The sequence below is a fragment of the Anolis carolinensis genome, chromosome 1 (assembly GCF_035594765.1).
Source record: "Anolis carolinensis isolate JA03-04 chromosome 1, rAnoCar3.1.pri, whole genome shotgun sequence".
Taxonomy (NCBI): Eukaryota; Metazoa; Chordata; class Lepidosauria; order Squamata; family Dactyloidae; genus Anolis; species Anolis carolinensis.
The window spans coordinates 291,105,680-291,249,858 of NC_085841.1; the positions used below are offsets into that span (position 1 = coordinate 291,105,680).

Sequence of the window (144,179 nt, forward strand, 5' to 3'; positions counted from 1 at the left end):
CACAGGCTTAACTTAGCGCTACTGTTTTGATTAACAACTGACAATCATCTTTGAGAATTCCTGGAAAGCAGGATAAGTTTAAGCAGATTGGAGGTCAAATGTCCTCATTTTCAAAAAAGAGGAATATAAAGAGGACCCAAACAATTACCAAACAGTCAGCCTGATAGTGTTTCTCAAACTGTGCTCCTCCAGGTGTTTTGGACTTCAGCTCCCAGGAATCCTAGCCAGCTTATCAGCTGTTCGGAATTGTGGGAGCTGAAGTCCAAAACATCTGGAGGAGAAGTTTGAGAACCATTGGCCTGATAGATTCTGGAGTAGATTAAAAAGACAATCTTTAAGCACTTTAAGGAAAGACATGCTCACTAACAGTCAACATGGGTTTCTCAACAAGTAATGTCAAACTAGCCTTATCTCTTTTTCATAAGAGTTACAAGCTTGGCCGATGAAGGGAAGGTTGTGGGTGTAGCATATCTTGATTTCAGTAAAGCCTTTGTAACGGAAAACCTTATTTAATGGGGATTTTTGTCTATGTTATTTATTGTTGGTTTAATGGTAAAGGCAGGCAGGAGTTAGCTACTTCCGATTTGCTGTGCGTGGCCAGGGTAACGTAGCTGCTGCTGTAGAAATATAACTATTTGGAGAGGCTAGCAAGAAAGGGGCGGAACTAGCTGAAAGGAAAAAGGAAGAAACATTTTAAAAGTTAGTTCAGTTCAGGTTCTAGCTAGGAAGCTAGAAGGAAGACTTCTATATGTTGAGGTTCTAGCTAGGGAGCTAGTGGGAAGATTTCTGTATATGTGTTTCTAGCTAGGGAGCTAGATGGAAGACGTCTGTGTTTCAGTTTTCTAGCCTGTGAGCTAGATGGAAGATGTATGTGTTCATGGTTGTAGGTACCAATGTATATTGAGGTAAAAAGAGAGTGATGTAAGTCTGGGCCCTTGGTTAGGAAAACCTGAGAGGAACAGAGAGTCTTTTGAGGCTAGGTTTCAGTCAGTTTGACTATAGTGAAGAGTAACTTTGAGTTTTAAGTGCCCAGTCAAAAGAGCTGAGGAGAGATATATATTGTTTAAAAGGAAAGATAGTGCCTCAACAAGTTATGCTGTGACTACGCCTTCGGAGACTGTGAATGATGGTGGTGGGATCAGGAGAGGAAGGAAAAACCCTAGCGAGGAGGGCTCGCTGGAGGATTTGCACAGAAAGAGAATTAGGGATCTCAATGGGGAGTCTTCTGAGGAAGATTCAGATGGGGAGTCTGTGGAAGAAATGGATGCTGGGGAACAGGTGGTGGCTGAAGAAGTGGGCACTGACTGGGCACGGGCACCGGAGATGCCTGGGGAGGAATCGGGGCCCATGGATACTGCTGACACTGGGGAAGCTTGGGTACCTTCAGAAGCAGACCCCACTTGGGCTGCTTGGAGGAGTGAGGATGGATCTCCAGGTGTGTGTGGTGTTGGGCGTGGGCAGGTTGATTGGGATTCTGATGAAGAATTCAGGACACCCGACCCACGGGCGTTAGTTGTGTGGAGTTCTGATTCAGATTAAGGATTTGGGTCACCTGCTCTTTGGGCGTTGGTGTTTGGACACTGAGGGAGAATAGAGATAAAATGGGAATGTTTAGGCATTTCAGTTTGCGTGTGGCAAGGTGTTGCTGGGCGCCACTGGGACTCCTGTACGTGTTATTGAAGACTGGACTGGGACTTTGCTTCAGATGTAAGTTAACCTGGGTTGTTTTGCAACGGAGGGCTGGAACTGTGTGGGTTTTCCTGGACTGCACTGTTATTGCTATTTTGCATTAGTTGCTGTTGCCTCCGTTACCTTGGCTCTTTGTGCCATTCCGTTTCGTGGACTTTGAATTGATGACGACTAAATCTTGGACCTTGGACTGGAACTCAACTCTGCTTCTGCCTTCGCTCCCTGATTTGTGACTACCTACGGCTCTCGACTCCTGGCTGGCCTCCCGACCCTGTTGCTGCCTCCTTTCCTGACCGACCTGATGACGTCTCTTCGCTTTGCTCCTTGAGCTCCTGGCACTGTCTGCACTCTTATTGCTATTTCTCCTGTTTCGACTCTGGAACAGTTTGACGACGTTTCCTTGCTCTGTCCCTTTAAATCTCAAAGCCTGGTGTTGCCTCCGTAGCGGCTTGAAGCCGCTCTCTCTCCTTTTGCACCAGCTTCCAAAGTTTGTTTACATTGCTAGTTTGGGACTTTGGGGAGTTTTTTTGGGAGTTTCCAAGTTTTTGCTTTGTTTTGGCTGCTGATTTCAAGTCAACTCAGAACGTTTTGAGTCAAACTGAAGAACCTTTTGGTTTAATCTGGATTATTTGCTTGAATAATCCGGTTTATTTGTTAAAGCATAGCTTTTGATATATTTTTGTTTTAACTGCTTTAAAACACAGAGTTAACTGTTTTAAGCCATCTTTTATGTTTGTGACTTGTTTTTGGGCTATTTCTTGAATAAACTCTGTTTTGCTCTTGAATTGGCGTCTGACTTTTGACAAGTTAAACTAAGTTTAAGTGTTTAGAAAGTTATGTATCAACAGCTTTGTGTAACCAAGTGAGTGCAAGACAATATATGTAATAATATCCAAGTGGAACTGAAGAAAAGAACCTTTGTAACAAGATAAGCTTCATGTGCCAAAGAACTTATAAACATTTCTTTGTTTTCAATAAAGATAGTGTCTTTAAGTTGTGAACTGCACACTACAGAGTTTGTGAGGATTCTGCCCTTACTCTCCCCTCAGTACCATATTGCCTTACACACACGCTCATGTGTTTATTGCTGGAAGTGGTTGGTGTGAGAGAAACATGAAATAAACTCCATATTAGATGAGTTCACTGGAAAGGGTTGCTATGGCGACAGCTGCTTGGCTATGCCAGTCAGCATTCTGATTGGCTGCTGCCTTCTGGCTTAACAGAGGCAGACCAACGGGTTTTTCCAACTGACATATTTCATATTCTTTTCTGGAGAGTGAAGAGAAAGGAGCTGACTAGATTTTTAGTCAGGAGTGTAATGGCTGTCGTTTCTCCAAAGTTTGACTATTTGAAGAAGAGATGAGGCATATTTAAAGGGACTGTTACATATTGTTGTCCTGTGTGTTTGAACTCTTGAACCTGAATAAAGATACTGTTATTGTTTCACTCAAGCCTAAAGTGACAAGTCTTATTATACAGCAGATTTTATCTTGATTTAAAGATGGTGATAAAGCTTCCGTTTATATTTTTATCTTTATTTTATTTACATAACCTGCCAGAGTTGGGATCTTGAAACAGAGTTTTCCCCGATTGTTTGAGAAGCCTCTCTTTTGCTTTGTGAGAGTCTCTTTACATTTAATGGTGGCAGTGGTGGGATATTAGGAAAAAGATTCCCCCCTGTCTGAAAGAACCTTGCCTTTACATTTAATGGTGGCAGCAGTGGGCTAACAAGAATTCCCCCTGCTTAATTGTGAAGAGTTTTTTCTTTTACAGCCTTCAACAATGTCCCCCATGATTTTCTTTCTAAGAAGTTACTAAAATGTGGGCTAGAGTCTACTATTATGTAAATTAGGAAATGGTGAACTGGCCAAACCCAAAAAGTTCTTACCAATGGCTAATGGCTAGTGTGGTGCCATGTGGTTCTGTCTTTGATCCAGTGCCATTCAACGTCTTTATCAATGATTGGATGATGAAATAGAAGATATGATTATCAAATTTACATATGACACCAAATTGAGAGGACAGAATCAGAACACAATAGAATCTTAACAGATTAGCGAGCTGGGCCAAAACTAGATTGAGGAAGTCATAATTGGCTGGAAATGTTTAGCATGGAGAAGAGCAGGTTGAGGAGGGCATGGACAGGCATGTTTAAATATTTGAAACGATGTCATATTGAGAAGCGGGCAAGCTTGTTTTCTGCTGCTCTAGAGACTAGGACATGGAGCATGGATGCCACCTAAAAGATTCCACCTAAATGTTAGGAAAGATTTCTTGATTTACCATCGACAGTGGAATATGCTGCTTTGGAAAGTGGTGGAGGCTTCTTCTGTGGAGTGTTTAAAGCAGAGGCTAGATAGCCATCTCTCAGGAGTGCGTTGACTCTGTGGTTCCCACTTGGCAGGGGGTTGGGCTGGATAGCCCATGTGGTCTCTTCCAACTCAAATGTGACATCCTTTAAAATAAACATGACTATCATGTTCCCTTCTCAGCCTTCTTTTCTCCAAGCTAAACATACCTGTCTCCCCAAGCCACTCTTCTTAGGACTTTGTTTCCAAACTTTTGGTCATTTTAGTCACCCTTCTCTGGACACATTCCAGCTTGTCAATATCATTCTTGACTTGTGGTGCCCAGAATTGGACACAGTATTTCAGGTGAAGTCTGAACAAAGCAGAATAGGACTATACTCCTGTTGATGCAATGGCTTTTTTAGTTGCCACATCACACTCTTGTTCCATGTTTAGCTTGTGGTATACTAAGACTGTTTTCAAGCCAGATGGCACCCATCCTATACCTGTGTATTTCATTTTTATTGCTAAAGAGTAGTACCATATACTTCTCCCTGCTGAAATTGTTCTGTTAATTTTGGCCCAGCTTTCTAATCTATTAAAATCATTCTGGATTCTGATCCTATCCTCTGAGGTATTAGCTATCCCTCCCAATTTGGTGTCCTCTGCAAATCTGATAAGCAAATTTGAAGTGGCTAAGTTGTTTACATCGATATTGTTAGAAAAATCGGAACACTTTAAAACTAGAAAACATTTTCCCATCTTACATCACTACTCTTTGACATTTTTTACAAGGAGACAACGACCGAAGGTTCACAAAGAGACTATGAATAATAACTAACATTTTAAACACAAATGAAAGAAGAAAATTGTTTTCAGTTCTTAAGATTTTATTTAAAGTTGAGAAACTCATTATGATTCCAGCTCCCTGACCCCATATTGCACTCTGTATGCTTCTTGTTATAACCCAGAAGCCAAGAAATCCAACAGTTGAAATGTCCCCTCCCACCAAATTTATAGTTTAACTCTGCTAAAATAAATTTATGTATAGAAAAGATATAATGTACAACCCATTCAATAGGATTCAATCATTATATATTCCCAAAGAATATTACACATCCCAATTGCAGCAGCATCTTATTGATAAGACATTTTTTCTTAGCAAATATAGTATCCCATTGTTAAAGAGCAACTCAGGTCAACTTTGTAACAAGTGTGATGTACATTTAAAACTCATGAAGGAAGAAGTTGAAAAAACCCCACATTTTATATAGTGAGAATATATACAACTGTGTCCAGTGCATAGCAGTAACAGCAGCTTATGAGAAGTTCATTATCTCAAATTGGCACACCATTATTTTGAAGGAAAGTAATTCAAACACAGGTTCAGTGCATTTATAGCATGCCTGTTAGGCACAAGAAAACCATAAGATGTAGGATCACCAAATAAGTCAGAAAGAGATATCGGGATTTTGCCCTTGAGGTCAGCAACTTGGAGCAGTAAAGGCTTCTTCCCCTAATCCATCTCTTGAGAGAAAGGGCACCTCCTTTTACCTGTTCAGAAAAAGAAACATGTCTATCAAAACTATTCTATTTTCATGACATAGACTAATTGGTAAATATTGTTGATACTGCAGTAAGATGGCCTGACCTTTGGGACCAATAATAGCCTATTTGGTAATTAACTGTGACCACATGTAGTCTTCATTAACATTCCTTCTCAATGTGACTGAATTCCTAATATGACACCAATAATATTGAATCAGCAGCTGACAGTCCTTGTGCAACCAAAATCAGCTACAAGTGAGTCATGATTTCCATCACACCCATTTATGAAATTATGGGAAGATAAAAATGGAAGGAGATGGCAAGTGAAAAGGGAAGCTGAAAGGCAGGATCATTAGCGAAGAACAGAAACAAAGAGTGGAGTGAGGCGGGAGGAAGCAGGAGGAGACCATGGAGATTCCCTGAAGGAGGAAGCTGATGCCCCTTCCACACTGCCCTTTATCCCAGGATCTGATCCCAGATTATCTGCTTTTAACTGGAATATATGAGTCCTCACTGCCAGATAACCTGGGATAAACAGATAATCTGGGACCAGATCTTGGAATGAAGGGACAGTGTGGAAGATCCCTGAGAATGGTGCAGAAAGGAACAAATACAAGGATGCAGCAACCCCCTATATCCAGCCCAGAGAGAATGAAAAAGATTCATAGAGATTTCTACTTTGCTAAAAAGGGCAGAAAGTATGCTTATAGCCAGGAATGCATCTGCATGTTGACTTTCTACAAGGTCCCTGTGTAAGCGAAGTCCGACTTCCTCCCCCTTTTTTCTTTCTCCTATCAAGGCTTCTTGGGGGAAAACTTAGCAGGAACTGAATGTGTTGTTGGGCGAGAGGGCTTACAAACAAAAGACCTACCCCCGTAAAGAAATTGTAGTACAGCTTAACAGCAGTAATGTAACTCAGCAGCAGCTAGCAAATGGCCAAACGAACAAAAACACACAGACCATGTTAATTTGTCTTTCACTTCCTCTGGAGACTTTTTCTTGTTACAAAAATAACATTCTTTAAGTATTTACAAAATATGGTTTCTTCTAACATAAATAAAGTTCATTTCATAGGCATAAATCCAATGCCTTATCTTTGCTTACACAATCCAAGGCTTTATCATCTTTCTTCCATCTTCTTTCTTCTTACTGTGGACAACTCAAGCTACAAACACAGCAACTCACTCATTCATTCTTCTTTCTCCATCTCCACCAGCTACTCCTCAGCTCCTCTACTTGTTTACACAACTTTAAAGGCACACCTCCTTATAACAACCTGCTGGTGTAGTTGAGTCACTGCATCATTTTTAACCCTTTCAGTGCCTGTATGTAATCTTTGTAATTAAAAATACACTGTTAAATTTCAATATTTCTGACATGTGTGACTAGCCCCCATTTCCCAAAGGCAAAAGTGGGTGGCTGGCAGCAGAAAGTGTTGGGTTTTGGAAAATTTCAGATTTCTGGATAACAGGATCAACCTGTATTTCAGAAAGATTTTTTCCCAATAATGTAAAGTTTTATCTCAGATTTACATTCAAGATTTAAAGGTTTACCTTTCGGGCAATAATATGTTCACTCGTATTGATGATTAAGGCCTCCCTTTCCTCATCAGAATCCATCTGAACAGTATAGTCTCTAGGTGCTGATCTGTAAGAATTCATTTCAGGCCTTAAAACAAATGCAAAATTTAAAAAATGTTTAAAAGATACCATTCATCCATATATGCTGAACTCACTTTGAATTAATCTGGACATCAGTCCCTTCTAGATGAACTAGTTTGTTTTACTGTATTAAATCTTTTTACTTCTCTTCAAGCAGGACAGCAAGTTCATTATACATTTATTAAAATCTATAAAAGTAATCCATGTAAAAACAGTATAGCAACCATCTGTATTTTTGCATTCCTTGGGCTCAAAGAGAAGGATAATCTTCGTCTTCTCTTTCTCCCCATGGTGCGAGCTCCCTCCTTCCTCTCCTCTGTAGAAAAATGACACTTTCATAAACAAATGGTTTTCAGTCTGCTTAATGCCATGGTTTGATTAATGCAGTGTAGCCTCCATATCCGCAAGAGATACACACCATTACTTTCAGTGGATACTTGAAACCATTTATTATAACAAACTCTAACATTTTGAGTACCGTTTGGCTAGAAGAATAGCATTGAAAGACATAAGCCCACAAACAATTCCGCAGGGAAATGTTTTCTGGAGGCTGGATAAGTGAAATCATGAATATTGAGTCTATGGATAAGGGGGTCATATTGTAATGGCATAAAGTTCTTGCCCACAGCTACCCACCCACTCCTGAAAAGTGGAGCCCCAGTAAACCATTACATTTAGGGTGCTTACTCTGTTGGCAAAGGGCAAAAAGCACAGGAAAGTTGCTGTTTTGGCCTATAACCCCAGCCAGACTGGTCACCATGCCTGCCAGGAGATACAGAGGGTACAATCCAAAAGGTAGTATTTTCACACTCTGGCACAGGGCAAGAACAACCCTTTGCAATGTGTACTCTCTCTACAGATAACACATCAACATGAAAATAATTATCCAAAAAAAAGGGAGGGTTGAAATCTATAGTAAACAATACAATTGGGAAGAAACTATTTACAAATATAAAGAGAAAAAAATCAAATATTTTAAGTTTTGGTCCACAATACTATACTTAATAAAGTAAAGGTAAAGGTTTCCCCTGACGATAAGTCCAGTTGTGTCCAACTCTGGGGGTTGGTGCTCATCTCCATTTCTAAGCCGAAGAGCCGGAGTTGTCCGTAGACACCTCCAAGGTCATGTGGCTGGCATGACTGCATGGAACGCCGTTACCTTCCCGCCGCAGCGGTACCTTTTGATCTACTCACATTTGCATGTTATCGAACTGCTAGGTTGGCAGAAGTTGGAGCAAACAGCAAGCGCTCACTCCGCTCCCCGGATTTGAACCTGGGACCTTTCGGTCTGCAAGTTCTTACTATACTTAGTAACAAATGCTAAATGCTATATTTGTCAATAAATTGAAGGTGGACCTGTTAAAATTGTTCCAACAACATTAAGGTCTAGCTGCCAAGATCAAGACACTTTTAGACCAGACTGAAATCCCTTCACCCATACCGCTACCTTTTAATTTGTTCCTCAGAGAGCCCCAGGGCTTCTTCTGCAGCCTGTCGCCTGTTCCTCTCTTCAGAGAGTGCTTCTGTTAGCTGCGATACAGTCTGTTGTGTCAAATTATGTTGCATTTCCATCTCTCCAAGCCTAGAGTAAACCCAAAAACTCATGCAAACAAAACCAGCCAACATCCTTTCTTATTTAAGCTTATTTCCATTAAAAGATTAAATCAAAATGACTCAATTTAACAACAATACTTGTTAGATTCTAAATGTCCAAGAATCTTTTCCTAAAGCTTTGGGTTGTTATTACGACAAATTTACTGTAGGTTATATCCCAATCCATGAAGCATATTTTACAACATTAAATTAGGAATCTTTGGCTCATAGGGGAAGATGCAGCCTGTGGGGAGTCTCTTACTGGCTGAAAACACTTTCTTGCCTCATTTCTAATCATTCTGAGAACGGACAAGTTTTACAATGGGCTTACTCCATAGAAGACATCAGGCAAAGACTTAAACTGCACTTTGCATGCTTAGTGCGGAAATGTCCACACTGGTAAGATTTGCTTATTGGACTTTGCTTTGGCCTTGTTCCATGCTCACAGTCCTGTCTGTTGCTTCTGCATGCTCTCCACATCCCTTTTACAGTGGAATTTAATCACCAGGGCAAAAGTCTCCACCCCACAACCCCTGCTCTACAAGTCAGAAGTAATGCTGACCTTTTCCTGAGTTCACTGAGTTCCATGTTGTCTATTTCGATAATAACTGCAGCTCTTTCCTGGGGAGCTCCTGGAGGAACTTCTGCTTGAGATTCCCCCTAATACAGAAATATTGATGTGATAGTTAAGTAAAAACTGTTCAAAGTATCATTAGAATGTCAACAGAAACATTCAACTTGAATTACAACTTAGTGAAAAAAATATACTGTAGTTTTTAATATAGAAGATAGCTACATTTGATCCATTGCTACCATTCTGTATCTGGGAACAATTCAAAGAATTGGTTATGATCTATCAGGCTTCAAGGCCCATATAAACCTATACAACTCTATACAGCTCAAGTTCAGTTTATTTGAAGGACTATATTCGGCCATGTCAGCTTCATATATTTTGAGATTTACTGGAGAGAATTTGGGAGAAATCTGTCAGCTAATGCTCCAAGGCTCTGAAATGTCAATAATAATAATAATAATAATAATAATAATAATAATAATAATAATAATAATATAATTGTGCGGTTTTCTGGCATAGTATATTTCTGCTGCTTCTGTGACTGTACATATGTATTTTGATTCCATAGCCCACTTGTCGATAGATGTCCAGAATCAGCAGCATCCACCGCGGTCCTTTTTATCCTGGGCGACGACCGAGCCAGTATAGACGTCGTTTTGGTTTGATTCTCCATAATGCTAATGGGTTAGGTGCTCTTAGTTCTGCTCCTCAGCTGAGGCCTCTCTGGCTAGGTTGGACCTACCGGTAGTTACACTACTGCCAGCACAGCCCTCAGTCATCATTGCAGCAGTTAAGCCCCCCCCCCCCCACCACGTCAAGGTGGCACCTGCGGGGGGCAGCACCAGGAAACTACAGGCCAATAACATGTCTGCCCACTATGTTTAAACTACTGACTGGCATCATAGCTGACAGAATTCAAGACTATCTTGAAAAAAAAACATCTTGCCAGATTAACAGAAAGGCAACAAACAGAAAAGCAGGGGCACAAAAGACCAGTTATTGATTGACAAAATGATTCTGGAGAACTGTAAAAGCCGAAAAGCTAATCTTCACATGACGTGGATTGACTACAAAAAGGCCTTTGACTCACTCCCACACAGCTGGATCATCAAGTGCCTGGATTCCATCGGGATTTGTAAAAACGTTGGCACCTTTATTGAAAACAGGATGGAGCACTAGAAAACTGAACTGTTTGTTGGAAATAAAAGCTATGGACTTGTCAACATCAGAAGGGGAATTTTCCAGGGAGATTCATTGTCCCCTCTGCTTTTCGTTATTGCCATGATCCCTCTTGTCAACAATCTTACAAAAAACAAATCTCGGCTATCAAACATCTAAGAAATCTCACAAAATTTCACATCTGATGTACATGGATGACCTGAAGCTGTATGGGAAAACGGAAACTGAAATCCAGTCTCTGACCAATACTGTCCAAATTTTTAGCAGTGATATCAGCATGGAGTTTGGTTTGGACAAATGTTCCACAGTGGCATTGAAGAAGGGAAAAACCATTGAAAGTGAGGGCATAAATATGCCTAATGGCCAAACAATAAAGTATCACCAGCCAGAGGTCTATATCTGGGCATATTACAGCTGGACAACATCAAGCATGAACATGTGAAGACTGTGGTCAGTAAAGAATACACACAAAGGGTCAGAAAAATTATCAAAAGCAAGCTCAATGGAGGCAACACTATCAAGGCCATAAACACCTGCGCCATACCTGTCATAAGATATACTGCTGGCATTATAAAGTGGACACAGGCGGAACTGGACAACTTAGACAGAAAAACAAGAAAACTTATGACCATTCATCATTCACTGCACCCTCGCAGTGATGTTGACTGGCTATATCTGCCTAGAAGGTCAGGGGGCAGAGGACTCTTACAAGTAAAACAAGCAGTCAGAGAAGAAGAACATGCTCTAGCAGAATATGTAAAGCAAAGTGAAGAATCTGCTTTGATTGAAGTAAAAAATCAGAAACTCCTCAAAGCACAGCAGACAAAAAACCAGTTCAAGAAAACCGCACTACAAACTAGAGCTGACAGCTGGCGCAACAAAACACTGCATGGAAAGTTCCTTGACAAAATTGAAGGAAAAGCTGATAAGGAGAAGACCTGGCTATGGCTCACGAATGGGACCCTGAAGAAGGAGACAGAAGGCCTGATCCTTGCAGCCCAGGAGCACGCCATCAGGACAAATGCAATTAAGGCCAAGATTGAAAAATTAGCTGATGACCCAAAATGCAGACTCTGCAAGGAAACCGACGAAACCATTCATCATATCCTCAGCTCCTGTAAGAAAATCGCACAGACAGACTACAAACAGAGGCACAACTATGTGGCCCAAATGATTAATTGGAACTTATGCCTCAAGTACCACCTCCCAGCAGCAAAGAACTGGTGGGATCACATAGATATATATTTTTTCCTTTCCTAGTTCATCCATACCTCACAACCTCTGAGGATGCCTGCCATAGATGTGGGCGAAACATCAGGAGCGAATACTTCTGGAACATGGTCACATAGCCCGAAAGACATACAACAACCTTGTGATCCAGGCCATGAAAGCCTTTGACAACATATTGGAAAATGAGCACGCAAAGATACTGTGGGACTTCCGAATCCAGATTGACAAAGTTCTGGAACACAACACACCAGACATCACAGTTGTGGAAAAGAAAAAGGTTTGGATCATTGATGTTGCCATCCCAGGTGACAGTCGCATTGATGAAAAACAACAAGAAAAACTCAGCTGCTATCAGGACCTCAAGATTGAACTTCAAAGACTCTGGCAGAAACCAGTGCAGGTGGTCCTGGTGGTGATGGGCACACTGGGTGCCGTGCCAAAAGATCTCAGCCGGCATTTGGAAACAACAGACATTGACAAAATTACGATCTGCCAACTGCAAAAGGCCACCCTACTGGGATCTGCACGCATCATCCGAAAATACATCACACAGTCCTAGACACTTGGGAAGTGTTCGACTTGTGATTTTATGAAACGAAATCCAGCATATCTATCTTGTTTGCTGTGTCATACAATATAATAATAATAATAATCATGATGCTTTATTTTTATCCTGGCCCCTTTCCCCAAGGGGATTTGGAGCAGCTTTCAACGGAGAAAACAATATACATAGTATTATCACCTACTTCCAAAAAGTGAACTCAAACAATTCAAAAGGGCAAATCACAACACATAAAGAAAATAAATCCAATAAGACATGTTAATTATAACGCATGACATCATCCAGACAGTATATAATTCTTCCACTAAGGTCAGATTGGCACACACCCCTTGCTATCTTTTTTTGCAGGGAGGTGCTCAAGGGGAAAAGACATTGTATGATGTGCTGCATGTTTTTCCTTTTAATTGTTTATGTTGCTAATTGGTTTTATTTTTTGATAGGTTAATTATATTTTAAACATATATATGTAGTGAATTTTTAGCCATGTTAGTTTTAACTGTTGTAGGCCACCTTCAGTCCTTTAAATAAGATTGTGCACAACAATCAGCTCAAGTAAAGATTTTGTTCTAGTTCAAAAATGGTTCTTAAAGAGTTTTATCTCTTGAAAAGTTGGACATGCACAGGAAAAATTGTTCATCTAAACATCTATTTTCCATATCAGAAGGTTCAAATTTGGCAGATCAGGAAGGATTCTACTGCAGAAAAAGGACTTGTTAGTGCATTATTTGGCTTCTTTTGAATTTCAACAGGAAAGTAATTCTTCTAGTGTGGGTTGTCTGTGTAAGTTAGTTATATGACACAAGAAATAAAACGCATATTTATCACTGGATTACCTCATTACAACATAAGCAGTACCTTTCCTTATCTAACCCTCCTTTTCCTTCTTGACTCCCTTGTGGTAATGAAGAACAGAAATAAGGACTACCTGCTATTTCTTTGTTCTATACACACTGTATTGATTATTGAATCTGAAACGTATCGGAAACTAGAACTAAGAGCCAAAGCTCCTGTCATAAGTAGAATGAGATATAATGTCAAATGTATTTTGGTCCATGCCTTCTTCCATTTGTGTCAGATACAGTTTGCATTACAGACTATACTGTAACATAATACATTCAGATTGTAATATCCAATACTTAGAAGGTCAAAGCTCTATTGGGCTTTTAATTGGCGAGAAAATTAAAAAGGAGCTAGCATTAAAAAACCCTCATCAGCTTCCAGTGCTCTCCTCAGGTATGAAAATCCTAAAGTGTAGAAAATCCAAAAGTATAAAAAGAAGGAGCAGCTGGCCAAATCAGCCAAATCCAGAGGGCATTGTGATTAATTTTTATCATCTTTTAGTTGCTTGGTTACTGCTTAGAGAACTGCCTCATATCTCTGAAGACAATTTACATTGAACTTTGTTTTCTTACAGCATGTCTAATGTGGTTTGGCTCTATTGCAATATCCTAGTAGTTATGTTTGTAAGCATTTTAATTCCAGTTTGATTTGTCGTATTATAATACCTTTATAGATATATATATATATTTAGCCTAGAAAGTGCCTAAGATGGCTCCCCACAGTCAGAATGAACAAATGAGAAATAAATTATGTGCTTTCTTACCTGAGCACTTCCTTGCACAGAAGAAACCTGCACTTGATATTCCCTTTCAAGCTGCAAGTAACGATTCTGCAGGTCAGTGTAACGAAGCTGATTATCGCGCAAAGTCTGGGATACTGTTTTTAGCTGGGCTGACAAGATAGCATTTTCTTCCACTGACTGCATTACCTGAAAATGATATGAATGGGGTAAAGAACTGAGCAACTAAAGGTAGTTAATCAGCCTGTTTAGCAAGCCTTGCAAATGCTGATTTGTCATTATCAAATGTTTGATTCTTATACCTATTTATATATTTATATACCCAAGGTCACATAAAAATTTCTCAAGATGAAAAGTATTGTGAGCAGAGAAGTGTAAGCAGCCTTGGACCTAATCTTGATCCACTACAGGCAGCATATTGTTCAGTTAAGACTGTATTGCTGTTTTTCTTGTGTCTTTAGAAACATGGAAAATACCAATTTCACCCTACTCTCAAGTTTAATTTTGGACTTGGACTACTAGCCAATGACCAAAGAGAACATTTTGTATTCAGCTTTGTGTTATTAAAAACAACAAGCTTGCACATTTCTCTCTCACTGGTTCATGGCAGAACAAAGGAGTAATGTATTTATTTTATTTATTTATTACATCACTTCTACCCCGCCCTTCTCACCCATTAGGGGACTCAGGGCGGCTTACAATATATACATACACATCAAAAAACACTTTTCATCAAATTTAAAAATCCATCGAGATTAAAAATTACAATAAAATTAAGAATATACATTAAAATATACATAATTATACATTTAAATGTACATTTAAGGCGCTTTCCATGTCCAGGTGGGGTCTGTCAGTAGGTCATATATTCATATCTCATTGTGGCTGCTACTCATGCTCAAATGCCTGGTCCCATAACCACATTTTTGTTCTCTTTTGGAAAGAGAGGAGGGAGGGAGCCTGCCTGACTTCAATGGGGAGGGCGTTCCATAGGCAGGGAGCCACTACTGAAAAGGCCCTGTCTCTCGTCCCCGCCAGCCACACCTGTGAGGTTGACGGGACCGCGAACAGGGCCTCACCTGACAATCTTAAGCTTCGAGGTGGGTCGGAGCGGGGGACACGTTCGGACAGATAAGCTGGGCCGGAACTGACACATATTCCATAACCTTAAGTGTTCTGACGCTATGGGAAAATGAGGGGTTGGAAAATGGTTGCTGGATATTCTGAATGCAGTCCAGAGTTTAAGACTTCTTGTTCAAAATGGTAATTTTTGCAAGTACTGGCAGAAAAAAAACAAGTCTTAATATATGAGCAGCATATTTATCCAGTCACTGCCTAATTGTTTACCTTTGAATTTATCTGCTGAAATCGCAGCTCTCTCTGGTGCATCTCCTGAAGGCAGCGCTGGAGTTCATTTTGAAGCTGGTTTCGTTCTGACAGCAGCTGATTTACCTGATCAGGTACATTTGTGCTTCCAACAAGAGCAACAGTTTCTACCCCCTTGAACAAATATTAAAGAAATGGTAGAGAAACTGGAGAAGTTGTATAGAATTTCTATATTTACATTACTATGTGCTTTTATTATAAAACATTTCTAGGCCAGTAATTTTACTCTAAAGAACAAAAAACAGATTAACTTGAGGCACAGTATATATCATTGTTACCTGCTATATATTGTTACCTGCCACACAGATATCATGCAACCTCCAAGCACCTCCAAGTTTAACCATTAGCCTCAAGCATACTGCTCTGTCCTATATAACTCATAAAGTGAATATATATCTGAATTTGGTTTGTTGTGAAAAAACACAGGACTTTACTTACACTATGCAAACTAAACAGTTGACTTCCCCATTTTAATTCAGTATGCTAAATGGTTTTGAATTTTTCTGTCACAATATTACAAAATATTAAGTTCACTTTTGTCTGAAATTATAAATGCTAAATCTATGAAAAACACAAGAAAGGAACATTTGAACTAACTGCAAGGGTTTCTTCTGTTGCTGGCTATCGAGATTATGCCTTATTCTCCTATTATGGTAAAAAAAGAAGAAGAAGAAGGGCTTATGGGATTAACTTCTCATTTTGACTCTTGGAGTAACTTTTTTAGTTTTCTTGCAGCTGAACACTGATGTCGCTTGATTGGTGTTGTGGATTGATTCTTTGTAACAAGGGTAGTCCTGATCTAATCACAATTGGCTTTTTCATGAAGTACAACAGCCCTCCACTTTTGTGGGGATTAAGGGTGCAAGAACCCCACAAAAGCATAAAAACTGAATAAAAGAACCCTTATTAATTTTTTTTTACTTGAGAGAACACATATGTAGGAATTTATAATCCTTCTGCACGACTATGGGTGGAGGACCTATGAATGCCTAGAGAAGCATTCTCTCTGGCAATCTCTACATCCTTCTAAACTGGAAGTTGACGACAGATTCACACTGAAGAACCCAGGGATTCCTAGTAAGAACATAATCAAACCTGCAAATAATGAAATCCACAAATGTGGACGGCTAACTGTTCATCAGCAGTAGATGGATATGAAACAACTGAGTTGGAACTGGCCCTGGAACTGAGAGATAATACTTCACTGCTATCTCAATGAATAATGTGAGAATGTTAATATTGCTTCTTGCTGCCACCTGGTGGTAGAAGATACAAGGGCTTTTCATCTTAGCTAATATAATCTAGATGTGAAGTCAAAGCAAGAGGATTGGAAGCTGAAATATTTGTGGCAGGGTTTCTGGTTCTGGGTTTTGGGTTTCTGGTTCTGAGCAGTGAATACTTTCACTCTGCTGTGCAAGGAACATGGGAAACTGCCCTACACTGAGTGAGACCACTGCTTTATGTAGTCCAGAGTAGTCAACTCTGACTGGTATGCACCAGATGCTCACTAGTACTACCTAGTCCTACCTAGAAATTTGCTGGCAGTCTCCCATCTAAGTATGAACCCTGGTTATCTTAGCCTCCAAAATTAGTTAAGACTGGATGTGTTCATGGATAAAATTCTTTAGTTTTGTTTGTATGGGATAGAACTGAGAAGGACTGCTGTCTTAGACAGGTCATCTGAATAGACTTCACTGCTTTACCAGAAACCATAGCTCAAATGAGTTTCATTGGAAGAGTCAACAAAAAAGGAAAACAAAAACAGTCAACAAAGAAGTGAAAAAGACAGTTAGGACGGGATCAGAAACAATCAAGAACTGAAAAAGAAAGGACCATCACTTGAAAAATCTTTCCTTAGGTGAAGAAAATAAATCTGCTTATTGGCCAAGAAAAGATAGTGATGGGGAACAACTTACCCTGAAAGTAAGAAGAAAACCTAGTCTTATAATCATTACTAGCTGTGCCCGGCCACGCGTTGCTGTGGCTGATGGGAATAATTTGTTGAGCAGTTGGAATAGCAGTGAATAGCCTTGCATCCTTAAAGTCTGGGTGTTTTTTCCTTACGTGAATTCTTGTTTGGTGAGGTGGAATACAATGGAATAGGTTTGCTGCATGGAAGGCTGGGTGCTTGCGTTGTAGGGAAATGGTTTTTTAGCCAATTTGAATGGCACTGAATAGCCTCGCTGTTTCAAAGACTGACTGCTTTCTACATAGGGGCATCCTTTTTGGGCAGGCTGAATGAGAGGGAGTAGCCTCATGGCTTGAAACCCTGAGGGTGTACTATGAAGGGGAAATCTTGCTTGGTTAGGTTGAACAGCACTGAATAGCCTTGCTGTTTGGAAGCCTGGTTGTTTCCTGCCTGGGGGAATCCTTTGTTGGGAGGTGTTAGCTGGCCCTGTTGGTTTCCTGTCTGGAATTCCCATTTTCAGAGTGTTGTTCTTTATTGAATGTCCTGATTTTTGAGATTCTATTGTTCTGTATTATTACACCATAGTAATTGTAGACATGATATTTGTTGCCTGAGAGTACAGGCAGGCGGAAGAGAGACAGAGGCCCAGGCAGCTGAGGCTGGGAAGGCAGGGCCCTCCTCTGAAGAGGGGGAAAGGGGAGGGGGGCTTTAGGACCCTTTAGGGCACGGCGGGGGGGGGGGGCTCTTCCCGGCCTTGAGTCCACCCCTTGAGGCTTCTATGTCCCAAAGAAAATAAATAGTTAAAAGAAAAGAAACCTTGGGCCTTGCGACCTCCCTCTGGCCTGGTGGGAGGTGGAGGGGGGGGAGGTTCTGGCTTCGGCTCTCTTGTGGCCGGGGCCTTTCTGGAAGCCCCCCCCCCCCCGCCTTTGGCTCTGCAGGCCTCAACATCTAAAAAACAGAAAAAGAAACCTTGGGGCCTTGTGGCCTCCCTCCGGCTGGAAGGGTGAGGTGGCTCTTGGGGGGGGGCACGGCCTCCCTCCGGCCTCTGGCGCATGGAGGAGGCCGCGGTGGCTCTTCGCGCGCGAGGGGGGGAGGGTTGTTCCACACCTGCTCGGGCCCCTGACAATTTTTACTTCGCAGCCCCACCGCGTGGAGGCCCCTCCTCCTCCGACCACCATGGGGCCTTCCAGGCAGGCTGACGGCTGGGGTTTTAAGGCCTCGTGGAGGTTTTTGACGGGATTTTTTGTTGTATCAACCTAGAGGCGTGGATGATGGGTTGTGTGGTCCAATTTCGAGGTTGGGGGGGGCTGTAGTTTAGTTGTTTTGCTCGGTGCTGTGATGCCATCACTCTTTTATATATATAGATTAAGCCTGATAAGACAGAAAATGTAGGTATGTTTGGCAGGGTGTTTAAAAAAAACAACCCAAAGACCTAAACCTCTACTTTAAAAATTATATATAGTAACTCAGTTTACTTTTTAGTAAAAGATTATTATGATGGCTGATTCAATATATTTTTATTTACAAAGATATGCATGCAAACATTTAACTGTAAGCAGCAGATGCGACATGCTGTATATCATGTATTTATTTATTTACTTACTGTACTTATATACCCGCCCTTCCCACCCTCAAAAGGGGACGCAGGGTGGTTTACAAACTATGGCAATAATTGAATGCCAGATTCAGACAACAACAGTAACAGTAAAACACAATATTACAAAATTATAAAAACATATACATATCGATTATAAATAATCTTTCAGATGATTAAAACATATAAAAGGTTTAGTTATTCTGAACAAGCTAGCTATTTGGCAAAGTTCATTTGTTGATTGTTTTACCTTGGTTGGATGGTTACTGCCAGCAGATATAGATCCCTGAGATACTACTCCATAATGCACCTTTTGTAGTTCTGCCATTTGGTGATCTTTTTCTAAAAGAGTTGCCTGGAATTGATTCTGGAGTGCCTGAGATTCTGCCAGAATTAGATTTTTTTCCATTCTAGACATAAAACATTAAGACATCATAAAACAATTTTATCAGTACTGCTTAGATCATTTTAATTTCCAAATTGGTGCAGCTAATTCTGAGCAATTATACAATAAAGTACAGTAATCCAAAATAAGACTGCCCAATCCTAATCTTAATAACTTCAAATAGTCTTTTGAAGGATGTTAGGATCCCAAGGATACCACTCCATTAACTGCTGTTTAGGATCAAATCCAAAATGGCTGATTCATTTGATGTCTCCTCCATTTTGTACAATGAAATTGTCTGTAAGGCTGGTGAGATAATTGTTGGACTTTACATTGTTGGCCAAGTTGACTTCGATCAGAAAAAGAAGACTGGTTTCGCAAAACTGATTCTTTAAAAAGCCAAATGCATTTTAGTTTGTACTGACTGGCCTAATATTTTGGGCTGGATTCTTGGATGATGTTTTCTATATTTGGAGAGATGATGAAGTAGATCTTGGATATTTTCAATACACAATCAATTTCATTAGCATAAACAAACAGCTTGACTTTTGTTTCAACACCACAGAGATTCATTTTTGGATCTGTCAGTTAAAAAAGAAGGAGAGCATTTCATTATCTTCCTATATAGAAAGTCCACTGGTGACAACACAAATCTCAAGTTTCAATAGCTCACATCCTAGACCAAATGGACACAATCTCCTCTATAGCAAATTCTGCAGGTTAAAATAGAACTGTTTCAACGAGGGACAATTCAAAAAGGAGTCTCATTTATTCTCAAGATAAGTTATTGATAGAGGGTGTCCACTGCATGAAGTACCTAAGGGATTTTTTAAAGGAAGCTGGTCAATCCCACTCAGAATTGTTAGAAAATAACACTGACCACAGACTGTCTCCACTGCTCTCTCACATTCAAACACATTTTAAAATATATAATTTTATATAAATATAAAATACTATAAATGCACTATATACCCAAAGCATTGGCTCATAATAAAAACATCCTGGAATTTAAGGAAAAGCCACAGAACTCCTCTAAAAGAAAAAGAAACCCCAGAGATACTGTGGCAAATACCAATTTCACAGAGTCTAAACAAACATCAGAAATACTGTAACGGATGCAGCTAAATCTACAAGAATATATATATTGCAAACCACATGTCGAAATGACTGAATGTATACATCATAATGATCAACAAAGATATTTGTTGACCCACTTTAGCACTTGTAGCTTCAGTTTTGTAATATATACCATTCAGTGCAAGTATAAAGATGTGAAGAGGATATCAATGCCCCCCTCTCAAAATAAGGAAATCCCTTATTTATGGAATAGTAGAATGGGTGGTCTTTCAATCTGTCATTTTGGAGAACTATAATGCTGTATCAGACCTCAGGCTTTGTGCACTGGAAAAGACATTTAACAATGATGAAAACGTTCTGGTGAGAAAGAAAATGGACTGGATTTTCAAGTTGAAATCAAAACAGTATCTATTCTTGATCAAGTCTGACTTCCAACAAATACTAGGTTGGTTGAAGTCTCCCATTACTGTTTTAAATTCTGTTCCTAGCTTGCTCCCACCCCCACTGTTATATCTTAGGCTTCCTAGGATATAACATTTTATAGATATTATTAATGCTCATGTTTGTGCTGTACTAATTAGTAGAAACATGACACACACATAAAATATATTCTTTACCTATGACACTACGTAACAAAATTTGAAAAAAAATCTGTTCCTGGTTTGAAAGTGTTATTTCCTGTTTAATTGTGCGGTACTTACTTTAAAAGTAGTAATACTCTAGAAAGTTCATTTTTATGCCATTTTTAACCTTTTGTGCAGTCCTCAAAAGGAAAGTTTTGCTGTTTAATAAACCTTTTCCATGTTTTTATGATAGAACCAGTTAGGAAATGACAGAAGAGCAGTATATAAAATAAATAAATAAATAGTGTATAGGTCAGTAAAGTGCAATCCTATTACCCATTAAAAATATTCATAAGGAATTTTACTGTTCCAAGTTGAAAATACACTTTACCTCAAGGCAACTAGTTCATTTTGGTATGACGTTCTTTCTTTTTCAGCTTCGTCTTGGAAAGTTTTTTTCTGGTTCAAGTCTCTTTCAAGGTCATCAACTTTGGCTTTTAGTTTTGCTATCTCAGATGCTGCTACATTTGCTCCTTCTTTTACCTATGGAAGAAGAGTTTATCAAGACCAATAATTAAGTCTAAAGACAACAACAGTTTTTAAAATATGATATATATGAATGTAAGTCTGGTTTTATTTATTCAGCCAATAACTTCAAATTTATTATATCCAAAAAGATATAGTATGAAGATATATAAGTAAGCCCCAATGTCCACAGGGTCACATTACCCAGTAAGTATACACAAAACTGTAGCTGTCTTTTTTTTCATTAGCACTGTGAGATATCTCACCTAAAAGAACTTACCAGTCTGTCCCTATCCACCTGAAGCATCTCAAAATTATGCTTAAGAGAACTAAGCTCGTTGGCGTAGTCAGAGGGTAAGGAAATCTGCTGAGCATATTTCTCACACTCAGAGGAGAGTCTGTTAATTTCAAGATTTTGAGTGTTCAACAGCTTACATAGTTTTTCTAGTTCATCAGTAATTTGGTCAGGAGTGATCTTGCTTTTAGCTTCTCGTGACTCTTGATTCCAAAGAGAATTTTCTTTGAGCACACTGAAGACATTTGATTTGAAGTCACTGAGCTCAGCTTCAAGCTTGTTAGCTCTTCTTTTTTCAGATCCGAGCTCAGAAATATATTTGCTCTGAAGTATCTTGAAGTCCTCTATTAATCTCTCCCTATCATCCTGCAGAGCTCTCATGGCTTTTCCAAAAGATTCAATTTGAGAGCATAGCTCTTTATTATGAAACTGAACTTCTAACAGTCTCTTTTGTAGCAATTCAATAACTTCATTTTCCATTAACTTAGGATCCAGCTCTGTAACTTTTGTATTTTTGCCAACCATTTGCTTGAGCTCTTGTAATCTTTGTTCCAACTTTTCTTCAAGCTGGCTGTTGACTGAAAATCCCTTCTGTTGATCAAGTTTGTCTCCCTCCTGATGTGAGAACTTTTGCCTTGATTCAGAAGCCAACCTCTCCTTGTTTATGGAAGCAATCACAATCTCCAAGTCGTGAGCTTTTGATGTTAACTTTATATTTTCTAGTCTCAGAGACTCCATGTTCTCCTCCTGTACTTTCACAGCCAGCTCCATCTCTTTCAATTTTTTCTGAAGTTCAAGTTTTTCCTGTTCAAGAGTCTTAATGTTTTCCAATTTCTGTGTAAGTAATTCTTTCAACTGATTATCTTTTAGTGACAGAACCTGGTTCAGATCTTCCCTGTACTTTATAAGCTGTGCAGTGAGCATTGCGTTTTCAGAATGAAAATCATCTAATTCATTCCGTAGCTTCCTTAGTTCTTGTTTCAACATTCGGTTTTCATTAGCACTTTCTGCTACAAGTCTCTCTTTCTCATATAAATCAACTTTGTGCTCACACTCTAGATTTTTATGTTGCAAAAACAGGGAATCCCTGTCATTCTGGAGAGAAGACATTGCCTTTTTAAAGGAATCTATTGTACTGACAATCTCAGCCTTGTCTTGAACTGTTTTGCCTGCTTTTTTCTGAAGATTTTTCAATTCATTTTTCATCCTCTGGCAACTTTCATCAGATTGCCTTTTGGCCACCTGCAGAGACTTTATCTGCTGCTCAAAATCTGTAACCTGCTGTCTATGCTGAACTTGTATTTGAGCAAGATAGTCTGAAATTTCTGTATCCTTGGATGAAATCAGCAGTGAAATCTCTGTATCTTTCGTATTCAGCATGGCTTTCATATGGTCAGAAATAGCAACTTGTTTTTCCAACTCAGCTTGGATCTCACTTTTTTCCAAAAGAAGCTGCTCCACTTCCTGCTCTTTTCTTGTCAAATTATGTGTTAGTGCTTCCATCTCTTTTTCTGTAGAATTATTTTTTATCAGCTGGTTATAAGACTTTTTTTCTTTGATCAGTGCCTGAAAAGAATCTTCTTTTATTTTCAGAGTAGTTGCCAGTTCACGTTGCCTGTTTTGCAGAATGACATTTTCTGCCTTTATTCTCGAAAGCTCGTTGAAATGGTGTGAATCCACAGTGGTTTGTACTATGTTCTTAGGTTCTTCTAGGACAGAATCTTTGTCCTCCAGTTCTTGAACTCGAGACATATGTGCCTTTAATTCTTCTTGTAAAGATGCTATTGTTAGATTGCGGGTCTCTATCTGTTGCTGCTTATTTTCAATTGCCTCTTTGAACTTTTTCTCCCAAACCTTCATTTCATCAATGACTCTTTCTCTGTCATTTTGAAGGGATGACATGCACTTGGCAAAAGCACCCAACCTGGCTAAAGCATCGTTTAGCTCAGTTTGAAGTTTCTTATTCTGAGTATCTCTTACATCAATTTCTTCTTGCAACTGATGGTGTTCACTAAGGATTCTTTCTTTCTCTCTTTGAAGGACACTGCATTTTTCTTCTAAGATGATCCATTCTTTCTGCCAAGTTACTTTAAGCTGCTGAAGATTAGACTCCATTTGGATTTCATATTCTTTTTTCTGATTTAATGCTTGATTTTCTTTCTTTTTAAGTTCTTTTTTATTATTTAGGTTCTCATTTGCTAATTGCTCTATTTCAGCTTGGGATTTATCCAGCAAACTTTTTTGTAAAGACAGCTTTTCAGTTAGCTTTTGTATTTCTTTATTTGATTTGCTAAGCTTCTCTTCTGCGTTGTCTAAATCTTTCTCAATTTTTTCACTTTTTGACTGTGCTAGTTTCTCAGATTTTTCCAAGTCTAAAATCATCTCCTGATATTTAATAGAATCTTTTTGCAATTGGTTGATCTCTTGCTGTTTTTCCCTGAGAAGTTCTTGCAATTCTTTTGTTTTGTTTTTTGTCCCACTATTGTCTCTCTGAGCAGATTTTACTTTTTCTTCAAATACTCTGACAAGATGCAGCTGTTGTTCTTCTTTTTCTCTAATTACATTGCATTTCTCATTTTTTAAGTCATCTAGCTGCTGGGCAAGTACGCTGATTTGAATTTGCTTGGCTTTTAGTTTGTCTGTTGCTTGATCCAATTTTTTGCTGTGATTGAGCAACTCTATTTCTAAAAATTCTCTCTCATTTTTCACTTTATAAAATGTTTCTTGAACATTCTCTAATTCTTCCTGTAAGACACATTTGTCATCTTCTAATATCTTATTTTTTTCACCCAGGCTTAGTATTTCTTGGTTAAGATTTTTACAATCATTTTCTAACTTTGATAATGAGTGTTCTTTCTTATACAGAGATTCTTCAGCATCTGTTAACTTTTCTGACATAATTTTATTCTCTTCTTTTAAGATCAGTAAAGTTTTTTCCTTTTCTGAGATACCTTCATTTACCAAATGAATGTGATTTAATAATGACTCCCTTTCATTAAGGATATCATTGATCTTAGACTGTGCATCAAGCTTGGCCAATTCCAACTGTGTCTGGAGGTCCCTCAAAGCAGATTTTGTTACAGTAAAATTGTTAGAAAGGACCTCATTTTCCTTCTGATTTTTCTCTAGGGTCTGCTTTAATGTTTCAGAAATGTCTCTTAATTGCTTATTTTCCTCGGTTAGTTGATTGACCTGAAGCATATATTCATCAATATTTTTCTGATATTTTTCCAAGCACAAATTGTGCTTAGAAGCTTGTTTTTCTGCTTCAATCAGCAACTCCTTGATTTCCTGCTGTTTAGATTCAGCTAACTGCTTTAGCTGTTCTTTCACATGTATGTTTTCATCAGTGGCTCTTTGAAGTAGCTTTTCGACCTCCTGTTTCTTAGCTTCGCTTTCTTTCGCCTGGTGGAGAATATTCTGCTTTTCATTTCTAATGACATCAATAATTTGCTTCATTTCTGCTATTTTACTACTAATATTCTCATAGGCCTGAAGCAGAGACTCATACTCCTGTTTTAATTCACTGTGTTTAGCTTTCCAACTTGTTAATTCAACTGTCTGAGAATCTTTTAAGGAATTCAACTGAAAAGAAAATGCTTCCTTCTCCTGGACTATAGTTTCCATAGTAGATTTTAGACTTTCACATGCAGCACTTAAGTTTTCATTTTCAATTAACAACCTAGCATTTTCTGTTTCAAGCATCTCCTCTTTATACAACACAGTCCTCAGTTCCTGTTTTTCTGGGTTCAACTGAGATAGCAGAAGTCCAAGGTCTTGGGTCTTTTCAACCAGTTGTTTGTTTTCCAGTATTAGTGATTCTATTTTATCTTTTAGAATTTTGTTTTCTTTCAGAGCTTCTTTACGTGATATCAAAGCAGCCTGGAGCTTTCTCTGAAGTCGTTCTCTGCTTTTTTCTTCAGGATCATCTTTTTGTCCTTGTGATTCATCATTTCTTCCATTTTCGTTCTTTTCTATCTTTCCAAGATTTATTCCTACCTGTGCCTGATCAGTCCTTTCTGTTAATGTCATTCTTCCAGTATGAGAGGCATCTAGTGATTCTTTTTCTCTGGGAGAGGCATTTAAGAGTGGAATAGAATTCTCTGTTAATTGGTCTCTGTTTTGCAACACATTGTCTGGATGCAGCTGCATACCAGTGTTCTGTTTATTGTCTCCTACACATACTACCACATTTTTGCCTGAATTAGAAATTGGTAAAACCTTCTTACGCAAAATGTTTAGCTCTATCAATAGTTCCTTGTTTTCCCCTCTGGCATGTCTTAGCTCCTCTTTCATATTGAGTAAATTTGTATTTGACTTTTCCATGTTGTTGAAGAACTCTTCTCTCTCTTGCCTCGTTTTTTCAAAGGCTGTTCTAAAATGCTTTGCTTCTTCTTGACTATTCTCTAAACTTTGTTGCAGCTGTGAAACTTCTTTCATTATTTCATTTCCATGATCAAACTTGCCTTTGAGATCCTTAAGAGTATTTTGCAAATATCTGATCTCTTCATCTTTCTGTGATATCTGGGTGTTTGCTTGTTGAATATCATGCTTCAAATTTTTAATTTCTTCCAGATGAGTGTCTTCAGTTTTCTTGAGAACATCCTTTTCAGAGTTTACACTATCAGAAGATGCCAGTGTTTTCTGAAGAGAACATAAAAGCAATTCTTCACACTTTTTCTGATTGACGGCTTGGAGTGCTTTATATTCTGCTTGTATGATTTCAAAGTCCTTTGTTATTTCATTAATCCTTGCTAGTAGTGTATCATGTTCCTCTTTTATTTTTTGATTTTTTTTAGAGCTTTCTTTACGGGCCATAAGCAGTGCCTGGAGTTTCTTTTGCAGAATTTCCTTTTCTTTCTGCAACTGATGAATTTCGCTAAGAGAATGTGTACTATCCCTACAAGAACCTCCTGCATGCAATGTATCTTCTGTTTCATTCATTTGTTCACATACTTCTTCTTTCTTGGCTATATCAGCTTTGAGGTGTTCTATGGTTAAGAAAAGCTGAGAGCGTTCCTCTACATACATTCTTTCTCTCTCAGTGAGCTCAGACTGCTTTTGTTGAAGAAGAGAATCTTTCTCCTGTAGACCTATTAAATTCTTATCAGACATAATATTTTGTTCAGCAAGGGCAACTTTTAATTCTGTAAAATTATTCTGTAACTCCTCCAAGTACTCTGTCTTAGTGGTTAATAGTTCACTCATATCATATATTTTAGCATCTTTTTCTAACAATTGTTCCTTTAGTCCTTCAAGTTGAGATTCAAGATTTTTATTGAGAGCTTCAGCACTTTTAACTTGCTTTGTTATTTCATCCATCTGCTCAAGTACTCCTTGTGCTTTTTTATCCTCTCTTTCTGTAAATTCCTGATGGGTTTTTTCAAGATTTTCAATTTTCTGCATTAAATCCTTCCGCACTATCAAAGATGCTTGAAGCTTCTTTTTCAGGTTATCTTTTTCTTGACTTAATTTTTCCAAAGAAACACTAATTTGTGTCTTTTCATCCAGTAAGTCTTTAATTGTTTCTTCCTTTTTAGTTAATATAACTTGACAGAGTTCACATTCTTTTTTATATTTTTGTATTTGTTCTTCTGCTATGCTAGTTTGACTAGCTTCTAATTGCTGTAGTTTGATAGTAAGTACATTTTTTTCATCAGAAAACTTTACCATCTCATTAGTTAAAGATTCCATGACTTGAGTAACTGCACAATCCTTTTCTTTCAGCTGCTGGCTTAGAGTAGAAATCAAATCCTTCTGTTGGCTACTTTGAGAAATTAAGTTTTTTATCACCTGGCTTTTGTACTGTACTTCTTCTGCAAGTTTTGCTTCTTTTTGACATTGGGTGTTCAATATCTTGCAATTATTTTCAAGTTCTTTTTCCAATTCATCACTTTTTTCTTGGAGAACACTAACCTTCTTCTTCATGTCTGTTAATTCTATGCCCTTTTCTTCACAAAGGGACTGTTGCTTATATAATGCCTCCTTAGCAATACTCAGTTCATTTGACAAATATTTCATCTCTGATTGGTTTGTGTCTCTGACCCTCTCCAACTGATTCTGTATCTGTTCTTTCTCCTCCCTCAGTGACAGCATACTTTCTAACTGCATATTCAAGTGATACATCTCTTTCTCTCTCTCTAGCACAACTCGCTGCAGTGCCTCTGCTTCAGCCTCTTGGTTAAGAATCTTATCTATCAGAGCAGATAATTGTTCTAAAATAGTCTTACTTTCAATTACTTGCTGATAAGCATCACTATCACTGTCTTTGAGGAAACACTCACTGTGTGATAATACAGACAAGTAACTGGTAAGATCTTTTTTAATCATGTCCTGTTCTTGTTGTAAAGACTGAATCTGAGCATCTTTAGATTTCAGTTCCCTTTCTGCATCATTCAGTTGTTTAAGACTAATTTCATTTTGTTGTGTTGCCCTACCAAGTTCAGTCACACATCTCCTTTCTGATGCAAGGAGACCATGTTCTAGCTTTTCAACTTTAAGCTTTAATTCATCAACTTCTTTACACTTCACACTAACCTGCATCTGCAACTGCTCTCTCTCATTCTCCAGTTGCAAAGTGATGGCACTTAGATGCATTCGTGACTCATTCTCACTGCTTTCTAATTTTTCATTAAGTTCTTTCAGTTTTTCTACATTCTGCTGCAGTTGGTTCTGGTTCTTAACTAGCTGTTCATTTTCCACACTGAACCTATCAACATTCTCCTGCAAAAGAGTTTTATCTTTCATTAAAGTATCCACTTGTTGTTCCAGCTTTTCTATTAAAAGTATATGATCTTGGTAGTCTTGAAACTTAGAATTTACAACACTGAGCTCAGAATTTACGTACTCAATATGCTTAACTTGCTGGGTGCATTTTTCCTGCAAAACCTGCAACTCGCTCTCTCTGTTTTGAACATTTTGCTGCCATAATTCAGCTTGTGCCAATGTTTTCTGGTACTCTGATTTGGCAGATTCCAATTCAGCTGACAAAGTGTCAAGTTTCTTCTGACTAATTGCAATATTTTCATCCTTCTCTTGCAAAACCTTTTTAAGTGTAGCTGAGTTTTTTTGTAGTTCTTCTCTAAGTTGCTCAATTTCATTTGTAAGAACTTGAACCTTACTTTCAGCTTGCTGCACACTCAAATCCTTCTGCTCTAAAGAATTTACTAATTCAGAAATACAGTCCTCATTTTTATTCAGAGTAGCACTGAGTTTGTTTTTTTGTTCATATTGAGCAGCAAATTTGTCCGGCAGTGACAAGAAAGCTTCCTCTTTTACCTGTGCTAGTTCTTTTGATTTTTGGATTTCTTGGGTCATTTCATTGATCTGACCATGAAGCTGAGAAATCAACTGCAATTTTTCTTCATTTCTGTTTAGGTCCTCTCTTAGTTTTTCCACAAGACAGACATTACTCAAAAGAGAAGCTTCTTTTTCTGCCAGTGTCCGGTTAATGTTATTTATGATGTTCTTCTGATCATTTATTTCTTTTTTTAAATTAAAGTTTGATTCTTCCAAATCTTTAACTTGCTTCCTCGACATTTCACATTCAGTTTCTTTCTCTTGAAGTTCAGCCTTCAATTTATTGTCAAGCAATAAAGTATTATTCACCATGGACTCTTTTTCAGAAATTACTGCTCTTAATTGTTCTGCTTCAGATATCAATGATTGTACATGTTTCTGCTGCACAGAGGAAGACTCGGAAATACATGCTTGCAAATTAACACACTCTTCCTCCTTTTGTCTTAAAAAGTTATCTTTCTGTGTAACTGACTGACTTAATTCTTCAGTTTTTTTGGTCATGTTTTCAATCTGACTCTGAAGGTTAGAAATTATTTCCATATTCTCAGACAGTTGAACTCTAAGCAAATCAGATTCCTCTGATTTATTTTTAAGCAATTTTAATTCTTGGGTCTGCTTCTTCAGTTCATTTTCTTTTTCTTGTACCTCTTTCCTAAGTTCATCAATATCACAATGTAAAACCTGTACTTGGCTTTGCAAATCTGAAACCATCTTTAAGTATGTCTTTTCACCTGCATCTATTTTTTCTTTCATTTGCTCAATCACAGCTTCCTTTTGGAAAAGGAGGGTCTCTTTAGCATGGAAATTACATTTTAAAGTTTTTATTTCACTGACTAAGGTATCAATTTGTTCTGTGAAGGCAAAAACACTGTAACCTTGCTGAGACAACTGCACATTTAAGGGAATTACTCCCTCACACTTTTTCAAAAATGTAGCATTTATTGTTTCAATATCTGCTTTCATTTTTTCATTTTCCAATTTCAACATGTGAGCTTCATGTTTTGTGAAGACAATTTCACTGTGATGTTGTGTTAACTGATGCTGAAAAGCATCACACTCACTTGATTTTGCACTGCAAATGGCCAAAGCACTGTCCTTTTCACACTTCAAAATGTCTACTTCTTTGACTAATAATACTATCTGGTCACTTAATGCTGTGCACTCTTCCATTTTCTTGGCAATCTGCTTTTGAAGTTCCTCAAGATCTAGCCTTTGAGATGACACAACAGAGTCTTTTTCTTCAAGCTGATGAGATAATTGGATACCATCACCTTGAAGTCTTTCTATCTCTCTCTCCAGTTCTACCACATTGACTTGTTTTTCTTCTATTTGTCTAAGTAAGCCATCATTAAGCCTGCTTTTTTCATCTAGAGATTTGCTTTTAACTTCAAGCTCAATTTTTATGTCCTGAACTTGTTTCTGTAATGATGAAACTTTTTCTTCCTCTTGGCTAAGCTGTAGACCCATTTTACTACATTCTGACTCTTTTTGACTTAACAATCCTTCTTTTTCCATCATTCTGTCTTTGACATCTTGCAACTGAATACTAAACATTTTTATTTCTTCACATAACTGTTCTGTCAGCTCTCTGCTTTTAGAGAGCTGATCTGCTAACAAGCCACACTCCTTTTGTTTTTCTATTAACTGCTCTGCAACTGAATTTTCTTTTTGTTTTACAAGGTTTGAAAGTTCTTCCACCTTGTTTTTAAATGTCTCTTTATCATGACTAACTTCTGAAAGTATTCTTTGGTGTTCAGTGGCAGTGGCAGACATTTTACTCTCCATTTCAGTCATAGTCTGAGCACGCTTCAACAGCTCACATTCTTTTATATCCAGTAATTTAGACAAGCTCTCATTCTCACTGATTAATTGTTGTTTCTCGCTCTCCATGGTTTTCACCTCACTGCTGAGATCTTCCATAGTTTTAAGCTGACCTGCAAACTCTTTTTCCTTCTGCTCAAGAGCTGCCTGCCACTGGCTATTTGTCAGGATGCTAGCCTGCCTTTCTGTTTCCAGTTTAGTAATTATTTCACATGTCTCCTGCAGCTTATTATTAATTTCGGTTAACTTCATTTCCTTATTATCCAACTCCTCAACTAACTTGATTTTTTCCTTCTCACTTTGCTGCTCTGCGGTTTTAAGTTTATCTTTTAATGAAATTATGATATTGTTTTTTTCCTGCAAAGATTTTGTGGCCATCTCTAGATGTTCAGTATGTTCAGCAAGCTGCCTGGATAACTTCGCTAACTCTTCATCTTTTTTAGCATTTTCTAAAGTTAGTTGATTGTATAAATCTTTCACCGATTTCAGTTCATTTATAAAACTTTGTTCTTTGTTTTCTCTTTCTTTTAGCAAGTTATTCAGTTTTTCCTTGGCAGAGACATGTTCATCAAGCTGGGATTTGAGATGTTCAATTTCTTCCTTATATTTTCTTTCTGTTTCATGCAGCTTCTCTGTTGATTTGCTTATCTGTTCTTTAAGCAATTTAATCTGGGATTCACACTCCATGAGTTTATTGGTATAAATAACATCATGGGTCTTGATTTCCAAATTAAGTTCTTTCACTGTTTTGCTGAACTCTTTGATTTGGCTAAACAAATCCTCATTTTCTTTGGTTCTGGATTCATTTTCAAGTTTCTCCTTTGCCAGCTTGGATTCCATTGTACTCAGCTGCTGTGAAAGTTCTGAAATCTTGTTGCTTGCGTCCTTCACATCAGCTGTTTGTACATCTTTCAATAACTGGGCTTCCCTTTCAACCCTGGCCAGAGCACCTTCCATCTCTCGTATGTCATCCTCTTTACACTTGATCTGGCATTTCAGAATATTAATCTGTTCAGTGTATTCAGTCATACTGGAAGAAAGAGCAGTAATTTCTTTGTCTTTTTCAGTTACAACTTCTTTGAGGTTGTCAATTTCTCTTTCCCGTCTCTGAAGGTCTTGAATAAGTTGAGATCTCTCTTCTAAATGGCTTGTGTTCAATCTATCAAGTTCTTCATTTGTCTGCTCAAGCTCCAGTCGTATTAGTTCTACAGCAGCATCCTGTTTCACAGTCTGAAAAGAAAATTAAAGGCACAATTTAAACATTCACTCAATAATGCTATCATTGCCTGGGAAACAAAAAAGTGGTTGTGCCACCCAAGAGTCATGTTGCTACCCCAAGAAACTGTTTCCTTTGGCCCTGCCCCGTCTTACCCCAATACATCATTTCTTAACTTCAGTTTGTTTTTTAAAAAACCAAGTTTTAAGTTTCTTTGGAATTGTATAACATAGTTTTCTGGATCTCCCCCAAACATATTATGTCTGAACATTATTTGTACTGTTTATATATAATGCATATGCCTAAAACAGTAGTTACACTAGAAGTCACACATAAACTTTCAACTCATAAAATTACCTTTTCTTTAAAGGCAGCAACTTTTTCAGTTAGGTCACTAATAAGGGCTTTCTGTTCTGCACACTCCACACCATAAGCACTGCACTTCTTTAAGGCATCCTCCAACTAGATAGATGAAAAAAACTTCATTATATGCAATCAAGATTAACAAATGTTTGATTATAAACTAGGATGATCTTTGTAGGACTGGGTAACCGAAATAAATTTCCTTCATAGCTAAACATATATTTAATCTCAGCTGGGTGCAGTTATTGATGTACAATAACTTCTACTAAAATGACTGAGCTGTATGTTAATTTTCACTGAGTTTCATTCACCTGTTTGGCACAGTTTGGATAGTTTCTAAGCATCTTGCACGATTGTATGATTCACCCATTTCCTCCTACTTCCACCACTGTGAATTGATATGCCCCAAGATCAGAAAATTAAACCAGGATTAGAGGCTAGTTCAAGTCTCTAATCTCACAGCAAACTATGGTTAAATGTAATGGTCATATGTGATACCGAAGGTGTAGCTATTGCTAACGAGGATGAGAGCGGAAATGTGATGTACAAGCTCTAGCAGAAATCTGATTACCAAGCCATTTTGTGAATTGGAGAATATGGTCATTTGAAGTGTGATTGCTAAAATAACCTTGCAAAATATTTCCAGTATACCAACAAATACTGATTAGAGCTAGATCTATGCAAGCAAAAAAAATAAGCTGGAATAATTCCTCTTTTCAATAAGAAAATATTTCTTGTAAGACCCAGATGTAAGAAGACAGCAGTATGTTCACAGGTACTTCCTTTTTAAATCACCCAAACAAATAAATTGATAATTATTAATAAAAATATTTTACCAAAGTTAACAGCATGGGTTAACAGCATCTTCCTACTGTACACAATTAAAATAAATTCCTCTTGAATATGACCACCAATGCCAGAATCCAACCTAAAATGGATTGAATCCAACTCATTTACCTGGGTTTAAGTACAAGGCATCATTGGAATTTGTCTGCTACAGGTACAGCTACAATGCACCACTATTTCAAGGAAAGATCATCAATTGAAATCAGTGGGATTTCTGATCACATTATAGAACAACTGCACTCTCATTTCCATTTCACCAAGGCAATTCTAAAAGACTAAAATATTGTAGAAACAAATAACTAGAAACCCCTTGGATCATCCCACCATTTTCAGTAATACAGCAATGATATCAGGCAGAATCCTGCCTAGGCTGATGTAGAGGTGGCATGTAGTAACAAGAGCAGGAACAAGATGGCTCTGGGTCCGTACAAGTTGGATGGTACTATTGTAAGAGAAAATTGCTCTGCCAGCTCAGGAGCTGTTATGACAGCTTTCTCTGGCAACAATTTTGAAAATCTATTTATTGACTTTATAACCTGCCTTTCTACTGGGATGGGATCCAAGGCAGCTTCCGCTATCAATCCCTTCAGCTGTTACACAATATTGCAGGCTGTTATGCTGATATAACACACCACCAGGATTTTGGCCCTTACAGGCTTACATGTGATGCAAGCAGGAAAACATGAAGTGCTCTAAGAACGGCAGAACACATACCAAAGGTACGTTCTGACTCACTCAAGCAGCACAACTCACCTTCTGTTCAGTTTGCAAAAGCTTTTCACTCAGTTCCTTGTTTAGAAGGTCTCTCTCTTGAAGTGAACTTCTCATGTATTCTATCTGTTCCAGTTTTTCTGTTGTACTTGAAATCTTTTGATCCTTCTCCCCAAGCAAACTTTCAAGCAAACCATTCCGTTCATTCAGTCTGCCAATAAAATAAATTAAGCTCTGAATGAATCAAAAACATTAAGGTAAAGATTAATAATATGTTCAGGTCTCTGACTGTGGGTGAACTCTCACGATATGACAAGTCTAAATCCTTACTGGCACATGATGCCCAATCTCTTCCCCATTTGCAACAAAAGTGACAAAGGGGTGCGCAACTGCTATGGGATCAGATGGGCTTTTCAACTTGGCAAGTGCTTTCTGGTTTGCGTGTTAAAATTCATACAAATTGTTTTCATATCCATAAAAATAAGATTTAAAATTGACAACCTTAATTAAAATTCATTATATAATTCCCAGCACTATATAAATGTATTAGAATCATACAATTACAGAATTGGAAGAGACCACAAGGGCCATCCAGTTCAACCGCCTGCCATACAGATTACAGAGGCACATGTTCCAGCACAGTTGTGATGTGTCTCCTGTTGCAACCTCACCTCCAAACCCCACTTTCCAGTGCAGCAGCTCCTGCCAACACAGCAGGGCAGCATGCAATCAGCGGATTGGAAGTAGATTGGGAGTGGTCACTCTGTGCTCAGAACAGAATTCTGCAATGACCCAAAAATGGGTTAAGACATAAGTCAGACTTGTTCATAAAAAGGAAACCAGACATAATATCTGGAAAAAAGGATATCTTTCTCTTCTCATTACTTGCTACACTGAAAATGAATATACAGCAATGACTGGATGCAAGCCAGGTCTGGGGCACATTTCATGTTTTCTTTTACCCTTTAAGTTGTTCATTGAAACTGGAAACAAGAACTTGATGTTTCTCCGCATCGCGTACATGCTGATTGCGCAGCTGCGTAAGCTGGGACTGCAAACGATCATTCTCATTCTGTAATAAAATTATATACATAAGAAGCACTTCCAATTACTATAAGACTAGTATTATCATTAATAATTGTAAATTAGATTCTTTCTTATATAGTTCATTAACTATTGCCAAAAGAAGTACCATCAAGCAAAGACAATGCAATTTCTTTTGAAAGGTTCTTCCCATGGTGATCTTATCATGTAATGACCACAACAGAAAAACTGAAATCACACCATGCTCAGATCAACTGTGTGAGAGCTTACTTCTAACATGAAATTGGCTCAAAAATCCAGATGTGATTTTAAAGCCCCAAAATGAGATGCCCAGCAGCACTTTAATTGGAAAATAAGTGATTTAGAATAAATTCCTGGTCTTATAAAAACTAACCAATGATTTTTAGCAAGGTGTGTAATAAATTGTTGAATGCAAGCCATACCCATGAAGCAAGCTCCTCTGACAGTTGATTTGTTATGGAATCTAAATGTGTTAGTCTACCCAGCTTCAAAAAATTAAGAGTGTAAGATAAAACTGCAAACAGACACCAAGCAAAAACAGCAGCAGCTCAGACAAACCCGACATTGATGTTAAATGCTGGGTAGGTTAGACAAAATATCAAATATCACTTCTAAGAAAAATAAGCTATCACTTTGAAATGGGCAAAACACACCTGTACAGCCCTCAATAGCAGCCCTTCTTCCTCTACACCAAATGTCACCTGTATTGAAATGTTTTGTTACAATGCAAACATTATACACTAACATTGCTGTTTCAGAAAAATGTGGTAGCCCACCATTACACACATGCCTTTTAGTATGTTAAGGGATCTTAGTCACATGCTTAGATTAACAGATCAGACTTTAAAATTGTAAGCTTTTTACACGGAGCTTTAATACCCTAGTTTATTGAGTGCTCCAGGTTTTTCAAAATTCAGTTGTCTTAAACGGTTAAACTTCACTGGTGTGTTTTTGAGTTGTAGTGGATTGTCCATAACATTCCCTGGGTTTTTTACTGCCCTTTCACTTCATGGCATTCACTCTCACCTATCCACAAGACTTTTGTGTTGAGTTCATACTCTAACCCTTTGATGTCAGAACATGTCACAAGCATTTCTTAATCACACTATATCTTAGTCAAGAGCAGACAGGAAGGAGGTGGAGAGAAAACTTGTCAACAAATAATTGCACTTGCAAACACAGAGCAGCAAAAAGAGCAGCCACTAGCAAATCAGATGTAACTTGCAGGAATTATTCCTTCCAGTAGCAAAACCTGAATCACGAGCAATTCCCTGTCTGCACATCTGTAATCATCTCGTTTGGCAATCAATCCACATTCCTACCTTTTCAACTTTAAGTATTTGAAGATATTTGTTAATAAAAATTCTAGTTGACAATTCACATACAGATCTATACAAATACAATAAAACAACAAAACACCACAAAACCACAGCACTAACCAAGTAGGGTCCACCTATTTGCTGAAAAGATCCTGCTGTACATAACTAACCCTGCAGAATCAGAGTACTACACTAAAATATGTTCTTTTTTCTTTTCTGTTTTGCAACTCACAAGTCTTAAGATTAATTATATGAGTCCTGACTTTCATGTCTAAATATGTTCCTGTGGATGAAAAGAGGCATTCAGAAAACTCCTGCCTTGTGGATTTCAGGTAACCAGAGGTTATTATCACTAAAGATACATGCCAGTATCCTGGGCGGAACACCCAAAGAGGCTGAACAATGAGAGGAAGGGGAAGTGGAGAACAAAGCAAAGAGGCAGTCATATAAGATACTCCAGAAGACAGAGACTGGAAAGACATAGCTGAAGGAAAGAGAAGAAAGGGCAGAACTAAGGAACTAAGGGCAAGCCGAGTGGAAGAAGACGAGGAGCGACAGCCTGGGTGGAAGACTGGAAAGAGGCGAAAGACCAGAAAGGAGGAAGTTAGAGAAGACTGGGCAGAAGAAAAGGAGGAGACAAGGACAGACCAAGCAAAGGTACACAGGGAAACCGGCTCGGGCGGGAACAAGTCGAGAGGACAGACTGGTGAGGAGGAAGGGAGAAGGTGAGGAAATCCTGGAAGAGGAAAAAAAGGGCAAGGAGGCAGGGACGACGCGGGTGGACAGCCTAGGTGGAAAGGGAGAAGAAGATAAAGTGAGCAGAAGAAGAAGAGGGACTAAAGGGAGGACAGACAAGATGTGTAGGACAGAAGGAGAGGAGGAGGGCAGAGGTTGAACAAAAGAAAGGTGAGAAGACAAGAATTGGTAAGATCACTGAATAAAGAATGCAAGAATAGGGATATTCAAAACAGAATTGACAGAAAGTACAGAAGAGAGAGCAGAAAGCATTGATTATAAATTGACTTAAATTAAATCATTACATAGAATTAATATTATAAAATAAATTCTATAAAATAAATAAGAAATAAGTAAGAAAAATTCCCAAAAATCCCCAAAATTTGTGAAGAGGGGGAAAGATGGGGCAAATTGTTACAAATTAAAAAGAAGGAAATATCAAAGATTTATAATGTTCTATTGGGATGGTCTACTGAATTGGAATCTGTAAAGCAATGTATGGTAAACTAGGCAAGGAATATTGGTCGTCCGATAAGATTCGAAGAATGGAAACAAATTTGGAATAAAAAATTAAATTATACATATGCTTGGGACCTTACGAAGAATTGGTTAAAGATATTCCACAGGTTGTATATGACCCCAAAGAAACTATCATTAATGTATAAAACGTATCAAAAAAATTGTTGGAAATGTAAAACACATGAAGGATCCTTTTACCACTTATGGTGGACTTGTGAAAGAGTGCAAAAATTTTGGAGAATGGTTCATGTAGAGACACAAAAAATATTAGATAAAAACTTTTCTATGAAACCGGAATTATATTTATTAGGAATTACGGACACATCTTTAGAATTGAATACAAATGATGATAAACTTTTTACATATATTTCGACAGCGGCCAGAATGACTCTTGCAAAACAATGGAAAACAGAACAGATCCCACAGACTGATCAATGGTTGGAGAAATTAGAATAAAGAATATGGACAAATTAACTTGGTATATGAAAGAAATTAGAGGAAAGCCGATAAAGAAGACAAACTGGGAAAAAGTGGAATTGTATATTAACAGAAAGTGTTAATTTGTAAAGTGAACCGGGACAATGTAAGAAACGTAAATGAAAAGCAATGTACCGAAAGGGGAAAGAATGGAAGTTTTGTTTCGAACACCCCTCCCCGATCTTTCCTTCCCTGTTCTCCTCATGTTTTGCTCCAGTACTACCCCAACCTTTCCCCCTCCCCATTGTAATCCTCACTAATTTACTTTGTTTTTATAACGTTTTGTATGTTACTTCACTTTCCCTTTAATAAAATCAATTAAAAAATAATAAGAAGAAAAATTTAGAAGATGAGCAATTAAACCATAAATATACATTATATACAAATATTAAATTAGCGTATGAAATTTGGAAGATATGGCAATCAATTAACACCAAATCAAGAACAAAATAGACTTTTGCCTGAATAAATATAAAGAAAGAAGAAAGAAGAGGTCAGAGGAATCAAAAATGTCATTCTTACAACCCAAACAAGATGAAAAGAAGGTAACAGGCCCAGGAATAGTAAAAAAAAAAACAAACTTCTACACCAGATGACATAACGTTGAGTGACCTGATGAGAAAGATGTAAAAAATATTCAAAAAACAGGATGCATATAAAAAGAAAACTGAGGAACAAAGACTGGAACCAAGACGGGAAATGAGAGAGGAAATGAATACTTTGAAGAAGGAAATCACTACAGAATTAGGGGAAATGAAGAAAGACTTAGATTCACTGAGACAAGAAATGAAACAAACCAAGAGACAAACAAAGAAAATTAAATAAAGAACAAGATAAAATACGTAATGCAAGATATGGAAGCCAAAAACATCAAACTGAAAAAAAAACCAAGAACAATGGGAGCAATAAGAATTAGAATTTCAATTAAAATTCCAGAATATCCAGGAGGAGGTAAAAGAAAACATCAGAGCAATCATAACTAAAATTGTGGCAAATCTACTACAGATATCAGAAGAACAGGCTGATCAGGACATCGACCAGGTATACAGAAGAACGACTAACTATTCGAAGAGAAATAAGGCAGATACAGATGTGATAGTCCAATTTGGACTAAAAAGAATCAGAGACAAGATCCTGAAAGAAAACAACCAAAACCCGACTCTGTTTAAAGGGAAAAGAATAGCAATTCTCAAAGAATTTCCAACATCAACATTAATAAAGAGAAGAAAATACTTCTTCATACGGAAGAACTGAAAACATACGGAATCAGTTTTAGATGGGAACCTAGGATAAACCTAGGAAAAAAAGACCTAGGATAGACTCCCCAGATAAAGATGACTTGCAAACTGGAAAAGCAGGGACAAACCCAGACGAGGAAGAGGAAGAAGAACTAGAAGAAGAAGATTAGATTATATTCAAATAATGTCAACGGATTAAACACCATCAGAGTGATGTCATCTGCATACTTAAAGTTGTTAATGTTTCTTCCAGCAATTTTAACTCCAACCCCGCACGTTGCATGATGTGTTCTGCGTACAAGTTGAATGGGGAGGGTGAAAGTATGCAGCCCTGCCGTACTCCTTTCCCAATCTTGAACCAGTCTGTTGTTCTGTGGTCTGTTCTTACTGTGGCTACTTGGTCTCGGGCTGTGGCGCAGGCTGGAGAGCAGCTGCAATGAATCACTGCAATGAATCACTCTGGCCAGGAGGTCATGAGTTCGAGGCCCGCTCGGAACCTATGTTTGTCTTGTCTTTGTTCTATGTTAAAAGGCATTGAATGTTTGCCTATATGTGTAATGTGATCCACCCTGAGTCCCCTTCGGGGTGAGAAGGGCGGACTATAAATGCTGTAAATAAATAATAAATAAATAAATTTATACAGATTTTTCAGGAGACAGACAAGGTGATTTTGTATCATACCACCAAGAACATGCCACAGTTTATTATGATCCACACAGTCAAAGGCTTTAGAATAATTAAGAATAATAAAACAGAAATAGATGTATTTCTGAAACTCCCTGGCTTCCTCCATTATCCAGCAGATATTGGCAATTTGGTCTCAGACATATTGAAAAAACAAAATGGGGAATATACACTGAAGTCACAAGAAGAAATAAAGAGGCGATTCAAAATGTTTCATGGTTCCAATACAGACAGATTTAAGAACACTTCAACAGAGATAAAAAGAATGGTTTTTCGGACAAAGATACAATTTGGGACAAAATTATGCTCACGGAAAGAATGGCTACAGATGGGCTACAGAAACAGAACAAGTTAAGGATTGCATGGTGAAACGGGTGTCTCATCTGAGACACCCGATAAACATGGCAGAATGGGAAAAGATGTGGAACCAAAAGTTGAACTATACCTATTCATGCGACCTTAAGGAGAACTGATACAAGGTGATGTACCAGTATGACCCCCAAAATTGGCAAAGTGTTATAAAAATGTAAAAGATCAATGCTGGAAATGTGAAAAACATGTGGGTACATTTTACCTCATGTGGTGGGGATGTAAAATAGCAAAGGACTACTGGAAAAAATACATGAAATAATACAAAGAATTATCAAAATATACTTTCAAATGAAAGCGGAGTACTTTTTAGTAGGCATGACTGATATAAATTTTAACAAGAACCACAAGATTCTATTCAATTATTTGGTAACAGCAGCCAGAATAGTATATGTGTCATAGACAGAACGCCACCAAATAAAGTTCAACACAGTTTATTAAAGTTACAGAACTAAAAACGCCCGTAAGAAACAAAGGACTAGGCAAACACTTGCCTTCAGTGTGAAAAGATACAAAAAAGACTCCGCTGGTACTAAAAGCGGTTCGAAAGATAAACCGGATTAAACAGGAGTTTAATCCGGGTTAAACCAAAAATGCTTACTTCAGCCTGGCAATATAAACAAACAAAAGTTGATAAACAAAGATTCAATGAAACATAAATAACTGGCAGCAGATTCCTCTCTGCTACTCAAAAGCTACAAATGAGTAACTAAGGTTGTTACTCCTCCGTGCAGCGAGCGAAATCCGGATCCAGGCACATCAATCAGGGTAGCAACGGTCAGCAGGGTCCCAATCCGGTCCGAGGTCGAAAGCCAGGTACAGACGTCTTTAGTTCACAAGTTCCACCGATAGCCACAGAAGGGATAGTCCGAGGTCGTAGTCAGTCAGTCAGTCCAGCGTCATTCCAGAGTAGGCAATTAATGTCCGTCAAAAAGACGACGGAGGTCCAAGCTATCAAGATTAAACACAAGTTGCACAGGAAAAGCCCACACAGTTCCTCCCGCCGTCTATGCCCAGTGTCCTTGGTAACTTACGTATTCAGCAAACGAATCACACCCGTCTTCAGGAAGTTCCCAACAAGAGCCCAAGCGTTCGTCCAGATTACCTTGCCCAACGCAATTAGCCCTGGATTCTAAACCCCATTTTATGCCAGTTCACAACTCCTCATCGCTGTCAGCTGTTACCCTAATTCCAGGTGCCTCATCATCATCATCCTCATCAGAACTAAAACACCTTTGACTACACCCCACAGCATCCCCAGCTGTGGATCCCGTTCCATCCCTCCAGCCCGTCCACGGGTCCGATCCTGCAACCCGCCAGTCGCCTCCCACACTATCATTGCCGGTGACACCTAAATCCTCCCTCACACGAGTCCATTCCATGTCATCCTCCTCAGAACTAACCATCTCTTCCTCCATTCCCTCGGTAAAACCCTCAAAGGAGTCTTCGTCTGTTGGTTCTGCAAATAAGTCCCGCAGCCGTTTCCTTTCTCGCTCCTCAAGAGAGTCTGATTCCCAAGGAGTCTTACGACCACGTCTCCCAGTATCGGAGCCATAAGGCTCAACCATAACAATATGCAAAGAAATGGAAGTCAACAGAAACACCAACTAAGGAAGAATGGATATTAAAGATCATGGATATAAAGTATATGGACAATTCAACCTATTATTTGAAGACCCATCACGGCAAACCAAAAAAAGAAACAGATTGGACTTTACTGACAACAGGAGAAGCTCTTCACAAAAATATAAAGACAGAGTGGATACAAACATTATGATAAAATAACATAGTTTATTACCCAGAAGAAAAGACTGGAAGTACTTTTTTTGTTTTAACCACTGTTTTTTTTTTCCTTTTTCTCCTTTTTAAAAATTATTTTTATCACCTTTTTCTCTCTATTTTTTTTCCTTCTCTTACACCATTTTCCCATTCCTTTTCACTTTTTTTCTATACCCAATATTGTTCTCACTCTTTATGTTAAAAATCACTCAATTAAAAAAATTTTTTTAAAAAAGATACAAGGCAGCTGAAAAAAGTTTTAAGTCACTTGAAATAATGGATTTTAGAGAAATTTAAAATTTGAAGTAAAAAAAATCTTTCCCTTTTAGGTAAAAATGTCTTACAAAAATGTTTCCTCAAGTTTCTATATTGGTTCCAATCTCCCCCCACCTACTTAAATAACAACTGGCTAACCAACTAAACTATTCTACAACACTGGGACACTATCAGTGACAAACATATTAATTGGTTAGACTAGGATTATATACTTAATCTGTAAATGAACGAAAGGAACCAGATGATTGTCAGACCAATACCAGAACCTACAACAAACTAAATCAAGCTGCCTTTTCTACTGAATCCACCAGACTTCTAGATTCACTGTTTCATATTACAATATTTTTTGTTTGTCGAAGGCTTTCACAGCCACAATCACTGGAGTGTTGCATGGTTTCCAGACTGTATGGCTATGTTCTAGCCATATGTTCTCTATGTTCTCTGTTGCTGGCATATTCAGAGGATCTGATGGTGGTAAAGCAAATGCAGTATCTATACCTGTGGAATGTTCAGGGAGAAAGAACCAAAAGTTGATTAACCAAGTGTTAAGGGTAGAATTAGCAAGCCTAATTTGCAAGTGTTTGAGTGGGATCCATCAATTAGCATGTGAGTAACTGAGAAGATTGCATAGTCAAAAGTGAGGGCATCTGCCTGGAAGTAGCTAGGCCTTTGTTCCCTTTGAGGGTTTATTGCCTGGGGGCTTCCTATGTCTGTCTTGATTCTAGTGTTTTTCAACACTGGTAGACAGATTCTGTTCATTTTCTTCCTTTCTGTTGAAATTGTCCATGTGCCTGTGGATTTCAATGGGTTCTCTGTGTAGTCTGACAAAGCGATTGTCAGAGAGGTCCAGAATTTCTGTGTTTTAAAATAATATTATGCACTCAGCTTGGTTTATCATATGTTCTGCTTTTGCTGATTCTTTTGGCTGAAGTAGTCTGCAGTGCATTTCATGTTCTTTGATTCATGTATGGGCACTGCGTTTGGTGGTCCCCATGTAGACTTGTCCACAGCTGTACAGTATGCAATCAGATTCCTGCAGTGGTTAGAGGATCCCTCTTATCCTTTGCCGACTGTAGCATTTGCTGAATTTTCTTTGTGGGCTTGTAGATAGTTTGTAGGTTATGTTTCTTCATCAGCTTCCCTGGCTTTACTACCATCAGATCATCTAAAGATGCCAGCCACAAATGCAGGCAAAACGTCAGGAGAAAATGCTGCTAGAACAGCCATACAATCACACAACACTCCAGTAATTTTTATTATTTTACCTTTTTTAATAGTATATAATGTTAAACCAAGTGAGCCTTGCATATAAATACCACTGCAGTAAAGGCGTAGGGAGATAAAAGAGAGAGAAAAACACCATAACATAATGTACATGTGTGTGCTTTCAGGTCACATATTGATTTATGGTGACCATTCAAATTTCATAGTGTTTTCTTACGCAAGGAATACTTAGAGATAATTTGCCATTTACTTCCTCCAAAATATAGCCTAAAGCAATCAATTATGCATTTTTTAAAAAAATTGAGGCATAAAAAAGGAGAAATTTTCTCTAAAATGGCTGAACAAATAGAAAAGCATGGAAAAACACTGAGAATGGCTAGAATACTACTACTATATACTACTACTACTGGATAGCCAATCTTGTAAATACCCAACTCTCTCTTCAGAAAGGTACCTAGAAAAGGCAGTACCTTTTTGTAAAGAAGTGTGATGTTTTAATTTATGGATGACATGTTTATTTGATTTGTTTAAACAGTCAGGTTTAGTTAATTTAAAATTGTGAGTATTAGAGCTGTTAATACCAGCATTGAAGAACCGGTTGCTATGACAACGGGGGCGGAGCCAACCGCCATTTGGAAAGGAAAAGGGGAATGTTTTAAAACCCAGTTTCAGTCTGTGATTTTTAGTCGCAGGAAGAAGACTGATTCTCATGTGGAGGATCAGGGTGGCTCAAATAAAAGAATTTGAGTCAGGTCTAAAATAAAAGGATTTATTTTAGACAGTCTGTGATTTTAAATCACAGGGAGCAGTCTGGTTTCAAGACTGAAGGGAACCAGAGGGACAGACCTCTATTAGGCCAGACTAAGCAAGTTAGGGGATTTGTTTAGGGTCATTTACAGAGGCTGTGGATTAGGGAAAGTTAATCCCAGTAGATCCAGGAGGATCAGGTTTTAGTTTAGCTGAGAGGAAGAAGTATTTTGAAAGTTTGAACACCTCATATCTGTTTGTAACCATTAAGCTAAGTGCCTTTAAAAAGTTATAAGAAACCATCAAGCTCTGTACATGCAATAAACTTGTTTTAATTTTATTCCATCTAAGTCTCTGTCATACTCCTGTACTTAGTTAAGCAACATCAACATCTGAGGTAAAATAAACAAAGAAGGTATAAAAAGAACCAGTGCCATCTGCCGACATCTCCTCCATTGGTGGCAGCGAAGAAGATAATTAAATAAATAATTAATTAAAATCATCATCCATAAGACATCTTTATAATTGGTGGTATCTCTGTGTGTGGTGGGATCAAGAGGATTCTATCTCTGTCACACATCTGTGTACACATCTCCACACTTTTGGTACCAGAAAAGTATCTTTACAGAAATTCTTAAATATTCTGTGGTTGCACCCCAACTCTGGAAAGCAAAAACTGTTTTATAGTAGAAAACGGTCCAAAATCAGAATCACACCAAATGGCTGTGACACGGACAGAAGTACAGTAGAGTCTCACTTATCCAACATAAACGGGCCGGCAGAATGTTGGATAAGCGAATAGGTTGGATAATAAGGAGGGATTAAGGAAACGGCTATTAAACATCAAATTAGGTTATGTTTTTACAAATTAAGCACCAAAACATCATGTTATGCAACAAATTTGACAGAAAAAGTAGATCAGTACGCAGTAATGCTATGTAGTAATTACTGTATTTACAAATTTAGCACCAAAATATCACGATGTATTGAAAACATTGACTACAAAAATGCGTTGGATAATCCAGAACGTTGTATAAGTGAGACTCTACTGTAATAGGTAAGAGTTACTGTTACTACAAGGAGAATTTGCAAGACAGGTAGACATCAAATAGTAGACTGTAACAGAAAACCTAATTATAATGGGGATTCTTATGGGAGATAGAGAAGGAAGATGACGTTTTGAGGGAATTTTGGGAAATGGCAGAATCAAGTATTTCAGGGCCTGACAAAGGAGAAGTTAAGAGTAATGTTTTGAAAAGTGACTGTGCCCTAACAAAATTGCCAGAGGAAGATAGTGACATGAAGTTACTTAATGCTAGCAAATCAAACAATGTGGTTCCCTAATTATAATGGGGATTCTTGTTTATCTTATTAATGTTGGTTTAATGGTAAAAGTAGGATAGAGATAACTATTTCTGATTGGCTGTGCGTCGCCATGGTAACATAGACTGCTGTAGAAATGTAGCTATTCTGAGAGGCTAGGAGAAAGGCGTGGAGCTAGCTGGAATTAAAAAGGAGGGAATGTTTTAAGAGTTCAGTTTCTAGCCAGTGAGCTAGAAGGAAGATGTATGTGTTCGAGTTGTAATTTCCAATGCTATATTGAAGTAATAAGGGACTAATTTAATTAAGAGTTCTCAGTTAAGCAGAACTGAGAGGAATAAAGAGTCAGTTGAGACTAGGTTTCAGTCAGTTTGACTATAGTGAAGAGTATGAGTTTTAAGTTCCCAGTCAGAAAGGTTGTGGAGAAATATATGTTTCTGAAAGGAAAGATAGTGCCTCAACAAGTTAGACTTAAGTTTAAGTGTTTGGAAAGTTATATATCAACAGCTTTGTGTGACCAAGTGAGTGCCAGACAATATATATTATAACAACCAAGTGGAACTGAAGAAAAGAACCTTTGCCAACAGGATACGCTTATGTGTCAAAGAATTCAAAAATAAACATTTCTTTGTTTTCAATAAAGATAGTGTCTTTGAGTTGTGAACTGCACTACCACAGAGTTTGGGAGATTTCTACCATTGCTCTCCCCTCAGTACCATATTTTCTGATACGCACGCACGCACACGCTTATGTGTATATTGTTGGCAGTGCTTGGCATCTTGAAACAGAGCTTTCCCCCTGCCTGTTTGAAAAGTCTCTCTTTTGCTTTGAAGTGTGTTTTACATTTAATGGTGGCAGCGAAGGGATATTAAGAAAAGAATTCCTCCAGCCTAACTGTGACGAGTCCTTTACATAGACCCATATATTTTATCCACATATCTGCTCAATTTCTATACAAATTATGGAAAGAGGAGATTTGATCTTTACATTAAAAGGACTATGTGAGGAGGGTGAATTAATCCAGTCCCCCAGGTTCACTTTGTCATTCTACATTGCATCCTTCTAAGTTATTTATGTTAGCAGTCTAATTTCCTTCATATCAGGACTGATAGAAAATTGCATTAACTCACAGAGCAGAAGAGAGCCCTCCACTTTCTAACACATACCTGTAGAGCTTCCATTCTGCTTTGGAGCTGCAATCGATCTTCAAAGTCCCGACAACGTTCTTCCAAAAAGAGAATTTGTTCTTGCAACTGATTTCTTTCCAATTCTAACTCTTCCACTACGGTCCGTAAACCTATTTAAATAAAGGTTATTCTTATTAGCAGTGTCAGGTTCAGTCATTTCATGACTTTTAAATAACTACCCTATTGACTAAATCTGCAGAAAATCAAACAACAGTTCTGAGTAACTTTTTATCTTATAAATTATCACGTTTCATCAAGCCCACCTGAGCAATTGTGGGAATATCTCTTCTAAGGTGATACCGACTTGCCTCTTTTTAGTTTTTAGCTGCTACTTCTAGCAATCTTTTAATAAAGCAAAGTTTGGATTCCATGAACAGGCTTTAGATGTTAGACATAAGAATTTTTCTTCTTTTTATAACACTTGCACTTTATGTTCTTGCAGGATTTTTCTCTATTATGAGAGCAATGTAGTGACTATTTAAACATGAAAGATAGTTCAGCTAATTTATTCTAAACAATCTATACTTGGCAAATGTTACAAAATGTGTTAAATATGAAATATTTCCTTTTTAAACATGCCAGGTGAAATCACTATACTATACAATTTGCAGGGGGAGAAGTAATTTGGGTTTTTAATAGCAAAAGTAAACAATTTGTGCCACTTCAATTTTGCTGAATGACAATTACTATCATTGCACTATATTGGCTATACTGCTGATGGAAATCACAGTCAATCATCTGAACAGCATTTAGCATGTTTCTACATTTTAGTTATTAAAATATAATTAAGTTTTTCCACTGAAACCTCCAGGATTTCTCTTGTGCTTCAAAGTTGTACTATAAGAGCATCAAGGCAGACTTTATTTTCACATCTCAGTATGCCAAACAATTCAGAAACTCAAATAATTGATCTGAACTCTACCAAATATGCTTGTATAGAACCAAACACTGAAGCAAGTTCTGGCTTTTGATATTCGTATCTTTGAGCCTAACCAAACTCACAAAACTACTGTATGGATAAAATAGAAGTAAGGGGGAACTATAAATTGACTTCCTTGAAAGAAGGATAGAAAAAATATAACATAAGAAATATGTGTAATTTTCCAAAACTCATTAATCTCACTAATCAAAGCAACCTTAAATATAAATAATTGTGGCCTGAATTTACTAAACAGGCCACATGCATTCCCCAAAGGATGCTATTTTCATTACAAATTTGAAAGCAATTAAAATGTATACTTTCTTTTTAAAAAACCAATAAAACTGGTAGTTTTTGCTACGGATACAAATAAAACTTAACAAACAAGGCATGAAAAACAACTGAAAATCATGTCTGGCTATGGAGGTGTTTTCACAAGACCAAAACTAGAACTTAAAAAAAATCTTACCATGAATGACAACTCTTGTTATTCACAACTCAGAATCCAAGGTGTTAAACCATGACTAAGTTCTAGTTTTGAACCAAAACTAGACAGTTCATCCAGCACGCACATGCTTCAAATTGAAACGAAAAGACAAGCCAAAAAATTCAACAGATACAAACACAACACAACATGGTTTGTTAGTTGAATTTGCAAAACAAAAATAAGACAAAACAGATGTTGGTGCATGCTTTAATAAACTGTCTAGTGGTTGCCACACCTGTGTTAGAAGAAGTGTACTCTGGCCACCAACCTCCCATGTTTTCTCCTTCAGCTGAATCAGTGCTATCCAAAGTCACATTCAGCTCTTCAAAGCACTGCTTTCCATCGAAACCATAATCTTCCTAAATATGGCACAGGGAGAGAAACCTTAAATTAATAGCCTGCAAATTCCACATTGTAAAATCCACTGAGGATAACAACATTTTATTCTTGAAACTATCCTTAGATTAATTAAGAGAATTTTGCAACAGCATAGGCAACATATTCAGTTTTGCAAGAACACAAGTAGCTACCCATTTTAAGATGTCACAAACATGTAGAATGCAAGAAGAGTGCATTTGCTACTTATGCTGACATCAACAAAAACATGTAACCAACTTACCTGGAGTTTCCTGCTGGACTGGGCCATCTTTCTTCTCTCCGGCTGCATTCTGTCAATCCCTTGACCTGTGGCCAGTTCCTCCTCCAGCTCCTGTTGCCCTGAGACTATGGCTGGATCAGAGCAGCCAGGAAAGAACCAGTCATCCTCAATCAGTTTTGTGCCACAGGAAAGCAATCACACATCAGAAAAAAACATGTTGTAGACATTGAAAAGGGGTTGGTGATACAGACAGGGGTTTATGAAGAACTGGTAGAAATAGGTTATAGATGCATTCCATATCATTATCCACCTTCTGATTTCCCCCTCAGAGCATATGGAAATAATCCATATGTGATTCTTTTAAAAGAAGTCACAGAGGGTATAAATCTCACAGGCATTTCTTTCCAAATAAAGAATAATTTGTAAATGGATACTGACAAAGAGGGCAACCACTTACTTATTCAAATTAGGTTCAAATCAAGTCAATTATATTAAAATGTAGCTGATATGTGTGATAAGGTCCCCCTGGGGGAGAAGAGCGGTATATTAAATAAATAAATAATAAATAAGCATCTTACTAATTCAGTTGTGCATAAACCATAGCAAACCCATTTGTTTGATTTTTAAGATTAAAGAGTGCCCTTATTGTGGTACTATGTGGAAGTCACAAGCCTGTACCACACATTTCAGCCTGGAATCAAGCCATATATAACATTAGATAGTAAATAATATAGACTCATTGGGCAATAACACATAATCATTTCAGAATTCAGAAGCTTAAATTAATGAAGTCCATTATGAGAGATGATTATTAGTTGCTTATTTTAAAAACATTCCCATCTGTTTTGTGTGATTAACAAAGCGTATTTATTTGGAAGATATTTCATGTAAAGCAGACAGGTCAGCATGAAAAAATGAAGGCAAATTTGGCTCCATACTTTATTTGCTAATAAAGCAGTAACTAAACTTCAACTATTCCACCTCAACAAATCAGTGTATTTATTCAAAGATGGATTACTGAGGGAAACACCAAGATGTACAAGCATAGACTTCATATGCAATATGACCTAGACTTTGTAACCTATGCTAGAAGAAACAAAGACCATCAGCGTTGAAGTGACATTTCTCCGCCATCAACTTTGCTGGACTGACCACATTGTCCGAATGCCCAATCACTGTCTCCCAAAGCTGTTACTATACTGTCAACTCAAGAACAGTAAACAGAATGTTGGTGGACAGCAAGATGGGCTTAAAACTATCCTTAAAAATGTGGCATAAACACAGAGAAGCCTTGGCACTTGAGTGCTCTAACTGGAGGTCAGCTGTTAGCAACAGTGCTGTGGATCTTGAAGAGGCAAAAAGGAGAAATGTGCCAAGAGAAAGGCATGTCAAGCAAACTCTTGTCGGAACCGGCTTCCATCTGGAAATGTAAATCCTCACTGCAAAAGGCCATGTGGATCCAGAATAGGTCTCTACAGTCATTTGTGGACCCAGTGCTACGACTCTACACTTGGAACACAATCATATTCGGCCAAGAGTGACAGCCTATGATAATGATGCTGAAGTCTGATTAAGGAGTCAATTCACTGAACCTTTTATATTTTTTCTTCTATGTGTACTTATATCTACAACTGTGTAGTGTCACTGTGATAAACACAAAGCTATTTAGATTACATGTGGTTCCCTGTAGGGTATATCCTTTATGCAGTATTGGGAGGAAAACTTTTTTTCTGTACAATATTTGAAATGGCACATAGCTACAGAAGTTGTCCTTGTCTACACCTATTAATAACTTTATAACTTTATTTTTGTACCCCGACTCCATCTCCCCAAAGGTACTTGGGGCAGCTTACATATGGCACAAGGTGCCTAAAACAACACATAAAATAAACACACAGTACAATACAAAATAAAACCACTAGTATATAAAATAACAATTTGAACTTAGAACCACACCAATAACTTATAGTGTCATCTGTCTTAAAAACATGTCCAAATGTAAACAAGAAGAAAGGAAAGAGATAGTGCAAGCTGTAGCTAAGGAACAAGGGAATGGGATAAAAGTGCTGTGCTGTATCATAATTGCAGACCATTGGGCTGGACATTCTCAAAGGCTCGTCTAAACATCCCAGTCTTCAATTCTCTCCAGGAGGAGGAAAGGGTGGGGGCCTGCCTAATCTCCCTGGGGAGGGCCTTCCAAACTTGGGAGGCCACCACCAAGAAGGCCCTCTCCCTTATCCAAACCAGCCGTGCTTGTGACGGTGGTGGGACCATGGGAAGGACCTCCCTGGCAGATCTTAACGCTAGTGCATGTACATGGGGGGAGAGGGGATGCGGTCACGAAGATAGGAAGGGCCCAAACCGTTTAGGGCTTTATAGGTGATTACCTGTACTTTGAATTGGGACTGGAAACTTATCAGCAGCCAATAGAGCTGCCTTAGGAGGGGCGTTGTCCGCTCCCTATAATTAGCTCCAGTTAGCAACATAGCTGCTGACATTTGCACCAGTTGTAGTTTCTGAGCCGTCTTCAAAGGCAGCCCCACGTAGAGTGTGTTGCAGTAATCCAACCTTGATGTAACTAAGGTGTAGACAACTGTAGCCAAGTCAGACTTCTGGAGGTATGGTCGCAGCTGGCAGACAAGTTTTAACTGTGCAAAGGCCCTCTCCCAGCCACCACCAACACCTGAGAATCAAGCATCAGCGCTGAGTCCAGGAGAACCCCCAGACTGCGGACCTGCGTTCTCAGGGGAAGTGTAACCCTATCGAGCACAGGTTGCCACCCTATACCCCGATCAGCCTCGCGACTGACCAGGAAAACCTGTCTTGTCTGGATTAAGCTTCAATTTGTTATTACTTAGGTTTGTTTTGAGTAACCTGCTTCTTAAAAATGAGCAATTCCTGTAAACCCTTCCCACCAGGGATCCTAATGAGGAAGAAAGAAGCATAAACCGAACAGATAAATAAATAAATAATACCTACAATACTATTCATCCCTTTTGTCGTTTGTGTTTGATATACAAAGACCTGAAACATCATTCTCCTTTACTATACATCCAGATTTATATCAACAACCAACATGAAAGCAATAACATAAAATAAAAAAAATAAAAAATAGAAGGAACATTTTTAAGTTTCTTTGTTCAAAGCAAGTATCAAATCAGCAAGGAGTCTTGCACAACCCAGCTTGTAACCAGGTTTTCTAAATCTGTCAGATCTCCACACTACAGTTCACCCAACCTCCTTAAAAGCCAATCCTGAGAGTGGCAGACCCTTTACAATTGCATGGCATAGCTCTGGTAAAAGAGGAGAATAGATGGAATCTGTAGAACCACATCATGAAAATATTAAAAATGCCCCATAACTGCCATGTAGTTCTGGACTGGAATGATTAACTGTAATCCATTAATACAATTTAAGAAGCTTCTGTTATTATCACATCATTGTGATTTTTGTCTAAAGTTACTGCCTTGGAAATGGAAAGATTGATGGAAGCAACTGGAATGCACTAGCAGCTAGAAGAAACACAGAGGAGTGATTTTCACCAATTTCTCTTTCTCCTTCCAGTCCACAGAACCACCATGTCCACTGTACAGAACACAATTTATAGGTGAAACTGAGCTGTGGGAGAAAGGAAAGATCGGCAAAAAATCACCCATTTGAAGATATTCACTACACACACCTCTGGAGCCAAGCATATAGTAAAGTAATATGCCAAAGGGATTTATTTTAGATATTGATACAAACACACTTTACATCTGACACTTTGTGACCCATCAGGCAGCATGGGTTTTAATTATTTCCTAATATTCACACATTATATGATATCTTAGTATCTGTAAATCAAACACAAACAGACAAACCCAAGAAAAATGGAACACCTTACTGATAATTTGCAACCATTAGTCAAGTTCTTGGGAGGAAATGTCCTGCATAAAGATTTTCTTCTCAAGTTTGAAAATTATGTTTTATATAAAAGCTGATCATTCCAAATTCAGTTTGGTAACCCATGAATGGTCTTTCCTTAGGGTGATCTACCAGCAAAGATGGTCAAACACTGCAGTATGATAGATGAAACATTAATATCATGGCTTACTGCATTTATGGGCCATGATGAACAGAAGCAATTAACACTATTAAAAATAAAAGCTAACAGTGGTTTGTTTTAGGAATTTTAACTGTGTTCTGATAAAACAAAGCACTTTCTAGTTTTATGGATTTCATCATGAATGCTCAATTAGACTAGAGACAGTGAAATGCAGTGATTGTCCTTTTCAACTATCTTTATGGAACTTTTGTGGTTCAATCTGATGATGAAGGGGATTTGAGTTTGCACAGTCTGAACCTGGAAATGTTGGACAATCTGACCAGCCAGAGATTCAGAAAAAGGCAGCTAAGATGCAGGCAGCCAGGATGAGCTAACGGAGGCTTTAGATCAGAGTGACCTTTCACAGCTCTCAGAACGGGAGGAGGGCAGGGAAAGTCAACAACAGCCAAGTGGTTCTGAAAGTGATAATGAGCAAGTCCAATTAGACAGAGAAACAAGGCAGAGTTTGAGAACCAAACTCCCTAGGTGTTCACTAATGATTGCTACCAAAAGACTGGGAACCCAAGGTCAAAGGAATGCCTTCATGCCTTGTAAGAATGGATAAATAAGATGAAATGTGAGAACACATTTCAGATCAAGCAACTTTGCTACAGAGCAAGATCTCCTGTTTTCAAGCCTTGAGTCTTTGTTCCAGTTTTGCCTATGCAGTCTTTGTTCCAGTATTGTCTATGTATTTTGGAGAAAGTCTTCTTGCATTCACGTTCCTGTTTGAATCATGTACTTTGGATCCTGCTTTGAAGATCATGTTTCTGTTTTAAGCCTTGACAATTAAGGATTTATTTGCTGCTTTGGGACATTGCATTATATTTGAATTTTTGCATTTTCTTATTGCTTTTTGCCTTACTTTCTGCTACCTTTTTATTAATAAACTATATCAAGTTTGTCTCAGTGGTGTGTACTGAGAGCAAGGTGGACCCTCGCTGAGTTGCAACAGGAACCTCCTTTTTCTTTTTTGTCTTCAAAACATCAATCTCATTTTTAAGTCTTTGAAATGAAATAAAGAGGATATTTAAACTGGTTAACATTGATCGTATTGCGCTCTTTAATGTTGTAGGTTCACAAGACTCTCAAGAGAGAGATTTAGGCTATCCAAAGCCCTAACTACAGTATTTCCCAGAAGGGCCTATGCTATAAAGGGCCATATTCTCAAATAGAATTGAGAACTGTTTTCATGAAAGAAATTCACCAAAATAAAGATGAATGTACCACTTATTGCTGGCATTTTATTTTATACATTTAGCTCAACATCTATTCTAATTTCTGTCCCTGAAATGCCAATTTCGTTAATGACTCATTCTTTTTAAAGGATATATAAATAAAGCCTGAGAGTATAATTTTAAATACGGATAGTATAATATTATAAATTATTCAGCTTGCAAAGTAAATATGGAGCCAACTATGGTAAAAGAGGTATGAAGATGGTTCTGTTAACATAAATGAAGGTATAGGTATTGTAAGAGGAAAGAAAATCAAGTTAAAAATCAGCATTTGCTACTTATGTTAATAAAAAGGAAAAAAGGAAAACCATACAGCACCACAAACAGCAATTATGATGCACTATTGAAGATTTCCCACAAAACAATACCCAGCAAGGAAAATCAACAACACTACACCATAGGCTGCTGTGGTTTCAGAATCCTGCATGCACAAAACTGATGGGAAACTATGTTCTCAGTGGCTGACCAAATCACAGTGTAGGCTAGGAGTGGAGGGGGAAGGGACGCCATGTGCTCATCAGGTTTAACCGCAAAGGGGGAGAAACAAAACACAAAGGTCATGCGAAACCCAAGGGAAAAATGCAAAATTAAATACTGACCAGACATACAGGAAGATCAACATTTGACCATATTAATACAAAAGGGCTTGAATACAATATACAGGTTTGATATCTCATATCTAAAATGTTTGGGGTCAGATGTATTCCTTATTTCAGATTTGTCTGGACCTTGAAATGCTCGCATATACAAGGGTTATCCAGAAAGTTCAGCTTTCCCCACAATCTTCCTGGATTGCTCTTCTGTTTTGCAAATGCTTGCAAGGAAGGTTTTTTGGGACAGGAAAGGGTTGCTTCTTGCAAAACCTTAGAAGAGTGCCTTCCTTGCAAGGGGAAAGCTGAGTGCAGCACATGCACAGCTGAGGGAAGGGAAACCAGCCTGGTTCAGGACACAAGCCAGGAGGGAATGTTGTGGTGGGGGGGGGAGGGCTTCCAAACACTTTTATCGCTATGATAACTGCCTAGATTTCAATGGGAACTATGGTGAGAACTGGTATTTGGGTCTGGCTTTCAAGTGAATATGGTAAATGTTTTCTCCTATACTTTATTTATTTTTAATTCCAAAACTTAATGAACTTTCTGGATAGCCCTCGTATATAATGAGGTATTTTAGAGATGAGACCTAAGTCTAACCTTGAGATAGGACCCATGTCTTTAAAAGGCTTCCTTGAATCCCATTCTGGGAGGGAAAAAAACAGTAAAGGTTTCCCCTGACGTTAAGTCCAGTCATGTCCGACTCTGGGGGTGGTGCTCATCTCCATTTCTAAGCCGAAGAGCCGGCGTTGTCCATAGACACCTCCAAGGTCATGTGGAACGCCGTTACCTTCCCACCGGAGCGGTACCTACTGATCTACTCACATTTGCATGTTTTCGAACTGCTAGGTTGGCAGAAGCTGGAGCTTAACAGCGGGCGCTCACTCCGCTCCCCGGATTTGAACCTGGGACCTTTCGGTCTGCAAGTTCAGCAGCTGAGTGCTTTAACACACTGAGCCACCGGAGGCTCCTCTGGGAGAAAAGTGGAATATAAATCCCATAAATAAACATGAAATTCATGTCTGTTTTGTGTATACCTTATACACATAGCCTTACAGTAATTTTATATGTAGCAGTTTAATAATGTCCATGAAACACAGTTTCTATACACTGAAATATCAGAAAGCAAAGGTGTCACTCTTACAACCACTCATGGAGATAATTTTGGATTTCAGAATTCCAGATAAGGGATGCTTAACCTGTAGACTGTTTCAGCCACAAGTTGCCTCGAATGATGTCTTTTATCTAGACTAAAAAACTCAAGATACAGTATTTGATAATTGAGAGACTAATAATGAATCCAATAGACTTAATGTAACTTTGCCGACAAGACTCTTTTTTCCATTACTAATATTATAGCTCTCTAAAGTATCACTTCAATTTCAATAAATACCGACAGAGCAAACATTACTCCAAATACCCAAAGTCCAAGCTTCTTTTTTTTTTTTTTTTTGGTAAATCAGCTGGCAACAGAAAATCTTCAGTAGAATTCCAAACTTATTTATTTACTTTTTCCTTTACATAATTCTAGTGCCAGAAGATTATATCCAACTGTCTCACATGGGAACGGATCAGCAGAGTCTCTCAAAAGATGGAAATGCTGCTAAAATGGAGTTAGTGAGAGCAGGACTTTACTAAAAAGGGCCTAAAAGAACTTGGTGTTAGGATTCTAAGGCTAAGCTTGCTTTCTGCCTTGATTTTTTAAACAAGCCAAGAAAGGATCATGTCCTAATCACAACACTGCATGCAAAATGAATGGTTCTGCTCAACATATAATGCTTTAGATGCAAATTCAGCTGCAGTAGCAGGGAATACGAAGTCTAAACCTATTGCTTATGATCAGGCAAGAGAAGCACCCAGGTGCTATCCGACATGAAGTTTTGCACAGAACTGTTAATTTCCTTTCAGTATTTAGCAACCTAACAAGATGTCTTCATATCTCAAACAGATTAACTCACCTTCTCTCTCTTCTTCAATCTGTGCCATTCTTAGAGCCATCGCAGATTTTTCCTCCCTAATTTGATTGTGTACGTCTTCAGATTCAGTCACAATTTCTTGCCACTCCAAAAGCCGACTCTGTAGTTCATCCACACTTCCCGATTCACTAGGCTACAAGTGAAGTTGGGACAAGAATATAAAAAGAATACTGCTAAGTTAAAAAAATCGAGGAATTGTAAATGCCATCTAAGAACATAAAAATGGTCAAGCTAAATTAGCCCCCATATGACTAATTGTCCCAAACTAGCCAACCATGGGTAACTCCTAAGTAGCATATGAGTACAATTGTACCATTTCGTTTATATCATCATCATCATCCTCATTTCTTATCTGCCTCTCCCTATAGATTGAGGCAAGAAACAACAGTCAAAAACATAACACAATTAAAAGAGCATATAAAATGTTAAAGAACATATAAATACAAGTTGAGTATCCATCATCTGAAATGCTTGGGGCTAGAAGTGTTCCGTACGTCAGGATTTTTTCAGATTTTGGAATACAGTACTGATAAAAAATAGCATGAAGAAGCAGTAGAGGTGATAGTAAGCCCCAGCTGGAAAATATACATCCTTTGAGCTTCCTTGTTTCTGGGAAGGAGGAGGATGGAACAGCTGCGTTCACAGCCAATTTTTGCACAAATTGTGCCTGCACTAGCTGCTGCTGATCCTCCACTGCCAACATCCAGCTAAAGTGAAGTTAAAGGCAGCAGCTGCTGGCCTTGGCCTGGAGGAGAGCCCCATGCCAAAAAATACAGTCACTTCCCTCCTCTCATTGCTGGAGCCTAGATCCCAGTCAGTGCCTTTCTAACTCAAGCCTTTTGTGGATGGGAACCCATTAATCTCAGCCAATACTGACAGCAGCAGCAATAGAGGTGACAGTGGTTCCATCGGCTGCCTGCTTCCTTATTTGAGGTGGTGACTGTGGTATTTCTGCTTATTCATTTGATCAGAGAGAGACACAAGGATCTGTGAAATGGAGGAAAGCATTTCTCTCTGTGCTCACAAATATAACACAGATACAGGAGTTCTGGATTTTGAAGCACTTTGGACTTCAGAATTCCAGATAAGGAATACTTGACCTGTACTGATACATATTAAGAACAGACCATATAAACTTTAAAATTCATTATTTAAAAATCATCTAGGTAAATCTGCCAGAAGAGACTAATGTGTCAGGATGCCACAGACCGGCCTTGGAGAATAGGCCGTTTGGATCATTCTGACATGTCAGAATGCGGTGAGAAGGGCTCATCCTGGCCTGGCTGATGTTTTGAGAACCAGACTGGGAGAATAAAAAGAAGAGTGGGAAGAAGGGGGTTTGTGTGAAAGAGGGTATAAAAGCCGCCATGGTGATTGTGTGTTAGAACTGTCTTGCTTGTTTTCTGATGATCAAGAATAAAGTGTATCCAATGTTCCTGAACACTGTGAGCTGTGGTGAATTCGAAGAGGCCTCAGAACCTTTTGGGTTATCTAGCAATCATGCATGCATTTTCAATGTGGAATGGTTTATGTAGTTAGCTTGTTTGTTGCTCAGTAACCTGAAGCCAAAGCTGCATTCCAAAGTTGATGGCACCATTTTAGTGGTTTTGCATGTCATGTGGGAAATGGGAGTATACTTCCTGGAGACATACAGGAAATTACATGTGCCTTTAGAATTTGGGGCATAAAAGGGGAGATGGTCCTATCGCTTGGGCCAGCCAGAAGCAAGAATTAGTGGCTAAATCTACTACAGAGGCAGAATACATAGCCGTTTCCCTAATATCAGATGAACTTTTATGGCTTCATCAATTTCTGACTGACTTTGGAATTGATGAGCAGAAACCCATTCAAGTGTTTGAGGACAACCAAAGTTGTATCAAGTTTGCCAAGTCTGAGAAGATGATGATGCATACAAAGCATATTGGAATAAAGTACCATACCATACGCAAACTTTCTCAAGATGGAATGATTGAACTGACATACTGTCCAACAAAAGAGATGGTGGCAGACATTTTGACTAAACCGTTACCTAGAGATGGTTTCCAAGACCTCCGTGTCAAGATGGGACTAATTGTTTAAAATGCATGACAGATTGAGAAGGGCTGTTGGATTATCTAGCAATCATGCATGCATTTTCAATGTGGGATGGTTTATGTAATTAGCTTGTTTGTTAACCTGAAGCCAAAGCTTCATTCCAAAGTTGATGGCACCATTTTAGGAGCTTTTTATGTGATGTGGGAAATGGGAGTATACTTCCTGGAGACATACAGGAAGTTACATATGCCTTTAGAATTTGGGGCATAAAAGGGGAGACTTTATTTTGTTCTCTCTCTTCCTCCTCTTCCTGCCTCTTCCTCTTTCTTTATTCAGCCATGCTGCCTGATGTTACTTCTTGTTAAGAGATATGTAGTATCCTGAACTGTATCTTTTTGGAACTAAGATGTTTTTACCTGTATGACCATCATCATAGAAGATTGTGAGTAAACATATTTTTACTATTTTATTTTTGATGTCTCTGATGCTTATTTTATGTGCATGACTCTTTTAAAAGGAAAGGGAGGCTAACTATTTTGTCTTTCACCTCTGCTCACATAAACCCCTAGACTTCTGTATTTTGTTACTCTGCACCAATATCTAACCATATTGGTATCATAATCCTAACAGGTTATGAATATATTCCTAATAGGTTATGTTTTCTAATAGGTTATGGGCCCAGCAAAAAGGGGTTATATTTTAAAAAGAGCAATTTTAAGAGGTGAAATTTTATTTTTGGACTCTTTGTTTCATAAGGAAGTAAAGAGAACTCACATTGAGAAGGCATTTGGGGTTTCTTTATTTCTGGCTGAAACTTGGGAGATTGCCTAAAAGCTAAGACTTTGTGTTGTAGATCGCCTTGCCAGCCATGAGGCTTGATTTTTAAAATGACACATTTTTCCCTCCTTTTCTTTGCATGCACTTATCAGAGAACCATTTTGATTGTTGATTTTCATACCATATTGGTATCATAATCCTAACAGGTTATGAATATATTCCTAATAGGTTATGTTCTCTAATAGAACCTGACACTAATCTATAATGCTGCGTTAAACTCGAACAGTGTATCTGGCTGTGAAATTTCTGCTTATAGGTAATTCCACAGTTTGGGAGAGGCCGCAGAAAATGTCCTCTAGGTAACAGTAGCCAGACAAGTCCTGGATTACTAAAGGAAGTGTTCCCCCATAGGAGCTGTATTTACCAGGCAAATTATATGAGAAAAGATCCTGTAGGTAACCTGGACCCAACCACGTAAGGATTTGAAGGTAACAACCAAGATTTTGCATCTTTTTCAGAAATTAGCTGGCAGCTATTGCAGTGATTTTAATATTGATGCTAATGCACCCGAGCAACAAGTATCACAAATCTATACCTGTTGTGACTGCGCCTTCGGGGATTATGGTTGATGGTGATGGAATTCGGAGAGGAAGAAAAAACCCTCGTGATGAGGGTTCACTGGAGGAGTTGCGCAGGAAGCGACTTAGAGAGCTATATGGGAAATCTTCTGAGGAAGATTCAGATGGGGAGATGGATGCTGAGGAACAGGTGGTGGCTGGGGAAGCGGGCACTGAATGGGCACAGCCACCGGAGATGTCTGGGGATTTGGGGCTTATGGATACTTCTGAACCTGGGGTTTCTGCAGGAGCTGATCCCAATTGGATGCTTGGAGAAGGGAGGATGGTTCTTTAAGTGTTCATGGGGCTAAGTGTGGGCAGGATGATTGGGACTCGAACGAATTGTTAGGTACTCCAGATCCACGAGCTCTAGCTGTGTGGAGTTCAGACTCTGAGTAGATTTGGGACACCTGGTGTTTGGGTGTGAGTGTTTGGTCACCCAGGAGGAAGGGGAATAAAATGGGAATGTTTGGCCACTGCACTTTGCGTGTGGCAAGGTGTTGCTGAGGCGCCATTGGGATCTCTGTGTTTCTGGACTTGGACTGTGATTCGGATCTGCTGATACCATCTGGCTTGGCTCTCGCTGTGTCTTATCGTGGACTTGTTTTGGATGACTGCACCCTCTTCGGACTTTGGATTGAATTTGACCTGGCTTCTGTCTACGCCCTCTGACTGACGGCTACTCCCGGCTTCTGACTATTGGTTTGTCTTTCGGAATTTCTGCTGCCTCCTGACCTGACCTTGGATTCTTCTGACGACGGCTATTCATCATCCCTTTGAGGCTCTCGGCTTATCTGCACCGTGGAAGCAGCTTTACTGCTTTTCTAGTTTGTTTATTTTCCAGCAATTAACTCTATTTGTTTCCCAAAGCTGAATTGAAGCGTTATTTAGTTTTTTATTGAATGCCAGCATGGGAAATTAGCGTGGCTCGTTTTTGAGTTATTATTGTCCAATCTACTCTTGAAACACTGAAAAGTGAAGTGTTTCAAGGATATTTCCTGTGTTTACGTTATTTTTTGGCTTATCTTCGGAATAAACTTTGTTTTGTATGTTAACTGGCGTCTGACTCTTGACAATACCCGTAATGGCATGTAGCTATTATTATTTAATTCTCCATAAATTTGTCTAATTCCCTTTGAAAACATTAAAATTTATGGTCAACCTTGAATCTTGTACTAATTAAACTCCACTATATAAGTGCACTCTGAAAAGAAGTACTTGTGTTTAGCATCACTATTCAGCTTACTGGAGAGAAAACGTCTTTGTACTGAATTTTCAACACTGCACTGCACATAATTTCACACACCTGTGACAGGTCCAGATCCATTCCTTGTTCACATTTTCCTTAAGCTAAATAGCCGCAAGCATTGTAATGTTTCATCACAGAGGAATTCCCTGAACACCTTGATCATTTTGACTGCCCTTTCTTCACCTTGCCCAACTCTACAATATCTTTTTGGAGTTATAGCCTCAAAACCAAAACTGTATTGAGTATTCCAATTATGGTCTTATCATAGATTTGTATCAGCCAGGGTAAACAAATATGGTCAGCATAAGCATGCGGACTTTTAAGGCTGTTTAACTATTAACAATGCAACAGATTTTCAGCATAGAAAAATTTAACTGGCTTCCAAAAATACTTCTGCTAATGATCACTGAGCTAAATTCCATAATTCCAATAGTAGCAAACCTGTGAAGCTGCCCTCTTCGTAACTTGTTCAAGATCTGCTTGCAATTTTCGCTGCTGCTCTTCATAAACTTCCAGCTTAGCCAGTAATTCTTCTGTAAAGATAATTAATCTATATTAATTGTAAATTTCAAAGAAATGTTTTAGATGCGTAAACATCAGTTAAACATGAACAGTGTATCTGGCTGTGAAATTTCTGCTTATAGGTAATTCCACAGTTTGGGAGAAGCCGCAGAAAATGTCCTCTAGGTAACGGTAGCCAGACAAGTCCTGGATTACTAAAGGAAGTGTTCCCCCATAGGAGCTGTGTTTACCAGGCAAATTATATGAGAAAAGATCCTGTAGGTAACCTGGACCCAACCAAGTAAGGATTTAAAGGTAACAACCAAGATTTTGCATCTTTTTCAGAAATTCGCTGGCAGCTATTGCAGTGATTTTAATATTGATGGTAATGCACCCGAGCAAATTTTCTTTTTTACTTTAAAGCAACAGACTTGTGTGTATTTTTTTGTGTTTTTATCACACTAAGAGTAAAAGGGGCTGAGATATTCTGCAGGCTGCTATCACTATCCTGACATGAAGCCCCACCTCCACCGCATCATGTACTACACTGAATCAATGCAAATGGATTTCTTTATATAAGGGGCTTCAGCACACGCACCACGGCGAGACAGGGTTCTGGAACCAATATCCCACAGATACAGAGGACTGACTATATTAAAAAAATAACTATTATTATCTTGGTTACCTTCTCCAAGACAGTGACTCCATAAGGATATTTACAAATAGCAAGGCTTTTAAACTTTTGCTAAGCAAACTGCAATTTGTGTCACAATATGCTTTTTAATATGAATTTGAAATTTAGATTACGTGTGACTGTCCTGTTCGATTGCTAAAGATACAGAGATGTGTTGCTGCCTACCATGGGAAAGGTAAGTAGCAGCTGCCTCAAGAATCCTTTACTGAGCAGACATGAGAGAAAAAGGGCAGCAGATAAGCTTGCCTCCTTAACTACCTGTAGCATGTTTAAAAAACATAGATCCATCAATTCTGCTACCAAAACAGAAATTATAAGAAAGATAAAGGCTGGTGAAAGGGAAAATAATCATCCCTGGATGCATTTTGGAAGGAGCTTTCAAGTAATATCCAGAAAGGTCACAATGTTTTTACTTAATTATGCATGCTTTGCCAGACCTAGCTGTTTCATTTCAAATGTGCACATTGTTTTAGATGAAAAGATTTCTGAAATTTGTTGAACTGTTTTTTTATCCTATAGGAACCTTTCCATGTTATTTCTACCTCTGATGCCTTTGAACACATCTACTTTGTCACTTGAGGTATTCCTGTATTTCCTATATTTCCTTTGCCTTAGAGCTATGGCAAATACTTAAATATCACAACACAGATGTCCAAGTTTATCTTTAGTGGACTAATTTATCATTTCTTTCACCATTTATGAATGTTGCCATGAACAGAGAAAACACCATCCCTAAATGCTAGGAACCATACGAAATCCAGTTGCCTAGAAAGCCGGATCCAATCTCAAATAGAGGCAGGAAAACAACAGCAGGTTCACGCTGGGCAGATTCAATTGTGGTCCAATATGTTAGGAATCAATTGTTTAGTCTTACCATCTAACTTCATTTACAATTACATCCCCAAGTACCTTTTGAGTTTATTCAGCGTACTAATGATTATTTAAATTTCGATTCCATGTATTCTAGTGAACTTTTATTGTTTACTGGTACGGCTACCTCATTACTATTTTCAGTTTATTAAATTGTAATATGCAGAATTAAACTGAAACCCTCAATATTCTTTTCCATCACAGAAGTCTAATAATTACTTACCATTTTGAGTTTTAAGTTCAGTAAAAGATTGTAGTGTGGACTGTAGGTCTTCCTTTTCCTGTTCCAATTCTGAAATCCGGTCATGTAAGGCAGTTACATTGACACTTGCTGATGTAAGCTACAAAAGATGCATTCTGTCATTAAATTTCTTCTGAAATGTAAGACCTTTTATAAGATATTTGTTATGGAGTAGCAAGGGTAACCCTATCATATGCATTTCAATAAAACAAAAGTTTATACTACATACATCTATTTTTCAGCTGTCAATATATTCCAATAAAGACTGATTTCTTTACATCTTATAATTTAAAGTGTCACATGGGCACCTTTTAGTTATTTACATCTATGACACAGAATTAAACACATAGAAATAGGTTTTGTCTAACATTTTACATACATTTTTCAGCTCATCTTCAAGCTGTCTGATTGTGGATTTCGACCAAGCTTTCATCTTAAGGAACCTTGCCTCAGATTTGCTGGCCTCTTCCATTTTCAGTTTTGCTTGAGCTTAAACAAATAGGTACTTCAGTCATTATTCAGAACTGTAGCAGAAATTCTATTATGGTAAGTGTTGCACTGTATTATACTATTCATAAAATAATAATGTGAGTTTGAGAGAAATATTAGCAGGGCATACGCAATGTAATATATTGGACAATTTAATACTGCAGTTTTATGTCACAGATCCCTGGGTTAGACACACAAAAACACAAAGAGGTTGGCTTCCTTTTGGGCCAGCCGGTTTGGATCGCTGCAAAAGGCTCCAGAGAGAAACCCCAGGTGAGTAAAAGAGAAAAAAAATGCGTATTATGGTTTGGGAGTACAATATCAGCCAGCGGGAAAAGTCTGCAGGAAAATTCCTTTGGTCTGAAGTTGTGTGGGGAGTGAACAGATTTTCTGAAAAACCACTCCCCCCCCCCCTTTACCAATAGGAGAGATGAAACAAAACTGAATAAGAATGTGATGCTAGAGGGGCACTGTGTCACCTTTTGTCCAGAAAGTGCATGCAAAGGCTCTGTATGCCCTGGCGTCTCGTCTACATACACACACACTTGTCCTGTGATCTATGTGGGGGAAGAATGTGTTAAAAATGGGAAACCGCCACAAGGTGGCAGTGCAAGAGAATATTTTTGGAGAAAAATTGGCCCTATATTTTTGATTTTCTTTAAAAAAACCTGCCTACAGGTGGATTAAGAACTAATGTTGCTTTTCAAAAGGACCTACATTTTTTACTTTTTACCAGTAGAACTGATTTTGCCTGGAATAGCTTTCACCCAAGATGAAAGTTCTCTTTTTGAAAACAAAGGCATGATGCATGTTGTTTAATTTAAACCCTGAGCCAATTGACTAATGAAATTGACTATTGAGAACAACGGTAGCTCTGTAGGATTTGGATCCTGGACTTTTGTTATTTTGGCCTAGCCTCCCTACAAAGGGATGGTTAGTATTTTTATAACGGAACATTAAATTGAACAAGTAACCTGGATTTTTGTCGGATCTGAGAGACAATGAGGGACCTTTTTTCATATGTCATTTGCCAACTTTGATTTGTTAAGCCAAAAAGGAGGATATAGCAGAGAGAAAGGCAGCAGGACCAGAGTAAAAGGGATCGCTGCAGATAAATCGTAAAAGAGGGGCCAGGGAGGAATCGTTTGTCGAGGGGCCATGGAGGGGTTGTTTGGAAGCCAAGGAGGATGAAACTAGTGGCTTGCCTGCCCCACCAGTGGAGAGGCGAGGGATTTCAACAGGATTGGCCACGACGAAAGTGATGCCAAACAGGATGATCGACAGATGGGTAATCAGTCTCCCTCCCCCTTCTCTCTCATTATGTTTCTGCTCTTGGACTCCTGCAGTATTACCCATCCTTCATAAACACACAGAACGGCTATCTAAAACAAATGAGGCATGCATAAACTGGTATCTACTTGCAAGGCTTACTTCTTCACTTCACCGAATATATTAGCAGTACCCTGCTTCCTGTGTAAAAGAATGCCCACAAAAATGGCTTTCCGGGCTGCTTATCTTTACAAAAAACTGACCACAATAAGGAATTGTAAAAATAACTGTTCAGTAATATGATACCTTCAAGCTGTTCCAGCTTTAGTTTAATTACAGCATCTATATCAACAGCCTGTTCCAAATCATTTTGTCCACCAGAGCTTAATTTGTCCAATTGTTTCTGAAGTTGAAGCTGGATTTGGTCTTTTTCCTGCAACTCAGTTTCATGCTTTTCTAGGAGCACTTGGATCTCTACATTGTGACTCTTTTTGACCTCTTTCATTTCATTCTCATGTTTCTCCATCATGTCTCTCAGCTGTGCTCGCATTACATGCTTTTCAGCATTCAATTTGGATTGGAGGTTATCTTTTTCTAACTGAAGGCGGTTCAGATGTTCGTTAATTTCCTGAAATAAAAAAATGTATTTTAAATGGACAAAAATGTTTCTATGTGCCTTCAAGTTACCTGTCAACATATAGTAACCACAAATTCAGAGGTGGGATATTTGCTTTTAAGAAAAATGACTAAATTGTTATGTTGAAGTCATTCATAACGGAATAGTGGCAGGATGGTGTTCTGGGTTAAGTGCTGGGCTACTGTTGGATAATTCCCCTCCCCCCCCCCCCCCCCAAATACTGAAATGGAAAGCTTTTCATCTAGTTAAGTGATCCTTTCTGCAAAAAAGAAGGGGATAATCTGCCTTACTGCTGCAGCCTCTTTCTTACTCCGAAAAAGGCCCCAAGTGCTTTTCAGAGCATGCAAGGGGTTTAACGTGCAAGTAGAAAATCTGAGGCCCAAGAATTAATCCAATCAGTATCAAGTCATTCTGCCACAAAAAGTGTCCAAGTTTATTTTTCCCATGGATAGCTGTCCTTAGGGATGCATCAAGACTGCTTTCAAGCAAAATTTGAGGCATAAACCCCAAATGCTGCCTAATGCAATATCATTTTTTCAATGGGGAGAATCTGGTTCTATAGCAGCTGATCCTATTCCAGAAATACAGTAGTCCCCCTTATCTGACTTCCGCTTAACACTCCGTATTATCCGACACCATCTAGTGGCCAATTGGAAACATTGCGCCCTTCACTCAATCCAAGGTGAGAGCTGTGGCTCTTTCCCGTTCGAAAAAACTGGAAGGAGGATGAAAGCGCATCTCGGAAGGGAAGGAAGGGGGGGTGAATCATCCCATGGGGCGGGCATTTGTATGCGAGGGAGGAGGGGGGGAAAGGAAACGCGATGGCTCTCCCTCTTCCTCCCTCTTTCTCTTGGTGCACGCAGGCAGAGCCTTGTTTCCAAATCAATGGGGGGAAAGGGCTCGTGATTGGAAGGAAAGAATGGGGGGGGGGGGGGAGAAGCCAAAGGAGCGGGCCCGGGTTTGGGAAAGGGACGCAGGCAAGGCCAAGTCAGGGCTGGCGAGTGGGGCGGCAGGCTGGCTGCCTTCTGTCGTCTCCTTACCTGGGCGGGTGGGCGGAGGACCCCCCCCCCCTTTCCTCCTGCACACACACTTTGCGCCAGATCCCCCCCCCCCTCCCTCTCCTTCTCCCTTCCTTTTTCTCTCCCATGCACTCTCTCTTCCTCCTCCTCCTCCCCCTTCTTCTCCCTGTCAGCCTTGCAGCAACTTTCACTTCTGGCCTCCTCCTCCTCCTCCTCCTCTTTTAACCCAAGCAAGGATCATTAGAGGCACAGCACCCTAGAAACACAAGAGACCCCCTCCTCCCTTCAGAGGCTCTCCAGCCCAGCCCCATTCTGCCAGGCTGAAAGGCACAAGCCAAGCCCTCCTCCCTACACAAAGCCACCCAGCTCCAGGTGAGATTCTGGAGACAGTTGACCAATATCAAATATTTAGCAAACTTTGGTTTCCCAGTCTTGCCATTGCTCTGCTCAATATGGGATTCTAGAGATGATTAATCTACAGTATATCAGTGTGTTCCCAGCTCTGGTCTTCCAGGGGTTTTGGATTTCAAACAGGATGTTTTGGTGCTTAATTTGTAAAACCATAATGTAATTTGACATTTAATAGGCTTTTTCTTAATCCCTCCTTATCATCCAACATTTTCACTAATCCAACATTCTGCCGGCCCGTTTATGTAGATAAGTGAGACTCTACTGTAACTGTAATCCTCTTGCAAAGGTAGTGGGATGTCTGTTGCTCTCTCTATCAATCTCAAAGGCTTATAAGATAGACAAGAGATATCACCTTATCACCACTAAAATAAAGGTTTGTGAGCATTCACATAGTTGTCTCCCTGGAACTGAAAGGGACTGGAAATCAACTACAAAATCTACAGTATGCACTGGCATTTTTTCCAGAAGAGAGACACGGAATCATCCTGCTGCTGTCTGCCAACATATTTCTAAAGTAATGCACTGTTCTTTTTTAAATATTTATTTATTTTACTTTATTCAAATATACATACATTTGCGAGTGTTTGTTTCACACAATGCAATACTTTTCATCTATTCGTCTTTCATAATCATTTCTCAGACAATATATTTTCAATAAGGGGTCACAGTCTTCTATTTAAATAGTACATATATATTATAGGCTCAAAATTAATATCCGTTTCTCCCTTGCCTTCAATCTATTAGCTTCCTCTATGTAGATTTTCAAGTTAATTTTACATTGAGATATTGGATTATTGATTGCCATTCATTAACAACGTTCTCTAAGTGTATAGTTGTTTTGTCCATTATTAGCAAGTCTGTAATGTAATGCATTGTTCTATACTATTTGGCTGAGTTCCAGATGATCAACAATTACCCTCTGGTTTATTTTCACTGCACCAGTGCTATTTCTAAAGAGATAAAGGAATGGTTGCTTACCTGTACATATTTCTTTGAGAGATCATCTGTGAAATCTGAACATATGGTAGTAATTGCACCCAAGCAACCCTCAGTATTGCCAGAGGTACTCTGGCTACCGTCCCACACACCCTCCCTGAAGGCATATATGCCCTGGAGAGGCTGTAGCCTCGGTTCCCTGCTGCCTAAGCAGCGGTTAGAACATAGGCATGACGTAAGTGGGGAGGATGGGCGGGGATGTGCGGATTTTACAGATGCTCTCTCAAAGAAAGATGGTTACAGGCAAGCAACCATTCCTTCTTCGAGTCAGCTGTGAAATCGCACATATGGTAGACTAGCAAGCAACTCACAATGGATGGTGGGTGTCATGACAGTGCTGAAGCAAGAAACGCTCTGCCAAACGCTGGTTGCCTCCTGGAGATTACGTCTACCTTGTGGTGTGCCACAAATGTGAGCGGAATAGCCCACGTAGCTGCGTTGCACTCATCGTGTAGCGGGACTCCACGGCTATAGGCCGTGGATGCCGCTACTGTTCTTGGCCTTTCAGCAGCTGATTGTATGACATTGAAGACCTCCCCTTAAATCAGTAGGATTGAGACTGGAAGCCGTACTTTTGGGCTGCCTGACATACTTCCTGATTTGTTTTGAGCTGTGTGTCCGTGTCTGGATTGAATAATCCTGCATCATGAATTGGCACATTCTCTACCAAGGCCTTTCCCTCCTGACAGAGTGGATGCACCAAGCCATGCACGCTGACGAACTGTGGTGGCCACAGCAAAAATTCTGCCTGCCCCTTCATCAGTATCTGTTGCTAAATCCTTCTGGACTTTAGCCAACGCCAAGCCTTCCTGTTGGAAAGCCTTTGCCATAGGCTGTTGGTCCTTTGACAGGGCATCGAGGTAAGGGCCTATCTTTTTCCACAAAAAATCCTGGTAAGTCACCATATACGCTCCGTAATGAGCTATGCACGTCATAAGTCCTGCACCTAAGTGGACCTTTTTCCCTACTGACTCGAGCTTTCTGCCTTCCTTGTCAGTAGGTGTTGTATTTGTTTTAGAAAAACGCTGTGAGACATGTTAGTGACCGCCATGTTCGGCTGTGGTGGTTTAGACACCCATGCTGCAGCAGAAAGGTCAACCTTGTACAGGTTATCACTCCTGCGAAGAACTGCACCAACTATTGCCGGAAGCACATCTGGATTTTGTGTCACTTGGAGAAGGTATGGAACTGCTGGAATTGACAAAGAAGGAGAAGCTTGCTGGCGTTGTTCTTATGATCTGTACAGGTGATCCTCCACTGGTTTATACGCAGATGACTGCAATAAATTAAGTGCACGTGACAGGTGCAACATTAAGGCCAGAAAGGTTGCTGTATCTGCTGAAGGCAAGATATCTGGGGTTGCTGCCATCTGCTGAATGATGTCAGTCTCAAGGTCTATATGTGACTGTATGTGCTGCTGCTCAGTGAGAAACAATGGATTTGCAGTGGTAATTTGCGCAGGTTGACACCTAGTGTCTACTTGAGGAGAGAGCACTGGTGGCTGGGGCTCTACAGCAGTTACTGGGCCAAAGAAGTATGCTCTTCCGCCTGGAGAGCGATGTATATATTAAGCCTGTGCATTGGCAACATAGGATGACGTTATGGGCACCTGCCACGCAGTTGGATTAACCTCGGCCCTCTGCCTCGGTGGAGGCGATGGGTAAGAGGGAATACGGGGTGGGAATTGGCGGGCTCCCTCCCACATGGCAAGGGAATAGGGAATGAGATACTTCTGGTCGCTGCATGCATGCCTGGCCTGCAGTTGCCATGACCATAGCGGCTCAGCGCTCGCTCACAACTGAGTGGCAAGGCTGAATATGGAGCGGTACCGGGGGTGGGGGGGGTGGGCTGTCTCCACTCCAGGGAGCAAGGCCACACCTCCACCCAGAGATGGCGTCGGGGGTGTGACGTGAGAGCACGCACTGCCTCCATACTTTCGTAGAGAGGAAGTGGGCGGAGCCAGAGCCCTCAGATTCGCCGGTGTGCTGGGTGCCTTGGGTGTTCCGGAAGCGGCAGAAGAGTCTGCTCGCTTTTTCTTCTTCTCTGTGGTCCCAGAGTCCAGAGAAGCATTGGGGAGCGTTGTCTCTTTGTCAACTTCATTTACCCTGGGCAAGGTTAACGCTGCTTGGCTGCTTTGCTGGAGCGTTGGAGGGGCGCAGCTGCGCTAGTCGAAGGCAGAGAAGGTAAGAGTGTCTGCTCATAGAGCAGCGCCTTTAAACGCGCCTCTCTGTTCTTCCTTGATTTTGACGTAAAAACCATACAAATTTTACATGCTTTGATGGCATGAGACTCCTCAAAACAAAGGAGACATTTCTCATGGCCGTCACTGTCTGGGAAGTTGTCTCCGCAGGACTTACAATTTTTAAATGCCGTTGAAGCCATACTAGCCTGTCTCGTAGTCAGGGAGTCCTAGTTTGGGAGGCAGAGGTCAGAGTATCCGTTGTAGAAGTCCAAATTCGTAACCAAAGTACCAAAAATGTATAGAATTTAATATAATTTTGAAGAGGGGTTCCTAATAGCTGCTTACAGGCGGCGGAAAAAAAGGAACTGAGGCTACAGCCTCTCCAGGGCGTATATTTCTTCTGGGAGGGTGGGCAGGACTGTAGCCAGAGTACCTCTCAACACATGTTGAGGATTTCCGACAGCATTGCTTGGGCGCAATAACTACCATATGTGCAATTTCACAGCTGACTCGAAGAAGAAATATGCCGTCTCTATGTATCATAAGGGCATGATTTGTAGGAATAAGCCACTTGCAACTGCTACTTTTAAAACAAATACAAGAGACCGGCATAAAAAGTAGGATAAATCAAGTTCAACAGGCTTTTATGCTTGGTGCACTTATAAGCTGGTACAAACTTTCTGGAAAAAGGTAATTAAAGAAACAAATAAAATTATTACTAAAAAAGTTAGGAAAAACCCAGAAATGTGTCTCTTAGGTTTATTTTGTGAAAGAAGATGTAAAAAAAATTCAATACAGTTTTTTTGTTGCAAGATTAATAATAGCAAAATCATGGAAGGGGGGAAGAGTTGCTTATAAAGGACTGGAGAGGAAAATTATTAGACTACACATTCAAACGGTCAAGTTCTCCGGTGGTATTCAGGGAGGAAATAATGAAGATTTTGTTAGAAAATGATGGCTTGCATTTGTATATTTAGAAAGGAAGACAAATGTAGACTTTAAAATAGCTGCAAGGGGAATGTATTAATATAAAGAAAAGGGTAGGTTTTTTGAGATATTAGGTTTACATTGAGTCATATTTGTAATAGCCACAGAATGGAAACAACTGGCTTATAAGTCACTAGGCATTGCACCTTATTCTTACTTTGAGCTGCTGGTCTTTAGCATCCAGTTCTTGTTGCAACATAACTATCACTTGTGTTCTTCCAAGCATGACTTCTTCCTTTTCATGGAGCTTCTGTTTCAAGGCTTTCAATAACTGTTGAGGATAGATGTTAACTTAATGAAATACAAGAAAAAATATCTCTGTAGAAGCCAAAGTTTCTATAAACCCAAATTTCTTTGGCCCATCTAATACAACTAAATTCCAAAGTTGTACGGTAAGTAAAACCATGACATTAATTGAAAAAGGCATCTTGCCAAAAATATCTATATCTAATCTAATCTAAATCCAATCTAATCTAATTCTATTCTAATTCAAATTCTAATTCTAAATCCATAATAAAAGTGAAAACCTGTATGTGTGTATATGGCACGGGTGTCCGCTCAGACAGCCTCCGGCCTCCACAAACAGGCTATAGTTCCCAGTGCTGAGAAGTCAGCAAGTCACTCCCGTTCACTGACATTGAGGTTACAGCGAGCGCCATGAACATGCAGCCCAAACCCTGCCTATGTCCTCCCCAAACACTACGGCCCACCACACAAGGAATGCTTTCATTTGGGGACAATTTCATCCTAGATTTTGCTTTTTCTTCCACCACAGGCAGCCATCCCAGGGTACTTCATTGCTGTAGAATTTGCATGACCCAGCCTACTGCCCTTCCCTTTCAAATCTGTCTGCAGAACAAACACAGCAGAATTGAGCAGCAACTAAACTTACTGGAGGAGTTTGGGGATTGACTGCACTGTGACTCCTACTGGGGAATTTAGAGGAGTTATAGTTCACCTACACCCAGAACGCACTATGAACCCAAACAAGGATGGGTCAGGGCCAAGCTTGCCATGCATACCCGATAAGCCCAGATTTGAATACTGGTAAGTTTGGAGGGGAATTGGCGTGGACATTTGGGATTTATAGTTCACCTGCAATCGAACCCCACCGATGATGGACCAGGACCAAACTTGGCACACAGAGCCCACATGACCAATAGAACATATTGGACAAGTTTGGGGAAAAGGGACTTATAGTTCACCTGCATCCAGAGAAACAGTGGCTCCCACTGAAAAGTGAATGTTTGTATGTATGTATGTGGCAGCTTTCTGATCGGCTGCCACTTTCATGGACAATTACGACCGCCACGAATGACAGACCTGGCCCAAACTTGGCATGCTTAACCCCCATGACACACTTTCCACCCTTGTGCGGTTTGGGGGAGGATGGCCCATGGATGATGGGATTTGCAGTACTTTCAAACATTTCAACTCCCACAGAACACTGTGACACCCACCAGTGATGGCACTGGACCAAACATGGCAGACATAACCCCAATGATGCACTTTATGTCCTGGTGCAATTTGGTTGAGGATGTGCCATGGATGATGGGATTTGCAGTACCTTCATACACCTCCTGAGACCACTGCAACTTCCAGGAATGACAGAATTGAACCAAACTTGGCACACATATCCCATAAGACACACTTTACATGCTGCAGCTGTTTGGGGGAGGATGGGCCAAGGATTTTGGGATTTGCAGTACTTTCAAATGCTTCATCTCCCACAGACCACTGTTACTCTAACTAATGATGGATCAGGACCACACTTGGCAGGCATACCCCCCATGATCCACTTTACATCCTGATGCAGATTTGGAGAGGAAATACCAAGGATAATGGGACTTGCAGTACCTTCACTCACTTCCTGAGACCACTGCAACTGCCACAAATGACTGATCAAGACCAAACTTGGCACACAGAGCACCGATGACCCACTGTACACCCTGGTGCCGTTTGGAGGACGATGGACTATGAACGATGGGAATTTCAATACCTTCACTCATTTCCAGAGACCACTGTGACTCCCACCAACGGTGGATAAGTATCAAACTTGGCACACATAGCACCGATGACTCAGTCTACATCCTGGTGTGGTTTGGAAGAGTTTGGACCACTGATTATGGGACTTGCAGTACCTTCACTCACTTCCAGAGACCACAGAGACCCCCACCAATGACTGATCAAGACCAAACTTGGCACATAGAGCTCCCATGATCCACTCTACATCCTGGCACTGTTTGGAAGGGAATGGACAGTGGACGATGGGACTTGCATATTGGAGTTGTAGTTCTAGACTAAACTTAGAACACAGGCAAACAATGACTTTCTCGAATAACTCGGGCACCGCCGGGTCCCCAAGCTAGTAGAATATAAAAGCCAAACAACTTTCTGCTCTCAAGGGTAGGGTCAAGCTCTGATACCACAAAAAGCCTCTTCTCATTCTCATTAAGCTCTAATTCCCTGTTAGTTTCCTTCTACCTCACTACCACTCATGCAAAAGCTCCATCTTAGAGGAGAAAAAACTAGTTTGTGCTCTTAGTAACCCAAAATCAGCAAAATATAGGAGAGCTTGCTAAGTACAGAATGAATATCAGAGATCTAAGGAGTATCTCTTTTTTGAGATACAAACCAAATTAAATTGGAAAACAGTGTGCTTGGGGATTTAACTGGATTCTAGCAATCAGGCTCTGGATTCTATTCGTTCTACTACTGAGTTACAGCGCATGTTTCCTACCTGTTCTAGATCAGCACTAGCATCAGATTTAGCAGCCATCTTAAAGAGTTCTTGCTCATGTTTTTGGGCCAGTCCCATCAGCTCTTTTTCTTTTTCCTGTATAATATTCTGAAACATACGAATCTAAAAAATAAAACAAACAAGACTCTATAAACTGATCATAGCAACATCATTAAAACTGTTAGTTTAAATATGAATTATGAATACCTCAGTAAAGGTTTAAAACTACCATTAAACAATGTAATGTTGCTAAAAAGTTGGTTCAGAGAAATACACAATAAGACTATTTCAATAACATCCACCTTATACTAGAATGTATTCTTTGATAGTAACATCATACAGATGATGTGAAGAAAGCTACCAGACAAAGCTAGTAGGAAAATATAGGATCGTTTATAAATAATAGCGAAAATCCTACCAAAAACACAGAGACCTGGAAGTCAGAATGATTTTGCAATTATCGCTCAAATCTCTCAAGTATCTGTGAAGGTCTTTTCTTCTCAGAATCCTTCAACCCTGAGTTTTAAAATAATCAGAAAAATATTCTTCCTGTTCATTATTTTAACTAACCAAATCCATTTAGAGATAAATCCATTGTGTTATTTTCCTTATCAGAATCCAAATCCTAACCATTCACATATTAATACATTTTATCAAAAACATACTTACATTTTGCGTATACATGGCTTCTCTTTCCTGGAAATGCACCTTCTCTTTACTCTGAAGGCTTTTAAGGTTTTTAATTTGTTCCTCGAGGAGGCTACATCTTTCTTCACTGTCTCCAACTTTCTTTGTAAGATTCTGAACTAGGATTTGCATACTCTGTAATGAAGCCTCCTTTGTGGAAAGATGATTCTTTGAAGTTCACAAAGAAAAAGAATGAGATTAGAATGGGAATAAGCCTTTCAGGATCAATGACATACAGTGTTCCCTCATTTATCGCAGGGGTTAGGTTCCAGGACAACCCACAATAAGTGAAAATCTGCGAAGTAGGGACATTATATTTATTTTAATATTTATACATTATTTTAGTAATTATACACTTTTTAAAGCCTTTATCAACCAATCGTGTGTTGATAAATCGCCTCCTTCTCCTCCTGTTGCCGCTTGGGCTCCTTTTCTCTCCCTTTGGCTTCTCCTTCCTCCCTTCCTTAGGCTGTAAATTGTAATTACTTATGATTTATAATTGTCTTTTAGAGTTTACTGAAAAACTGTGAAACAGCGAATCCGCAAAAAGTGAACTGTGAAGTAGTGAGGGAACATTGTATTCAACTAAATAGTTACGAGTACAAGTGAAAAAAAAGCAGCAAAGAAATTACTGTATGGAAAAAATACTTTATGCCAGCAACAATCGAAGGAATGTGCTTTTGTGCATCTGCTCAGCCTATTGGGAAGGCTGTTACATCTGTTGATGAACAGTCCTTGTTGATAGATAAGATAGAACTTTTACAAATCAGAGTTTAAGAATACCTTTAATTCATTGTTAAGTATTAGTAATTCTTTGGCATCATTATTTGATCCACAGGATAACTGTAAATCAATGATATAGGCTTCTTTTTCATCTAGCTTTTTTTGCTTCTCAGCAAGCATGGCATCAATTTCTGCCCCCCGTTGATGTGCAGCATCCACTTCAGCAGTCTGGAAACCAAAATTAATGTTTCATCAGAAATGAACTAAGCAATATTATGTCTTCTTCCAGTTTTAATAAGACAAATTTATGGTATCCTCATTTATCACCATTTTCTTCCAAACTCTTAAGCATGACTAAATCTTGTCAGGTTTCTTTTAACTCCGGTGAGATAAAATAACAGTTCTTTCCATGTGACAACTAAGTTGGTCAAGATGAGCAGTATTTTAAAAATGTGTTATGTGTTTGAGTCTTATGAGCGATTCTCACTTACTTCTATCACTTCACAAAACTGGTGAAGAAAAACTTTATGAAGCCTGTAAAACTTAATTTTCTGGGGTACATCTCCCAGCCCTAAATAGTGTTATTAACATTAGTAAAATAATATGTTTAATAATAACTACATTTCAATATGTACATTCTCATGTTTAAGTCTAGAAATTTTAGCTAAAAAACCAACCTGCAAAAACTGGCTGGGTTTTTCACAGATCAGTGTATGTACAGTTCCCTAATTCTCATTTCAAAAGGAGTTATCCCCTTGCCTGCATGGAGTGGTGAAAGGCAAAAGCTTAGTCCATCCTGGGAGAACCTAAAAGAGGTACTAACCCCTTCTATTCTCTCCATTGTGGCGCTGCTTCTGGCCTGTTTTAATGCCTAGGCTAGGAAATGACAGCAATAGCTCTATTGTGCTTTGCCTCAAAGGAGTACCAGACTAAATTCTTGCCTTTTGTTACTCTTCTCAGACAAGAGGATGGTTCATTCTATGATAAAGAGTTAATACTATTCCCTTCTTGTAGAGTTGCAAAATGCCTCTTTAAATGCCTTAGCAAGAAAAAGATAGTGGCAAAAAGCACCAAGTGCTTGTGCTTTCTCCTCTTCACAAAATGACACTTGACTTATCCATCAATTATATCAAAATTCATAGATTTGGCTTCAAAACCTGCCCTTGACTTTGACATAAAGTCAACTTTTACATGAGTATATCAAATAAGTGGACCTTTTAGTTGATGAACTCTGATCCTTCCCTGGAATTTCTGAACTATCAACGTATTAGGAACTCTTTCCATTTTACATCCATTTAAAATCTTCACATAAAAATTAATTAAACTTAATTAAAATCCCTAAAAAACCTAATATTTTAGGGCCTTTTTGGTGGTTGTTCCCAGACTGTAGAATTCCCTCCCAAGAGAGACCAGATTGGCCAAATACCTTATAATACACATAAATAGTCGTAACAAAATGAATGGGGACACAAAATATCTCATGATTTGTAACATAATAACACACCTTTCCAAGATTTTTGCCATTTATGAGTAACAATATGTAAATATGTGAAAAAAATTAAAATTCTACATTCCATGACACACCTACACACTACAGACAAAACACTTAACGTATCGCAACACTGATTCTGGAAAGCTCCAATTTAGAACTATTTATTCAGTTAGAGTTTTTATTTATTTATTAAATTTGAAGCCCAACTTTCCATTAAAAATGATTTTCATAATGGTTAACAATAAAAAACACAAGCCAGGATCCAAAGTGGTACATCTGCTGATGACATTGTTTCCTCAAGGAATATGAAACTGGGGACATGGTTTCCTCCCCTCTACACTTCCTGTGCAACCAAAACATTTGGCCAGGGGGTTCCTGCAGTTTCCCTTTTACAGATTTCTGTGCATATCTGAGAGGGGAGAATGTTCCCTCCAGGACACTGGATTTAGATTATATGAAAAACAACTTTTTAATTCAAACAAAAGTTGTAGACCAAAAACATAACCAATCATATAGAGAACAAATAAAATATTTAGTAGAAAAAGAAACTGCAGAACCCGTCATATTTTTAAAAATCAACAGTAAATCAATTTGCTGATTGTCAATCTCCTGCCTAATCAAAATGTTTTGTTTTTCTTGATGGAAGAAAAACAACAGAGATTAAACAATGATATCCTTCCCTAGCAGCAAATTCCAAAATTTTGGAGTCACTGCCAGCAAACACTATACTCAACGTATTTTTAAAAATATAGAATTGCATTAGAACAAAAAGTGACTCCAGTATTGATGCTTAGGCAAGTTTGCATGGAAGGCTGAAGTCTTTCAAATGGGTCTCCAGTCCAAGCAATGTCAACAATGAAGAATATTTTCATGGAGCAATACCTTTCTCTGAAGTTCTTCATTTCTTTGAGCATTCTGTGACTCTAATTCTTCAATTTTCTTTTTAAGTACCAATATTTTTCCACGACTTGCAGCAGCATTATCCTGATCACCATCCCTAGAACCCTAAAATGTAAATATGGAAACTTAGATTAGGTGTAAGATCCAGGCTGTATGAAAGATGTACAATAGTATATAAGAATTATTTGTTTTCGTCATAAAAAAGAACACTGCCTGTTTTAGACCTCTGTTCAGGAATTGAGAATTTTGCTATACTCAACATATTTTTAAAAATACAGAATTTGAACTGAATATTTTTAAACAAAAACAAAAAAGTTCCAAATATATTATTGTGATTTTGGTCCTAAAATATAAAACAGCTTATATGCAGAGCAATACAAAATGTTCCATTTTTGGGTCAGAGCTCATGAGAATGAACTTGAGATCTTCTGAATGCCAAAAGTGTTCTGTCAACTGAGCTATGATCCCTGCCATTATTTGAGGAAGAAAATGAATGAATTGCTCATTTAAAATCCTGAATCCTTTACTTATTTCTACTTAAGGTATACAAGAATGAGGATTGTGAAAATACAAACACTTTGATGTATCTGGTCTTATTTGAAAGATTTTGTGACATCATGCTTTTTAAGAACACAAAGGACTTGGGATAATATTCTCTCTCTCTCTCTCTCTATATATATATATATAATAATAATAATAATAATAATAATAATAATAATAATAACAACAACTTTATTTTTATACCCCGCCCCATCTCCCCGAAGGGACTCGGGGCGGCTTACATGGGGCCTAGCTCGATAAAACAATCAATATCAGTAACACGACTATAAAACAATTATACCAGTAAAACATCAATAGCAATAAAACAATCATTAAAATCGGCAAGAAGCATATGAAAAACATACAATATTAAAACAGGAAACTAATTCATAAAATCCAGAACAGAACGTGTCGGTAGAGATGGACAATAAAGTGCAAAATAGCATTGGCAACATCTCGAAATGGGGGCTATTATAAAATAGGCAGATGGATCAGTCCAACATCAAATTAGGTATTAAAGGCCTTTGGAAGAGCCAGGTTTTTAAGCTCCTACGAAAGGAGAGGAGGGCAGGGGCCTGCCTGATCTCTCTAGGAAGAGAGTTCCAAAGCTGGGGGGCTTTGGCATCACGGCAATTCACAAAACAACAAAACCCAACACCCCCCAAACTCTAAAATTGGCAACACAATCCATCATCCCTGCCTCCAGTAAGATACAACACAATCACACAAAAAACACAATCACAACACCAAAACCCACAACAGGCAATGTACGCATGCACGTGGAACTCAAAGTATTTTTTGGGACAGCATGGCTGCCCAGGATCAGCTCACTCCCTCTCTCAGGTCCCTCCTCCTTCTATGCGAACCCTTACCAGATGCCTCCTGGCCTTTTCCCGGCAGGCCCTGGCCCCTTCCTTCTGCCCATTCAGGCTGCACCCGGTCTCCTTCGGGACCTCGGGGCCCACACCTTCCTGCACCCATGGGCCTCCCTATCACCGCTGGACCTCCTGGCCCCGCCCCCTCCACAGCTTTCCAACTCCCATGGGCTTTCCAGCCTTCCCTTCCAGGGCCAGAAAAGAAAAAGGTAAGCAAGGGTCTCCCTCCTCTTCCTGCTCTCTCTCTTCCTTTGGAAGAATTACCACTCCCCCTTCGGCCGCCCCATAGGGGCGAAGGAAGAAGCGGAAAAGGAGGACAAAGGGGAGGAAGAGGGAAGGGGAATGGGCTTCCTGAGCGGGAGGAGGGAAGGGAAGGGGGGTCACACTCCCTCCCCCCTCCAAACAAAATATAAACAAAGGCAAGGAAAGACCCGACAATAGAACACAAGGTTGGGAAACAACGAAAAACAGGACGAGGAATTACAGGAGGGGCTTTCTTCGGGAGGGGGCTACCATGGGAGGGAACTTCTACTATTCTTATTCTTATTGCCATGCTTTCTATATTTTGTAATATATATATAAAATACAAAATAATAAATACAGCCAGACATTGAAGCTGCAAGGATATTCAGTGCAATTCAACCACACTAATAAAAGATTAACCTTCATAAAAGGCGACCAAGATTTGAAACAGTGATACTACTCTGAAGCTGACCAACCAAAGATTTCCCCTAGGTAGCAAGCACCCAGGCTTTGAACCACTGAGGCTATTCATTACAATTCTACCACCCCAAAAAACATTCTTCTAAAAGGCAACTACCTAACCTTCCAAGCAGCAAGCCTATTCCTTTCTATTCCACCTCACCAAACAAGGATTCACATAAGAAAATGGCCAGGCTTTCAGGCTACAAAGCTATTCACTGTTATTCCACCTACCTAACAAAGAATTCCCATACGCCACAGCAACGCGTGGCCGGGCACAGCTAGTACTTTATAAAATATTTAAGCTACAATTGTAAATACGTTGACAGCATGCATACACACACACACACACACACACACACACGAATATCCATTTTATTGCAGCATGAATGAATCAGTGAATCTTGTGTTTTCTATCTGCCTCTTCTCATGTGGCCAACAGGAGGAGTTCAGAGGCCTTTATTTCATCTTAATTACTGTGTGTCTTGTTACTCAGTCTGCATTTGGCATTCATTATGAAGAGTTGTAACAAAACACTCATAAACAAATATGCTACTATCCAGATGCTGATGGACAGCAAACCATTCAGTATTGGCTATGGTAGTTAGGTCTCATAGGAGTTGCCATTCAAACATATCTAGTAGACTTCATTTTGCTCACTCCAGTTATTTAGACTAGCTTACTTAAAAGTGTTAACTTAAAAACAGCAAAAAAGGAGTCATAGTTATAGGCTGAGAAGACATAGCAAACTGCAGTTTCTAAGGAGCTCCTTGAAGCAGCATAAAGAAAAAAAAGGTATGGGCTTGGGACTGCAGTGTTGAGGACTGCTGAGGTTTATTCATAGAATCATAGAGTTGGAAGAAACCACATGGGCCATCTAATCCAGCAGCCCACTTACCTGGGACATGTTTCTGAATCATGATATCTAGGGCCTCTTCCACACAGTTGAATAAAATCCCACATTATCTGCTTTGAACTGTAATATATGGCAGCGTGGATTCAGATAACCCAGTTCAAAACAGATATTGTGAGGTTTTCTGCCTTGATATTCTGGGTTATATGATTGTGTGGAAGGGCCCTAGGAGTGTACTATAATGCCAAAATATAAACAAAAGACAAATGTAGCAGAGCAGCAAGCAAAAAGGCAAGGCACTGCCTGCTATTTCCATCACTTTGTTTCTGCCACTTGAGCTGCTCCATTTAGAAAGCAACTTATCTTTTTAACAGCAGCAAAAGCAAAGTACCTCATTGGTAAACAGAATCTACCACTAACACAAACACGCATGCATACAGTCTGTATGGCTACCAGCTTTAGAAAAATAGTAAATGAAAGATCATTACCAATGCATCAAGACTTAACGTTTATCTGAATGTTAAGAATGTAACTCACTTTCTTTTGCTCAGATTTTCCTTCTTTACTTCCAGCACCTGACAGCTGCTTCTTAAGTTCCTCTAATTGTGAAGCTAAAGATGTTACTTTGGCTTTGTTTTGCAGCTTTAATTTGGAAATCTTAGCTTCAGAAGCTTCTTTTTCATCCTACAAATTAATGATTTTATTTTCAGACAAGTCAATTGGCAATTTAAAATTAATTAAACATATTATAAGCATGTATAGGATAGAAGATACTTACATATACATATATGAAAATAAAAAGATAGTTTTAGCACTGAAAGATCAACAACTCCAAGTCAGGTGGTCTTGGATTGGATGAGAAGCCACATGTTACACATACCAATTTGAAATGGACAATTTTAAGCCTGAGTTTATCAACAGCACCTGTTCAAACTTGGGAAGCATTTACATTCTGAGTGACAAACAAATCTGGAACATTATGGCAACTTAAAATAAACCAGCATCTTCTTAGCACTTGCTCATTATGATCACTATGATTCCAGTCTGATATAGCCATTTTTAACCTGATATTTAAGGAAAGCACTTTGTACTAAGACAGCTGTGAAGTTCATTTTCATTCATAAGGAGATGCAATTCTGAACTACACAGACAATACCTTTAACTGTTGCTCCTTATTGTGCAGCTCGCTCTCCTTTTCCTTGACAAGTTCTTTGAGTTGTGTTATCAGTTGCTTATTCTGGGCCAGCTGCTCAGTTAAGTCACCAGCTGACATGCTTGCTGCTTGAGAAGTGCCATGAAGCTGCAGATAGCAAAAGGAGTTTTGCAACAAAATGATGCAGAAAAATAAATGTTTATGTATTATTAATGGAACATGAAAGATCCATGTCACGTAAAACAACATCAGCTCAATTATAAATATCTGAAAATTATTTAACACCTGTGCCCCAACATAGCTAGTCATTGAAGAAAGGGATACTATAATTAATATACCAACATTTCCTGCACATCAGCATTTATTCCAGCAGGGAAAACAGTTCTACATGCTCACTTCAACAAAATGAAACATTACTACAATCCTGTATGTGCATTATCATGCCCACAGTACTCCAGATACCTAACCAGCACAGAATATAGTGAGACTATTATGTTCCCCAACTTGGAAACTTATCCCTCTATTAACAGAGGTTAAAATTGTAAATGTGGGATTTGTGTATTGATAGTGCTTAAATGCAATTTGTGCCATGCTTGTATTGCAACTGATTGCATCATCCAGAATGTACCATAATGTGGAAAGAGTTAATTGCCAAGAAGCTATGATGACCTTGATGTGTGGCTGGAACTAGGGAGTATCCAGACACAAGTGTTTGTGCATACCGATTGCATCAGTTCAGTTGAGTTCTGTCTGCCTAGAGTTCGAGTCAAGTTCTGTTGGCGAACAGAACAGTCCTGTGTTCGTCTGTCGTCTGCAAGTCTGTTTGTGTTGATTACTGCTGCATACAGTAAAACTTTGTAAATAGTTTTACCAACGTCTCTGAGTGTCTCTTCGTTCTGCGTTCCACTGCTTCCATCCAACTACTGCTGCGCTGCAAATACTCTGACAAAAATAGCATTCACCTTCTTTGCTGCAGCAGCACATTCCTGCTTTTAGTCAATTTATGATAATCCCAAGGTATTTTTCACATGTAGTACTGCTGAGCCACGTATTCTCCATCCTATACTTATACATTTGGGTTTTGTGACCTAAATGTTGAATTTTGCATTTGTTTTTATTAATTTCATTTAATAGTCTGGCATTACCTGCAAACTTGATAAGGATTCCCTCCACCCCACCATCGAAGTCATTATATAAATGTCGAAAAATAATGGCCCTGGTACAGAACACCAAGGCACTCCATCTGAGACCTCCTTTGACTTGTTCAACAAAGGCAACATGGGAAAAATCAAGATGGTATTTACCTGATATTTGAGAATTAATATTAATTATGCTGGGTGCAGTAAATGCTCAAAACATTTCAGGTGTAAAAACTGAATCAAACCTACAAATTTACAACAGAAATTAGGGATTATTTTTTTAAAGTACTCACTCCAGAATTAGGGATTGAATCATCACCACTTCCCCATTTCCACATAGTTTAAAGGTGACTATAGGAAAGGATAAAAAACATTGGTTATTTCAGTAAATGTAAGATTGGCAACTGCTTCTTAAATTTTCATTTATGTCTTAAAACAATCAAAATAGAGCATAATAAGACAATAGAAACACTCAAAAGGAGTAAAATACAGAGACAATAAAAGAATAACAGCTGAAAGCTTTCCACATGGTGAAGTCATGGTGTGCTATTCTCACTGAGAACATCTTCATTCTGGTAAAGAACAGGGCATGCAGCAGAGATTTTCTACTGATAAAGGACATGTAGGAATGAGCATGTGCTGTGGCAAAAAATGGCAAAGTAAGCCCACAAGTATCTCCAAGTCTGTTTTTGAGGCTTTGCAATGAATGCCCTTTTCTGGCCAAGAAGGGGGATTGTGCTTTTACTGATTCCCCCAGGAGCATTACTTCACCTTGTAAAACAGGTCACATGTGGCTAGTTTTACTTGGCTCCTTCTGCCAAGTAAATGTAAATGTAAGTGTAAATGTAAATTGCAGTTCTCCTGTATTTCATGGAATGCTGCTTCTAAGAAATATCTTTCTAATGGTGTGGGGAAATTGCTACTTCTTTAAGTTCAAAGCTCCATAACTGTCATATTTCTCAGTATACACAGCTTCATAGATAAGATCTGCTTCTAGGCAACACATGTCATTCATTAGTAAGCTGCACTGAGAAGGTGAATGTGTTGTTATTTTTGTTGTTGCTGTTGTTGTGTGCCTTCACATCATATCTGATTTATAGTGACTATTACTAAGTCTTTTTGGAAGAATTTGTTCAGAGCGGGGTTGTTTATGTCTTCCACTGAGATAGTGTGACTTGTTTAAAGTTTATAGTAAAAGTGAATTTTCAGAATAGGTAAGTGTTATTAACTGTGACAATGGGCCCTCGCATTATCTGTGCAATATAACTAAGGGGTATAGCCTGTCTTTCAGGTTTAGATTAGATTAGATTTAGATCACCATCACATAAGAGCAACCGAGCTCACAAGAGATGATTGTCCAATGAAGATAACTAGTTTGGAGAGAAGTGTGGATGTTTGGAGATGCTCCTAAGATGAGAAACAAAACAAGGTGACACAAGGTATAACAGAGTTTTTTGTGAGACTTTGGGACTGATGGAGGCAGAGGAGATCCAAGTTAAGCCACTCAGTAAATTACCACTAAGTTACTGAGTCACATGGGATGAATTTGTGGGTGGTGGTAGATATACTGAATTTGGGGATCTCCTGTGCTATGCAAGAGTAGGAGATGAAACCCATTACATTAACGAAAATAGCCTAACACGAGACCTGGAGCAATTTTAGGACAAGGATGAAGAGTCTCTGGCACTGTAGACTTAAGCTCCCCAAATTCCCAGCCTACATGTTGAATGATAAGGGATTATTAACCCCAAATATTTGAAGACCCAATTCATTATTTATGCTTGCCTACACTCCTAAGCAGAAGTGCTACTTTAAAAAATAATAAAGCCTCTTGTTGACTACTACAGGATAAAAAGATTTGAGGCATAAATTTGACGAACAGCCTGTAATGATGTAGGCTATAGTCCACAAAAGTTTATGACTGGTAAAACCTATTTTTCTCTTAAGATGCCAAAAATCCTTATCATTTATCTCCATATATCTTCAGGGCTACTTTTTGCTTTTTCATATCTATATTTGTCTAAGGCAAAGAAAAAGATTTGTTGAACTAAATCACCATCTTTCTTTCTTTAATGTCCTCCAGTTTGTTGTTGGTCATTATCTAAAGACTTCGCTTACTTTAAACTTGTGGTATGAATAAAACGTCACTCTTTGCAGACATAGATCTTCCACTGCTTTGTGGTTATTAGTCATATGTTGTTTAGTACTGACACAGCTTTCCATCCAAAAGATTTGTATCCACTTGGTGATCTTGGTCAAGTCATATCCCTTCAGCCTCAAAAGAGTGCAATGGCAAACACCCTCTGAACAAATATTGCTAAGAAAAGCTCTGTGATATCACATCCAAGCACAGATGTTTCCATCAGATTAAGCTGCATTCATTAAGCTTCAACTAAAATTAAATTCCAAAAGCAACAGCCAACATTTATTTTAGTTAGATTTATATCCCCATCTTTTACCCACTGATCAAGGCAATGTATATAGCACTTCTCTCCACTTTAATCTCAGTCCTTTTAACAACAACCCTGCAATGTAGATTTTTTGTGTGTGTGTGTCAGGAGCAACTGGAATTGCTTCTGGAGTGAGAGAATTGGCCGTCTGCAAGGACGTTGCCCAGGGGACGCCCGGATGTTTTTGATGTTTTTACCATCCTTGTGGGAGGCTTCTCTCATGTCCCCGCATGGAGCTGGAGCTGATAGAGGGAGCTTATCCACACTCTCCCCAGGTGGGATTCGAACCTGGCAGCTTTCAGGTTAGCAACCCAACCTTCAAGTCACTTAGTCCACTACGCCATCTGGGGGCTCCGCAATGTAGATAAGAATGTGAGAAGTCCAAGATCACTTAATGAGTTTCAGGATTCAATGGGAACTACAACTCAGGTCTTCCAGATCTCAGTCCAATGATGGGGACCAGACCAAAACACAAAAGGACATCTCCCATCTTTTGCCTACCTAAATACTTCTCCAGAGGGTTAAGCAGGAATTTATTTAACACTGTGCAATACTTTTATATGGCTGTGGAGAGGCACATTGCTTAAACTTGGGTGAAAAAATATTGAACAGCTTGTTTAAGACATGAAAGAAAGACATAACCCACAATCTTCTGTGCATCCTCCTGACTATCTGGTAAAGTTTTTGGAGAGAGTACAGTAGGCTGCATAATGAGCCACTATACAACTTGCTTTGTGCTTGTGCAATAGTGGATCTAACTCTAAATCTTTAATTTAAACCCGACTTCCAAAGCAATTCTATGCATGTTATTCAAGACAACCCACTAAGTTCAGTGAGATTTACTAACAAGTATACTAATGATTACAGCTTCAATGAAAAAACAAAACTTGTTTTTTAAACGGAGTAATCTCTCCATTATCTATGGATTCAGTACCCATGGATTCAACTATTCATGGTCTGAAATATTTTTAAAAAGCGAATTTTGACTTTGTCACTTTATATAAGCACTAGCTGTGCCCGGCCACGCGTTGCTGTGGCGAAGTCTGGTGGTATGGGAAATAAAGTATTGAGGAATTGGTGGTAGTTAAGGTAAAGGGTAAACGTTTTCCCCTGACGTTAAGTCCAGTCGTGTCCGACTCTGGGGGTTGGTGCTCATCTCCATTTCTAAGCCGAAGAGCCGGCGTTGTCCGTAGACACCTCCAATGTCATGTGGGATGACTGCATGGAGCGACGTGACCTTCCCGCCGAAGCAGTACCTATTGATGCACTCACATTTGCATGTTTTCAAACTTCTGGGTTGGCAGAAGCTGGGGCTAACAGTGGGTGCTCTCTCCGCTCCCCCAATTCAAACTTGCGGCCTTTTGGTCCAGAAGTTCAGCAGCTCAGTGCTTTAACACGCTGCGCCATCAGGGGATAGTATTTCCTAAAGGTTGTGAATATACAATATTTCTGATTGGTTGTTTTTTGTCTGTTGGAGGCAAGTATGAATGCTGCAATTAGGAAAAATGATTAGGATGTAATGGCCTTGCAGCTTTAAAGCCTGGCTGTTTCCTCCCCGAGTAAATTTTTTGTTGGGAGGTGTTAGCTGGCCCTGATTGTTTCCTGTCTGGAATTCCCTTGTTTTCAGAGTGGTGTTGTTTGCGATATTTTATGTGCTTCTGCTGTCTGTGGCCCTGAGAAAACAGAGGATTTGCCAGACTTTGATGATGGGAATATTTTGTTGGGAGGTGTTAGCTGGCCCTGATTGTTTCCTGTGTGGAATTCCCCTGTTTTCAGAGTGTTATTCTTTATTTAGTGTTCTGATTTTAGAGATTGTATTGTTCTGTTTTATTATACCACATTAATTTTTATATATTCTGATTTTAGTGTTTTTGAATACTTGGAACCAAATTGTATTCATTTTCATGGTTGACCGCAACACAATAATAATAATAATAATAATAATAATAATAATAATAATAATAATAATAATAATAATATAATAATAATAATAGTAATAATAATGACTTTGGTAATACACAGTGCTTCACTCCCTTCTCAGCTTCCTTTCTGGAAGAATCCTTTCTTGGGAGGTATTAGCTGGCCCTGATTGTTTCCTTTGTGGAATTTCCAGTTTTCCTGCTTTCAGACTGTTGGTCTTTATTTAATGCCTGGTTTTAGAGATTATATTGTTCTGCATTATTCTATCCCAGTAATTATTTCATATTAAAGTAGAATCTCACTTATCCAGCATTCGCTTATACAATGTTCTGGATTATCCAACGCAGTCTGCCTTTTCATAATCAATGTTTTTGTAGTCAGTGTTTTAAATTCATTGTGATATTTTAGTGGTAAATTTGTAAATATAGTACAGTAGAGTCTCACTTATCCAACATAAATGGGCCGGCAGAATGTTGGATAAGCGAATATGATGGATAATAAGGAGGCATTAAGGAAAAGCCTATTAAACATCAAATTAGGTTATGATTTTACAAATGAAGCACCAAAACATCATGTTAGAGAACAAATTTGGTAGAAAACGTAGTTCAATACGCAGTAATGCTATGTAGTAATTACTGTATTTATGAATTTAACACCAAAATATCACGATATATTGAAAACACTGACTACAAAAATGCGTTGGATAATCCAGAACGTTGGATAAGCGAGTGTTGGATAAGTGAGACTCTACTGTAATTACAACATAGCATTACTGAGCATTGAACTACATTTTCTGTCAAATTTGTTGTATAATATGATGTTTTGATGCTTAATTTGTATAACGATTACCTAATTTGATGTTTAATTGGCTTTTCCTAAATCCCTTTTTATTATCCAACATATTCACTTATCCTGCCGGCCTGTTTATGTTGGATAAGTGAGACTCTACTGTATATTGATAATCTTATATTATCTGCTTAGAACTGGATTATGTGAGGCCCTTTCTTCACAGCTGTATAAAATGCACACTGAAGTGGATTATATGGTAGTATGGACTCAAGATAATCCAGTGCAAAGCAGATAATATAAGATTATAAATGGGTTATATAGCTGTGTGGAAGGGCCTTGAGTCTACACTGCCATATAATCCAGTGCAAAGTAGATAATCTGTGGAAGAAGCCTAAGTGAGGCCTAAATCTGCCTGTCCCCTAACTGAACCCTGGCTGTCCCTTGGCTGAATTGGTTGCTAGGAGACGAAGTGGGCAGAGATTAGCCCTCTAAACTGGCAGCAATTGGATAAAACAATTATTGCTCTCCCTCTAATTAAGACTTTATTTTTCTTTTCTTTTTGTTGTATCTTACTGGAGCCGTGGATGATGGGTTGTGTTGTCAAATTTCGAGGTTGGGCGGCCTGTAGTTTTGTTGTTTTGTGGGATGCCCTGATGCCATCACTCTTTTATATATATAGATGACAATTTTGCTACACTACTGCTTATAATGGGACTTGTACATCAATGGATTTAGGTACCCACAGAAAGTCCTGGGTCCAAACTACAATGGATACTGAGGGCCTGCTTTATTAGGATTACTATTGTATTAAAATATGTATGTAACAAATTAAGACCTATTTAGATTGTGCAACTGACAGGCTCTTCTCAGCAGCTTCAGAATGTACCTTGCCCATTGTGGTCTTTTTATGCAGAAATGTACACACTAAACAAACACAAGGTCACATTTTCTTCTTGTTCAGCCACTATCAGTTGTATTCAGTATTAAGGTTTTACATGATTTCTTGAAAACTGATCAGACAGAAAATGTATCTTTGGCATTACAGAGGCATTGTTCATACTGTTTTTTGTCTTCTAACACAAGTTCTTTTGGCTTTTGAAAGAACAAGGTCAGAGCCATCCCGAGGTAATTTTGGGGAGTAGGCGACCAGAATTTTGGCGTCCCCCACCCCCCAAACAAATCGCTAAAAATACCTGCGCCAGCGGTGGCGGCAGCCCCCTGGAGAGCGCGCACGCCCAGCCACCCGTCCACAGGGGTGATTGGATGGCCTGCGCACACGCACAGGTCCATCAACCATGCTTTTTGGGCAAAGGGCCTGTGCGTGTGCGCAGGCCTTCCAATCGACCGCGCAGACACGGAAGGCCGCGAGGAGTGATTGCTTTGGCCTGGTGCTGTGCAGAGCGGCCTAGGACTCCCAGCAAATGCAAGGGCGCCTCGATGGTACACCCGGTAATAATGCGCCACAGGCGACCACCTAATTGGCCTCGCCGGTGGATCACCTCTGAACAAGGTATTAAATAAATCACTGTCACCAGCAACTTAAAAAAATGAGGGATAAAAGAGAGAAAATGTACAGAAGACGGGTCCAGTCCCTTTTTGTCCTTTATGGATCCCTTTTTGGTTTGTCAGTGATAAAGCTCAGAACTATTAATAATACCCAAATGTATGCATGGCATTTAAAAGCAAAGCCCACAGATGGTCATTACTTTACTCTGACCTCCATAATCAACAAACCAACTGTCTCCTTCCAATTACAAATCCCCTTTTAAACTCATCTGCTTCTGTTGGGAGGGTGTGTGTATGTGTGTGTTCCTTTTTCATTATCTCTTTCTGAAGTAATAACAGATTTTAATTTCACTGAATTCACTGTGATCTAATTACTGAGTGTTTTTGAGAGCACACTGGATAAAGAGCATTCTTCTTTCTGAAGAAAGACTATGATATATATTTGTATTTCATCTTAAATGGTGAAGTGGGTGGGAGATTTTTTAGCATCTTAGAACCCACTAGCTGTGCCCAGCCATGCGTTGTTGTAGCGAAGTATGGTGGTATGGGAAATAAAGTATTGAGGAATTGGTGGTAGTTAAAGTAAAGGGTAAAGGTTTTCCCCTGACATTAAGTCCAGTTGTGTCTGACTCTGGGGATTGGTGCTCATCTCCATTTCTAAGCCGAAGAGCCGGCGTTGTCCGTAGACTCCTCCAAGGTCATGTGGCCGGCATGACTGCATGGAGTGCTGTTACCTTCCCGCTGGAGCAGTACGTATTCATCTACTCTCATTTGCATGTTTTCGAACTTCTGGGTTGGCAGAAGCTGGGGCTAACAGTGGGGGCTCTCTCCACTCCCCCAATTCAAACCTGCGGCCTTTCGGTCCAGAAGTTCAGCAGCTCAGTGCTTTAACACGCTGCGCCATCAGGAGATATTATTTCCTAGAGGTTGTGAATATACAATATTTCTGATTTTTTTGTCTGTTGGAGGCAAGTATGAATGCTGCAATTAGGGAAAATGGTTAGCATGTAATGGCCTTGCAACTTTAAAGCCTGGCTGTTTCCTCCCTGCGTGAATTTTTTGTTGGGAGGTGTTAGCTGGCCTTGTTTCCTATCTGGAATTACCTTGTTTTCAGAGTGGTGTTGTTTGCGATATTTTATGTGCCTCTCCTGTCTGTGGCCCTGAGAAAACAGAGGATTTGCCAGAATTTGGTGATGGGAATACTTTGTTGGGAGGTGTTAGCTGGCCCTGATTGTTTTCTGTGTGGAATTCTCATTTTCAGAGTGTTGTTCTTTATTTACTGTTCTGATTTTAGAGACTGTATTGTTCTGTTTTATTATACCACAGTAATTTTTATATATTCTGATTTTCATGTTTTTGAATACTTGGAGCCAGATTGTATTCATTCGCTTATCCAACATTCTGGATTATCCAATGCATTTTTGTAGTCAATGTTTTCAAAACATTGTGATATTTTGGTGCTAAATTTGTAAATACAGTAATTACTCCATAGCATTACTCCATATTGAACTACTTTTTCTGTCAAATTTGTTGTATAACATGATGTTTTGGTGCTTAATTTGTAAAATCATAATGTAATTTGATGTTTAATAGGCTTTTCCTTAATGCCTCCTTATTATCCAACATATTCGCTTATCCAACGTTCTGCCGGCCCATTTATGTTGGATAAGCGAGACTTTACTGTAATTATAATGACTTTGGTAACAGACACTGCTTCACTCCCTTCTCAGCTTACTTTCTGGAAAAAATCCTTTCTTGGGAGATGTTAGCTGGTCCTGATTGTTTCCTTTGTGGAATTCCCAATTTCCCTGTTTCAGAGTGTTGCTCTTTATTTACTGTTCTGGTTTTAGAGATTATATTGTTCTGTATTATTCTACCACAGTAATTATTTCATATTACAGTAGAATCTCACTTATCCAACATTCGCTTATTCAATGTTCTGGATTATCCAACGCAGTCTGCCTTTTAGTAGTCAATGTTTTTGTAGTTGGTGTTTTAAATTCATTGAGATATTTTGGTGGTAAATTTGTAAATACAGTAATTACTACATAACATTACTGCATATTGAACTACTTTTTCTGTCAATTTGTTGTAAAACATGATGGCCTGTTTATGTTGAATAAGTGAGACTCTATTGTATATTGATAATGTTATATTATCTGCTTTGAACTGTATTATATGAGGCCCCTTCTTCACAGCTGTATAAAATGCCCACTGAAGTGGATTATACGGCAGTGTGGAGTCAAGATAATCCAGTTCAAAGCAGATAATTTAAGATTCTAAATGGATTATATAGCTGTGTGGAAGGGCCTTGAGTCTACACTGCCATATATTCCAGATAATCTGTAGAAGAGGCCTAAGTGAAGGCTAACTCTGCCTGTCCCCTGGGCTGAATCGGTTGCTAGGAGACCAAGTGGGCAGAGCTTAACCTTCTAACTGGCAGCAATTGGATCCTGTTGTGTGTACCTTCATGTTGTTTCTGGCCTATGGTGACCCGAAGACAAAATCTGTTCAGAATAGCTTTTTTTTCTGTGTCAGGCGCAACTTGAGAAACTGCAAGTTGCTTCTGGTGTAAGAGAATTAGCCGTCTGCAAGGGCATTGCCCAGGGGACGCTCGGATGTTTTACTATCTTGTGGGAGGCTTTCATGTCCCTACAAGGGAAGCTGGAGCTGACATATGGTGCTCACCCCATTCCTTGGATTCGAACCGCTGACCTTTTGGTCAGCAATCCTGCCAGTGCAAGTGTTTCCATTGCGTCACCAGGGGCTCCTGTTAGAAGAGCTTTGCCCTTGCCTTCCTCTGAGGTTGAGAGAGTGTGTTCTGTCCAAGGTCACCCAGTGGGTTTCCATGACTGAGCAGGTCTTTGAACTGTTATCCAACTACTACATCACAGTGGCTGCTAATGAGGCATAAAGGCTACTCAACTAAAATTTCTTCCTAAAGAAATTTGCTTAAGAACAAAATGCAAATGTTTATCCAGTTTTGCAGGCCGAGGAGCAGGCACACAGCTGTTTTCCTCTATGGAAATCTGAGTAACCCCTTGTAACTGCAATCCTGGCATGTTTGGGAGCTGGCCCCATCCAACCCTAAGCACCTTGGCAGTAGATATGCATAGCTCTGTCGAGCTGAATGTAAACCTGGTATCGGCAAACTTCGGCTCTCCAAGTGTTTTGGACATCAACTCCCACAATTCCTAACAACTGTCGAATTAAGGCAGTTGACTTTAACTGTCATGGCTCCATAATAATAATAATAACAACAACTTTTTGTATCCTACCTCCATCTCTCCAAAGGGACTCGGAGTGGTTAACATGGAGACAACCCCGATCAACATATTTAAAATATAACATAACAAAACTCATAAAACAACATCAAAATAAAACAATATAAAACAACTCACAACGTAATACAGTATAAAACACCATCGAACAAACCACCAATAGCCTGAGTAGTAAACCGTTTCTGAGGGGCGGGCTAGTGCAAATCAGCTGCGAGGACAGGGCTGATGGATAAAGTGCAGAAGCCAGATCACAAAATTAGGAATGGAGGGCAATAGAGTACTATATCACTGGGTAGGGAGCAGAAGTAAAGTGCAAGGACTAGACCAGGGGTCCCCAAACTTTTTAAACAGGCGGCCAGTTCACGATCCTTCGGACTGTTGGAGGGAAGGACTATAGTTGGCCACCGAGCAATAATAATAACAACAACAACAACAACAACAACAATAAAGAGGGTTGGAAGAGATCCCTTGGGCCATTGAGTCCAACTCCCTTCTGCCTTTGTGCACCAAAAGTACAAGCAAAGCACCCCTGACAGATGGCCACCCAGCCTCAATCTATATATATAAAAGAGTGATGGCATCAGGGCAGCGGACAAAACAACAAAACGACAGGCTCCCAACCTCAAAATTTGACAACACAACCCATCATCCATGGCTCTAGGTTGATACAACAAAAAGAAAAGAAAAATAAAGTCCTAATTACAGGGAGAGGAATAATAGTTTTTATCCAATTGCTACCAGTTAGAAGGCTAAGCTCCGCCCACTTGGTCTCCTAGCAACCTACTCAGCCCAGGGGACAGGCACAGTTAGGCCTCACTTCAGTGTGCATTTTATACAGCTGTGTAGAAGGGGCCTCATATAATCCAGTTCTAAGCAGATAATATAACATTATCAATATACAGTAGAGTCTCACTTATCCAACATAAACAGGCCGGCAGAATGTCGGATAAGTGAATATGTTGGATAATAAGAAGGGATTCAGGAAAAACCAATTAAACATCAAATTAGGTCATCATTATACAAATTAAGCACCAAAACATCATGTTATACAACACATTTGACAAAAGAAGTAGTTCCATGCGCAGTAATGCTATGTAGTAATTACTGTATTTACAAATTTACCACCAAAATATCACAATGAATTTAAAACACTGACTACAAAAGCATTGTCTACTAAAAGGCAGACTGCGTTGGATAATCCAGAACATTGGATAAGCGAATGTTGGATAAGTAAGATTCTACTGCAATATGAAATAATTACTGTGATAGAATAATACAGAACAATATAATCTCTAAAACCAGGACATTAAATAAAGAACAACACTCTGAAAGCAGGGAAACTGGAAATTCCACAAAGGAAACAATCAGGGCCAGCTAACATCTCCCAAGAAACTATTCTTCCAGAAAGGAACCTGAAAAGGGAGTGAAGCAGTGTGTATTACCAAAGTCATTATTATTACTATCATTGCTATTATTATTATTATTGTGTTGCTGTGAACTGTGAAAATGAATACAATCTGGCTACAAGTATTCAAAAACACTAAAATCAGAATATATAAAAATTAATGTGGTATAATAAAACAGAACAATACAATCTCTAAAATCAGAACACTAAATAAAGAACAACACTCTGAAAACAGGGGAATTCCACACAGGAAACAATCAGGGCCAGCTAACACCTCTCAACAAAATGTTCCCATCATCAAAGTCTGGCAAATCCTCTGTTTTCTGAGGGCCACAGACAGTAGAAACACATAAAATATCGCAAACAACACCACTCTGAAAACAAGGGAATTCCAGAAAGGAAACAATCAGGGCCAGCTAACACCTCTCAACAAAAAATTCACTCAGGGAGGAAACAGCCAGGCTTTAAAGCTGCAAGGCCATTACATGCTAATCATTTTCCCGCGTGTTAAAGCGCTGAGCTGCTGAACTTCTAGACCGAAAGGTCGCAGGTTTGAATTAGGGGAGCGGAGAGAGCCCCCACTGTTAGCCCCAGCTCTGGTGGGAAGGTAACGGCGCTCCATGCAGTCATCCCACATGACCTTAGAGGAGTCTATGGACAATGCCAGCTCTTCAGTTTAGAAATGGAGATGAGCACCAACCCCCAGAGTTAGACACGACTCAACTTAATGTCAGGGGAAAACCTTTACCCTTTACTTTAACTACCACCAATTCCTCAATACTTTATTTCCCATACCACCATACTTCGCCACAGCAATGCATGGCCGGGCACAGCTACTGTCAATAATAATAATAATAATAATAAAAAAAAAGAAGGTTGGAAGAGACCCCTTGGGCCATTTAGTCCAACCCCCTTCTGCCTTTGTGCAGCACAAGCAAAGCACCCCTGACAGATGGCCACCCAGCCTCAATGTCAATAATAATAATAATAATAATAATAATAATAATAATAATAATAAAGAGGGTTGGAAGAGATCCCTTGGGCCATTTAGTCCAACCCCCTTCTGCCTTTGTGCACCAAAAGCACAAGCAAAGCACCCCTAACAGATGGCCACCCAGCCTCAATGTCAATAATAATAATAATAATAAAGAGGGTTGGAAGAGATCCCTTGGGCCATTGAGTCCAACCCCCTTCTGCCTTTGTGCACCAAAAGCACAAGCAAAGCACCCCTGACAGATGGCCACCCAGCCTCAATGTTAATAATAATATGGGTTGTAAGAGAAGAAGAGACCCCTTGGGTCATTTAGACCAACCCCCTTCTGCCCTTGTGGCTTCAATGGGCCGCATCCGGCCCCCGGGCCTTAGTTTGGGGACCCTTGGACTAGACTTTGAGCCATAGCATACCACGGAATCGTGGGAGTTGTGGTTTGATAAGGCATTCACGTTCTTTGGCATAGAAGGCAAAAGGACTTGTAAAACGACAAACCCCCAGGATTCCATAGCATTGAGCTGCGACACTTGAAAAGAGATGTCAAACTGGGTTGCTGTGGGTTTTCTGGGCTGTATGGCCATGTTTCAGAAGCATTCTCTCCTGACATTTTACCCACATCTATGGCAGGATCCTCAACGGTAGTGAGGTATGTTGGAAACCAGGTAAGGGAGATTTATATAACTGTGGAAGGTCCAGGGTAGGAGAAAGAACTCTTGTCTGTTGGAGGCAAGTGTGAATGTTGCAATTAATCACCTTGATTGGCACTGAAAAGCCTTGCAACTTCAAGGCCTGGCTCTATGGCAGCGGTTCTTAACCTGTGGGTCACCAGGTGTTTTATCCTACAACTCCCAGAAATCCCAGCCAGTTTAACAGCTGTTGGGATTTCTGGGAGTTGAAGGCGAAAAGATTTGGGGACCCACAGGTTGAAAACCACTGCGGTATGGGGACCTGACAGTGTTTACAAACTCCAGTCCTCCAGGTGTTCAGGACTTCCGCTCCCATGATCCCTCCTCATTGGCCAAGGACGCTGGTTCTTCTGGGCGTTGAAGTCCGGAATACCTTGAGGGCAAGCGTCGGAAACTCCTGCGAGTGGGACCGGCCGGAGAGGGCACCTTTAAGGGGCGGGGCCTCGAAAGGCACGTGCTTCCGGCCGGGGCGTGAGGCGACCCTTTGTGGACCCGCTGGGCGAGGGCAGGGGGGAGTGCGCACTCACTGACTCACCTGCCGCGCTCGGTCCCCTCAGGGAGGCACCGGGGCGGGGCTTCCGAGGCCGGTCCTCGTAGGCCGCGCCGCTAGCTCCGCCTTGTCCTGCTCTGGCCTCCCCGCAAAGCGGCCGTGACGTTCATCCCGGGAACCAGCGACGCAACGGCCCCGCACCGGGAGCTTCTCCGCGACGGCGGCCAGCGTGAGCCTTGCCTGCGTCACAACGCAAACCAGAGCTCGCCCAATCGGAGAAGAGGAAGGCGTGGCTGACACCCGAGCCGCTCCCGCCCCCTCTGGCTCCCTCGGGCGCGTCTCCAAATTCTTGCCAACCCTCTGGCCGGAGAGCGGCCCCTAATGGCCGCCGGGGCTCATAGCAAGACGGGGGAGGAGGGAGGGGAAGGAGTGCTGCCGTTCAGTGGAGCCCAGTCTACGGTTCGGCAGGAGCTTTTTTAGATTTCAACTCCCAGAAGGCCTGACAGTTAGCCAAGCTCGCTGAGGCTTCTGGGATTTGAAGTCCAAAATATCTGGAGGTTGTGGGGACCACTGCTGTAGTTCTTGAATTCAGAGGGCTGCTGGGAGTTTTCCGGGCTGTATGGCCATGTTCCAGAAGCATTCTCTCCTGACATTTTGCCCACATCTATGACAGGAATCCTCACAGATTGAGAGGTATATTGGAAACTAAGATAGGAAGGTTTATATATCAGTGGAAGGTCCATGGTGGGAGAAAGAACTCTTGTCTGTTGGAGGAAGGGTGAATGTTGCGATTAACCACCTTGATTAGCATTGAATGGCCTCTGACTTTTCCAAACTCCAATCAGACCTTTCATTTTACAAGAGGATTCATGTTTCTTCCTCTGGCATTGTTCTGTTTTAATGTTTCTGTAGTTTATTTTATCTTCTAAACTCAGAAAGCTAGAAGATCACCCAGGTTAAGCTGGAAGTTTGCTGCAGGTTTAATTACAAAGAAACTACATCTACAACTACAAAGAAACTCTCTCTGCATATGTAAAGACCATTACGGAAAGGGGTGCTAGCTGTTGGGCCCCAGGAGAGAAGGAAAGGAAAGGAGAGAGGAGAAGATAGGTATCCTGTCACCTTGTGAGTTATACTTGACTTGCAAAAAAGAATTTAGCTGTGTCTTGCCAGAATCTGAATTCATTGCAAGCTGTGTTCTGGCAAGACAGGAAGCCCAAAACACCTGGAGAACTGAAGTTTGCCCACGCCTGATTTATACCGTCAGTCTACACATTCATAGGGTTAGGAACAAAGGATCTTCTGTCAGATTTATGTAATTTATTCTCGGTTTTGTGTTATTCCAAATAAATTTAGATAGATCTTGATCCCATTCTTTAATTAGTTCTAAATTTCTAATTATGGGCAAATTTTGGAATAAATACATCAATTTTTGGAGCACATTTGTTTTTGTTTTTTTTTAATAATTTTTATTCAAAGAAAATATTTTTTGAATACATAAAAAGTGGGGGAACATTATGTGTTATAGGAAAGTAGGGAAAAGGGAAGGGGATAAAGTATGTATAGAAAAAAAGACAGATATATATCTATATATATATATACCTACGTGTCAGAACCCTGCTACTAGAGCCTGGATGTGGCTCTGAGTTTCAGGGTCACTGACATTGATAAGACACCTGCGTCCCAGGACTCGGAGGAGAAACGGCTGATGGACTTGGCGGGGAATTTGCGCGGGGTTTTACTGAGCGGGAAGAGACTGTTCAAATGAGGGGGAGGGTATATAAAGGAGGGTTGGCCGGAGCCTCCCATTCTTGGCTTTTCTGATGTTCATGTTTCCTACAGTAAAAGTTCCTGGTGATACCACAGAGAGTCTCGTGTGTTCATTCAGGAGCGGCTGTGGTGAGCTGACACTAAGCCAAGAATACGGACACCATCCCGCTGTAGCGGTGAGGTGTAACATGCAAGTGGAGGATGAAGAGCTCTTGGGCGCCGGAGGAGGAAGGTCGGAAAGGGCCACTCCCGAGACGGACGCTGAGTTCCACCAGCTGGCGGCCCTGGCGTCATCCACCGCTTATGCCCAGCCAAATGGGGTAACCCAGAGGCGCGGAGTGGTGCGGGGAGATAGCACCGGAGGAGAGGAAGGTTCACCTTCCCCAGGCCCGCAAAAGATGGTGTTTCTGGAGGAGAGGATGTCGGCGATGGAGACCACCCTGGCAGTGATGTCGAGGGCGATGGAGCGCCTGGCGGTTTTGGCGGAGCCGGAGCGAGGAAGGGAACTCCGGGCTAGCTCAATGTGGGACGTGAGCATGGGAAGCAGCCAGGGCTTTGCAGACCTCCCAGCACCTAAGGGAAGGGAAATGCGAAAGGAGCCCGGTGCCCGGCCCAAGATCCAAACGAGCCTGACGCGGGTGGAGGAGAGTGACGACGAAGGGGAAAAGCCTCCGAGAATCCCGGCTACGCTCCCAACTGAGACCCTGGTGCCCCTGGCGAATGCCGGGCGTGGCACAGGACAAAGGGAAGCAGCAGCGGGGCCCACTGGCCCGCAAGGGGGCTTGCGACGGGCGGAGAATTGGGGATTGCCACCACAGGGACCCCTACCGAGACGAGAGGAACTAAGGATCGAGTTTGGGGGAGAGTCCTCTGAACTGGATTTTTTCCTGACCACGGTGAGGGGCTATATGGAGGACAATGCCCATACTTTTAGAACGGAATCCAGCCGGGTACGGGCCATTGGTGCAGTGTTGAAGAGGGGAGCGGCCAGCTGGTACGTTCAACTACACGCGCGGCGCGACCCATGTCTGGGGTCACTCCGACGCTTTATGGGGGCCCTGGAGACCCGTTTCCGAGATCCACTGGAGCAGATCCGGGCGAGGGAGAAGTTGAAGACCGTCTCCCAGGGGCAGAGGTCGGTATCTGAGTATGCGGAGGAGTTCCAATGCCTCGCTGAAAAGGTGCCGGAATGGTCTGCAGTGACAAAGATAGAACTCTTCAAAGAGGGGCTCAGGCGGGAGATCCTCTCCTGGGCGGTGCATCGTGATGAGCCTGACACACTGCGCGGATGGATTCAGCTGGCGGGGCGCATCGAGACATCGCTGGCCCAGGCGAGGAGGCACCGAGGAGGGCTACAGCAGCGGCCGCAGATGAAAGAGGGGAGCCGGAAGGAGGGATCAACCCCAGCCGGGAGGAGAACGGAGCCGACAGGGAACGTGAGCACCAGCAGGAGGGGCTGCTTCGTGTGCGGCCGTTTGGGCCACAGGGCTGCCGAGTGCTGGCAGAGAAAAGGGGAAGGCGGAGGCCCGCCCAAACCAAGAGCCGTGGCAGGGAAACGCGCCGAGGAAGAACCACCGATGAGGCACCACTCGGGGGGGTTGGTAAGTCAGGACAAAGCCATGATAGTGGTCCCCATTCAGCTGGAAAGTGGCAGCAAACAAGCAACCTGCAAAGCATTTGTGGATTGTGGATGTTCCAGGAACATCATCTCCCCTGAATTAGCCGAGGGATTGGGATGCGAAAGAACGAACCTAGAATCCCCAATAGCTTTTTCGCAGTTGGACGGATCCACAGCATCGGGATCATTAGCTAAGTACAGTGCCGAAGATGTAAAGTGTAAGATAGGGAGTTGGGAAGGAAAGGTGTCATTTGTGATATCACAAATAGCCAGCTATAATGTTATACTAGGCATGCCATGGCTGGGGCAGGCCAACCCGCAAATCAACTGGGAGGATAAGAGCATGATCTTCAGGATGAAGTTGGAAGGAGGGAGCCAGGAAGTGGAAAGGGAGCCGGGGAAAAGGGGGGAGGAAGACTCTATCAGGATAGCAGAACTGGCAGATAAATTACCCCCAGAGTATCGGGATTTTGTGGACGTATTTGATGAGAAGGAAGCAGACAGTTTCCCACCGAAGCGGAGAGTTGAAGTGAAGATAGAGCTAGTCCCAGGAGCAGAGCTTCCCAAGGCAAAAATATACCCAATGTCGGCTAGGGAAAAGGAGGAACTGAGAAAATACATTGATAAAAACCTAGCGAGGGGTTTCATAGAGCCTTCAAATTCCCCTCTAGGGGCGCCTGTGTTGTTCAGGCGCAAAAAGGACCAAACGCTGAGGCTCTGCATTGACTACAGGGGCCTGAATGCAATCAGTTCTGGAAATAAATACCCCCTACCTTTAGTGAAGGACTTGATCGCCCAGTTATCGGAGGGACAGATATTCACTAAATTGGACTTAATTGAAGCGTACCATAAATTGCAGATTAAACCAGAGGACAGGTGGAAGACGGCCTTCTCCTGTGCATTCGGATTATTCAATTATCGTGTGCTCCCTTTCGGTTTGTGCGGCGGAGGCGCCGCGTTCATGCAATTAATCAACGAAGTGTTGCATCCATTGTTGTACAAGGGAGTCTTTGTTTTTTTAGATGACATATTGTTAGTATCTCGGACTAAGGAGCAACACATAGAACTAGTCAGGGAAGTCCTGCAAAAGTTGAGAGAAGCAAAACTGTATGCGAAGCTTGCCAAGTGCGAGTTCAATAAAGACCAGATAGACTTTCTGGGGTATAGGATTTCCTCCCAGGGAGTGGCGATGGACCCTGCGAAGGTAGAAGACGTGAGGGGGTGGGAAGCCCCCAAAACACGGAAGCAGCTGCAATCCTTCCTAGGGTTCGCAAACTTCTATAGAACATTTATCAAGGACTTTGCGCGCCTCACTTTGCCATTAACGGATTTGTTAAAGACTAAAGGTAGGGGAGAAACAGCCAAAGTGAAGGCCCCAGGGGCCAAACTGACCTGGACAATAGAATGCCAGGAAGCTTTCGAAGCCCTTAAAAAGCGTTTTACTGAGGAGCCTGTCCTACAGCACCCTGATATGTCTAAAGCCTTTGTATTACATTGCGATGCGTCAGACCGGGCATATGGGGCAGTTCTGCTACAGAAAGACGAGGGGGGGAACCTGAAGCCATGTGGCTATCTGTCAAAAAAGTTTAGCGATACAGAAAAAAACTGGCCGATTTGGGAGAGAGAAGCCTTAGCGATTCTAAAAGCACTAGAGTGCTGGAGACACTTTCTGGAAGGAAGTGGAACACCGTTTGAGGTGTGGACTGACCATAGAAATTTACAGTATCTAAGATCCCCTCGTAAACTATCAGCGAAGCAAATTAGATGGGCCCAATATTTCAGCCGTTTTGATTTCAGACTCAGATTCTTCCAGGGGAAACATAATATACTCGCTGACGCTCTCTCTCGGATGCCTCAGCACGGGGGAGGAATTCAGGAATCTGAAGGGAGCATTTTTCTTGATAAGCAATGGGGCCTGGCAGTACTAACTCGAGCACAAGCGGCCAAAGAAAACAAACGTACTGCCATTTCCACGGGGGGAGGAGAAATATGGGAGGAAGAGTTGAAGCGAGCGTATGGAATGGACAAATGGTTACAAACAAACAAAGAAAAGGGAGAATTGTGTGGGGATTTGGTGTTTGTAAATAAGAAATTGTATATTCCTGAATGTTTAAGACGAGAAATGTTAAGGAAGTACCATGATAACAAGGGTGCGGGTCATCTAGGCCCCACCAGGACTATTAAACTGTTGGCCAAACAATGCTGGTGGCCCGGAATGAGGAAAGACGCCAGGGGATACGTCACGCAGTGTGAATTATGTGCAGAGGGAAAAACACCACCGGGGAAGCCCCAGGGGCTATTGCAGAAGGTGGTGGAGCCCATGAGGCCATGGGAATGCGTAGCCATGGATTTTGTAGGCGAACTACCCCCCAGCAGAGGCCACAGATACATTTGGACAATATTGGACCTATTCTCAAAACAGGCACACTTTGTGGCTCTGCCAAAACTCCCTTCAGCTGAAAAACTTGCTGATTTGTATGTGAAGCATGTATATCGCCTACATGGGTGTCCCGACAAGATAATTAGTGACCGGGGAGTCCAATTTACTGCAAAATTTTGGGGAAAATTCTTACAGCTGTTAGGAGCAGAAAGGAACCTGAGCTCGGCCTTTCATCCCGCGACCAACGGGGGGGTCGAACGTACCCAACAGACACTGTGCCAATTCTTAAGGATGTACACCAATTATAGACAGGATGATTGGGCGGACCTTCTTCCGTTTGCTGAGATGGCTTTTAACGGGGCCGTACATTCGGCCACAGGTCGTGCCCCATTCGAAATAGTATACGGACAGGAGGTGGCACCTTTCCCCAGGCTACCCGGGTGGAAGGAAGGGGAGGGCCAAACCGACGAGGAATGGCCGGCCAAAATCAAGCAAGGGTGGCAAACCGTGGTAGAGGCATTGCGGGAAACACAAAAGAAGTACAAGCTCTTTGCGGATCGTAGGCGCCGAGAGGGGGACAAATTGGGCGAAGGAGATCTGGTTTGGCTGAGCACAAAAAACCTGAAATTGGGGTTCCCATCCAAGAAATTGGCTCCACGCTATATAGGGCCATTCAGGGTAGCAAAAAGAATAAACGAAGTGACCTATGAGCTGAGGCTACCAAAGGACCTAGGAAAGGTACACCCGGTATTCCATTGCAGCTTGTTAAAAAAGTATAAAGGAACTCTGGACAGCGGAGAACAATAGTTGTGTTTAATCTTTTCCTTCCAGGACGAAGGGGAGGAGGACGCCATGTCAGAACCCTGCTACTAGAGCCTGGATGTGGCTCTGAGTTTCAGGGTCACTGACATTGATAAGACACCTGCGTCCCAGGACTCGGAGGAGAAACGGCTGATGGACTTGGCGGGGAATTTGCGCGGGGTTTTACTGAGCGGGAAGAGACTGTTCAAATGAGGGGGAGGGTATATAAAGGAGGGTTGGCCGGAGCCTCCCATTCTTGGCTTTTCTGATGTTCATGTTTCCTACAGTAAAAGTTCCTGGTGATACCACAGAGAGTCTCGTGTGTTCATTCAGGAGCGGCTGTGGTGAGCTGACACCTACGTATCTAAAAATGTGTAGAAGAAAAAAAAAGACCAAAAAATTGTATATATAAGGGGAAACGTGTACTTCCATAATACCTTCAGTTCTCTCCCACTGAAATCTGATACCTGCTTTAATTCTTTTTTCTCAATTTTTAATTCTTGCATTTCCTGCTGGATTCCTATACTTTCCTTCATCATCATTCCCCATTCCTCCTTGATTTCCTTTTTTAAAACCGCCATTTGTTCCTGTTGTATCCTCTGGTAAGCATCATGTTTCTCCTGCATTTTCTGAATGTCCCTCATCATCTCTTTCATCATGTCTTTTAGATTTGCTTCTTCTGTTAGGGATGGGTGTCTCATATTTCCCTCTGCCTCTTTGTTTTCCCTGTCTGTTTTGAATTGAGGCACTGTCATTCTATCCTTCCTATCCTCACTTTTTGACTCTGCTAGTTTCCCAGATTTTTCCAAGTCTAAAATCATCTCCTGATATTTATCAGAATCTTTTTGCAATTGGTTGATCTCTTGTTTTTCCTTGAGAAGTTCTTGAAATTCTTTTGTTTTGTTTTTTGTCCCACTATTGTCTCTCTGAGCAGATTTTACTTTTTCTTCAAATACTCTGACCAAATGCGGCTGTTGTTCTTCTTTTTCTCTAATTACATTACATTTTAATTCTGTAATTTTTTTTCTGTAATTCCTCCAAGTCCACTGTCTTAGTGGTTAATAGTTGATTCAGGTCATATATTTTAGCATCTTTTTCCAACAATTTTTCCTTTAGTACTTCAAGTTGAAATTCAGTATTTCTATTGAGAGCTTCTAGTTCTTCAATTTTCTTTTTAAGTAGCAATTTTTTTCCACGTCTTGCAGCAGCATTCACTTGATCACCATCCCTAGAACCCTAAAATGTAAATATGGAAACTTAGATTAGGTGTAAGATCTGGGCTGTATGAAAGGTGTACAATAGTATACAAGAATTATTTGTTTTCGTCATAAAAAAGAACACTGCCTGTTTTAGACCTCTGTTCAGGAATTGGGAATTTTGCTATACTCAACATATTTTTTAAAATACAGAATTTGAACTAAGTATTTTTAAACAAAAACAAAAAAGCTCCAAATATATTATTGTGATTTTGGTCCTAAAATTTAAAACAGCTTATATGCAGAGCAATACAAAATGTTCCTTTTTCGGGTCAGAGCTCGTGAGAATGAACTTGAGATCTTCTGAATGCCAAAAGTGTTGTCAACTGAGCTATGATCCCTGCCATTATTTGAAGAAGAAAATGAATGAATGGCTCATTTAAAATCCTGAACTTATTTACTTATTTCTACTTAAGGTATACAAGAATGAGGGTTGTGAAAATACAAACACTTTGATGTATCTGGCCTTATTTGAAAGATTTTGTTACATCATGCTTTTTAAGAACACAAAGAACTTGGGATAATATTCTGTACTTTATAAAATATTTAAGCTATAATTGTAAATACACTGACAGCATACACATATAAATATCCATTTTATTGCAGCATGAATGAATCAGTGAAACTTGTGTTTTCTATCTGCCTTTTCTCATGTGGCCAACAGGCATTCAGTGGCCTTTGTTTCCTCTCTTTTTTTATTAAAAATAGTCTTTATTAAAGCTTTTTTTCAGTATACAAATTAAAAACATAGACACTAAAGTGTGTCTTAGAAATATAGATAGAAGAGAGTGTGCAGGGGAAAGGCACAGGTGTGGGTAGGGGGAGAAACTGGCATAGGAAAAGTAGAGGGGGGAAAGGGGGTCTAGATAGAAAGTATTTAAAAAATATAAACAAAAAAAGATTTTTTTTAAAAAAAGCAGAAGGTTTGTATAGTTTTGACTTCCAAGCATCTTCATAGAGATTTTTCTCCTTTTCCTTCTTCATCATTGTTCCTCATATCTCTTTCTCCTTGTCTTCTTTCCATTTCTTTATTCTGGTGAGGATTTTCTTCTCTTCTTTTATTTGTTTGTTCTGTAAAAGTTTTTTGGACCTATATGAATCTTATGTGTATTTATTTCACTTTCCTTAATTTCTATCTTTTTGAGTATTTTTTTCTAAGTCTATTTCCTTCTTTATTCTATCACTGCCTTATATTTTTTTCCCCTTTAAGTATTCTGTTATGCTACCCCAATCTGTTTCTTTTATTGGATTCCCTTTACTTTTTGAGAGTAAAAAGGTAAGCCTATCCATATTCTTAATATCCTGAATTTTTTCAACCAATCTTCTTCCTTTGGAATTTTGTTTTTTTTCCCATAGCCTCGCATAGCAGATCCTTGCTGCTGTTGTTAGTAAGAATAGGGAGTTTATCTTTATTCTTTTCTAATTTTTGATCATGTATACCTAATAGCCATAATTCTGGTTTCATTGGTAATTTTGTCTCTAATATCTTTTCTAGGTCTTCTTGAATTTTCCTCCAATAAGTTTTAGCTTTCTTACATCCCCACCACATATGGTAGTAGGTTCCTTCTTTCTCTTCGCACTTCCAGCACTTGTTTTTAACATTTTTATAGCATTTTCCTAAATTTTGTGGTGTCATATGCCATCTGTAGGCCATTTTGATCCAGTTTTCCTTTAAGTCTATTGCGTAGCTATATTTTTAACTTATTATTCCATATTTCTTCCCATTCTTCCTTTCTAATGTTTCTGCCTGTATTTTCTTTCCATCTAACCATGTATGTTTTTCCTCTTTATTTCCTGTTTCCCATTCTAAGAATTTTTTTGTAGATTTTTGTTATTACTTTCCTATTTGTTTGCATAATTTTTTTCCCAGAATGTATTTTGCTCTTCAAATCCCATTTGTTTGTCTTTTTTAAAATGTTCCTTTATCTGCCATAGTTGATACCAGGAAATATTTTTGTTCAGTTCCTTCATTTCCTGCTGAGTCTTCACTTTCTATTCCCCATTTTGTTTCACTAATAAATCTTTATAATTTGGCCATTTATTCCAGCCCAAGAGTCTCCTCTGCGAGGCTTCTAAGGGGGATAGCCAAAGGGGTGTTTTTTCATATCATTTCTTCTTATATTTTTCCCAGGCTTTAAAGAAAAACGAAAAATGAAAGCAATTACGAAAAATATAACAAAGAAGGAACAAGAGATATTAAGAAATAAATGGAATATCCGGATCACATCAAAAATAAAATACCTAGGAATTACGATAACCCATAAAAACACTCAATTATTGGAAAACAATTACTTAACAAAATGGAAGGAGGTAAAGAAGGACTTGGAAAACTGGAGAAACTTAAAATTATCACTATTAGGTAGAATTACATGTGTAAAGATGAGCATCTTGCCAAAAATGATATATCTATTTCAGAATCTCCCGATAATTAGGAACCAGAAAATATTAAAGGGTTGGAATAAAGATATAATGAAATTTATTTGGCAAAAAAAGAAACCCAAAATAAAATTGAAATATATGATTGATGAAAAAAAGAAAGGAAGACTGGCCACTCCAGATCTGAAATTATATTTCGAGGCATCAGCATTAATGTGGATAAGAGATTGGACAAAATTGGAGAACTGCAAAATTCTAAATTTGGAAGGAATAGATTTAAGATTGGGCTGACACTCATATTTGTGGTATGGAAAAACTAAAATAGAGAAAAAAATTGGCAATCACTTTATACGATAGACAATCTTTAAAGCCTTTGTTTCCTCTTAATCACTGTGTGTCTTGTCACCCAGTCTGCATTTGGCATTAATTATGAAGAGTTGTAACAAAACATGCTTAAACAAATATGCTACTATCCAGATGTTGATGGACAGCAAACTATTCAGTATTGGCTATGGTAGTTAGGTCTCATAGGACATTCTCATTCAAACTTATCTAGTAGACTTCATTTTGCTCACTCCAGTTAGTTATTTAGACTAGCTTACTTAAAAGTGTTAACTTAAAAAACAGCAAAAAGGGGAGTCACAGTTATAGGCTAAGAAAACAGCAAACTGCAGTTTCTAAGGAGCTCCTTGAAGAAGCATAAAGAAATAAAAGTATGGGCTTGGGACTGCACAGAATTGAGGACGAATGAGGTTTACTCATAGAATCATAGAGTTAGAAGAAACCACATGGGTCATCTAGTCCAGCAGCTCACTTACCTGGGACATGCTTCTGAATAATGATATCTAGGGCCTCTTCCACACAGTTGAATAAAATCCCACATTATCTGCTTTGAACTGGAATATATGGCAGTGTGGATTCAGATAACCCAGTTCAAAACAGATATTATGAGGTTTTCTGCCTTGATATTCTGGGTTATATGATTGTGTGGAAAGGCCCTAGGAGTGTACTATAAAGCCAAAATATAAACAAAAGACAAATGTAGCAGAGCAGCAAGCAAAAAGGCAAGGCACTGCCTGCTATTTCCATCACTTTGTTTCTGCCACTTGAGCTGCTCCATCTTATCTCTTTAACAGCAACAAAAGCAAAACACCTCATTGGTAAACAGAATCTACCACTCACACAAACATGCATGCATGCATACCGTCTGCATGGCTACCACCTTTAGAAAAATAGTAAATGAAAGATCATTACCAGTGCATCAAGACTTAACATTTATCTGAATGCTAAGAATGTAACTCACTTTCTTTTGCTCAGATTTTCCTTCTTTACTTCCAGCATCTGACAGCTGCTTCTTAAGTTCCTCTAATTGCAAAGTTAAAGATGTTACTTTGGCTTTGTTTTGCAGCTTTAATTTGGAAATCCTAGCTTCAGAAGCTTCTCTTTCCTCCTACAAATTATTGAGATTTTATTTTCAGAAAACTTCTTTGTACTGATTTTTCAACACTGCACTTCACATAATTTCACACACCTGTGACAGGTCCAGATCCATTCTTTCTTCACATTTTCCTTAAGCTAACTAGCCCCAAGCATTGTAATGTTTCATCACAGAGGAATTCCCTGAACACCTTGATCATTTTGACTGCCCTTTCTTCACCTTGTCCAACTCTACAATATTTTTTGGAGGTATAGCCTCCAAACCAGAACTGTATTGAGTATGAACAATTATGATCTTATCATAGATTTGTATCAGCCGGGTAAACAAATATGGCCAGAATAAGCATGCGGACTTTTAAGGCTGTTTAACTATTAACAATGCAACAGATTTTCAGCATAGCAAAAGTTAACTGGCTTCCCTAAATACTTCTGTTAATGATCACTGAGCTAGATTCCATTAATTCCAATAGTAGCAAACCTGTGAAGCTTGCCATTTTCGCTGCTGCTCTTCATAGACTTTCAGCTTAGCCAGCAATTCTTCTGTAAAGACAATCTGTATTAATTGTAAATTTCAAAGAAACGTTTTAAATGAGTAAATATCAATTCAGGCTGTGAATACAGAAGCATACATAGTAATTATCTCCAACAGACTAAGCAATCTAGGACTGGTAAGTATATAAAACTACATGCAGAAAGATGGCCCTCTTTATCCGCAGCTCTATATCCACAGACTCAATCAACTTTGGATCAATAAAAAAAGCAGTATTGGATGTCTTATCTCTATTGATTCAGCCACTGACCTCCCCAAAGGACCATAGCAGGAGCCATACTATGGTGCTGCCCTGCTGAGGGTGAAGATGTCACTGAGGTAATGGCGGGGAAGCAGCAAATGGAAAGTAAGCAACTGTTATCAGAGTGAAGATGGGGCTTGCCAACATGTGCAACATTTATCTTCAGAGTGCATATACAGACTAGTGGGTTGAAAAGGATTGGATGGCATATGAGCTTTCTTCTCTTTTTTAAGAGTTCTGTTACAGTGTGCAAATGGCTATGACTGTCTTAAGAAATAGGTCAGGAAAGATCCCAGTGGCAGTGGGGAATCTTTCCAACACTGGCCCAGAAATTGTTAACTTACAAAGGGGATGAATGAACTGTTGCTACTAGAGGTTTACAATAGTCTTTTTCTAAGTAACAGGGAGGATCAGAACCTTTTCTGTTACAACTGCCACAAGTTAATTGGATGTGTTATCAACTTCTGCATAAAACAAGGCACTAAGTTTGCAAGATTTGAGCTTTGCATTTGTCTTAGCTTGATGGCTCGTTGAGAGTGAAGAAGCTGTTGCTGGGAGTGGTTACAGCAGTGTCCTGAGACTGAAGCTTTGTGGAGTGCCAAGGAAAGCTGCTTATTTATGGCAAGATAAGAACATTCTACTGATAACAAAGTAGAGAGACTATTATTTGCAGCGTGTTTGCATGTCGTCATTTAAAGGAGATGACTCGCCAGAGATATTGTTTGTTATACATTGGTGAGAACAACTCTTCTGTTTTGCTTTGTGCTACAGTGAATAGAACTAAATTTTCTTTTCTATTTTATAGCAACAGACTCATGTGTATTTTTTGAGTTTTTATCACACTAAGAGTAAAAGGGGCTGAGATATTCTGCGGGCTGCTACGGTATCACTATCTTGATATGAACCCTGACATGAACCCCCACTTCCACCGCATCATGTACAACACTGAATCAATGCAAATAGATTTCCTTATATAAGGGGCTTCAGCACACGCACCATGGCGAGACAGGGGTTCTGGAACCAATATCCCACGGATACAGAGGACTGACCATATTTTAAAAATAATTATTATTATCTTGGTTACCTTCTCCAACACAGTGACTCCATAAGGATATTTACAAATTGCTAAGCAAACTGCATTTTGTGTCACAAGATGCTTTTGATATGAATTTGAAATTTAAATTATGTGTGACTGTCCTGTTTGATTGCTAAAGATACAGAGATGTGTTCCTGCCTACCATGGGCAAGGTAAATAACAGCTGCCTCAAGAATCCTTGACTGAGCAGACATGAGAGAAAAGGGGATAGCAGATAAGCTTGCCTCCTCAGCTACCTGTAACATGTTTAAAAAACATTGATCTATCAGTTCTGCTACCAAAACAGAAATTATAAGAAAGATAAAGGCTGGTGAAAGGGAAAAAAATCATCCCTGGATGCATTCTGGAAGGAGCTTTCAAGTAATATCCAGAAAGGTCAAAATGTTTTTATTTAATTATGCATGCCTTGCCAGGCCTGGCTGTTTCATTTCAAATGTGCACATTGTTTGTTTTGGATGAAAAGATTTCTGAAACTTATTGAACTGTTATTTTTTTTTATCCTATAGGAACCTTTCCATGTTATTTCTACCTCTGATGCCTTATTCATAACGGAGTAGTGGCAGGATGGTGTTCTGGATTAAGTGCTGGGCTACTGTTGGTTAATTTCCCCCCAAATACTGAAATGGAAAGCTTTTCATCTAGTTAAGTGATCCTTTCTGCAAAAAAGAAGGGGATAATCTGCCTTACTGCTGCAGCCTCTTTCTTACTCCAAAAACGTAAAATTACATTATGATTTTACAAATTAAGCACCAAAACATCATGTTTTACAAGAAATTGACAGAAAAAGCAGTTCAATACACAGTAATGTTATGTAGTAATAACTATTTACGGATTTAGCACTAAAACATTGCAACATTTACTACAAAAACAATGACTACTAAAAGGCCGACTGCCTTGGATAATACAGAACCTTGGATAAGTGAAGCTTGGATAAGTGAAACTCTACCTCATTTTTAAACAAGCAATGGATGGAAGTGGAAGAAGACAATAGAATAGGAAGGACAAGAGACCTCTTTCAGAAAATCAGAAACATTGGAGGAAAATTTCAGGCAAAAATGGGCATGATCATAAACAAAAATGGCAAGAACCTTACAGAAGCTGAAGAGATCAAGAAAAGGTGGCGAGAATATACAGAAGATCTGTATAGGGAGGATAATAATATAGAGGATAGCTTCGAGGGTGTGGTGAGTGAATTAGAACCAGACATCCTAAGGAGTAATGTTGAATGGGCCTTAAGAAGCATTGCTAATAACAAGGCAGCAGGAGACTATGGGATCTCAGCTGAGTTGTTTAAAATCTTGAAAGATGATGCTGTCAAGGTGATGCATGCCATATGCCAGCAAATTAGTAAGTAAGTAAGTAAGTAACTTACTTTTTCTACCCCGCCACCATCTCCCAACAGGGACTCGGGGTGGCTAACAAAACAAGTACAACAGTTAAGACATATTACAATGAATAGGTAAAAGTAAAGGTTTCCCCTGACGTTAAGTCCAGTCGTGACCGACTCTGGGGGTTGGTGCTCATCTCCATTTCTAAGCCGAAGAGCCGGCGTTGTCCATAGACACCTCTGAGGTCATGTGGCCGGCATGACTGCATGGAGCGCTGTTACTTTCCCACCTATTGATCTACTCACATTTGCATGTTTTCGAACTGCTAGGTTGGCAGGAGCTGGGGCAAACAGCGGGAGCTCATTCCGCTCCTGGGATTTGAACCTGGGACCTTTTGGTCCGCAAGTTCAGCAGCTCAGCGCTTTAACACACTTGTGCCACCAGGGGCCCATATTACAATGACTAAAACACAATAAAATCGACATTATAAAACAATACATTACAATGATCATAAAAACTCATTAAAAGCATAAAATGAGTAAAGACAAAATAAAATGGAATAAACCACAAGGTTAATTGAGGGGGGTGGTGTGGAGGGGACATTTGAACTAAAGTGCAGTAATATAGTTATAAAGTGCTGTGGAACAAACGACAAGATGGAAAAAAATTTAACCGTTTGCAGGGGATGGACATCCGGTTAATTATAAAGCAGGAACAGTGCGTGAGAAATATATTGATTTAATTTAGGACATGGGGACTGAATTATTCAAATGTGCAGCAAAAAAAACAACAAGTTTTTAACTGCTTTTTAATTAGGGATTTTTTAAAAAAAGTACTTACTCCAGATTTAGGGATTGAATCATCACCACTTCCCCATTTCCACATAGTTTAAAAGTGACTATAGGAAAGGATAAAAAACATTGGTTATTTCAGTAAAGATTGCAACTGCTTCTTAAATTTTCATTAATGTCTTAAAACAAACAAAATAAAGCATAATAAGACAATAGAAACACTCAAAAAGAGTAAAATACAGACAATGAAAGAATAACAGCTGAAAGCTTTCCAAGTGGTGAAGTCATGGTGTGTTATTATCACTGAGAAAGCCAAGAAGGGGGATTGTGCTTTTACTGATTCCCCCAGGAGCCTTACTTCACCTTGTAAAACAGGTCACATATGGCTAGTTTTACTTGGCTCCTCCTGCCACAGAAAGTGGCTAAGTTAAGCAGGAAGTCACCAGCACACATTAAGTTTTGCATGGTGCTCCCACATTATGAATAATAAGCCAGGGACAAACTGTGGCTTCAGATTCTAGATTGCTAGAAAAGCAAAAGACCAGAAATACCAGTTTAGGTCAATCACAAATGTTGGTTGCTGGTGACATCCTACTTCATGTGGTTTCTCCTGTTGGCAGAAGGGGCCAAACAGGGAAGACTGGGCAGCGGAAAGCAGCATGCTGGTGCATTAGTTCTAAGACAGAATTCTGAAGAATTACAGTAGATTCTCATTTAACTGGCTTCCATGAGGATCAGGAAATGCTGGATAAATGTAGTTTTCGGTTGCTTGAGAGTTACTATTAAAACTCGGCATAATACTTTATGCCATATTTGGAAGCAAGTACAGTGGAATCTTGGTATCTGCTGGTATTTGGTTCCAGGATCCCTGAGGATATCAAAATATATGAATGCAGTTCTGTTATACACAATGATCTATTATACACAATGGTGTGGTAAAATGACAAAATCAAGGCTTGCATTTTGAATTTTTTCTGAATAATTTCAAGACATGGATAGTTGAATCAGTGGATGCAGAATTTGTAGACACAGAGGGATGACTGTATGTGCTTTCTTTAAGAAATGAAAGCACTAGAAGCTTCACAGAAGAAAACAACAACACTCCAGTTGGTACATGTCTGTTAAACTGCCTCCTGCCGAAATGTAATTACAGTACATTTAATTAAGTACCATTGATTTCAGTGGGTTTACCTTCTTAGAACGGTCCTAATCCAGAAAGGCTGATTAAATTTGTAAACAGGCTTCCTTGAATGCAGACGTGTGTGTAAGTGTAAATGTAAATTGCAGTTCTCCTGTATTTCATGGAATGCTGCTTCTAAGAAATATCTTTCTAATGGTGTGGGGAAATTGCTACTTCTTTAAGTTCAAAGCTCCATAACTGTCATATTTCTCAGTATACACAGCTTCAGGTAAGAACCCCCTCATAGATAAGATCTGCTTCTAGGCAACACATGTCATTCATTAGTAAGCTGCACTGAGAAGGTGAATGTGTTGTTATTTTTGTTGTTGTTGTTGTTGTGTGCCTTCACATCATATCTGATTTATAGTGACTACTACTGGGTCTTTTGGAAGAATTTTTTCAGAGGGGGGTTGTTTGTGTCTTCCACTGAGAGAGTGTGACTTGTTTAAGGTTTATAGTAAAAGTGAATTTTCAAATTTTAGATTTAGGAATTCTAGCTAAAGGATGCTTAACCTGTATACATGAAAGGATCTGCAAGATGATCATAAGCAAGTGTGAATGTTGCAATTAAGCACCTCGATTAGTACTGAAAAGCCTTACAGCTTCAAGGCCTGGCTCTATGGGGACCTGACGGTGTTTCCCAAACTCCAGCCCTCCAGGTGTTCAGGACTTCCGCTCCCGTGATCCCTCATCATTGGCCAAGGACGCTGGTTCTTCTGGGCGTTGAAGTCCAGAATACCTGGAGGACAAGCGCCGGGGACTCCTGCGAGGGGGACCGGCCGGAGAGGGCACCCTGAAGGGGCGAGCTCTTTGTGGACCCGCTGGGCGAGGGCGGGGGGGAGTGCGCGCTCACGGACTCACCTGCCGCGCCCGGTCCCCTCAGGGAGGCGCCGGGGCAGGGCTTCCAATACCGGTCCTCGCAGGCCACGCCAATAGCTCCGCCTCGTCTCGCTCCGTCCTCTCCGCAAAGCTGCCGCGACGTTTAGCCCAGGAACCAGCGACGCAACGGCCCCGCACCGGGAGCTTCTCCGCGACAGTTGCCAGCGCCATCCTTGCCTGCCTCACAATGCAAACCAGAGCGCGCCCAATCGGAGGAGAGGAAGGCGTGACTGACACCCGAGCCGCTCCCGCCCCCTCTGGCTCCCTCGGGCGCGTCTCCAAATACTGTACTTGCCAACCCTCTGGCCGGAGAGCGGCCCCTAATGGCCACCGGGGCTCATAGCAAGACGGGGGAGGAGGGAGGGGAAGGAGTGCTGCCCTTCAGTGGAGCCCAGTCTCCGTTCGGCAGGAGCTTTTTTAGATTTCAACTCCCAGAAGGCCTGACAGTTGGCCAAGCTCGCGGAGGCTTCTGGGAGTTGAAGTCCAAAATATCTGGAGGTTGTGGGGACCACTGCTGTAGTTCTTGAATTCAGTGGGTTGCTGGGAGTTTTCCGGGCTGTATGGCCATGTTCCAAAAGCCTTCTTTCCTGACGTTTCGCCTGCGGCTATGGCAGGCATCCTCAGAGGTTGTGACGTCTGTTGGAAACTGGGCAAGTGGGGTTTATATATCTTGTCTGTTTGCGGCAGTTGTGAATGTTGCAGTTGGCCACCTTGATTAGCACTGAATAGCCTTGCAGCTTCAAAGCCTGGCTGCTTTGGAGGTCCCTATGTAGACTTGTCCGCAGGGGCATCAAGGCCAGTTAACACCTCCCAAGAAAGGATTCCCCCAGGAAGGAAGCAGCCAGCCTTTGAAGCTGAAAAGCTATTCAGTGCTAATCAAACAGACAAGAGTTGTTTCTCCCACCCTGAACATTCCACAGATATATACACCCCAATTGCCTAGTTTCCAACAGATCTCACAACCTCTGAGGATACCTGCCATAAATGCTTCTGGAACATGGCTATACAGCCCAGAAAACTCACAGCAACCCAATGATTCCAGCCATGAAAGCCTTTGACAACACAACTTCTTGAAAGCAGTTTATTTCTTTTCAAAGGAGAAGCAGGAAGGGAAGGAGACTGAGAAAAATAAGGTATATAGCAGCATCTTTAGAGCTGGATCTACATGGCCATATAACCCAGTTCAGTGCAGATAATCTGAATTGTATAAGGCCCCATCTACACTGCCCTATATCACAGGATCTGGTCCCAGTTTTTCTAATTTAAAGTGGATGAGTCTCCACTACAGGATCATCTGGAATAATAAAATAATCTGGGATCAGATCCTGTGATATAGGGCAGTATAGATGGGGCCTAAGACTAACTGGTACCCTTTTGAATTGAAACGGAATTGTTTCAAAACTCATTTCTTCACTATTGATACAAAACTGAGCCCAGAGAAGAAGAAAATTCCCAAAACCGAGCCAAATTTTTGGTCATATGGTTTGCAGTAAAAAAAAAAAGGTTGAAAATAATGGATTTCATATTATGTAATGCTTACTGAAGTATATCCAATAAAAAAAATAACCCTGACTTGAATTATGGTGGCAAGATGGGAATGAGATTCAAAACAAACCCTCTGACTGTGTTGCTGTGGGTTTTTTCATGCTGTATGGCCATGTTCCAGAAGCATTCTCTCCTGACATTTTGCCCACATCTATGACAGGAATCCTCACAGATTGTGAGGTATATTGGAAACTAAGCAAGGAAGTGTTGTCGAAGGCTTTCATGGCCGGGATCACAGGATTGTTGTATGTTTTTCGGGCTGTGTGGCCATGTTCCAGAAGTATTCTCTCCTGACGTTTCACCCACATCTATGGCAGGCATCCTCAGAGGTTGCCTGCCATAGATGTGGGCGAAACGTCAGGAGAGAATACTTCTGGAACATGGCCACACAGCCCGAAAAACATACAACAACCCTAAGCAAGGAAGGTATATATATCAGTGGAAAGTCCATGGTGGGAGAAAGAACTCTTGTCTGTTGGAGGAAGGGTGAATGTTACGATTAACCACCTTGATTAGCATTGAATGGCCTCTGACTTTTCCAAACTCCAATCAAACCTCTCATTTTACAAGAGGATTCATGTTTCTTCCTCTGGCGTTGTTCTGTTTTAATATTTCTGTAGTTTCTTTATTTTATCTTCTAAACTTTGGAAGCTAGAAGATCACCCAGGTTAAGCTGGAAGTTTGCTGCAGGTTTAATTACGAAGACTGGTTGGTCTCTCTGCATATGTAAAGACCATTACGGAAAGGGGTGCTAGCTTGGTTCCCAGGAGAGAAGGAAAGGAAAGGAGAGAGGAGAAGATAGGTATCCTGTCACCTTGTGAGTTATACTTGACTTGCAAACAAGAGTTTAGCTGTGTCTTGCCAGAATCTGAATTCGTTGCAAGGTGTGTTCTAGCAAGGCAGGAGGCCCAAAACACCTGGAGAACTGAAGTTTGCCCACGCCTGATTTATACCGTCAGTTTACACATTCATAGGGTTAGGAACAAAGGACCTCACAAAAGTGAAAAACTGCAGATAATAAAATTACTTTTTTTTTTACCTGAGAGAACACCTCTAAATAAATCTATAGCTTCTCCAGAATGACTATGGTCAGCTTCCACTGGATCATATTGGAGGACCTAGAAATTCCTAGCGAAATATTCTGACAGAAGTTGACCACAGCGTTGCACTAGAACAGGGGTCCCCAAACTACGGCCCTTGCCTTTCCGCCTTCCCCGCCACTTTTCTGCCTTTGAGCCTTTGAGCCTCTCCTGACTCCCCACTCTCCCTGCATAAGCCGTGGAGGAGCCTTGCCTTCCCGCTTTTACTGCCGATCAAAAGGTATTTCAATTCTTATTTATTTAATTATTAATTATTAAGGGGTGTTTGCTCCAGGTTTAGCAATACGTTGATTAGCAATATACTCCGGATTTCTCCCTGGGCTGGAGGCCTGAGTGAGGGAGAGTTTCTTTCCCCACTCAGGCTTCCAGTCCTGGGAGAAATCTGGAGTATATTTCTATTCTTGATTAGCAGTATGCTCCGGATTTCTCCCTGGGCTGGAGGCCTGAGTGAGAGAGAGTTTCTTTCTCCAATCAGGCTTCCAGGCCTGGGAGAAATCTGGAGTATATTTCTATTCTTGATTAACAGTATACTCCGGATTTCTCCCTGGGCTGGAGGCCTGAGTGAGGGAGAGTTTCTTTCCCCACTCAGGCTTCCAGTCCTGGGAGAAATCTGGAGTATATTTCTATTCTTGATTAGCAGTATACTCCGGATTTCTCCCTGGGCTGGAGGCCTGAGTGAGAGAGAGTTTCTTTCTCCAATCAGGCTTCCAGGCCTGGGAGAAATCTGGAGTATATTTCTATTCTTGATTAACAGTATACTCCGGATTTCTCCCTGGGCTGGAGGCCTGAGTGAGGGAGAGTTTCTTTCCCCACTCAGGCTTCCAGGCCTGGGAGAAATCTGGAGTATATTTCTATTCTTGATTAGCAATATACTCCGGATTTCTCCCTGGGCTGGAGGCCTGAGTGAGGGAGATAAAACAAACAAATAACAGTAATAAAGCAATAAACAATTATCCCAGTAAAAAACATCAACATTAATAAAAACAATCATTAAAATCAACAAGCAGGATACAGTATTAAAAACAGGAGACTAAGTCGTAGATCCCAGGCAAAGTGCAGAGTGTTACGAAATGGGGAAAGGAAATTTCACAGTTGAATGGACAATAAAGTGCGGTATAAAATGGCAAGACAACAACAATGGGACTATCATGGAATGGACAGATCAATCCAGCAACAATTAAACATTGAAGGCCTTTTGGAAGAGCCAGGTTTTTAAGCTCTTCCGGAAGGAGAGGAGGGTAGGGGCCTGCCTGATCTCTCTAGGCAGAGAGTTCCAAAGCTGGGGGGCCACGACGGAGAAGGCCCTCTCTCTCGTCCCCACCAACCGTGACTGTGAGGGTGGTGGGAGCGAGAGAAGGGCCTCCCCCAACGAGCGAAGAGAACGTGTGGGTTCATAGAGGGAGATGCGGTCTCGAAGGTAGGTGGGTCCCAAACCGTTTAGGGCTTTGTAGGTGATAACCTGCACCTTGAATTGGGCCCGGAAAATAAATGGCAGCCAGTGGCATACTCCGATTTCTCCCTGGGCTAGAGGCGTGAGTTAGGGAGAGTTTCTTTCCCGCTCAGGCTTCCAGTCCTGGGAGAAATCTGGAGTATATTGCTATTTCGGATTTCTCCCTGGGCTGGAGGCCTTAGTGGGGCCCCTCCATTATTATTATTATTATTATTATTATTATTATTATTATTATTATTATTATTATTAACATTGAGGCTGTATTTGTTCCTTTTTTTTTTTTACTTCAAAATAAAATATGTGCCATGTGCATAGGCATTTGTTCATAGTTTTTTTTAAGAAAAACTATAGTCCTGCCCTCCAACGGTCTGAGGGACTGTTAACTGGCATTTAAAAAGTTTGGGGATCCCTGCACTAGAAGATTCCTAGAGAAAACATTTTAAACAAAAACGCAAAAATCAAACCTGGAGACGTGGTAAGAAGACTATTTGTTTTGTCCCCTGTATGCAATTCCATTGTTTTCAGCTCCTTGGACTATCTAAGGCCCCTTCTATACTACCATATAAAATCCAGATTATCTGCTTTGAACTGGATTGTATGGCAGTGTAGACCCATGTAATCCAGTTCAGAGCAGATAATGTGGATTATCTGCTTTGATAATCTGGATGATATGACAGTGTAGAAGGGTCCTAAGGGTCATTACGAGTGGCTTGAGGTCCTGTTTATATCTGTCTGCATGCAGACCCTTTTTGTGCATGAGGCATTTATCACTTTGAGTGCATTGGAGTGAGAGAGAAAAACTCAGAATAATATTAAGGTCATGTTTTGGCCCATCCAGAGACGTCTTCTTCACTCCAGGTGATAGCCCCCTATTCAATATAGGCAAGAGGGCAAAACAAGAGTGAATCTGCAAAGGGGCAACGTGAGAGAGAAACAGATTCCTCAGCAGCAGAGCCAGAAGGATCCCACAGTGGAGGAAGCAAGATCTCCAAAAGCAAAGGGTTTCCAGAGGATCTTATTCACATTGTTCCCTTCCTCCAGGACCTGATTCCCTGCTTTCTCAGCTAATTGTACTGATGTTGGATCTTGAGCAATACAACTTATTTGATTTTTTATTTACATCAGAGGATGATAAAATCTCACCCCATCCCCTTAAGCTGAGATATACTCCCGTAGCCCATTTAGGATTGTTCAGAAGTAGATATTTAGCATTTGTGTTTTTCATTTGGAAACACAGACCGTTCTGTTGGGTTTCCACTGCTATCTTTTTCTTAATAATTGTTTTCATTTCAAAATCAGTTTGATCTGATTTTTGAATCTATTCAATTTAATTGGCTTTTTAAAAATGTTTTTTAAAACCTATAAGAGAGTTAGTGTCTGGGGGAGCTGTTGCCCCAAACCACTAAACCAAGTGCATTGCTCTTGTCAGTCTGATAAACAACATGCCCTTTTCTTTCAAAACTAGCTGGAAAAGCCTTACTAACCTGCTGTACTTTGGAACAACATATGGACAACCAGCAATCCTGAGCTAAAAGTGCCTACATATGTGTTACTTCAGAAGGAACCAAAGGTCTCTTGGGAAATGGGGATGATACCCTACGTTTTGAGTCTCCTTGTGGAGAGAAAAAGCAGGGTATAAATTAGGCATGGGCAAACTTTTTTGCCTTGGGGCCACATTGTGGGCCCGGCTGGGAGGGTAGGCCAGGAAAAAGAGTAGCCAGGCACATGCTGGGTGAGATGGAGGGGGGGGGAGGGTGTGGGGGAGGGAAGGGCCAAGAGGAGGCAAGTCATTCTCAGGTTGTCCTCTTGGCATAGGGATGGGGCTACTCACCCCATCCTTATGCCTGGACGAAAATGAGACATGTTTGTGACTGCCCGACCCTCCTCCCCAATACTCCTCCCTCAATGTTTGGCTGTCCTCTCGCCATTATGCTGGGAGGAGAGTGGTCCTCCCAGCATAAGGACAGGGCTGCTCACACCATCCTTATGGCAGGAGGAGGGCAAGACATGCGGTGGCTGAGAGCACTCCAGAGGGTTCTCAGCTGCTGCGTGCCTTCCTTCCCCATCCTTTCTGCATAAGGATGGGGTGGGCCACGGCGGCTTTATGCTATGAGGATAGGGAAAATGAGGAGGGACTGAGGTAAGCGCCGGGGGGGGGGGGGCACATCCGGCCCCCAGGCTTTAGTTTGCTCATGCCTGGTATAAATAAACATCATCATCATCATATGCTTGAAAAATGAAAATCCTAGTTTTTGGCAAAAGGGTGGGGCAAAGCAGGAAATGGGCAAAATGTGGCTGCATATTTCCTCCTTATTACCTATTTTATCTGGAGAGCTGCATCTAGAGGGTCACAGTGGGTCATTAGTTGCTTGCCTTGGCACTCGCTGTATTTCTAGCTATTACAGTAGAGTCTCACTTATCCAACATTCTGGATTATCCAACGCAGTTTTGTAGTCAATGTTTTCAATACATCGTGATATTTTGGTGCTAAATTCGTAAATACAGTAATTACTACATAGCATTACTGCGTATTGAACTACTTTTTCTGTCAAATTTGTTGTATAATATGATGTTTTGGTGCTTAATTTGTAAAATCATAACCTAATTTGATGTTTAATACGCTTTTCCTTAATCTCTCCTTATTATCCAACATATTCGCTTATCCAACATTCTGCCGGCCCGTTTAGCTTGGATAAGTGAGGCTCTACTGTAACAGAATTGTGTCATATTTGCACTGACCTCTTTAAAGAGAGCTGAGTTAAGCATTGCTTAATAGGTGACTGCTGGAGAAGGCTTGGAATTTTTGAAAAATCTGTTTATTTGCAAATGTTTGAGCTGAATAGACATTACAGTATCGAAACAAGCACATGAGCATGAGGTGCTATACCCAAAACAATATTGGTTCCTCGAAATCCTGAACCAGCTCTCCAGCAACATTCATAAAACTGTTTGTGCACACAAGTTATAAACCCCCAAGCAAATACGTGCAGTCCAGATAAAGCATCTCAGCCAGTTTGCAGCTATTTCTCATCTTCTATGTCCAGGCCATAGGAGAAGTAGAGGAAGGATCACTTTGTATAATAGAAAAAGCAAGAAGGAAGGAACTTGATGTAGAATTTCTGTATAAGGAAATCACAAAAAACACACGGGCTAGAAACAGAGAGGTAAGAAGAGAACACCATTATAGCTACTGTGGGCCAAATAATTGTGACAATTATAAGGGAGCCTTTGGGTTGCATTTAGAAGCTGCAACCCAGTGCATGGTTATATAGGAGGTGAAGAAATAGGTTAGATCTATGTTTGTTTGTTTATTTATTTATGGCTCTTTTATCCCACCTTTCTCAACCCCGGAGAGGATTCAAGGCAGCTGCACAACATAGGCAATGCCTTCAAAAACATAGTACAATAAAAATAACTGCACCATTAAAACAATTAAAGCATTTGAATCCATACAACAAGTTAAAATCATGTGATCCATAGGGGTAGTCCGGGGCCGTTGCATAAGTCAATTACATATCTTTCGTATCTAATTATTGCACTAGATTCCCGAAAGCTTGGTCAAAGAGCCACATCTTCACTTTTTTTGCGGAAGATCAGGAAGGAGAGAGCTGATCTAATCTCTCTGTGGAGGGAGTTCCATAGCCGAGGAGCCACCACCGAGAAGGCTCTGTCTCTCGTCTCCGCCAGTCACGCCTGCGAAGAAGGCGGAGCCAAGAGCAGTGTCCCTCCAGATGGTCTTAAATTCTGAGATGGTTCATAGAGAGAGATATGTTTGGACAAGTAAGCTGGGCCAGAACTGTTTAGGGCTTTATAGGCTAAAGCCAGCACTTTGAATTGTACTCTGTAGCAGACTGGCAGCCAGTGGAGCTGGCACAACAGGGTGGTTATATGCGCCCTGTACTCCCAGAAATCCCTGCCGGTTTACTAGCTGTTAGGATTTCTGGGAGTTGAAGGCCAAAAATCTGGGACCCACAAGTTGAGAACCGCTGTTTTAAGCTATCTCCCTTCTCAATTTCAAACTATATAGAAATGTAAACAGATTTTAAGGAATATAATGATTTGGTCAGATTTAAACAGTAATGCCATTGGGGTAGTATCACTTATTTACTCGGATTATATTGTCACCCTGGAAAAATGATTTACATACCACAACTAGTATAGTTTGCTTATTGCATTTACTCTTGTTTGTCCTTTACTTCTGCCTGTTATCCCGATGCTCAAGGATCCATTTTGTTGGATTTATTTCTACACTTAGCATCTTCCTTATCCAATCATCTCTCTGCACTCCATCAATAAACTCTTTCAGGGAAAGCTTTCCTGGAAGAATAGAGAAAATTAACATGTTAGGGATTTAGTAAAAGGTTAAACCTTTTATGGATGTGTTCATCGGAGTGTATACCTCAGAGAAGGTTGGTAAGATTGCTTTAGAGCAGGAGTGTCAGACACTAGCCATGGTGTCTTTCAAGAAAATTAGGTTATAATCCAGCAACCCCATACCAATAATAACACTTTTGTGTTTCAGTTTAGGACCATAAGGAAACTGCTTGAAGACTGCAAAATTAAAAACAAACATTGACTGCTATTTATTGTCAGACTTTGGAGATGATAAACATTTTCCATCCATCAATATTTTCCTCAGTGCTGACCTTTCGATGGGAAATAGAACAGAAATCAGTTTCTATAAACAAACTGCAAAACAAACATTAATATCAAAATTAAACCAGTTTTTCATATACTCCTGACCCTTATGTTCCTCCTAATGACAGTTGCAAATTTTTTTAGCAACAGTGAGGAACTCAAAAGTTTCCTTTCAAAAATTGTATTAAGACAAGTTGCATTGTCTACATAGCTAAGATAATGTAGCTAGGTGTTTTCATGGAAGCTTAATATTCTGCTCCATGCAATGGGCTATGTTTTCCAAGATAAATAATGTAGACTGGGATTCAGAACATCTTTATAAGATAAAGCCCCACTGAATATAGAGGGCTTTCTTCTGAACAAACATGTAAGGTTTAGCTGTCATTTTCCAGGCTTGCATGAATGGAAGCAGGCATCCATGAACATCCACAGAACTCATTGCTTTGTGCCTAGCAGTATAAAAACAATCATGGACCTTTTAGGAAGCAGGGTTGTACCCACTAATGCCCTTCAGCCAGTGCAAAATTTCTACTCTTTGTAGGGGGAAAATGGGCAGGAGCTGCATGTTTAGAATGAAAAGTTGCAAGTGGTAACACAAACTACTTCAACAAGTAGTTGTATAAGCTCTTTCGCAAGCCATTGTATAACACATAGTTTGGGAACATAGGAAGTAGCCCTTCTTTGAATCCAATTACTGAAAAGAGTGATTGGCTGTGACTTTCTGGCATTTCCAGTAAAAAACCTTTATTAGACTTGCTAGGGAATGTTGATGGCAAAGGTGTAATCTGTGACCTTCATCATACAAAATATATATTTAAAATTGAGCTATTTTCACTTGTGTTTGTGATGGTGTTGCCAGTTTTGCTAGACATGAATGGGCAGTGTATGGTCCTCAGAAAGCAAGTGACACCCCAGGGCCTCCACAACTCTTCCAGACTCCCTTAATCACCCTTTTTCTGCCCTCTTCCCAAAAGGTAAATTACGGTTCTTCTGGAAGCCTTCAAGAGTGAGAATTTATCTTTTAATGTAGGTTGGAAATGTACCTCGAATTGCTTAACATCAAAAGGTTAGGTAAAGTTGTTCCCCTGACATTAAGTCTAGTTATGTCTGACTCTGGGGATTGGTGCTCATCTCCATTTTTAAGCTGAAGAGCCAGCATTGTCCATAGACACCTCCAAGGTCATGTGGCCAACATGACTGCATAAAGCACCGTTACCTTCCCGCCAGAGCGGTACCTACTGATCTACCCACATTTGCATGTTTTTGAACTGCTAGGCTGGCAGAAACTGGGGCTAACAGTGGGAACTCACCCCAGATTTGAACTGCCAACCTTCTGGTCAATAAGTTCAGCAGCTCAGTGGTTTAATCTGCTGCACCACCAGGGCATATTAAACATCAAAACACCCCCAAAACAGAAAGGCAAATTAATTGTATCTTTTTCAATCTGCCGACAATCTACATGTAAAAGCCAATTCTGCTTTAATTAAGGTGTATAGTTTAGACTACAGATGGTTGGGAGAGAAACAACCTTGACCCTTGATAATTATGGCAGTGAGACTGAAATTAAAACTGAGCATGACATTTCCCTCCCCCTTCCCCCAGCAAGGTTTATGTAGTATACCTACGCAAACTACACTGATAAACAAAGATGCAAATAAACTTTTGAAAAGCGGAAAATATAAAGACTATATTTACCATCATTGTTTTCATCCATTAGCAGAAATATCTTGTCACATACTTCTTCTGGGGATGACAACCGAGTATCTGTGTTTCTTGTCCATCCTTGTTTGACATTATAGACACTCTGAAAATATATATATATATAATTTAGGCACTATGTGTACAAACTATAGAAAGTACACGTCTTTGCTCCAAGGAGTTTAGTCTAGATGCCACACAGTTGTTTGTTTTTCATCCGGCTATTCATCTAATCTAACAGCTTTTTTTCCAATTAATATTAGGGGCATGTGAATACACTTAACCAGTCTCATGGTTAAGTGTATTCATATGTCCCTAATATTAATTGGGGGGAAAAACCAGTCTCATAGGAGCCCCTGGTGGTGTAGTGGACTAAAGCTTCATGACTTGAAGGTTGGGTTGCTGACCTGAAAGCTACCAGGTTCGAATCCCACCCGGGGAAAGCGTGGATGAGCTCCCTCTATCAGCTCCAGCTCCATGCAGGGACATGAGAGAAGCCTCCCACAAGGATGGTAAAAACATCAAAACATCCAGGCGTCCCCTGGGCAACATCCTTGCAGACGGCCAATTCTCTCACTCCAGAAGCGACATAAGTTGCTCCTGACACGGGGGAAAAAAAAAAAACAGTCTCATAGAATCATAGAATCATAGAATAGTAGAGTTGGAAGAGACCACATGGCCATCTAGTCCAACCCCCTGCTAAGAAGCAGGAAATCGCATTCAAAGCACCCCCGACAGATGGCCATCCAGCCTCTGCTTAAAAGCCTCCAAGGAAGGAGCCTCCACCACGGCCCCGGGGAGAGAGTTCCACTGTCGAACAGCTCTCACAGTGAGGAAGTTCTTCCTGATGTTCCGGTGGAATCTCCTTTCCTGTAGTTTGAAGCCATTGTTCCGTGTCCTAGTCTGCAGGGCAGCAGAAAACAAGCTTGCTCCCTCTTCCCTATGACTTCCCTTCACGTATTTGTACATGGCTATCATGTCTCATAACTTGGTGTGCCATAAGATACTACTTTGACTCTCCTGTTCAATAACAACAGTCAAACATTATCTTAAATTTAAAACATTAAACACAAAAGTTCTTACCTTCAGCATTTTCTGTAGTTCATGCTTGTCAAGAAAGCCATTTCCATCTGTATCATACACTTTAAATAACCATTTCAGTTTGTGCTCAAGTTTGCCTCTTAGCACTAGGTTTAAAACTGCTACATATTCCAAAAAGTCTATCTTATTATCCTAAAATGTTAAAAGAGAAACAATTACAAAACTTTTATTAGGAAGTGTACACAAATATAAATAGTCAAAAAGAGAAGAAGAAGCACTACATGGCATGTATGGCATGTATGGCATGTCTGGGAAATCAGACGCCATAGTGACCTATTCAACACTCTTTAAACTACAACTCACCCCATTTCTGTCAAAGGATTTAAATGCACTTTCAGCATATTCAGATGCCTCACTCTGGCTGGTGATGCCAAAAAACTGCTTGAATTCATGCAGATAGAGACCACCACTGGGACATTCGACAACAAACTTCTTGTACAAATCCTGTAATTCTGCCACTTCAATTCCTTTCATGTTACAAGTATGGTATTGTCCCATTTTGTAAGATGTGCATACCTGTAAGAGGTTTCCAAATGTTTTATATTCCTCTCTGAGAACATAAGTGACATCTGTTGATGTTCTTCAGCAAAGAGCTTTAAACCAGAACAATGGGTTGCTCTTCTAATCCAAACATAATGCCTTTCTTTCTCATAGTGTTTCATTGTATGTTACATAATACTTCAAGGATATTTTATCTTTGAAAAACAGGTTACATAAGGTATTCTTTCTGAATTTTAATAATGGTTTAGTTGTAGTTGGTGGATCTGTGCTGAGGGTGTGATGAATCTAATTAGTTTGATTTTTTTTAAAAATAGACAGGATGCTGAACCCTAACCCCCAAACAGGTTCAGCATCTTGGATTTGTCCACCAGTATACTATTTCTGAAGTAATTTTACCATCCCAATGACATAGGCACCAGGTGCCAAAATAATTATGTACAGCCAAATCAGATACACTTCTTCCTAGACTGTCAACCAGACCACAGACACATCTTCCTATACAAATGTTGAACTAGGCAGCAATTTGACCACACTGGCATCCTACTTCTGTAAATGGGATAGATCTATCTGACTATATCACTTTGCCTTTTTGTAATATAGGATTCCTGCCCAAATTTATTGGGATTAGAGATATAGGTCCCATATAAAAGTAGAAGAACTATTATTTTTTTAAAAAACAATGGTTTGTTTTTTTCCTGAGAGAACATCTGTCTAGGTCCTCCAGACTGACTTATGGCAGAAGTTGATCATAGAACCACATAGGAGGACCGAGAGATTGCTAGAGAGTTATTCCCTTTAGGAATTTCTAGCTCCTCCAGCATGACTCTATCATGAACTTCCATTGGAGCTTGGCCATAGAATCTCACTGAAGAACCTAGAGATTCCTAGAGAAAACATTTTAATCAAATTCACAAATAATCAAAAGTCAAACCCAAAAATATGGAGAGCCAACTGTATTAAGAGTCAACAGATGCTTTATTAATATTGTCCATTATTCATCCAGAAACACACAAACATAAAAGTAAAGTGAACTTAAGAAAAATGTCCACTAGAGTGCAGTCTTTGAGAAACGACAATAAATGCATCAGACAATTTTATTGGGCCCTAACAACATGTAATGCTGAGGTATGGCCAGGCATGCTCTGAAATCACATGTCTGGACTCATACGAATTCTGAGTGCATATTCATGCTGTAAATTCTGCTTTATGGTACATTGTTGAATGAGAGAGTTCATTCTCGAGATTCTGGTGCTTCTTTCAAAGGTGTATGTGCTTGTGGACAAAGCAATATATTTGTTTCATAAGCAGCCAGTTTAAAAAGTGAACAAATTCAATCTAGATCAGGACAGTGGACAAGTTCCACTTTCCTTTATGTGTTTTCCTGCTGAAAATCTCCCCCTCTTAATATGCCTACAAATGGCATAAAACATATAGGTTTACATGGAAAGGGTCACTGTATGTTTGTTCAGTTCTGTTCTTTCCTAGATTAAAGAAATCAGGCACCCATGACCCATGACTTTTCTAAACCCTTATTGTATTTAAGTCAAAGAGCTGAAAAGTTACTTTTTCTCCATGAGGCAGAAAAGCAAATGTTACGTCCTCATTATCCTGAGCTAAAGCAAACAGAATTTGAGTTCTACCAAATTACTTTGTCACCTGGGGGAAAACATTCACATGTGCCTCTCCACTTTTCTGGCATCAGTACAATAACAATGAATAGCGAACAATGTGTTGTTCTTCTCGATGTACTATCTTATGTAGCTATATAATGTCATCAAGTCATCTGTCAGCTTACAGTGACTGCATTAATTTCATGGGGAATAAACATACAAATCTTTTCTTTAACAAGGAACATGCAGAGATGATTTGCCATCATCTTCCTCTAAATATAGCCTGCTGAACTCCTTCACCCTCAATATTGTCTATATTTTAAATTAAATTTCTGTCTGTTTATTCACCAAATTTCAAAAGTATGTTTGGGATGGTTCAACTTGAACTTCCACCCCTTTTGTGCCACAGGCAAAAACAGGGGCCCTGCAGAAATTCTCCATTACACTGGAGGTCAATTGCATGAGAAGAGGGTGGGATTGTCAACCAGATGCTCACTGTTGAAAGGGAAATAGACCTTTGTTGTTCACAGTGGCTGCTTCCCAGTGATTGGAGCTTGGGAGATTTTCTTGGTCCCTATGTAGCTAATAAACTGGAGACTATTTAGGAGTTGTGAATGTGAAACAGTTGCATAACTCTAGGTTTCACATTTATAACTGCTATACATCACGATTTTAATCACAGGGACCGTGAATGTAATATTTCAGAATGCAACATTCGATAATACTTACAAATCAATGCACTGCTGTATAGGTGCCAGTGGTTCTGGGACTGAAACAGGCATGGGGAAACTTCAGCCTTCCAGGTGTTTTGGATTTCAACCCACAAATTCTAACAGCCAGCAAACTGTCTGGGATTTCTGGGAGCTGAAGTCCAAAACACCTGGAGGGCTGAAGTTTTCTCATGCCTGATCTAAAATCAAGAGTTTTATCTTGAGTCAAGATTGATTTTTCATCTTAATAAAATGGGTAATGTACAGTGATTAGTTTGCTCTGGAAATAATCCAAGATGTGATCCTTTTGGGAGATATAGGGATAGGATACAGTAGCTTGGATCTCTCTTCTAATATCTGGAATTGACTTACTGTTCCACTAACATGCAAGCCATCAGCTGCCAGTCTTCCTAATTCAGTAGTACCACCAATGTTACAGACTTAGTGACCTCCAGTGAATACCACCATTTCTGAATATTCTTCCTTCCTTTTAGTACACTTCTATCAGTTCCCAAGAGAAAAATCGAAACTGTCAGGCTCAAAGACCATATTTTTGCAGTAATGTCTCCCCACATACACGAACACCTGCAAAAAGCATTGAGCATAACACTGGTGCAGTTTAACTGTGTTTGTGTTATAAATTCTGACTAATGTCATTTGTAGAAACTGCCTGATAAAATATGGTGGCTTTTAGTAAAACTGCCACAATCTTTTTTTATTTGGTGAGCTATTTCAATGGCACTTTTCTCACTGCTATAACACTGCTAAGCTTTGGATAATTTGTTAAAGAAAGACTTGGAAAATAAAATATGTTTGCAAGATTTTATTTTATGTTATGCATAAGCAGAAAACAATAATTACATGATTCCATTCTCATATAGAGTTTCATTAAGGAAGCAATTGGCTAATATTTAGAGATAGCTTAACAATTAAAAGTTTCATTTAACTATTACAGAACTAGATAATGTTCTTTATACACCCATAACATCTGTATCAAATGTGAGGACACAAGGGAGGCACTGAAGAAAGCAGAGGTACAACTGAGATTAGTGTAGACACACAATCTGAAGTCAGGTTGAACCAAGATCCTGAAGGGATGTTTAGGCTTCTGATCTTGGAATACATAAAAAGCAAACAAACTAGACACCATATTACTTATGTCCAATGGCTATGCATGCTAATAGTATATAATGTTTACATACAGCATGCTTTCAAAATAATTGCAGTCTAATAATATTATCATTAATATTAATATTAGAAGAACTGTCAAGACAAAATGTTGCCAAGTTGGAAAGAAGTAGCAAAGAAGTAGATATTTTCCTACCTACCACAACAAGTTGAAGGGCACTCTTTAAATGATTATTAAGTAATTTTTTAAAAGAAATAAATTTGTATTTTCTTTTTGATTTTAGAAGGCGAGCATCTGGACCAATGTCCACAAAGAAGCTATGATGACACTTCTTAGCCACTGCCTGAATATGCTTTATCATTACACAGGTTTCCTGTACAACATCTGAATCCAAAGCTTTCAGACTTGTAGTATGTCCCAACTTTGTCTAGATTGCATTCAGAGTACTTCCAGCAATCGAATACATTTTTTGTACCTTAAGAAAAAAAAGATAGTATATTAATATATCTTTCTGTAAAAAAGACAGAAAAGAAAGGAGGAGGGGAAAGAGATTAAAATATCTGTTGAACCTTCCACAAAATACATTTTGAATAAGACTTTGCTGTTCCTATTGTGTGTCTTTTCTGTTGTTGCTGTTTTTAACTTATGGCAACGCTAAGGAGAACCTCTCACACATTGTGTTTCCACGGCCGAGAAGGGAATCAAACCCTAATCTCCGGAATCATAATCTAACACTCAAACCACAACCACACTGGTTCACCCAGCCAATTAAAGACTGTCCCTTTGGTGAAGTAAATAGGTATCTGTAATAGCTACAGGCAGTCCCCAAGTTATGAACAAGATAGGTTCTGTAGGTTTGTTCTTAAGCTGAGTTTGTATGTAAGTCAGAACAGGTACATTTTGTAAGTTTAACTCCAGCCACACACACACACATATATGCATACATACATATACATACTTTGGACAGCATGGGGAAGGGTTAACATTGTATTTCTCTGGGGGTTTTTTTGTCTGTGCCCCTGTTCAGACAATTTCACCATACTGTCTGTCCTCGTGATAACTAAATTTTGAAAAATTTGTCTTGTTGTGGAAGGATTGGTAATAAAGCTTCAGTGCAGACACCATTGCCCCATGATAACTCTTTCAGGAGTGAATATTTCTCTCATCTCAGCCCTGTCGTTAACCATGAGTTGTTTGTAAGTTGAATGTTCGTAACTTGGGGACTGCCTGTATATCTATGCATACGCCCAATTTCTGTCAAGAATGGTCAAATGCAGCTGAGTTTATTTTTTAAAATAAAAATAGAGGACTGTTGAGTAGATACCAGATTAAAGATCCCACACTGTTTCTTCCAAACCACGATCACAACTACTTATTAGATGTGCCTACAAATATGAAGATTTCAGCATTATCATCCAAAGATGAAGAGGATTTTTTTTGACAGGAAAAGCTCTTTAGAGTTGTTATTTACTTTGTTGGTTTTGTCATCTCTTCTGCTGTTAATGATCATTAACAAGCATAAATTACGGCTGCAATCACTGTAACTGACTGCACCGAAGACTTTAGAGATTCTCCTCCATTATAGTATACGTGGAGATTTCAAGTGGGCTACAAGTGGCCACTAAAGTTATTTCTGCAAGTGCCACTGAGCCCCACCTACACTTGTGTTTAATGAAACCAAGCACAGGGGGTGGGGATGTGTTCTCTTATGGAAGCCCCCAGGTGCTGCAGATTTTGCATTGCTCTCAGCGTTTCAATTTCACAAATAAAACTGGGAATGGATGGCAATTACTGATATTTTTGTTGCTATTTTGCTCATTTTGAGGTTTAATATGGCCAGCACTGTAGCTCAAGTGATGACCCTCTCACTCACAGTTTATCGTAATTATCAACTCCCATCCTTCTACTATAGAGAATTTATAGCAACGTCTTTAAACTACAAGAAAGGAGATTCCACCAGAACATTAGGAAGAACTTCCTCACTGTGAGAGCTGTTCAGCAGTGGAACTCTCTGCCTCGGAGAGGCTCCTTCTTTGGAGGCTTTTAAGCAGAGGCTGGATGGCCATCTGTCGGGGGTGCTTTGAATGCTATTTTCCTGCTTCTTGGCAGGGGGTTGGACTGGGTGGCCCATGAGGTCTCTTCCAACTCTATGATTCTATGATTTGGGGAGGAGGAAAAGGGGCCATGCCTCAGAACATCCCCTGCTCTTATTCAGGTTCTGCAATTGTACTGAACTTTGAGGTTAGTGGTCTATGGGATATCATACAGAAAGCAGGAGTAATAAAAGGCAGAAAACTTACCAAGGTTTACTGCAATGCAGGCATCTTTCCCAGCTGGGCATGTCACAATCTTTTTGCATGGACCACGAGCACATTTATAACATTTCACAGCACTTCCTAAACAAAATGAAAAAGATGTTTTATTCACATCCTACGTTTCTTCTGGGACAGGATACAAAGTGGCTCACATTACGTTTGTATGCCACCTTTCTCCCAAAGTGAGAACAAGACTAGGATATTAAGTTACCTATTTGATACAAAACATTTTTTTACAAAAACAACAAGTTAAACTAAAAAAATTAAATTACAACAATTAAAAAAGAAAGACAACAATGAAAAGGTATCGAATCATGTTTGATTCCGTGGCAAGCACATGATCAGCCAGTAGAAGTTACTATATATAGTAGAGCATTTAAAGGGGCCTGATAATGATGTTAATATTGTTCTACAAAAGTTGCCTGAAACAGGTATAGCAGGTAATGAAAGTGTTTGAAGTATTTAAAGAGCTATGTATCAGGGTTTACAGGAAACATTGGCATGGATTGGTGTCATTTAGACCCTTCAGGCATACAAAAGGATTTGCGGTGCAAAAGTTTGGTAGATAAATCCAAGTTTTGTGTGTGTGTGTGGGGGGGGGGGGGTTGACTACCTCCAAAATTAAAACCCGAAGTGATTCCACATTATGATTTAAATCAACAAAATGTTTAGAAAGACTGTTATCGACAGAATTATTTCTAATTTTGCTCTTGTGTTCGATAATACAGTGTTTAACTTGCCTGCTCGTTTGGCCCTGATGCATAGCTCAGGACAGTAAATAAATAACAACATTCAGAAAACAGGAATTTGAGACCGGAAACAATCAGGGCCAGCTAGCACCTTCTGACAAAGGATCCCCCAAGCAGGAAACAGCCAGGTTTTGAAGCAGCTAGGCCATTCAATGCTAATCAAGGTGGCCAATTGCAACATTCACACTTGCCTCCAACAAACAAGAGTTCTTTCTCCCACCCTGGACATTCCACAGATTTATAAACCCACTTGCCTAGTTTCTAACATACCTGACAACCTCTGAGGATGCCTGCCATAGATGTGGGCAAAACATCAGGAGAGAATGCTTCTGAAACATGGCCATACAGCTCATAAAACTCACAGCAACCTACCCAGATAGTTTTAATGATGACTTTTTAAAACTTCCACTCGATATCTAACTTTTGTTTTATGTATTTTTATATGTATTTTGTGGAAATATGTTTTAATATGTATATTCTACTAAGTGTTTTTAAATGATTATGTGTTTTGGCAATGTTGTAACCCGCCTCAAGCCATGGGGAGAGGCGGGTAAGAAAATTTATTATTATTATTATTATTATTATTATTATTATTATTATTATTATTATGTGCAGAGGTCCACTGCAAAACCACTTGATTGAAGTTTGTTAATGAGAAAATATCTAAGATTAATCATTTGTTATTGGACCGATGCTAGATATACAAACTCCAGTATGTACACTCCATATGAAAGTCCCCTTCAGGGAACAATCCACTTAGAACATGAAGAAGGTACAACAGAATATAGGAATATCCATTTAAGAAAGATGGTCAGACTAATTTGGAAGATCTGACTAAAATAAAGCCTGCTCATATTGGTCTCACAATAGTCAACAGTGAATGTTTACTGACCCAAAAGGTACTGCTTGAAAATACGTATAACTTTTGATATAGAACAGGGCTGAAACTTCTGTTTATATTACAGACTTCCCAAAATTAGTTTTGTTATTATAGTCCTGTTCTCCCCAAAGCAGATTTTGATTGTCTGAGGAAGAGCCTACTTCACCCCCGTAGACTATCTTCTTCGGGTAGTAGGGTCAATCTACTACTTTGACATTTTAGTGAGAGTTGCAGAGAAAAACTTTACAATCCAAGTCTTCAGCAACCCAGAACATGCTCTGGTGAGCCATCCCTCAGAAATGAGATGCCCCATTCTCGTTGCTTCTCTACTTGGTCTTTTGCTAGAGCTTTGCAATGTTTTATTGGCGGACTCTAATACTTACCAGACTGGCAGAACAATACCAGAACAAAGGCAATGAACAAAGCAGAGACGAAAAGAGACTTCATCTTCTCAGACAGTGTTTCCTTATTAACCTGTAAAGTCAACAAATTTGGATTTTGAGCTGGATGTTCTGAATCAAGAAAATTGACCTCTATGAGCATGAAATTGGAACCAAGCAAAAGTTTTTGTATTCTGAAGTTTCTTATCTCTTAGCTAAGAATAAAGCTTGAAAATACTGTATGTACACAACAGTTGACAAGCTCTTAGAAGTAGTAGGAAGAAAGATTTTTGGAGTTTTAGGTTCAGAGGAATCCCAAGGGAAACTTTGATCACCCGGGTCTCACACTTTATATTTCCTGATGGTTAGGAGAATTAGACAAAATTGCACAAATGGCAAAGTTCAGATATTATTGATATAAGTTCTGGTGAACTCTATAACAGTTCTTTCTGAATCTCCTGATTTTCTCTGAAGAGCTGCACTCTGTTGCGTTATTTTTTAGACATTACGTTGTTGCAATTAGTCCCAAGTTCCATATGCCCAACTAACTCATTTTCATCCTGATAACCCACTTACTTTCTAGTTCTCTCCAAAGAAGGGGAATACAGATATAACAGAGGACACACTTCATACGTATAAAGAAAGACTTAGACAGCAATGAAGAAGAAAAAGCAAAGAAAAGGCCACTTGCCAGTGTAACTCCTTGACACTCTTGTTAGTTGAAGACCCGGTTCTACTGCAATACCTTCCTTGCTCTGTTCAAGCAGAAGATTTATATAGACAAGGAGGACAAGTTTATTGGCCAAAGGCGGATAATTACACAATCCCTTTTATTGAACTATGTAATAACAGCAATAGGAAAGCGTGTGAATCTTTTGTTTATAAAAGGTGAATGCTGACCTTGTTTAGTAAGATTGGCGGTTTTAACATTTTTATGGCTTTTATTTCAGCAAGAGCAACTATTTTTGATGTTGGTGTTATGTTCTTATATGTTTTTAGTAATTGCAATGGTTGTACTTTAAATTATGTTAATTTTGTCAGAGTATTTGCAGTGCAGCAGTATTTGGATGGAATCAGTGGAGCGCAGAACGAAGAGATACTCAGAGACGTTGGAAAACTATTTACAAAGTTTTACTGAATCAACACAAACAGATGACAGATGACAGATGAACACAGGACTCAACTCAAGGCAGACAGAACTCAACTCCTAGGCAGACAGATCTCGACAGAACTGACGCAATCAGTAAGCATGCACACTTGTGTCTGGATACTCCCTAGTTCCAGCCACACATCAAGGTTATCATAGCTTCTTGGCAATTAACTCTTTCCAGACTATAGTACACTCTGGATGATGCAATCAGTTGCAATACAAGCAAGACACAAGTTGCATTTAAACACTATCAATACACAAATCTTACATTAACAAATTTGACCTATGTACTATTGTTTTGGAGCCCCCGGTAGCGGAGCGGGTTAAACCACTGACCTGCTGAACTTGCTGAGGGAAAAGTCGGCAGTTCAAATCCAGGGAGTGGGGTGAGCTCCCGCTGTTAGCCCCAGCTTCTGCCAACGTAGCAGTTCAAAAACATGCAAACATGAGTAGATCAATAGGTTCCGCTCCATCGGGAAGGTAATGGGGCTCCATGCAGTCATGCTGCCCACATGACCTTGGAGGTATCTACAGACAATGCCAGTTCTTTGGCTTAGAAATGGAGAGGAGCACCAACCCACAGAATTGGACATGACTAGACTTAACAGGGGAAAACCTTTACCTTTACTATTATTATTTAAACTTATTATTGTTCAAAAAATCCACGTAGCCTTCTCTATAGCATATTTTCCACAATTTAATATTTGAGATACAATAGAGCCCCAGTTAACCGAGTTCTGGTTAACTGAGATCTGCTTTATCCGAGGCGCCGTCGGGGGAGCCTCTCCCTCTCCTTCTCTCAAGTGAAGGGAGCTCGAGAGAAGGAGAGGGAGAGGGAGAGGGAGAGGGAGAGGGAGGAGGAAGCACGCAGGAAGCCCCCTGCGATTGCTGCTGCAGCAGCGCTCGTGGGCTGCCTCCCTGGGCCGAGCCCTCGCCCTATCCGAGCAGTTCGGTTATCCAAGATGGGGTCCGCCCCTTTATCTCGAATAACCGCAGCTCTACTGTACTACCAAATGAAGTTGAGAAATAGTGTAATGTGAGAGAACCCTGCTTTATGATGGTGAAATGTTTCAGGGACTCCCATGTTTATCCAAGCTCTAGTTGCCTTAGGCCACACACCCCAGCCTGGCATCAGTCCATGTTCTTAAAGTGAGTGGTGTTGCTGTGACAAGCTCAGTCCTAAGTCTCAAATCTCAAGATTTTCTCAAGATCTCCTTCCATGGGTAGTTGGAAGCGTTATTTTTCTGCAGTTTTTCTGTCTCAATCCCCACACCTTTTCTAGCTAATCACGTGGCTGTATAATGTTTGTACAGACTTCTTTAACCAGAACCACATTTTAATACACCCTATGTAGTGGCATATGGTTTGTCATCAGTCTACTTCTTATCTAAAGCAATCAAAAGTGTTGACAGTTGGAAATGCCCTTTCTGCTAAAGCCCACACAAGAAAATGTTTTTTGAGATATCTGCCCTAAGGGGATCACCTCCAAAGAAATGTAACAATATATTTCATTTCACCTATTCTTGTCAGCAATGCTTCAGAAGAAGACAATTTTCCAAATTCTTTGTTTGTTTGTTTTTATAAAAAAAATCTGTGATATAATCTGTTATGGAGTGGTGGCTCCGCTGAAGACGTGGACAATAAATACCTGTAACTGATCCAACCAGATTCAGTTATGTCCACACCTCTAAAATACTGTAAATACCATTGGCCTGCGCTCATGGATGAATTCAATGCTTCTGCTTTGAATAAAGCTCATATTATCTGAGCTCCTCATAGCTGAGTGGTGAATCTACTTTATTTCAGCCATGTAGGTATGCCCTCTTCTTGCCTATTGTCAAGGAAGTGTGCATTCTTAACTAAGTTGGTGGTGTAGCATATGGGCCCTATATTTATCCTACTGAAAATAAGCATACTACTTTTTCAGACTGTTATCGAACGTGCACACCCCCGCACTGACATTGCTGTGACTTGCCCCACTGGCACAGCCAGGAGTCTCCACCGAACTCCAAAAGATCAATTTCTCCTTCCCTCGCTCCCAAAGAGCCGGTTCCCACACTCAGAAAACTCAGTTAACCCAGACACATTTGTATCAAAAATGAAACCACAAAACTACAGCTCCATTCACCCTTGCTACAATATAACCCGGCATAATTAATCACTTCCGAAAACTGTTTCTGCTTCAATCCTTGCAAACTGAGCTCACTGCAAGCTTCTTCTGAGGGCTCAAAACCACTCCAAAAACCCTCCCGAGCGGCGGATCGCCGCCCCACTTGACTCAGGAGGTCAGGTCCGCCTCAGGAACAAGGGGATACCGTTCCCCAAACCGCAGATATGGAATCCCCACCGGATTCCATATCCACAACTTAACCAATCTGCCCCGAACTAATTTCATTCGGCTCTTGATCCTTTTTCAAACTAAACTGCTATCTTGCTTTTTGTCATTGTGACCCTGATTCATCTCCCCGCACATCGATTGGCCTTTTTTATGAATGAGATGGCCTTTTTATGAGTGGATTCTGGCAATGAAATTCAAGGGATCCTTCTACGTTCCTTCTATGAACCCCAAGTATCAGGGACCTCCCTTTCCCCTTTCTTCTCACATGTCCCCTGCGTCATTCCAAGTCCTAGGGTACCCCAACCTGCCACTTTGCCTGTCTGGGCAGGAAAGGGAAGAACCTAGGATTTTCTGAATGTATGGGAACCAGCTCTTTGGGAGCCGAGGGAAGGAGAAATTGATCTTTTGAGGTTCAGTGGAGACTGTTCAAATCCCCATGAACAGGAGCCAGAGCGTCGAAGCTTTGGCAAAACGGTCATGAGAAAAATGTGTTTGTTTCCACCAGCCCCATGGGACATTGGATTATTGTGGAATCCTCCCCAGAGATGGGGCACCTCATGTGCCACTATCATTTTTTATTAATTTTTATCATTATTTTTATTATTTCTGTAAGGATGTTATGAGTTAATGGGAATTATTGATATGATTTTATTTGTTTATTAAAAGGAAAAAAGGGGAGTTATGTATTGATGAAGACAGGTCTCACATGGAAGCCAGCTGTGTTCAGCGGGTTGCCATGGCAACGTAACCTCTCTCTGGAGGAGAAGGGGGCGTGGCTTAGTTGGCAGTTAAAAAGCCTGCACCTTTTGAAAAAACCAGTTTTTGGCTGTTAGACTTCTAAGGAAGTTAGGAGCTGTGGGGAATCAGAAAAAGAGACGCTACTCTTGGACAGTTTTAGGTAGTTAGGAAATAGAGGCTTGGTCACAAGCAGACGGCAGCTAATGGTCACTCAGGAGAAAGGCTGGTGATATAAGTTGACCGGGTGTTTTATTTACTGTTCAAAGAGAAGTTATTTAAGATATATCCATTCAAGAAAGACTACATTGTAACTTAAGATCCGGAACGTTTACTGATTAAAACCACACACGCTTATGTACCAAAATAAACTTGAGTTTTATTGTTCATAAAGATCAGTCTCCTTGCCTCTCTGTAACTCTGAAGGAAGACTATTACCTCACGTTGGTGGCAGTTACCGTACCTATCTATATAAGTTACCGTACTTTTATATATAAGTTACCATCTTTACTCATTTAAACCCATCAGTTCTGTTATCCTTCCTTATCCACTAAATCCTCCCTGTCATACATTCACACATCCTCCATCCCTCCCTCTCACATGCACGCACATCTCCTCAATTGAAGGCAGCAGTGGGATTTTAAAAAAAAGGATTTCCCCTGCCTGAGTTGAGTACCACAAATTGGGCTCTCCTCATTTCTATATTCTCATTGTTGCAATTTCTTTCCCTATATAATTGGAGCATGGTAACCGGAGCCTGACCTCTGGCCGGAAAAGTCATCCCCGGATGTCCAAAAAAGGACACAGGATTACAACAGGTTGGACTTTCAAAATTCCTCATTTATTGACAATAGGTCTCGCCCCAATGTAGGTCTCACCCACATTGAGTGTCAGGCCACCTGGAGAGAGGCCTTACTGGACATTACAAATGACTCATTTCCTTGAGGAAGGAGGTCGGTTTCGACAGAGGCCACTTCTTTTCTCAGAAGCTTGAGTCACCACCTAATCCCATCACAAGTTTCCGTCACTACAACGGACATACCTGTAAATGTCAGACCCCATCCATGGAACTGACCAAGAACGATCAACTAATCTATTGTCCAATGTCCGGTCAGAGATAATCCTGTCATCTCCACCTGTATTTTCTTTGTTTTCCTGCTGCCACACCTCCCCTTCTCTCAATGGCTGGCGTCACAGGTGGCGCTCGCCTCCTCAGTGGATGGAGTGCATCAAGATAGTGTGAGATAAGAAGAAAATGTTTGAAGTATAAGCAATTCTGTTAGTGTGTTCCTTCCCAAAGGAGTTTGAATTATGACTCTATTTTTACCTTCCCTATTATCCACTTTTAAATGGAATTTTGTTTCCAAAGCACAAACTCTGTAAAGTACTTTGTGAGATTAAATATTTAAAACTTGGCCTAAATGATGGCAAACCATTGCCGAAATCCAATGGTTTGCTTAACCATTTTTTGTATCCTTAAAAAGAAGCTTTGATAAATCATAATTAATCCTAAGGCCAGTTATTTATTGTTTTGATACTTGAGGCCCACAAAGCGAGGCTATTAAGTGAGTCTTTAAGAATGAACACTTCTGTTATACTTATATTATAACCTGGAAAAATGTCCTGAAAAGTATTTTGCCTTTAAAGTATTATTAGAGAGGTGAATCTTCTTCTTCCATGACTTGTATTACTTCCCTGATTCCCCAAGATTAGAGTGCAAACCCAAACTTACAAATGGAGCAAGTCCCACTTAATTCATTTGAACTTCACTCTGAGGAAACATGTATAAGACTGAGCAGTTATTTTGAATCTCTCGTAATTGAACACAACTACATATTAACATGTAAAATGAAATATTTTGTTTTAGGAAGCAAAATACTTCCATACTTCTTTAGTGCCATCACAATACCATTTCCTTTCTTTCAGTCAAGCACCATAGTTTCTAACCATCACCTTCATTTCCTGAGAATGCTTTCGGATCCAAGGATTTCTGAGAAAGTGAAGCAAGTAGCTGTGAGAGTGCTACTTGATTTTCTTTTTTTTTCTTCTTTTTTTAAATACATTTTTTATTTTTTAAAAACACAAAAAATACATACTGTAGACATACAAGACATTTACAATTCCCACCACCAACACGAGGATTGTTTTCTTTTTACATATTCATTTCTTTTTGAGACAATCTTTATATCTTTATCTTTATCCATTTCCATCCTATATACTATATAACATTTGTATCTTATTTCTTATGGCTTGATCTCCAGATAGATTCATGATATAGTTCCTTACCCTTGTCCATCTTTCTTCCATTTCTCTTGTTCTATTTTCATTAGTTTTTACAAAATTTAGTTTCACATCCATAATTTCAAATTCCATTTGCTCCACCATATATTGGTACCATTTACTTACTGACCATTTGGATTTATCTTTCCACCCTAATACTATTACTGCTTGCGCACATTCAATTTTATTTCCCATTTCCTCTCTTTTCCCTAATTTCCCTATTTCCTTTGTTATGACCCACTCGTTTCCTAGTATTTGATTTGACTCATTTTGTATAGTCTTCCAAAAATATTATACACATTCACATTCCCACATCATGTGCATAAACCGCCCTTTCTGATGACATCCACACCAGCACTGACTACTTCCCTTTTTATAGTAATATGCTAATTGGCAGGGTGTACGATACCATTTGTGCAATATTTTCCTCCTCATTTCTCGTACTCTGGTATTCCTTTTCATCCCTATTGTCTCTACAACAGTTCTCATCTCTTGTTCCGTGATTTGTAGCTCCGTTTCCCACATACTTTTCAAATCCCGGTGCCATTTGATTTTCAAACAGATTTTGAAGTCCAGGTTTAAATAACATCATCATCAACAACAACATCATTTGTGGCCGAGTATGATTGCCTACCAAGTGTAGGGTCTTGACGGTGGGTCTGTAGGTGACTGTAGAGACCTATTCTTGATCCCCGTGTTCTTTTGCAATGAGGATATCGATTTTCAGATGCAAGGTGGTCCCGACAAGGGTTGGCTTGATGCACCTTCCTCTTGACACATGTGTCCCTTCTGCTCTCCATTCGTGCCTCTTCGAATTCCACAGCACTGTTGGTTACTGCTGACCTCCAGTTAGAATGCTCGAGGGACAGAGCTTCCCATTTTTCAGTGTTTATGCCACATTTCTAAAGTTATCTTTACAGTACACCCATCTTTCAGTCTCTTTTGTTGTCCATCAACATTCCGTTTTCTGTTCTTTTGTTGAGAGTATAGTAACTGCTTTGGGGGCCAGGGGCTTCCAGATTTCTCAGCCCTGTCCCCGTCACCACTTGCTGATTACCATGGGACTTTTGTTGGTTTTCTTTTCTTTCTTTCTTTTTTTTTTTTTTTTTTGGGAAGATGCCTAAGCGTGAATTTGATTTATGTGTGGAGGTCAGTGCACACCCAATCAACTTCTTCACATCACAGTCTTCACATAATGAGGTTCCCATTCAGTGGCGTGATTAAACCAATGATTGGTGGCTTCTCATATGTTGCCGCCTTCTTCCACCTTCACAGCCATTGTAACATGTCCCATGTTATTGTCCGCCTACTCTGCCTCTGAGGACTTTATATTGTGCTTGGTCTGACAGAATATTTCTATAAAAACACGGTAATTCTCAATAAAGGTGGAGAGCATTAGGAAAAAGGGGAGACTGCATTCCCAATGAATGGGCCCAATCAGAGAAGCCACAGCACTCAAGAATTGAGTAGAGCTGTTGATGTCAGGCTGACTTGGCGAGCTCATTCATATGGTTGCTATAAATCGAAGTCTGCTTTAGTTTACAGCATATATATATGACAGGCTCCTTATTCTGAAACATATTGGCAAAGGAAAACCAGAAGTCCATTCATGCAGATAAGTACATTTTATTACATTAAGGAAAACATTTTGGCTGCTGACTCATAGGAAAATCAATAAAGGGTGCCATAGATATTCTGGAGCAGAGAAAAATGTGATCCAGTGCACTTATAATTATTTCACAGGGCAAGGGAAAACATCAAATTCCAGTCCCCTCGGATGGTGTTTCTGCTTTTTTATCAGAAATTTTGCCGGAGAAAGGGTGGAATTGTTATTGAGCCACAATACCTCCCCCCAAAAAAGATTTATAGTTCAGCAACATATGATTTTTTCTTTTTATTAAAACCCTTTTTCAAAGGTCTGGAGTTGCAAAATTTCGAAGTTCTAAAGTTCTCAAATGGACCTGGCAGCCACTGTACCCTACAAACTCTATCAATTCTAACCCTTCAATAAAATGTATCCATTTGATGATTTTTGTATAATTTGTATTTTTATATGCTGTATTGTGTCAATTCCTTATATGAAGTGTATAATCTATTTCTAACATATCTATCAAAATGTAGCTTGAAGGCAGCCACCTCTCTATGACCCAGTTTACATAATCCCTTGGGAAAGGGACCATGCTCAAGATCCCTCCAGCCATTTCCCAAGACAGATAACTATCAAAATCATTGTGCATATATGTAGATGGATAAGCCTCTTTACCACCGAAATAAGCTCAGGATGTTTGTCCATTTAACCCAAGGATGAGAGCTCACCACTCCTGGGGGATTAATAGGTGTACATTCAGGGCCGGTCGGAGATAAATTTAAATATTAAGCGGGGGCGCTGAAAAGCGCCCCCCGCCGGCCCCGCCTCCTGCGCCCTGGACCCGCCTCCCAACCAGCGTGCCCTGGCCCCGCCTCCCGCGCTGCGTGGGAGGCGGGGCCAGGGCACGCTGGGTGGAAGGCGGGGCCAGGGTTGGCCCCGCCTCCCATGCTATTCGCCCTGGCCCCGCCTCCCACGCAGCGTGGGAGGCGCGGCCAGGGTTGGAAAGAGGGAGGCTTCGCCGCCCGGGGAGGGAAGGAGGGGATCTCTCCTCCCCTCCCCGGGCGGCGAAAGAAGCCGGCTTCGCCGCCCGGGGAGGGAAGGAGGGGATCTCTCCTCCCCTCCCCGGGCGGCGAAAGAAGCCGGCTTCGCCGCCCGGGGAGGGAAGGAGGGGATCTCTCCTCCCCTCCCCGGGCGGCGAAAGAAGCCGGCTTCGCCGCCCGGGGAGGGAAGGAGGGGATCTCTCCTCCCCTCCCCGGGCGGCGAAAGAAGCCGGCTTCGCCGCCCGGGGAGGGAAGGAGGGGATCTCTCCTCCCCTCCCCGGGCGGCGAAAGAAGCCGGCTTCGCCGCCCGGGGAGGGAAGGAGGGGATCTCTCCTCCCCTCCCCGGGCGGCGAAAGAAGCCGGCTTCGCCGCCCGGGGAGGGAAGGAGGGGATCTCTCCTCCCCTCCCCGGGCGGCGAAAGAAGCCGGCTTCGCCGCCCGGGGAGGGAAGGAGGGGATCTCTCCTCCCCTCCCCGGGCGGCGAAAGAAGCCGGCTTCGCCGCCCGGGGAGGGAAGGAGGG

General features: G+C 40.1%; 2 protein-coding genes and 1 long non-coding RNA gene across 3 annotated transcripts; all 3 read right to left on the reverse strand.

The window, feature by feature from the left end:
- Positions 1-4,846: 4,846 nt before the first annotated feature.
- golgb1 (golgin B1) lies at positions 4,847-97,221 on the reverse strand. Its single transcript, XM_062967857.1, has 30 exons — positions 97,065-97,221; positions 83,795-83,852; positions 82,366-82,509; positions 81,747-81,893; positions 78,222-78,344; positions 75,908-76,075; positions 75,107-75,292; positions 74,438-74,560; positions 71,855-71,968; positions 65,772-66,093; positions 64,087-64,196; positions 63,690-63,807; positions 61,843-61,934; positions 56,707-56,857; positions 48,858-48,967; positions 48,474-48,597; positions 46,812-46,942; positions 35,612-35,659; positions 34,856-34,965; positions 33,936-34,104; positions 32,331-32,435; positions 21,623-31,987; positions 21,209-21,360; positions 19,043-19,202; positions 15,251-15,403; positions 13,928-14,092; positions 9,342-9,439; positions 8,634-8,768; positions 7,079-7,193; positions 4,847-5,531 (listed from the first exon to the last, which is right to left on the reverse strand). Exons 2-30 carry the CDS (start codon positions 83,837-83,839, stop codon positions 5,373-5,375), a joined length of 14,142 nt encoding a protein of 4,713 aa, XP_062823927.1. The 5' UTR covers positions 83,840-83,852; positions 97,065-97,221; the 3' UTR covers positions 4,847-5,372.
- Positions 97,222-121,623: 24,402 nt separating this feature from the next.
- LOC103279985 (guanylyl cyclase-activating protein 2) lies at positions 121,624-126,917 on the reverse strand. The gene is made up of 5 exons (XM_008117405.3): positions 126,558-126,917; positions 126,237-126,386; positions 125,151-125,259; positions 122,965-123,134; positions 121,624-121,936 (listed from the first exon to the last, which is right to left on the reverse strand). The coding sequence occupies exons 1-4, from the start codon at positions 126,750-126,752 to the stop codon at positions 123,010-123,012; spliced, it is 579 nt and encodes a 192-aa protein (XP_008115612.2). The 5' UTR covers positions 126,753-126,917; the 3' UTR covers positions 121,624-121,936; positions 122,965-123,009.
- Positions 126,918-129,883: 2,966 nt separating this feature from the next.
- On the reverse strand, positions 129,884-134,620 carry LOC100563877 (uncharacterized). The gene is made up of 3 exons (XR_507080.3): positions 134,532-134,620; positions 132,505-132,600; positions 129,884-130,679 (listed from the first exon to the last, which is right to left on the reverse strand). It is a non-coding gene; the product is annotated as an uncharacterized LOC100563877 (long non-coding RNA).
- Between the last annotated feature and the right edge of the window lie 9,559 nt (positions 134,621-144,179).

Excerpts from the sequence above, each read along its gene's own strand:
- golgb1 (XM_062967857.1), bottom strand. The coding sequence starts at position 83,839 with ATGTGGAAATGGGGAAGTGGTGATGATTCAATCCCTAATTCTGGA. Across the intron at positions 48,598-48,857 it reads AGTCCAGCAGGAAACTCCAG|GAAGATTATGGTTTCGATGG; the intron begins GTAAGTTGGTTA and ends TGCCATATTTAG. Across the intron at positions 7,194-8,633 it reads TCTGAGGAACAAATTAAAAG|GCCTGAAATGAATTCTTACA; the intron begins GTAGCGGTATGG and ends ATTTGTTTTAAG.
- LOC103279985 (XM_008117405.3), bottom strand. The coding sequence starts at position 126,752 with ATGGGACAATACCATACTTGTAACATGAAAGGAATTGAAGTGGCAGAA. Across the intron at positions 125,260-126,236 it reads AACTACAGAAAATGCTGAAG|AGTGTCTATAATGTCAAACA; the intron begins GTAAGAACTTTT and ends ATATATTTTCAG. Across the intron at positions 123,135-125,150 it reads AATGGATGAAAACAATGATG|GAAAGCTTTCCCTGAAAGAG; the intron begins GTAAATATAGTC and ends CTATTCTTCCAG.